This window comes from Pyrgilauda ruficollis, unplaced genomic scaffold, assembly GCF_017590135.1.
Source record: "Pyrgilauda ruficollis isolate IOZ18807 unplaced genomic scaffold, ASM1759013v1 scaffold14, whole genome shotgun sequence".
NCBI lineage: Eukaryota > Metazoa > Chordata > Aves > Passeriformes > Passeridae > Pyrgilauda > Pyrgilauda ruficollis.
Genome location: NW_024512543.1, coordinates 7,005,927 through 7,118,569, shown reverse-complemented (window position 1 = coordinate 7,118,569; position 112,643 = coordinate 7,005,927). Strand labels below are relative to the sequence as shown.

The following is a 112,643-nucleotide window of genomic DNA, read 5'->3' as shown; positions in this document are numbered from 1 at the left end:
GGGAAAAAAGGAGATGGGTCAACCATTTTATCACAGGGTAATTCCAGAGTCATTATCCACCACCATAAGGTCTGAATAACTGCACACAGAGGGATCTCCTGGGGTGGTTCCAGCCCCCATCAGCTTCTCCAGTCAGATGCACAACAGCAAGGATTTTCACCAAGTTCACTGCAAATTACAGTCATGAAGTGGAGGCTGGATCTCACAGGCACTGGCAAATAGTTAAAGAAAACACCTTGTAGCTTTTCTTCTCTCTTATTTCATTGCATAGAGGATGTTAAGATGTCAGCAGAGCCAGCAGGAGCTTTTGATATGGAAACATTTTTTAGCTAAAGTGCTGCTTTCAATTAAATGATGTTAGACTCTCATAAGCTTTAATAAAAATAATTACACACAATTTTCTCAAAAGTCTTTAAAATACCTGTTAAAATTGTCAAGTCTGCTCTCTTTAATTTTATAATAATTTCCCATTATTTTTCTGTAAGGACAGTCAACATATAAAACCAAAAGGACCTAGTACTATTATGAAAATACAAAAATAGCACAGAAGCCAACTATTGCATTAAATATTATTAAAATCACTAAAAATAGGTGTTATTCAATAGTTATTCAAGAAATTGCAAATGAAATAAGTTTTTTTAAAAACTGCTTATTTTTTAGAATTTTCAAAATTCTAAGTCAGAATGAAAACCTAGGACATCTTAGGAAAAAATAAAAATCTTATTTTTCAACCCTTTCTAATGAAAGTATTTGAGTATTCCAACTGTCCTATAAAGAGCTACCTTAGATGAGACCTATCTTAGATAAAGTTTCAAATTATTATCATAATTAGTTTTGCCTTTTAATAGATTCGAGCATTCAATGCATGAATGTTTCTGCTTTAGGCTGTATGCAAAAAAAGCCAGATGACTTCCCACCTGAAGTTTTTTTTGTTGGGTTGTTTTGTTTTATTGTGGAACAGGTATTACAGTAGAGAATTACTTCACTTTTTTATACAATAACACTTTTGCAGTAATGCTCTAAATTGAAACAAGAGATTCAGCTCACAGGTTACAAGAGGATGAACCCAACAGCCATTCCATCACTGAACTTCAGCTCCAAAGTAATTTTGTTTTTTGATGACAGTGGATTCTCCTCGCTCTTGAGGGACAAAAGATAGCCATCCACTTAGATAACATGCCATCCCACTTAACTTCCACCCTTTCCAGAAGGTCCACATTTGGGCCTCTTGTGGATTTCATAAATGAAATTTAGCAATATTAACTGCTGAAGCTGCTATGTCATTACACTGCCCCTGCTTACTCTCCACATAATAAGAGAAAAAAGCCCAACTAAACAACTCTCCCACCCAAAAGCAGATGTAACAAATAAATTATTGCCCAGCAATAATATTAAATTACTTGATAACTTGACACTGTGCATCACAAACCACGGTGCAGGTGAGTCACAGTCAGGAAGCCACAGGCCAGAAGACAAGGTGGTATTTCACCAATGCCATCACAACGACAGCAGCCCAGCAGTGGTCATAGGAGGTCTGGAGTCACACAGGCCTTGGACTGGGCCACATAACTTGCAACAGGGTGCAGAGGAGCAGAGAGCTTGCAGCAGAACCAGCCCAGGCTTTGCAGCCTCTTGAGAGGCAGCTGCAAGAGCTGGAGATGCCCATTCGCCACCAAGATCCCAGACCAGTTTCAACACAAGCTCAGAATCATTTATCTCTCACAGAAAACAGAGACTGATAATCATTTCTCCAAATTCACACAGGGTTTCTACAGATATTTTGTTGTCATCTTTCTGCAAAAGCTCTACACCTTCTCAGTGATTTCTTATGGGCAGCTCCTCACAGCACTGGCTCCTTCTTCACAGCACAGCCAACAAACTCCATCTAAGTTCTCGACCAGCCAACCTACTCTTTTACAATACCCAACCCAATTGGTTCCAGCTGTGGCCTATTAAGGGCAGGCTTGTTCTTAATTCAGCTGTAACTCCTTAGGGGTGAATTACCTTCATCACTATCTCTGTTCTCTTACATTCCATCCATCCACAGTATCTGACATCAAATATTTAATATTTAATACAAAGCAAAGGGGGAAATAGCCTTCCGTTTCTAGCTCACAAGCCTCCCAAGACCAGTAGCTTCTGAGAGGAAACTGCCATGGTAAAGAGACAGAGACATCTTGGTCTGAGCTCTGATACACCAAAGCAGTCACAGGGTCCAACCTCATTTCTAAAAATACTCGTGCTTTGTTCTTCACAACATGCTAAAGCAAAGCTGTTGGGCACCATCTCTAGATATCAGACTTCATTTACATGACCCAAATAAGCCATCCCAAAACTTAATAATAATCCTTTTTGACCTAGATTCTGACAAAACCAGAAGTGACAGCAAATTGTATCCTTAAGAAATTAAATCTTCATGCACTTTTCATTATAAAGCATTTGGGTAAAATGAAGAACAGGGGCATTAAGCTGCATTTCCTGCTTTGATAACAGAAAATTCCACAGGAAACATCTTTCTTGTGAGACAATAACAAATAAAATTACTTTCTAGTGTCTGCTGCACAGGAGTTGCACAGTTAAAGTTTTGTTCTAATACATTATTCAATACGACTATAAAAAAATATTCACGTTCACATTGCAAATTTAGGCCTTATTTACAAAGCAATTGCATCAATTTTTTCAGGTTATTCCTTAAGCACATCAGCACAATCTGAGGTCATTTGACACAAGTGAAAACAGCAAATGAACAAGCTGCTTTGTGTTAGTGCTCAGAAGACAACTCGCAGGCACTGAATTACTCAAAGGCACCTTCTCCTCAAACGATGCTACTGGGGTGACCCCAATCACCATCAAAGGAATACCTAGTCACAACACCCAGAACACACTTTCATTTTCAGCTCAGACCAGAAGATATCACCTGATATCACTGACTCATAGGAGACAGAGTGGTCCCATATTAGAGGCTCTAAAGTTGGACACACAATCACATGCTTGACACCACCAGTCAAGCGTGTGATTGTGTGCATGGGTTAACAGCCTCCAGGCAATGCAATTTATCATGGTCCTAAAGCAAAAGAAAAGACCTCAAGACATCTCCAGTGTTTTTTCTTTAGTGACACTCACTGTTACTACTCTTTTTAAATTACATCTGTGGGCTCTTCCTAGAAAGATATGGGAACATAGAGCTAAGTATTGAGTATGAGTTTGTAATTACAGCTGAATCATCACTCCTAGTTAATGAAAAGAAACAGGCTAAAAGGGGTGAACTGCTCTTTGGAAGGGCCCAGCTCTCTCCAGTGACTATGGTTATCATCTTACATCACTCTGACAGATATTTCAGATATTTACCTAAGTTAGAAGTTTTATTCCTTCACCCAATTTTTTTTTTTTTTGAAAGCACTTGTACACAGTGCAGCAAAGAAAAGCAGCCAGTATGTCTATGGAGTGGGTAAAAATGTCCATTAACTATGTTCTAACTATTCACACACTTTATCTGGACACTTATATATGTATGATTGCCATCATGCCCTGGTGCTCAAATGAGGCCAAAGGCTTCCTGGCTTGTATCAGAAACAGTGTGGCCAGCAGGACCAGGACAGCTACTGCCTCCTTGTACTGGGTTCTGGTATGGCCAAACCTTGAGTTTCGGGCCCCTCACCACAAAAAGGACATTAGGTTTCTGGAGCAGGTCCAGAGAAAGGCAACAGGGGTAGTGAGGGGTCTGGAGCATAAGTCAGATGAGCATAAGAGCAGCTGAGGTTGTTTAGTCTGGAGGAAAGGAGGCTCAGGAAGGATCTTGTCACTCTCTGCAACTGTCTATGAGGAGGTTGTAGCAAGGTGAGCATTGGACTCTTCTCCCAAGTAACACACAACAGGACAAGAGGAAATGTCTTCAGGTTGCTCCAGGGCAGGTTTAGATTAGATATTAGGAAAAAAATTCACTGGAAGGGATGTCAAGCACTGGAACAGACAGCCAGGGAAGTGGTTGAGTCACCATCCCTGGAGGTATTTAAGACATGTAGACCCGACCCTTAAGGACATGGTTTAGATGTGGACTTGGACACATTATGCTAACAGTTGGACTGCAGGGTGTTAAACATCTTTTCCAGCCTGAGTTGTTCTATGATTCTATATGGTCTTCAGGCAGCTTGCAAGTGAGACTGAATCTAATAGCAGCACTCAGGTAGGCCTGACGCTTCAACATATTTGGTCATGGTCTCAAGCAGAGGGAATTACAGTTTGGAACATTTCAACCTTCTGCTTTAGGTCAGAATCAAGAAAATCAGAATCTTTCACTCAGGAAGACTCTCATTTTACAGTACTGATTTCAGTTATTGGCATATTTCTTCCTTTCAAAAGCCATGCAAAAAGCCTGGAGTACCTGGTCTGTTAGTCTGGGTATTGTACTTATAAGAAGTAGCTTGTCAAAATAATCCTTACAGTGCATCATATTCATTTCCTTAGACAAAGAGCAGCTGTCAGTGAGAAGAAACACTCCTCCTGCCCACACCTTCAGAACTGTGCTCTGCTCCTAGAAAAGGGAGAAGGAAACATTCCTGTTAGGAAACTTTCAGATGTCAAAGTGTTTGCACAACTGGCGCCAGGCTTGACAGCACCTCTGCTTGTGACTGTTACAGGCAGTGCTCTATAAAATGAATGTTTAGTGGAAAGATATTTTAAAAGCAATAACATCACAAGTTTTGCTCACAGACTCATCAAAAGAAAAAGAAGATTATCACGCTTATCTCCTTCAGGAGTAGTGGGTGATGTTGATGAAATATATAGCATCAGTAAGGCAGAGATGTCTTCTTGTGTTATCACTTGGTCAGGGAGCTGCCAGCCAGGATAAACGACACTCACTAGCAGAGTATTCAGAAGGTTGGTCTGTTCTTATCTTCTTTGTGTAAGGAAATCTGAGATCTCTCAAGATCTCAGCCCTCCAGATACAGGGAGCCATGAACATCTGTCTGCATCACCATCCCTTTACTCCACCCTAGAATAACTCCTTAGAGTAAAACAGAGGTTTTGACCAATTTAAATTCTACCACAGCAGAAGAGGTGCCACAAAAGTGGGACTTAAAGAAAAAAATCAGATATTCAGATAAACTTCAGTAGTTCTACAATTCCACCTTACACAAAAACAAAAGCCACTGAGAACTTCCAGAATACCAGAGTTTTTCCCATGGCTCTGCTAAACAATAGGTGTTTAAAATATTCATAAGCTCCTATGGGATCATCACAGATAATGCCATTTTACCTTTTTGATGTAATTTATAGTGATTCATTAAACTAATGAGCTCATCCAATTTCAGAAGTGCATTTGCCTTATTTGCTAAAGGGTTGCCACACTTTAGCCCCAGATCAACCAGAGTTTGCTTAATGAAGTCACAGTGTAACATTAATTTTACTTTTCTCTTAAATAATTCTTGGGAGGTACAAACTTCTACGTCTTTGATCCCCTAATACCTCAGCTTCACAGAACTGAAGGAAGATACAGACTGTGTTTGTCAGAGGAGGAGCCCCTGGATCAGATGCTCTGGACAAGCAGGCATGTCAGGCCTCCAAGGAGAAAGCAGCGGTGCCAGGGTGGGGTGGCGGTGAAGATCAGGTGCAGGCACCCAGAACTCTCCACGACAGAGTGCCACTGCCCCCTGAGGGCTGACTGCAGGAAGAGAAGGAGCACACAGAAACAAGGATTTCCTTGGGCTTCAGAGATCCTATTCAATTACCTAAATAATTAATGAAGCAGTTTCATTGGGCTGAAAAAAAATCGATGATCAGTGGATCTGCATTTCAGAACGGTGCAAAGACCATGGTGGTCTCCTCTCATCTGTGTCGCTATCAGTGAGAGGGGCACTAATAAAAACCTGAATTTTCTATGCAGCTGTTTTTACAGACTTCTAAGGATATTTCTTCGATAAATAAGTCAAATTCTGTTGGGATTAGCCACAGGTTAAAAAATATTAGAGTAGCATACACATGCATAGGGAATAAGGTCTCATAAATCTTGATGCCTTAAAAAAAAGTAATGAAAAAAACAGTTCCTTGGAAAGTTATTTATTAAAATATTTAATAAATATTTTATTATTATTTAAAAATAATCCTGTTTTCATAAAGAAAACAGAGTTTACAAATTAAGGCTTCTTGGAATAATGACACAATTATACCTCTACAGAAGTTAATTTCAATTAGCAACCAATACCTGATTCTCTGACAGTTAAGAGAAGTAGGGGATTTTGCCCTCAACGCCTGACCAAATTACAAATACCCCATGAGAGGTACCCCATACAAATACCCCATGCTGAGAAATCAGTAAAAAGAGAGAAAACTCGAAATAGCTGCAAATTGAATGGAGCTGACTTCCATTTCTTGATGCATACTGTGAACTCTACAACAACCTCCACGTGTAACCCCAACTATCATAAAATCACAGAATGGCTTGGGTTCAACCAGAATACATGTTTTTCTGACTTTTCTCATCCTCATTTCTTCCTGACATACTTCTTTAACACTGTTGACACATTATAAATTAGCTTCTGGTGTAATACTATCCTTAAAACATCATAGCATCATTATGCAGATTCCAGTAATGGTTCCACAGTAAAGCCCAAGGTGAAATTTGCAGATAAAACTTGCTTAAACTTGCCGTGTTTCACAATGGACTAATGAATGCAGCTGTCCAGATGCCATTTCCAGCACACCTCATTACAGAACAGGGGCTAACTTCTGCAAGCAAAGCATTCGCAAAGCACCTGAAAAATACAGTCCATCCACTCTAATCCCTGTCAAGCTTCTCAATTTCAGCTCTGCTTTTCAACTGCCACCATTTTCTAACAGCAAAAATTCAAACACACGCAAAAAACCCTGCAAAAGTGCAAAAAACAAAACAAAACCCAAACGAACACAAACACACCCTTAAGAAAAAAAACAAAGTGAGCTGGGAAATAATCTTAACAGCAGGGAACTTCCATTGCTCTGGCACATTGGTGGCTGGCACAGTGGTGGAATGTTGAAGGAAAAATATCCCACACCCTACATTTAAATCAAGGATGTGCCTGCAATGAGTCTTCCAATTCTGACTAGGGCTCAGCACTGCTGCGCTTGTGCAGTGGTCACACTACACTTTAGATCTAGAGGGGCATAGCTGCTTTCCAATGAGAACCTTTAGCAGCAGAGATGGAAAAGAATGCATTGCAAAGATACAGAGCCTGGTTAACTTCGCAGAAGTACCACAAAACCTTCTTTAATTTCTACTTGTCACAAAGCAGAAGGAAATGCTTGTGATGGTCAAATTGGGCAGGGACAGTAACCATAACTAGACTTTTATAAAGATATTTGTCCCCCACTGGGGTTATGTAAAGATTTGTTTGTTTTATAACTGAAGGTCTCGTGTAAAATTTAATTACCTTTATGACATTGTGGGATTTTTTTTTAAAGAGAAAATAATTAGAATTTTTGTCTATAATTTTCTGAGCAGCATTTTTTTACCACACCTAGCTAATCAAGCTTTACAGCCCTTTGTGTTTACTCCTAAGGTAAACTCAGCCTGATATTTACATCAACACCCTTGGGCTGAAAGCACATAAGGCATGAATCAGTCTCTGTGGAATCCTCAACAGAAGTTCTGGTTTGTGTGACATTATACAACTCTTAGCTGACCTGTGATGGTCAGCAATGCAATAACTAGTTCAGAAAACAAACAAAAAACAACCACAACCAAAAAATTCATCACCTGCATGTGATGTAGAGCTTCACTGAAACCATGGATAAAAGAGTGCAGTAGTCAAAACATTGGCATAATTACAAACCCACAAAATTACAAAAAGAAAGATGAGGTACATGACAAGTAATTAATAGTTCATGTTTTATCTATAAAATTTAGATAATGTATATCTTTATATAGTAATGAAAATAATTTACAAAGCTTATAGTTTGTAACAGAATGTGTTCCCATATGTCTCCCTTATTACTAACCCCAATTCTAACCGATGTATTTTGCCCTGAAATTGAAAAGCCCCTCTGTCAAATACATTTGGAGGAAATAACCTCATACCAAATACCATTTTACAGCAAGCCTGCTAAATGCAGCAGCCTATTCTAGCTCAAGCTCTTATGATATTTTAAGATTATAAATGCAGCAGGTGATGCCTTGTTGAGGAGTGTCATTGCAGTGTCATGCAAGAGGGCACTACTCCCTTTAAAGGATTTGAAAAATGTGACAGGTATGGAAAAGCACCCAGGTGTGTGCACAGACTGTTCTCCACTCCTGCAGTAGGATTTATTCTCAGGAGAAAACAATACAGGCTCCCATTGCTTATATGGAGCTTAGGGACATATCAGCATTTCCCTTCCTACCAGTTGTTGAGCCCTGATCACCAAGATGTGAAACAGGAGAACACTTCTTAAAAACATTGGCATACCTCTGTATAAATCATTTGTTCTATCAATTCATCAGCTTCTGCTTTACATGTCCACCAATAAGCTAGCCTAACCATTCTCAACGTTTTCATAGATTTCACAAAACTCTGAAACATTCTTCTTATGTCCAGCCTCAGTTTATTCCTCAATATATTTGTTCTCACACCACCATTGGCCTCCTAGCTTTATCTCCCTTCTCTAAGTTGCTTTCATGTAGAACAGACAGGTCCATTCTCAATTGTTGTTGTAACAAACAAATTAAGCTACAGTCACCCAGTGTCCTCTCAAATGGCAGGTTTTCCCTTTCCCATGCATACTCTTTCATCCAAGCCTCTGTTGTGAGCTAATTTTCCTCAAATATGGGTGATATTCCAGCATAAAATTGTTCTACATAAAACCCTATCAGAACTTTGTTCAACAGTATTTCCCTTTTTCCACTGGAAATGTTTCAACCTCTAACACCTCTAGATCTCATTACCTTTTTCAAATCCATGTCATATCAATATCAAATTCTGATTAAACACTGCTTCCTGTATTTGTTTTTCTTCCTTTTGAGGTGCTTAAAGTGCCTCAACTGGCAACTGAACTAACCACAAACATGTGATTGAAAGTCTAGCTTGGTATAATATTTCCCACATCAAAAGCAACAGACTTAGCAATACTTCTGTCCCAGATTAAGATTTTTAGGTGTGGCTCCAGATAAATTTTTTGCTTACTGGAGTTAATAGACTCCAAAGATTTTGCACTGAACTATAGAAAAGTAAAGTTCAACATAACAACATTGCTTGGCTATGAACAAATTTGGAGACAGTAGAGAAGTGGAAAAATTAATTCAACCATTCTATTCCAAGGTACAGCACCCTTAAGAAAACACCACCACCTTTCGTTGTGTGCTCCTGCATTTTCCCAGGCAGCACTTTTTCTAGGACACTGAGACCTTTACTAAGACTCCTGCTCCACAAAGCTGGCTTAAACACTCTCAGCAGCAGGCCACCAGTGGTTTGGCCTCTCTGCTACTCCACCACAAGATTCTGCTCCCTCCTTTGCCTTTGGATTTCCTGTTTATCTGCTGCTGCCCTGAGCAACCTAACAAAGAAGCAGAGCTTTTACCTTCACAGCATTATGGTGCTTGCATTTTAAGTGTAATTCCTCTTAGAATCACTGCAGACACAATAAGACCTGTTAGGGAAGTGACTAGAGATGCTGTCAGAATATCTGCTGCTACACAGAAGTTTGCCTTTGACACTGCAAGGACAGACAAAAAAGCAGGTATTTTCATAGGAAGTAATTGTTTTCTTATTAGAGTATGATATCCCATTAGTTATTTTATGTTGTTCCTTCACTACTTCAGGATTCAAAAATCCACAACAGGAATTATTATAAAAATCTTCCAAAGTTTTTTTTTAAATATAAGAATTGTTTCCTTATACAACAGCATCAAGTGAACTTACAAAATCTTAGTTGCTAAGCACTTAGCTCAAAAGATTCAGCTAGAGCTTATCAGCTACATAGAGCATGGTCATCAACTGCAGAGGAAAATAAACCCACATTATTGTGAATGCAAAATGATCCTTGTCTATAGCAGTCTAGAAACCCCACAAAAGGAAGACTACCTGCAATACCTGTTGATGTGAGTAGATGGTCTTGCAGATGCAGGCAGTGTGCTCTTTTTCCACTGTAATCATAGTTGATCAGATCAGAGGTTGAAGTACCTGAAGTTAGGCCAACTTAAAACCAAGAAGTTTTTAGAAACTCTTTTTAAAATTATTCTGCTGTAGGGACAATTAAAGCAAAGTGATTGTGATTTCAGTGTGAGTCAGTTGAATTCACCAGCACAACTTCCAGCTCTTACTAAGATAGCAAAAACACACAGTTCTTGACCTTGAAAACTTGGTCACTTTCAATCTCTCAGTTGAAATAGGTTTTCCACTTTTTAAAGATTCTTCAGGAAGTAACTGGTATTATCTTGCTCATCCTCCCCTTGATTAGGTGGTCTGTAGTAAAAAGTAAATACAAGTTTTTCTTTCTTGACTCCTGATTTTCACCTGCAAGCTATCAGCCTAGCTGTCTCTGACAAGTGAACTTAAAAACTGTGAAGAATATGTCAGCAAAACTAATATTTATTAAGAGAGAAACACATAAAAAATGTATTAAGAACCATACTCATCTATAAGCCCTTACATAATTTCATCGGACAAACCTCCTGTCCTCAGCTTTAAATCCAGAATCGATACATTCAGCTCGATGTAAAAGCCATAAAAGTAAGTGCTAAAAAGTGTAAGAGTTTAAAAAGCCATAAAAGTGCTCATTTGCCACTGTTCTGCATTACATATTTTCCAACTGCGTAACTCAGTACTTTTCTCTGGGCTTTATGCAAAGTGAGGTGAATCCCACCCCACAGCACAGCAGCATCTTACATTGTTTTATTAATTCACATTCATAAGGTGTACCTACCTTGACTATTGACGTTTCTAAAATACGTAAGACACAAAAATTCCTTCAACAAAGGTCTGGGTGAATTATAAGTTAAGAGCAAGGAAAAAATATCTAATTCAAACCCTTCAAAGGAGCCTCCCTTCCTCTTGCACAGAAAGAGAAAGCTGAGACTTACGGCATTTTCATCATCATTTCATCATCTCACGATGATCAAACTGTAGGAAGTAGCAACAAAATCCCAAAATGTGTTTTTATTGTTAAATATAAAAGACATTTATTTCCTTGTTTACCAAACAAATTTTTTTACCAAAATAAGATAATCTGTATAGAATTTCTGGGAGAACAAAAGCCATTAAAATCCTTGAGAAGGGTAGGAAGGAAACTGAAACCATGAATGGCAAAATGGGAAGCAGGCAATGACAGTTTAGTCTTGAAAGCACATGGGCATCAGCCAGTAGCAAGGTGAAAGCAAGAGGAGACATTTCCTCTCTCGTGTGTCATTTTCATCTGTGGAGTTCTTCTTAAGATGACATAAATTGTACAAGTTCCTGAAGGGAGGTTCTAAAGCAAGAGATAAAAGTACAGAAGGAATCTCTTTCCTCAAACACCAACACACCTCTGACAAAAGGAGGCGCATCCCTCAGTAGAGTCTGGAAGATTATTCTCCAGATGCCTGAACGGTTTGTATAGACCTCTCAAATGATCTGGAATCAGCCACTGTGATTTGAGATACCAAGCTGGGTAATTCCTCACTCTTCCCCACATGAGGAAGCAACATCCATGTTGTACTGTACATGCCTTGGGTTTTCATCAGAGACGTGACCTGGAATGAGTTTTCAGTGTCAGGTGTACTGCTCCCTCCAGGAAGAGAGTTTCCAGCTATTCACTATCAGTGTTCTGTCTTGAACCTCACAGCTTTTGTACACTGCAGCCTCTCTGTATCCTCAGCCTTGGAAACCACTCATGTATTTGACTTATTGGTGACTTTCTTCAACTTCCTCCTTTGCAGAGCCAAGTTTAGGGTTTTGAGGAGAGTGTCCTTGTTGTTCAGAACATTGTAGCGATTCACTTCCACTAACCTGCTGAAATCATATGGCTCAAAGGTGAAGTTTAGGGTACGGTAAGGGGAATCTTTTGACTCAATGATAAAGTCACCAAAGGATTTCTCTTCCTCTGACTCACGTTCAACTCCTGCAGCAAGAAAGAAAGAAGAAAAAAAAATCACAAAAACCCTCTGCTGTGGTAGAATCATTTTAGTTCAGTTCTGCTAGGAGGATATCAGAGATAATTCTGTTGAAATTTAACTTTTTCCCCAAAGCTCCTCCTCAGAGATATCAGCTCCTTCCAAAATATTTGAAAGCTGAAGGGGCAAAGTATTTCCTTTCTATTTCCACTTGGATCCAAAACACAGTACTAAAATACATTTCCATTGTGATAAATTGTTAAGTTCATCTTTGATTATTATGCTCAAAATAAGAAATATAAAGCTCAGTTCTCCCTGGAAGTGCTGCTCTACACTAAAATGAAAGACAAACCTCAAGTTGAACAGGCCCTAGGAGTACCTTGCCCCTTACATTTAAATACCAGTCTTAAAAGATGAACATCAAAGTAGTTTACTGCAAACACTTTTGTGGGGGAAGGGGTGTTGTGAGCCTCTTCTCTCATCCTGCCCTTAAAAAACTAGTGGAAACTGATTCTGCCTTAAAAGTAAATTACAATTTAACAATTACAGAGTAATATTAAGAAGAATCAAAAGAGGAACATTGACCTCACTGAATTTTCCCCGTCAGCACACCCAAAGAATTGTTAGAAGAGTGCTTTAAGATGCAGCTTGCTTACCTGGAGCTTTGTATTTCTGGAAGGTGTCATTCACCAGTGGGAAATGGAGTACAATGGGAGCCTTTGGATTATTGTCATCCACAAACATGTAACACTCTTTTGGCTTCCTTTCATCTTCCTCACTAAATTTGATTTTTGGAAAAGGAATGTCCCGCTCCTCACAGTATTTCTGAGTCAGCTCTAAAACCTGTTATCAGAGGAAAAAGATAATTGCAATAGAGCACCAGCAACACTTCTAAGATCATCTAACAGCAATCCTCAATGGGAAAGAGACTTGCATTTAAAAAAAGAAAAAGAAAAGAAGTGACAGAAGCTCAGTTTCAAATCAGCAGAAATAATTTTTCTAGCTGGTAATATAGAAGAATGAAGAGCAGAACTGCAACAAATATCAACAGATTGCAGCTGAAACTTTTTATGCTTTCCTACTCCAAATCTATTCACCTTGACTTTTCTGCACTTAATAATGAACATTTGTATGTACAGAAAATAACTTGTTTCCATGAAGAAAATCACCAATAGCCACTCTTTCTTTAGAAGCACATATCAAAGTAACAATCATCTTACAGGCCAAGCAAATAGTCTTATTTTACTTAACAATCTGTTTAGGCTTCTGAAAATTTTTGAATCTTCTTACAGTCATCAACTTTCTGTTTTCTCATGACCTTCACAGGAAAAAGCATAGCAAAATAATGTTTGAAATGTCTTTTCACAGGAAGACAGGCCAAGAGAGGTGGGGCTGTTCAGCCTGGAGAAAAGAAGGCACCAGGGTGACCTTCCAGTACTAAAGGAGGCTTACAGGAGATGGAGAATGACTTTTCACAAGGGCATGTAGTGACAGGACAAGGGGGAAACAGCCCTAATCTGAAGGATGGTAGGTTGAGATTAGATATTTGGAAGAAATCCTTCACTGTGATGGTGGTGGGACACTGGCACAGGTTGCCCAGAGAAGCTGTGGACTCCCCACCCCTGGAAGTGTTCCAGGCCAGGGTGGACAGGACTTTAAGCAAACTGGTTTGGTGGAAAGTGTCCCTGCCCATGGCAGGAGGGTTGAAATGAGATGATCCTTAATGTCCCTTCCAACCCAAACCATTCTGTGATTCCAGGAAAGACTTCTTTGAAATTCCTTCAAAGGATTTATTTTCATTTCTTGATTAGTGTTTATATTCAGCTTCAACTGATCTGCTGCTACTGAGTATGATTCTGTTTTTTTTATGTTCATGTAATAATGCTCAGCTACATCACTCACCTCAAATGGAGCTTCCCAGGAAAAATTGAATGACAAGATAACATCCACATCCCTCTCTGGCTGAAGTACCAAAGGAAAGGGAGAGTTGATGGAAAAGCCACCATCCACTAAATACAAGCTCTCCTCCATGGGAGTCAGCTGGTTGGGAAACGCATCCAGGTGAGTACCTGTAAGACACTCCAAGTAACACAAGTAACTATATTGATTCATTACACACATATTGGCAGAAGAAATAGACAAAGCTCATATATTAGTGTTACAAGAAGACAAAAGACATTCCAACATGCACTTTCATCTAAGACAGACCTATAATGTCTGATGATCAGCTTGCCTTATATGACAGAACAAATACAGTGGATTAAAATTTTTGCTATGGTGTAAGAAGGGATACATTCCCTGGCTTCAGCAGAACAAAGTCAAGCTCACTTATGTTCCATTGGGATATTATATAGTGTGTTAATATTTTGTGATAGTCAGATACACATAAACTCCTTTACCTCTCCAAGTCACAAATTTCTTGATGTTAACATAATCTTTGTGAAGATACAATCCCTTCATGAAATTGAAGGTTTCTCCACATGTGACGCGGGACTTGAAGAAATCCTGAAAAACTTGTAACAGCGGTCCCCCAGGTGTAACCAAGCGGGTCTTCAGCCGTGCTGGGTCTCGGAAATGGAATCTTCGGCAGTCATCTGCAGAAGTCACAGAAAGATGCAGAGCATGCACAAAGTGCCAGCTCTAACATTTCAATCAGGCCTTTTTGTACCATATTTAACCAGTGGTCCTAAGGCTGGATTTGTCCTCTAATAAGGGTATTGTAATGAAATTTAAATGCAATGCATATTCCATAGGTGGGTGATTTACTAGCCCTGTTTAACGGGGAAAGCTTTACTCATAAAGCATTGCCCATATTCATTTCAAACCCATACAAAGAAACCCTTGTTACCAAGTGACAACCCCTTCTGTCACATAAGACATCAGTCAATCACACACAGTAGCATTTATAACTACACAAAACAAAAAGGGCGGGATGTGCTGGGAACCAGGGCTGGAAAGGCAGAGGAAAAAAAAATCTTTTTCCACTAGTTACTATAGGGCCATAACTATGCACACGAACAAGTCCCAGCCTCTGAAACTGCAATGAACAAATGGAGATCAATGAATAAGCATACAACCATAGGGGAAACCGAAAGCCTCTTTTTTCCATCTCCTGCTTAGCAATCCAGCTTCTATTCTTCCTCTTCTCAGGATTATGATGCCTGCACTTTAATATGTGTTTAAGACAGCTCCCAGACCTAGCCCAAATTTTAGTCGAAGTCAGATAAAAATTCTTTTCAAAAGAAGAGGAAGTATACTAAAGAAACAATTTCTCTTCACTATAAGAGTGATCAAAGGGAATAACACACAATAAGAGATCTGTCCCAATCCACCCTTTGTGCTAATCTTGAAAACTACATACAGCACATTTTTGTATCATATTATTTGTGATCACTACAAAATCTTTTGAAAAATCCAACTATTTTTATGTATGTTCTTACCTACAACTTTGATAACATCTTTGAAAGAATCTAGAAAGCTCAGTCCTATACCAACCACCTTCAGGCAGATATCATCCAAGCTTGCAGCAAAGGCACTGCCCCACATTCCTGCAGGAGAAATGCAGAAGAATTTAACACTCAAAAGGTTTTTCATGGAACCAAAAGACCTATAATTCCCTCAACATTTTTCATGGGAGAGGGCTGTCACTTGATTCCTTACTATTCTAACAGTTTGAGTGAAAACCTTGGTGTTAATCATGTGAGAAATTATGATCTTACAATATAATGCAGAAAATTTTCCAAGAGAAAAGCACAAAAAAGTCAGTAAGAGAACAGGAAGACTGACAGTAGATATTTTTGACAGGCAGCTATAATAGAGTCATCTTGCAGACTCAGGACATCAGACTGTAACACTATGAACCAGCTATGAACCTAAAGCTCTGGAGAAAAATCGACATGTTTCACTTCTTCAAGTCCTTTGGAAAGGAAAAAAGGCATGGACTTGAGTTCGTAAGTCCCCAGAGTAGCAAAGTTCCTTTCCATCCCCTTATATGATAATTTAATCATTATCATAAGATCATACCTTGTAGAAAACAAATCCTGGGCTCTGGATGTTTCTGGACAAGCCGTCCCATGAAGAACTCGCTGTCAAAATTCTCTGTTCGAACAAAAGCTCCATATTTGCGAAACCCAACTTCATAGGGAGTGAACTCACACCATTCTAAGAACAAGCCAACAGGATATTTACTCAGAGTAAACATGAGTGAAAATACTGATCTGATATCTGTTCACACAGGGCAGACAGAAGGGACTCTCCCCCCACCTTTCACAATCACTATGGATTCCTCTGCCCCTCTGCTCTAGTTTCTATGTACATATAATTAATAAAAACTCTTGTGAAAGCTTTCATTCCATCTTGCTCCATCTTGACTTTGTTACTACAGAAATAATCTCCCTATTTTACTTTTAATTTAAAAAAGTTTTGATGGCTCCCTTTTCCATCCAAAATGGAAGCCACACTATTTTTCTCAGCTTTTCCTCGCACTATGAACTATCTCCCAGGAATTCCTGCAGTAATGGCTTGAAAACTCAGTTAACCCACTGCATCAGACTTCACTGTGTGCTTTCCAAAGTGCCCCCTCATGCTTGAAAGATTTCTACAATGAGTTGAAAAGTAAGGATCATCCAGTCTAACTCCTGGACCTGCACAGATCAACCTGACAAAACACAAAGCATGCATCTGCAAGCATTATCCAAATCCTTCTTGAACTCTGGCAGGTTGGACCAAATTGAATTCACTGCCATACACACCCACTCCTCAGAATAAAACAGACAAGTCCCCTTGTGGTACACAGATGGACACAAGCATTTGTGTTCCTGTCTCACTCATCCATCCCCACTTGTTGCATCATATTTGAAGTAATGTACTGGTCTTCATAGACTAGTCTTCATATTTTTACTGTAAGAACTCAGACCACTAAAACAAAGTGGCTCCCTTATCACCAAGGCCTCATTCTTTGATTCAGACAGAGACACATGTACTACAGGAACCTTCTCAGCTCCTGAAAATTTCAGGCAGTTTCTAGCAAAACATGTGGAGTGGCCAACAGTTCTGAATCTCATTTCTCCATTTTAGCCACGAAGAAGACATTTGCTATCAGGATGATAATACTTTGTCAATCGGTTTCTGATTGCCTCTTGCACTACCAACTGCTGCTTGAGCTGTATTTCCTGTTATCAGCTGCTCACTGCCCAAGCAGCTGGATAGATGAAATAAATGTGTGGACTTCAGCAAACAAAAATACATTTCTATGTTCATACCTGCAAAGTCTCCACTGCTCATATTAGGTCTCACATTCACAGCTGCATAGATAGGATAAGGGTTCTGGGCCCATTTCACTGCTGCTTGCTGATCAGACAGCTTTGATGAATCTTCCTGGTCACAAGCAAGGAAGGAGGAGCCCACTTAAGTCAGGTAAATTCTGTACCCACAGTTTGATAATTGGTAGCTGTTGCTTAGCATTTCTGATCAACAATACTACTAATTCAAAGTCCCTTTTCCTCTTCACTGTCCAGGTATATGGTTAGTTTTGTCCAAAATATTTCTGCAGCTCTGTATTTAGAATATTCAATGTTAATAAACTAGCTATCCCTCTGATTTTCAATCTCAATTACATAGAAAATACTGCACAATAACTCTGTTCTGCAAAATCAACATCATTCTGCCAGGCTTAACCTGCTCAGTACACAAGCTGTTATTTTAATAACAGTCATTCCAAATAAACACTGCATTTTTCTGTAACACTGATCCATATGAATCAAAAATTCTTTACTAAAGAAGATACTATGTTTATTCCACAGCACTGCCTAAACAGAGGTGAAGAGCAATTAGTTTCTTGACTCTAAACACATGGCTCACTAGAGTTCCCACTTAAACAGCAGAACACTTTTACCTCTTGTTGTAGAAAATATTCCACAATGAGGCCCCACAAATCTGTAAAGGAAACCTTCCGTCCAGTGATCTCCATTGCATTCAGCTCCTGGAAATAGTATTTCAGTCGTTCTGGAGAAAATGCCCCAGCTTTGCTGCTGGACACAGTGTCCTGAGCTCTGCTGATTGCATCTTGAAGGTCTTTCTGTGACCAGTCAGGGTCTCGATACAGTGTTGATAAACACCTGAAAATGCTTTTATTAATGTCATCAGTAATAAAGGCCTTTGTGTAAACAAAAATTTTAGCTAGTTGTAATTAGTGCTGCAGCACTTGAGAAGTCTAGATAAAAGAGTGAAGAATCCATGAATAAAAGACCTCTAAATGCTAAATTGTGATGAAAACCCTGACACCTACAGGACATCTTTGTTCTGATTGTTAACCTGCCTTCCAGAGATGTTCCAAGCATCCTATGCTAGCACCCACGAACTAGCCCATAAACAGTCCAGAAAAAAAACAACCATGATATGCTGGCTGATGGCAAGGGTGCCATGGCCTTTACCAGAAGAGAGGTCTGACTGAAGGAGAAGCTAGTTTGGACCGCTGACTATCTATACAAACAGATGCCCACATTTGTTTGGGAGTGTCTCTGAACCCAAAGGGGCAGGAGAACTAGGTACAGAGGAGTTAATTTAACACACAAAGCTTGGAAGGAAGAATTACACTGTCAGGTTGCACAACTTCTCTGTGAAATAAGTTCACAAAAACAAGGGAAGACTTCACCACAGACTCGAAGAACTGAGCGAATGAAACATTCTAGCCACGTCTAATATTTCAGCACATTGCTGAAATAGTGCAAGACAGTGCTATGCCTCTCTTCAGCCTCTGTGCCATTTTGGAAGGTGATGACCTAGTGGTCTGCACGAACATGTTTCCAGAGACTTGCACCACCTCAGTTATCTTCTTGGCAAAGTAGGGGAATGAGGAAGGTTTTTAAGTCAGTGCTCTGAGGTACTACACAGCAGTTTTATTCATGTAATTCATAAACTGTCAAACTTGCACAAGCAGCAGATTCATAATTTTAGCCAGTAGCTTATGGGTTGGACACAATGCTGGATCTCTTACACTGTTCAGGATCCCCTAAAGAACTCACAGATGAAAACTGGTAAAATACTTGATTTGCTGTCTGCCTACAGACAGCACAAATGTAATTTTGGTCTTATTTTGCATCAACACTGCCATTTCACCTCTATGTTTCTGAATCAAAACTGCATGTAGCTTACCAAGTGGAGCCAGAAATGCCACAGAGGTACATTGCAGCATCCAGAAGGCCCAGCTGCTGTAGCCCAGCAAGGCTGCCATAGAGGGATGTCAGTGCTCTCATCCCACCTCCAGAGCCCAGCACCGCCACGACTGGAACCTGCAGACAGCAAACTCAGGAGTCACAACCACAAGCTTGGCAAATAAATCACAGAACTAACCCCACTGCAGTCTCATTTGAACAACAAACAGAACATAAAAAATAGAGATATAAAATAGAGATATAAACATTTATTTCTATCTACATTACAAGTAATTTTGGGGTTGATTCCAAGCTGAACTTCTTTCTCTATTTTGTAATTGAAATATATTGCTTACTATAAAGCATAGCACGGTCATCTTAGGGACAGTCACTTACTGAAATTGCTATGTATATTATCACACATTTACTTTCATACAATACACATGTAAGAGGCAATTAGTCTTGTAACAGTAGCCAAATACCACTGAGCAAGGTATTAGGATATGTAAATGTAAGTTTCCTCAAATAAGCAATTAAGAATCTATTCCTGTGGTGTGAGTTTCATTTTAAACATTCTGAAACAAAATTTTCCATCACAATTCCAAGCCCAAAGCCCAAGAGTTCCAGTACAGTACATACATTCTGAAATTCCAACATTTGTGTCCCAAAACACGCACACATCCCTCAAAGTTTAAGAAATATAAAAACATTTAGACTTCAGAACTGAAATGTACCAGGGATTTGTCTCACACCATAGTGAATGCAAACCATGTTTCTTGTTGGTTACAAGCAAGGATTCCTACATTGCCTAATTATCAACCAAGCCCAAAGGATTTTACAGTCTCACTACAGGACTGTGCTCAATACCTCATCTTTTGGAGGGGATTCTTTTAAGTGAAGAGTCTTCCTCAGTGCCTCAGAAACTACTTTCTTCCTTTTGTCCAAAAATTCTCTCTCCTCTTTACAGAGATCAAACCCCATACGTATATCAAGATCCCAAGAGCTGAAATAGAAGTTAAAAAACATTGACATATTGGAGGATTTGTAATCAGTATGGAAATGCAATTTTTGTGAACACACAACCTAGGTGAAGATCTTGTCCAGGTGAAATTTTAGTGTATACATCAGTTATTTTGTACAACAGCTTTTGGAATTAAAAATTAAATTCTCCATATTGTAATTCTCCTTTAATATTTAAATTCAAAACTTCTGTCAAACAGTACTGAAATTAAGCTTCACAAAGGAATTTCACAAAGGAAGAAAAGACTCTTCGTAAGTAAGATTCTTCTTTGTGAAGAAGATTGTAAGAGGAGCAACTGACATCACTGTATCAACATGAACAAGAAATGAGGGGAAGAGGGATTTTAAAACAGAAGATTCTGAACTTAAGAGGCAGGAGGAGGCAACTGAATACCAATGAACTTGTTATGAAGCTCTAAAACAGGAGCAAGATCTTCAGCTGATGACTGGATACCAAATGACCCTACCAACTTACAAGCCAACTTCTTGGTTTTCTGGGTTTTTTTTGCCCTTTTTACTCCTTTCTTGCAGCCTTCGTCCATTTTATAGTTCAAACCCTTCACACATATATGTGCTTTCCTATCTCTCATTACATCACTTCATATATTCTGGTATACCTGTGCATGACAAAACTACTTAATATGTACATCAATAGCTATTTTACATTTAAGTGTTAGGAACACAAAATTTGTACAAGTGTCAGCAGGATTGACATCAACCAATAGATAATATCTGCAAAGTAAAGAGTCACAGCCTTCAGAAAATTACAAAAAAAACCCTATCAAATATATTTTTCTTTAATCTATCCCAAGAGATCAATGGAGTGAACAGACCTCCCCAGAACAGAAGGGAGAGTCACTCAGGTCCTTTATATGAAAATAATGACCTTTCCTGATTTTCCAGTGGGGTTCCCACTCACCTCTCTTCAGTTTTCAAACTCATATCCAAACTTTTTCCCTGTGAAAAGAGAGAACACATTGACACATTGAAGTTGAAAGCAATTACACAGGTGGAACTACAAAATAGAAGTTACGAATTATTTCCTCTGCAAGTGTCTTGCTTTTTCCCTCCCCTGATACTTTTCTTTCACACCCTGAAAATACTTTTTTCTTCAGAAAGTGATGAACTTTATACTTCATTTTGCAAGACCCGACCATGAAAACACATTAGGAAGAACTACACTGAGTAATCTCATTACTTCATTCTAAGACATCCAAGAAAACAGCACTCCTGAGAATCAATCACATGTTGCCTAACTTTCCAAACACCTAGAGGCAATGGAGGAAAAGGTTATCTCATGCACATTAAAGCAAGAGCAAAATATTGATATTACCTCTCCCAAAGAAATGATTCTATCAACTTTTTCTCCAATAGGAAGGGAATTAACTGGTACAGTCCCCAGTCCCAGAACTGTAGTGTGCTTTTCAATATCAGGGTTCACACCATCCTAATAAAAACAAAATCTTATGTGAGAGTCACAGAAAACAGTTTTAAAAAAATACTTTTATACATTGAAACAGCAAACAATTCTTAATATCACTATAGCTAAATATTTACCAAATATTATTACCAAATGCCTAAAGCTTTTCGAGGGCACTCTGCTTTTTACTTGGCAAGTCTTTGCAGGGGTATTTCATTCACTCAAACAGTTTCTTTGTTGTTGTTGTTTGGTTTCGTTTTAGGGATGTTTTGTTTATTGTTATTAGGGTTTTTTTAATATACCTGTCTGCCATAATTCAAAAATCTTTAAATACAAAATTTCCGCCAAAATAGTTTTATTCTAGCATGTGTCAGAAAACACAAAAACAAACTTGTATTCCATCTTCCAAGCAAGATTTGGAAAAGATACCAAAAAAGGCAGCAGCATTACACATACATCAAAAATACCACAAAACAGAGAAATAAGGCAGTATGTAATTAAAAAAAAAAAAAAACTTTAAAAGCAGAGAGAACTAAAGCTTGTCAGGAAATATTTGGGTTTTCTGTCATGTAGCAAATGGCAAGATCTCATAACACAGAGCTGTGTGCAGATTCCTAAATGTAAAGAGGCATATTAAAAACCCCTCATTTCAGAGGGTCACACAAGCCTCCAGAGCCTCCAGGTGGGCTGGAGCCCACACACCAACCACAGGGCTCAGCCCTCGGGAGGAGACCACACCTTGGAGAAAAACCAGGCTGGCACCCTTCTCACACCAAGAGCTGAAGTCAGGCCAGGAACCACCCACAGCCTTCACAGGCGTCTTCTGACCAACAACTGCTGTCCTGAGGCCAATGTCCCCCTAAGCTCACTGTCCTCTTCCTAACAGGGGCAAACAACATGCATTTAGGTACAGGGCAAGCAACACTACAACGTTCCTGGCGCTCTCTCACACCTGATAAGAGAGAAAAGGTCAGACTGAAGACTTCTGTGGTCTATGCCACTTGATGAAGGAGTATGTTCTGCTAGCCACCAGAGCTGGTTGGCAGAGGTTCCCCACCTGGGGCAATCTCCACAGTTGACCTCTACAGTGTTTTTTGCTTGCCTGGCTCTGAGTTTTTGATCACTCAAGCCCAGGTCTCTCTGTTCAGCTCATGTTTGCTGCCTAACAAACCCCCTGGCAAAGCTGTTCTTCCACATCCTTCTTTGTGTTCTCTTCTCCACAGCTGCCTCTACAGTAGCCAAGATCACCATTTGCAATCGTGCTACCCAATTGCTTGTTGGGATAAAAAACACCATAGAATAAAGAGTTTCCTTCCTCTCATTTTTGGAGAATGAATATTCAGTCACTACCTGGAGAAATTGCAAAGTAAAAGACAAAGCTAAATAAACCTCTGCAACTGATCTACAAGTTTCTAATAGAAAAGAGTTCCTACAGACTATCTCAAAAGGTGAAAGTAAAGATGACTACATGTAGCAAGCATGTACGGAGTAACATTTTCTTAATTGCTGTGTTTGAACAGATGTTAAATCTTTGGGGAGCATAGACTCTTAAGGTAATTTCAGCTCCTTACACAACAAAGATCCAATGCACAATCTGACATTTAAAAAAAAAACTTATCTCTCTGTAAGCTTTATGGAATCAGCATGGATGCTTACCTGTAGGACAGATATAGTTTGCTGCAACTCCACTTGCAGTTCTGGACACATTTCTTTATCCACATGAAAGATAAATGAGGTTCCAGAATCCTTCTCATTATCTGGTGTCCAAGGAATAGACAACTGCTTTTGATATGCCCCTGGGACAGACACCTTGACTTCACAGCATCCTGTGCATTAGAAAAAGAAGTTGAGACCACAGGGGCCACTTGTTGAAAATCAAGTATTAAGTGTAGCTGAGACCATGAAAACACAAGTGAAAACTCTATTGTGGGGTACCCAGTAGAAAATACCCAATAGTATTAATAATTGAAAATAAAAGCAAAAATTGCTTTAACAGCCAATTTTGTAGTCAGTGAATTAAACTGCACTGTATAGACGGAGAATCAAGCTCTCCCCTCTCTCAAGGAACAAACACGTTCAAGTTGTCCTGACTTAAACTCTCCGGGCAGCCCTACCTTGCTGTTTCTCCTTTGCGTTTCCCTCTTTGTTGACAGTGCCTTGCAGACACAAGCAAGGATGAGCCTGTGAAAAAAAGAAACCAGCTCTGGTCACACAATTGTTAGTTCACTTCTTTGTTTGAAGTTTAATTCACCTACTATATTAGTTGTAGGTTTACAGTTGCAAACCGTCAAAAAAAAAAACATAAGGCATTGTTTTGTTATTTCAAATAAAGACCAAATTTTGTTTCAGTAGGACAGGATTATTAGATTTTGTTTCAAAATAAAAACCATCCTTTCTATTCCAAGAACTGGGTTTTTTTACAACCAGTACTTCACAGTTACAAGTTATGAACACCTGGGGTTTTTCTGGCTTTTTTACCTTTTTTAGAGGTATGCACAAGTACCGATTCAGAACCTGTTCAGATCCAAGCAAGCACTTCATAAATTTCTGTCCCAGCTTGTCTATGTCCTCATGAAATTTAGTCTCTCATACCATTCAGCCATCAGCTTACCCTCTAGGACAGTAGATGAGAGATTGATTTTGACACAATTTCCCTAAAAGATATAAAACTAGTCCACTGCTTGAATTAAGACTGACTTGCTGAGGGAAATTAGAACACAAAAGGTTCCTTCCTATGAAATAGTTTTCAGAACTGTGCTGTTAAATGCCACCAACTTTTCAGGGGGAAAAAAAGTTAAAACTCTACATTTCAACAATAATTTCAACCATAATCCTTCTCTCCTTACAAAAAAATCCATGGCTCCAGTCCCTTCTTTCAAGGGAGCAAAGAGGTAGTAACACTTATTTTTAATGTATAGCACACTGATTTTCTTAGACTGATTAATCAAAAACCACAGGGAGTGATCCCCTACTTAATAACGGCATTGATAAAAGCTTAGAAATAATATGCATTAAGGCAAGAAGAGGGACTCTTCCTGGACAGCATCTAACTTAGAAAACACAGTACAACCTTCAAGACTCACTTGCCTGCTAAAGATATTTTTTACAAATTTTATGGCAACCTTACAGGGAAAAAGCAAAGAAACAAACACCTCCAAACAAAAAACTGCAGCTTTCTGTAAGTTGGCATCAAGCTCAAAAATTGAGGAAGATTTTTAAATCAACAAATTCAAAAAGAGAGAGGTAGATCTTGGAGAGAATAGGAGCTGTTTGGAAGTAGGACTGTAATACTCAAAAATCCTTCTCTTCCTACAAGGAACTTATCTTGAGGAGCAAAATCACAGCACACATGATTCTGGTTTCCATGTACTCACCACAAGGACTCCATTGGTCAATACTTCTGTAGGGGCATCTGAGCTGTGAAAGCAAGAGGTTTATTGCAAATGACAACTGGTTTTAATTTTGCTTCATCCTACTTTACAAACTAGTTGGCTGAATAAGCAGTGGGATGAAAAGTTCCTCAGTGTGGGAGATCCAGGGAAACAGCAAGTATATTTCCCTTCACAAAATAATGGAGGCTTGGAAAATTTGAAAAAAAATTGTCTGCAAATATAAGCATGTGCTATAGGATCTCCCCATCCCAGTTATTTTGATAACCTAGAGAAAAGCTGAACTTAGATAATACTACCAGATAATAAAGTATACATTTGTGTATTTTGTAAGGTTAACTGAAACTTTCCACCCCCAAATAAGTGAACACTTTCTGGATTAGTTATGTCCCATGAAGTCCAGCAAAATTTTATTTCTTTTTTATCCCCAAAATTTTGGTGACTGAAGTATTAAGGATAATTTTGGCCAGCCATTAGTGGATCAACTCAATCACCACAGAGAACTATGAAGTATTATCCTTTTTATGAGCAAGACTATCCCTGCACAGAAAAAGCAACTGACAACAGATCTGCAGAGCACAAGTGCAATCAGCTCTTCAGGTAAGACTCACCATTTCTCCAAGAAAAACTCTACATCCAGCTCTTCATTAGCCTTTGAAAATAAAAGTTGGATATTGGTGACCCTTAATCCTGAATATATAATTAAAAGACATTTTTTCCATAGAACATAGTCCATAAACAGGTAAACAGCTGCTTTTGAGAGCAGCTGATCACCCATACCATCTACATGAAGCAGAGGTTAAATGTACTGAACATAATCCAGGGAAAATAAACTTCTCTTAGGCTTTTGACTTATCAGATAGAGAGGTAAAACTTATCTTAGGCTTTTGACTTATCAGATATACAGGTAACATCTGCAGAAATAAACTTGTTTTTTGCAGATGATGACAAACTAAATAAGACAGCCCCTACAATGATTACTGACTGCAAATGCCTTTCATTTTAAAACCAGTTTATGTTCCTCTAAGTCTCACAAAAAACTAATTCCGTTTAAAGATGCTTTAACATTCCTGAAAGACAGCAGTAATCCCAAATTTCATTTAGCTGGGGCATCCCAAAGACTGTGGAAAACACACAAACAAATTTACTAGAGAACTTGGAAACATCTCAGTTGACAGTAAAACCACACGTGCTGTCATCACCGGTTGACTGAATTCCCCCTTCTGGCTCTCCACACAGGTGAGTCAGCCCGCAGGCCCTGGCAGCTCCGTGCAGGGCTGAGCTGAGCAGGGGCTCACCTCGGGGTCCAGGCTGAAGGTGCGCAGCAGGGGCTCCCCCAGCCTCATGCCCCCCACGTCGAAGATGACAGAGGTGAGCTCATCACTGACAAGGACATCCTTATCATAGAGGGTCAGCTCCAGAATGTTCTAAATGCAGAAAGAAACAAACAGCCTAAGATGAAGGGGCAGAAACACTGACAAACCTGGGGAACTGCATACAATGGACGCTTTGTGTCCATTAATCAATCCCCTTCCCCTTTCCAATCCTAAGGAAAATTCAGTATTTTCAGCAGGGCTTACAGCATAGTTAAGCAAAAAATTCTCCTAGTTGACACCATTTAGCTAAAGTATTTTCTTAGCTTCCCACCTAGAGGGAGGCCCCAGCTGAACTCAGGTAGCAGCGCTCTCCACCAGCTCCTGTTGCCCAAGGAGCAACAGCAATTTCCACTCTTTCATGGTGATTTAGTCCAGGATGCTATAGGGACCAATTACTTCCTGCTCAGCACTGTCTCAGAGATGGTAAATTCATGAGAAACTGAAACAGATACAGTGAGGACATATGGCATCCAAATAATAGCCTTGCAGCAACTAGTTCTCAAGGAGACAAGACTGAACTTGGAATTTTGGTGGCAGTCTCCAGCAGAAACCAGGCTGAGGTCTCATGAGCCCGGAGGGAAAGAAAAAGATCCCACACTCTAAAGTTGAGCTTTCCATTTTCTTACCAGTCAAGTCAATTACCATTCCACATTTGTCACCAACCACTGTGGAAAGGTGAGGTGGGTTATTTCTTGTTAATAGACACCTTATTCCAAAGCCTGGGATGTTATTCAAAGCAATAGTGCCCCACTAAAACTGATCTTTTAAAGTACAGTTTCCTTCCCCCTACCATCAGTGTCTGCTTTGAGAATGAATGCTGACAATCTGAAGACTGTTAAACACTGTATTAGGTCCTACACAGAGAGTAGATGCACAGCCTCTACCCAAGAGTTTGAATTTGGTTTTCTCAATCATCAGAACTGATGGCAGAACTTAACTGAATGAACTACATGGCAGTGAGTAGAAATTTAGTTCCTGTGAAAGAAGGAGCAAACATCAAATAGAAACTTGCTTGATCAAGGAATTTCCTTGAATTCCACCAGGTAGTGCCATAACTTCCCTTTCCTGAGATGCATCACAAGGATGCTTATGGAAAGTTCTAGCTGCAATTTACTTGAGAGAGCAGTTAAACACAGCAGTTTTGGTACAGCTTTTTGTACCACTGAAGACAACTGACACCTTACAAGCAGCACTAGTTTTGAGGGTAATAAAGAACCCTTGGTTTTGAATGAAGTATCAAAAGCAAGCCAGTACAAAAATACAAGTAGTCCAACCCACTCCACAGTGTGTCCTTACCTTGACAGCGCTATGGATCCGATACTGGAAAGTTTCATTCCATTCTGGGTTCTCAGAGTTGTCAACAACCTGAGTTCGGGAGACACTGGGAGATGCAGTGGGCAGCTTTAGCTCCACATAGCAGTCTGCCTTGGACACTGCAGCAGAGAGCAAGACAGGCACCAGAAAAGCTTTAGTCAAACATACTCTTTCCCGTGAGCTCCTCATTTTCTAGATCTCATTGCATCATAGAAAAGTGCAAATTTAAGGCTGGACTTCTAAAGCAAAAGTCTTTAATGAAGTAAATGTCTTCAAACAGAAGCAAATTGATTATTAGGTGCCTATATTTCTTTTTTCTGATTCACCAAAATCATAAAGCCCTTAAAAAAAGGATAGTATTTAAAATTAGGAAAATCAACTTTTAAAAAAAGATTACTGCTGATACTAGGCCTATTGCCTATTCTCCTATCCCTAGGCATCAAAGAGCCTAAGCCTACTAAAAGTCCAAGGAGACAACATCCACTACTGCTGAACCCTTGTTTAGACAGGCCAGGAGCTGGGCTGCTTCCGTTTCCTGAAAACAAATTATTGCCTCAGAGCCCTTCCTTCTTCCATTTAGGGCCCCTTCAACAATTCAAGTATGGGGACCACTCTTCCCTCCAGGCCATAGAAAAGAACTCTTGACAACACGATTCTAGCCCTCAACCTCTCAGGAGGTTTTTCTGTTCCCTGAACAGCTATTTGGCATTCCAAGTAGTTCAATGCTGGATGCCAGATATAAACTTAAGGCAGACTATCTTACTTGATTTAATCTGGAGTAATTTAATATAAATGAGTTTTAAAGATCCAAATGTCCCAAACAGCCATGAGATCTTTACACAGGGAGGGAATATATACCATGCTATCAAAACCAGGAACAGCTTAAAAGCAGTTTATCTTGGAAGCAGTCAACTACCTACTTCCTTTAAAGTCTGCAATGACAAATAAATAGCAGGTACATCAAATAAAGCACTACTACAACTGAGAAAATAAGCATTTGAAAGCTAGAATTAAAGATTTCTGCTTCCAATTTCAGGAAGACTATTCAGCAGGAGCAAGGGTGAAACTTGCCATACCCAGAAGGCTGAATCCAGAGAAAGGAATACAGAATTGGCCACAGTAGAGCAGGTAAAGGAGCAGGGAAGCAAAAGAGTACCAGGACTTACTTGATCTTGTTTCTGCAAAGAAAGAACAGCTGCAGCTGCTCAATCTGCAGATGGGCCTCACATAAAGCTTTTGAAATACAGATATACTACATCATAGATACACTATACTATATAGTATAAATGTACTTTATACTATACATATAATGCTTTACATGAGGAGCTTTTGTTAAGACATAAAGGCAATGAAGTGTGTGTAGATAAGAGGCTGCCTTAACAATGCTCTCTGTGCTGGAGGCATGCACCAAGGAACCAACGTGTTTTCATAATGCCTTGAGTAAATACTTACACACATCTGTACCCTTGATGTTTCTGGCTCGGAGGACTTTTACTGTTAGGTTGTAGTAAGGGTGCTTTTCCCACTGAAAAGAGAGAAACAAGCTCAGCATTTAGCTCACTAGCAATGCCTGCTCTGTAACCACACCAGTATTAGACCAGAGAAATGGATCAGAACCAGCCAGCCCAAACTGAGCTATTAGCAAATCAGTTTGGGAACACACACAGCACTTTCAGTGCCCTGGAGGACAACTAAAGGAGCCTAGAAGGAAACTCAATTCCCTTTTGGCAATGCAAGAGCAATGTCTTAGGGTAACTCCTCATGAACTTCAGAAAGTAAGAAAATCCCCTTATTTAGGGATTCCTCTAATTATAGATCAGTTTTTAATTGCTTTGTTAGTACATTCTTGCTGAGTGAGAAACAGGTGCTAAAGCTGCTCAAACACATTCATGACAGCTAGTTCAAGAGCACTGGCCAAGGGCAAATGAATGCATGAGTAAAAGCAGACGTGGCAAGAATCTGAAGAGCAGGGTCTAAAGTCATAAAAGGCACACAGTGTTTACAATGAGGGAAAAAAAAAATGCTTGCCAAAACACCTCATGGCAGTTTGAGTTAGAAAAGACAAAACTTAAATTCATTTTCATTGTGGACTGCTAACTGGTATCAGCATTCTAAACATGCAGGTCACTTCACCAGCACAGATAAAAATGTAATCCTTACTCTTGAAAGCTTCTGGGAGACTATTTTTGGAAAGTAATATTAGTATCTAAATGCCAGCATGTGAAGTGGGAAAAAAAAGTCTGACTAGATCCTAGAATATCATGAAGGAGAAGTGGGGAAGGGCAGGGAACAAGAGAGAACTGCTTGAGGTGATTTAGTACAGAGACTGCACAGAAGTAATTGTGTAAGCCTCAGGAACAGAATGAGATATTGCCTCATTTTCATCAGTTATGACACAATCCTGGCCAGCTAAGAACTTTTCCTATTCTTAAATCACATTTTCAAAATGCTCTTCACAAACAGGCATTACTTCACATTCACAATTTTCAACATGGTTTGCTTGAGACCAGAGTTTAATTTTAGATATGCTAAGTATTAAATTCAACAAGATCTTTACTTACAACAAAATACTGCAGATTGACAAATGAGGCACTGGAAGAGGTTCCCCAGAGAAGCTGTGAATGCCCATTCCTGTCCTGGAAGTGTTCAAGGTCAGGCAGGAGCTCTGAGAAACCTGGTCTAGTGGAAGGTGCCCCTAGCCATGGCAGGCGGGTTGGAGCAAGATGACCTTTAAGGTCCCTTCCAATCCAAACCAGTCTTCAATTCTATGATTCTTGAAATATTCTATAAAAATGTAGGGTCTACATATTACTGAGTTGGATCTCACAGAAACCAGTGAATCCTGAATTGTTAAACTCTTCTTGAATGTTCCTTATCTGATAAATGGAATTATACTATGTTTGTTAAGCAGTCACATTCTTGGTGAGTCTTCCTTATTTTTCATCTTTTGGGGATACCTGCCAGCTTTTGCAAAACAGGGTTTGAACAACACAATAAACCAAGGCATACACAGTATACTGAACATTTTTGTATTAAGCAAGCACCATCCATCCTGACCAACAAGCAAAGAGCAAAAACTACATGAGTCACCTAAGATTTCTCACATGCAGGTACTAAATTAAACTGGTGCAAATAAACTTCAGTTATGCTGTTACTAATCTTAAAGACACTTACTTGCAGAAATGACATGTTGAAGATATTCTTTCCTTTATTTGTTTCTGTGAACAAGACATGCCTTCACAGTGAATTTCACCATGACTTCCACCCTTCAGATGCTAGTTTCTTCCATCTTTAAACCTTTCCTAATCACCTTTCTTTTATTCAGTCCCTAACACTAGTTTCTCAGGCAAAGGCTGACCACCTTTCTACTTCATCAACTTGGGGCATAGATTACTGATAGAAATTCATGATTGTATATGTTATTCTCACCAGCTTCCTAAAGTTCCTGCAACTCCTCTGTTTGTTGAGACATGAAGCTACATAATCACACCCCATGGCTGTGAAAGCAGTCTTCATTCACATAGCATGGCTGTTGCCTGGAAATCAGACACTATGAGAGCAAGCACAGAGCACCATGAAGATAGCCCATCCTTCTTTTATTGCACACCATCTGTCAAAATGTACTTACATGCTCAAAAGAAAGTCCTTTCCAAAGGTCTCTAACACCTTCAAATTGCAGCCAGTCATTACACAGCTGAGGGAACATTTTCCACATCCAGATCATAATTTAAGGGCATACAACTCAACAGAAACGTCACTGTGCTCTCAAGCCTGTGCAATCAGTTATGCCAGAACTTCCTCATATGCCTCTTTTACTTATCTTCCACTTATCTTTTAGCAAAGGCACAGCAAGGTCATAGCATGCTGCAGGTGAGCTTGCAGAGTAATGAAGCATAGGAGTATCAGATATGCCCTATCTGAATGATCAGGGAAAAGGCAGACAAGAAATCCATATGGGAAATGGGCAACAAATACTGATGACAGCTCTGCCTGTAGCACTCTGCATGGCAGCCTACCAATGTATGTGACTGATGCAAGCAGCTAACTTCTGCTTTGCTTTTCAGTGGTTTTCAGAATCACTGCTTTTCCAGAGCTCAGGAGTGCATCTGAAGCAAAAAAACAAAAGCCTCCTTCAAATCCTAAAATGAGGGCACAAGGCTGAATTTTCACAAACTTAACTTTGCAAACTGTCTGTACCTTTGGTCTAAAGTGAAGATGCTGATGCAGCTGGAAGTGACTGCAGAACAAGTCATCCCATCTGTAGGACCCAGTAATCTTTACTTTCACATAGTCCAGGACACCTGCCTTTATACAGTGGGCAGTAAGTGCTGGGATCCACCCCACAGCTCTCAGCGCAGGCAGAGGACTCATCATAAGCCTGCCAGATTGATCACAAAAATGCTGTCATAGCAAATAGAAAGACACCTTCTAAGACACATTTTGTTCACAGCTATTGGGAAAATTAGGCAGCTCAAAGAAATGTCCAGTTTACCAAAGGAGCAGTTTCTCCCCATCTTGTTCCTGCTCCCAAAGAAACACTGCTGCACATCATTCCCTTCTTTGTGGCCTAAGAGTCACAAGCTTGCTTTTAAAGACCAAGGCAAATCCCTGCCTTTCCTGGGCACCCCTTGCACTGTCCCTCCTCCCTCAAGAGACTCACAGACCCAGCCCTAAGAGCCATGGTCTTCTGGCAGGCAGGATTTATAGTTAGCCAGGACATGAGCAGTGCCAGCAGCTCAGTAACACAACAGCAGTGGCAAACACCAGGTTCACTGTCAGGTTATTGTTGTTTGCCTTTAGAAGTGAATCCAATGCTAAACTCTGGAAAATTAAAGCAGTCTGATTGCGTTAAATTTACCTACAAACCCAAAAGGATGATCTGCTGCCCCACCCCTTGCTCAGTTGCTATCAATTAGTCAATACTAAAATCTCTCCCTACAGCCAGCAAAATTTTAAGTAATGTTAATTTTTCTAAAATTTAAATAGCAAGCATCTGAGGGAAAATATATTGTTTTACAGGTTAATGGAGGTTAACATGAGCCTCTTCTAACCTGATCTCCTAAGTACTAAACAATAATATTAAAAAGTCAACAAGTTTATTTCTATCACACAGCAAGCAGAAGTGCAGAAAGCGATACAAGCAGCAAGTTGTCTTGTGACAATTAATGGTCACCTCAGTTTTAAGTTGTATACTGAGGGGTTGGCGTGATAGGATAAGACAAGTGTGATCAGCTTATAGATCAAATTCTCCACTCAAAAGGTCCTTCATAAACATTTAGCTTAATTCAAAATTGAAATTATTAGCCTAACCATCTTATACAATGAAATTATTTCATTCTATTTAAAGGACAAACACCTCAAAACCATTTTATCTGTTGTGGTTGCACTGCATTATGAACAGGAGCTGAAGCCATCATTAGTCTTTGTCTAACTGAGACCATTAATCCCTGTAAGGTAAGATAGAAAGCAGAACAGAAGGCAACTGTAGTCAAGGTTATTTGGCAAGAAAACACATAAGCATGATTTCATCTCCACTGATGAAAAGTACAGTATTCTGGACTCTCCCCCCAAAAAAGTACTTGACATCAGCTCAATTCTGCTCCCCAAAACCTAAGGAAACACAGATCCTCTCTGGATTTCCTCAGGCAGACCCTAAATTTAATAAAAGCCTGAAATCTCCATTCATATGACCATTAAGAGAAAAGTGTGGATAACAATAAACTTTTTCCTTCCTGCAGAAGTGCAGGACAGGTTTTCCATGCTCGCAGCAACAGGAAGTCACCCCTGAGCACATCAGCCAAGGAATGCCATCTCCGAGCCGGCACCACGATGTCTCTTACCCGCCAGTGACAGAACCCAGTGTCTTTCCTCTCCTTCCTTTGGAAAAGCACTGCTGCCAGAAAAGGCAGCACTCTGGGTGGAAATGGCCTCCGCAGCACCTCATGGAACATGGGGAAAATGTCCTGCTGTCTCTGCAGAAAATCTGACAGGGGAAGCCAGAGAGCAAGGCGAGTCGGCGGGCGCCCGGCTGCGAAGCGCTGCTGGCCACGGGCTCGTGCGAAGTTTTGCGCAGGACTGGGCTGTGCTCCAGCCGGGACAAGCGGAGGTGTGGCCCACACTTGCCAAACAAGCCGGCTCAAAACCTCGCTGGCAGGTTTTTCCAATATTGCTGCAAGATAAGGACAGTAAAGCAGCACCAAACAGGGAAGCCCTGGGCAGGAGGAGCCACCACTTTGTGATCCAGCCGCGACACCTAAATCCCCAATCCAGATTTTCTTTGAGAGTTCCAGCAACTGATGTACAACTATGGCCATTTCAAATCCTTTTCAGAGCTTCAGCACAACCTACCAGTACTTTTAAATAGAAAAAAAATGCCCATCATACAAGCCTGAAGTAAAGCAAAGTCTGTCACTGACTGTAGCTGTTCAGAGCAGTTTCAGGGAGGCCAGAGCAGAGACACCACAGTTTGGGCTGCCATAAGATTCCTCAGGGAATATCAACTCCCCACCACATCTCCCCTCTCCGAGCAGCCTGCAGAAGTCTCCCCCTTTTCTTCATTTCCACGTAACACAGTCTTAATTCTTCCACCAAAAGTTCTCAAAAAACTTTACAAGAGACAGGACATATTTTTGTAAGAATCTATCACACCTTAAAAAATAATTAAGCAGTGAAGGAAATAGTTTACTAAAAGCGATTAGGTTATTAGCAGCTGCTGACAGTTGCCTCACTGGAGCATTTTATCAAAGAGCTGAAATTTATAAACTGGAATTGCAGACCAAGTACCAAACTTATGTGTTACAACAATTAAAGTGACAGAAAATGTATGAAAGCCAGTAATGCAGCATGTCATCAGCTCTATGCAAACATGAGAATGTGACATTCTCAGCAAGGTCCCATTCATTAATCATTTCCTGTCATTAGCGTCAGTCACTAGGCTAGAATTTAAGAAAATTAATAAAAGAACTGACATTTCAAATACAAACAAGTCAGCACTAGGTGGTGAATTCACAGAATGAAGAGTCAACACAGAGGCAAAAAGCAAACAATGCCATTGTGAAACGGCCAGCAGCTGCTCTAAAGCCCTCATGTCCTACTAAATGGTACAGCAGACATGGGCTGAAAAAACTATTTCTTTGCTTTTCTACTCACCACTGCACTGACAGCGAAGGACTGAAGCACCACTCCTATGATGAAAGGCTGAGAGAGCTGAGGCTGTTCAGACTGAATAAAAGAAGGCTCCAGGGACACCTCATAAAAGCCTTCCAGTATTTAAAGTGGGCTTTTAAAGAGTGAGAGTGACTTTTTACACTACCAGATAGTGACAGGACAAGGGGGAACAGTTTTAAAGAGGGTAAACTTAGAAGAGATATTAATAAAAAACTCTTTACTTAGAAGATTCTGAGGAACAGGTTGCCTAGAGCAGTTGTGGATGCCTCATCCCTAGCAGTGTTCAATGCCAGGTTGGGGCCCTGGGGGGTTGAATCTAAAATATCTTTAGGGTTCCTTTCAACCCAAATAATTCTATGACTATCATATTAGGTTTTATTTATCTTCAAATAGATTGTAGAACCATAAGTGTGCTTTTATTTTTTATATTTAATCTAACAGTTTGACTATAAATTACAAGAAAATTGAGGTGACCTCACAGTACAGTAGCATGGAGAAATCACACTTATTCTAGTTTATTACAGGCAGTGGATAAACCCTCTACTTTATCCTGAGTGCCCAATTGCACATAAATTCAGCTTACCTGCCTTCTGACACTCCCTCCTCTTCCAATGAAATCTCACTCAGCACAGGGATCTCACTTTTACAGAATTTCTCCTAAATCTCTCAAGAAAAACTGAAAGCTCTTTAGAACATATGCTTGAGAATTGTTTCATAATCAACAGATCATCCATTTGCAGTGTCTGTGTGCAGTTTTAGCCATCCACAGACACTGTTGTCTTAATAGCAAACTTAATATCCAGACAAACTACTTGGTTTTGTTATTTCCCATCAGACTAAGAAAACAGGCAAGCACAAAGACATCAAAAGATGAGGCAAAGAAAGCCTCCCACCCAGCAATTTTACTTCTGCTTTGATTTGTATGCCCGCAGGGGTAAAGGCAGATGTATATGTACATTGCGGATTTGGGGTTTTTTAATCAGAAGCATTAAATGACATCATCACCAACTATATTATATATTATTTAAGATGTGTGTAGATATCACAAGGGACCCCTTTTGGTTGCATTAGCAGCACTGAGAGGAGAGCTGAAATGCAGTATACAAGTAGAAGAAAGAAGAGATGAAAATCTGAAAGGATGCAAGCAAGGATGCAAGGATAAGATTTGATTTGTGTTTGTTGGGGATTTTTTTAGTTTTCTCCAGAAATACCAATATACTTAGTTGTTCAATTTATTCATCAGACTTGGATGAAGGAGCAGATGCCTCCTCAGCAAGCTCACTGATGACACAAAGCTGGGAGGAGTGGCTGATACCCCAGAGGGCTGTGCAGCCCTTGAGAAGGACCTCAACAGCCTGGAGAGATGGGCAGGGAAGAACTGTCAGAAATCCAACAAAGGCAAATGCAGGGTCCTGCACATGGGAAGAATAACCCCAGGCACCAGCACAGGCTGGGGGCCAAACTACTTTAGAGAGAGCTTGCACTGAATGACCCACCTGACCCATCCTGTGATTCTTTCTGTGAACATGGAGACAGGAGACTTCCTCAGTGCTGGGGCTTCCCATGGCTATAGAATGGGAAAACTGAGGATCTGTATTCTACTTCCAACACCAGACTACTCTATGACCTACAGCCCAAACAAGTGCAAACCTGTGAATCTAAATATTTCCTGATTTGGTCACACAGAGCTCAACACCCCTGCCCGGCATAAAATAGTGCATCACCACTCAAAAAAAATTTGTCAGTAATTTTAGTGTTCTCTAGTAAGTACATATTTAATGGTATAATGGTGTAAGATTTGCAAAAACATTATTCAAAGAGATAATTCAAAAGCGGTTTTAGTAAAATTTTGAGAACATTCACAAGCATGTATAAACTTGTAGATTTAAAAACCTACATTGAGAATTGACACACTTGAACACTTGATTTACACATACTAAAGCAAGGGGAATACTGAGATAATGCATTGGGCCTGACTTCCAGGAGAAAGTGAGGTCTAATATACAAATAAAATCTACATCAGCCCAGAAAAGTTAACTGCACAATGACTGAAACACACACTGGTTCACGATATTTATTACAACCTATTGCTTTAGATAAGCCTGCTGTAAGTTTGGTAAACCCAAAGCACATTGTATGAACCAACAAAAAAAAAAAGTACAGCACAAGCCACATCTCTGTAAAAGGTATGCAGTGGAGACGAACAGAGGCACAACTTTAGTCTTGTAAGTAAGAGCACAATGAAGATCCTGGTAACAGATAATGAATGCAAATAAAAATCATACTACCAGTACTAAACATAAGGTAAAAATCAGAGTAGCATTGTTATATCTGTATACAAAGAATGCAGGGTCTTTTTAAAAACCCTGTCTTCATTCTCTACGACCTGTAAACACAACTCTCCCAAACCATCTTCCCTCCGTACCTGAACTAGAGATAGAGATCTATACAGCATGTGCAAATCTAGTCTAAGTATTTTTAGGCTCTCTTCTTCAAACAGAAGAAATACAAGTTTAAAAACATTAACACCACAGATTCCCTCTATCCAGCCTCTGCAGAAAGTATTCAATAGCAATACTGCCCAAGACATCCAAGCAAAACACTGGACTAAGAAACCCAAAAGAATGCATGAACAATAAATACAAACACATATGAACAAGGAAAAAACAGTTATCAAGGGCAACTCTTAACACTGGCAAATGAAAGTGAATTAGGACCCTTTTCAGCCTATAGCAGATCTGTTCCTAAAAAAAACTCACATGATTTAAGTAAACCTATGATGTTAACTGAGGTTCAACTACACTTTAGGCAGACCAGATTTATTCATCAGCTTGTTCTTTAAGATGTCATACATGGTAGTTACATGTCATGCTCCATACCACTTAATAATGATTTATTTATAAGTATTGCTAGACCAGGATGCTGAGAGTCAAACAGTCCCTCCACTGGGTTATTTGCTGCTGCTGCTGCCTTTTCGTTACCACTCCACAGATTCTTTCTGCAACAAACATTTTGTCCCTCATACCAATCTGCTACTGATTAATGTTTCTGAAAAAATAAGTTAGACAAAAATATTACAGTCTAGAGTGACTATGGAAAACTTAGTTCTTGTGTTAAGTCTTCTGGCCCGAGAGTAATTTTAGAACAGTACCAGCCTGAACAGAATGCAGTTCTAGAGCATTTCAAACACACAGATGTTGAAACAGTCTGGATTTTACTTCAATGTTGGAAAGTGAACGAAAGACTGAAGAATTTATATACAAAAGTCTCAAGCATAGTCCAGAAGCTCAAGCAGTAACTACAGTCCACTCCTTCCAGAAATTGCTTTACAGGGTGTTCTTTGTTTTTTCCTTTGAGTGCAGATGTGAACTTCTTCCAACAGTCTCTGAGCTTCCACTCACACTAACAGTGAACACAGTCAGTGCAAACAACACACAAGTTAATTCAATTTATAGCTCTCAGACTAAAACAAAAAGGGAAAAAAGCTTCTTAATGGTATCTATCATTTGTCTGTTTATCTCCTGTGAAACAACTTACCAGAAGGTCAGGCAAAACCACTGAATATCAATAGAGAGTCCTTTGGCCAGCATTTAAACCATTTCTGTTGCTGTGATAAAAGTTACACTTCCTAAGTCTAGAAACAGACACAGAAGCCTCCTCTACACAAACACCTGGTGATCCCCATGCAATGCTGATATGGCTGCAAAGACTTTCAGGGAATTTTCTTTTTTTGAATAAATACTTCCATACAAGGCCAAATCACAACATTGCCACCCTAAGCAAGTACATTTTATTGTAAAACTTGATTTGTGGTGAAAGTCCAACAGCTGTCTAATGGTTCATTTGCAAGGCTGGAGTGTTATAAAACTCACTACAAAAATCAGTTTCTATTCTTCATCTGAGGACTGAGAGGTTCGGTGCAGTTGCCAGCACTGTAACAACATGGTTAAAGTAATTTTCTAGTAAATCAGTATTGCTGGGTAGGTACATTCAGTCCATAGATACAAATGATTTCTACCCAGTGTAAGAGAACCTAGCAACAAGCCTCAAAAATCTCAGATACATCAACTTCTTTAGTCATCAGTACTGAATTTCTTATGAATGTTGGGATTATTGACCATGGCAAGGTCAGGTGTCCAGTGTGTTGACTTCTTTGGAGCAGAAATAATGCACAACTATTGCATTAGGGTATCGAGCAAATGCACTGCAAAGAGAACAAAACACAACCATCAGCTGTCAAGACAAACATTGTTTTCCATATTCAAACAAGAGCATCCAAGTTGGGCAGAATCAGAGATAGACACATGACAGTGACACTTTTTTAAACTATAGCCTGAACATATTAAAGAAAAAGCAGACAAAGGTATTCTATGGATATTCTAAGAGGTTTGCTTGGAGGTTTTTAAAATCTATTTTCATTTCTGCAGGCACATTTTACTTGGAAGTCACTGGTAACAAGTTAAAGACTGAGAGACATGCTTGCCCATCAAAATCTTGCTGAACTTAATAGCACCAGAAAAATTCTAGACAACAAAAACAATATTGCATATGCAAATTTCAATTCTGATGCTACGTGCTGCATGTTAAAAACGAAAATTTAATATGTGTAGCAATATTTAGACTGATGTTTATTAAAATGTTTTGGGAAAAGAACTTTTCCCTATCATTGTTAATGCTACTCATATCTCAGAAGGGGTCCCATCAAAAAGAAAATAATGACTGAATAACGTAGCATTTCCCTCCAGCTGAAAGGAAAAAAAAAAAAAAAAAAAAACCAAGTGCAAATAAAATTTGCATTCTATATTAGCTACTAAGAATGGTATAAGTAAAGTTCACAGATTCACAGAATATTCTGAATTGGAAGGGACCCACAAGGATAAGAGTCCAAATCTTAAGTAAATAGCCAGTACAGTGATTGAACTCACAAGCCTGGTGTTATCAGCACCATGCTCTAACCAGCTGAGCTCATCTCAGGGTCACTGGCATCCAAATCATCAAGCAAATTAGTTCTACCTTTAAACATCCTATTGCATGTAGGCTACAAAACATACATCAGTCAGGGAGCCATAAAGCCATTGGATAGAGAAAACTACACATGTATCTTAGCTTAAAATTCTTTATAGCATCCTCCTCAATTCTAGTTATGAAGCAGGTTCTTCGAAAGGCAGTGGTCTTACAAAGTTTTCAAAATTCAGTATGAGGACCGATTTTATGCCTTCTAGAGTTGTGAAGTAAGAACTCTTGGGAATTTCTGAAGGAGTTTTATACTCCTTTGTTGAAAGGAGGATTAAACTCCTGCAGCAAATTCACTGACCAAAGCTTTGGTCAAAGTATTCCTAACCATTCAGCTAATGAATGTAATTTGTAATTCAAATACTCTTCAAATGGCTCTCTCATACTGCTGTTCTCTCTGGCTATACATACATTCAGTTTTCCAACATTCTTAGTTTAAGTGTACCAGATTAATATTTGATTCAGTTTACCCAGCTCTCTTACCTGTTACCTATCTTCTTTTTACAAACAGTGCACACCTTCTCCTCTGTAATTATGCACTTTACTTGCTGATGCAAGATCCGCTCCTCCTGGACCTAAAGAAGGATAAAAAGCCCAAGCTGCTCAAAAAGCAATGCCAGGCCTTGGTCTGATGAAACTGCAAACCATCACAGCATTTAACTGTCAGTGGCTGTACCCACATTACCAAGTTGTGCAGCACAGAAGAAGCCGCTCTGTGGAGCGGAGCAGGTGGTACTGAACACCCAAACCCCACACTGTATGAATCACAGGGTTTTACTTTCACCTTGGTCCACAGCCTAAGGCATTCAACCACTAAAGGGGGTTAGGGTGAACATTGAACTGTGTCCCCTGGCTCACTTCGTTTGAAAGAAATTCAGTCCAAGCTGAGATGATTCTGCAGTGCACACCACAGCACAGTGAGCAAAGACAAACACTCATCCAAACTAAAATGAATGTACACACCATCTCCTGCAAAAAGGATGTTCAAGCTACATGGTTCCCATTTAATTTCAGATGCATTACAGCACCATCTAGAGGACACCCATCCCCAGTAAGAAACAGTATATTTCAATATTGGACATATTTTAAAACATTATTCCAATAAATAACAGGTGGTGGATGCTCACCCTCAGAAACTCTGCATGGAGAAGGTTCTTGAGCACTTGATTAAACCTTTTCTTCTGAGCATTTTCTTCAAGTACTTTCTCTAAGAAGATGCGAATCTCACTAATCTGTGTATTTGCTGGGAGTAGGTTTATTGCCTGGAACAAAGTTAGAAAAAGTTAAAAAGGAACAGAGATAAAAATAGAATAGAAACTGACACATTTAGATTGACACATTCCAGTCACTTGCCTACTCCAGTACCTTCTGCAGTCTCCTGCCAACAGCACAGAGTACTTACAGGTCTGAATTACCTTAGTGGTATCCAGTTTGCTGTGGTGCAGTTCCAAAACCTGCAGAGCAGCCTGCAGGTTGGCTTGAGGCTCCAGCACCTCCATCTTGATGGGTCCCAGGCAATGAACACTGGGTGGGGAGAGATACATGCGCAGCAGGGACAGATACACCTGTAGCACACACAAGGGAAGTTCTAAAACTGCTGCACACATCCACAGCTGACAGTGCTGGTAAAACCCAGCAGTGGTACTAAGTCACACCCATGCCATCCAAAATTCTGCACTGCTCATCTAAACAGCTCTTAATGTAGGCTCAAATCCAACGATACAGTAACATTCTCAACAAAAACCACCCCATGATCATCTAGGAATTCCTAAATTCCAAGAGATAATACATAGGTTCCCATATACTACACAAACCCTGAAAATGTCTATACAGAGTAAGAACTTTCAAGTTTTGAACAAGGTATGAATAGCCTTCTACTCCCTTACTGAACAAGAAGCTACTTACATCTTTGTTGCCATCTTTGTTTCTGTCATAATGTTTATGGCAGTAGCTAGAAGAATCAACAGAGAAGAATTAAGACAAATACAGAAACAGTTACAGGACCCAAAGAATCAGTTTACAGAAATTAACATTTAATTAGTACTGAAGTTATCCAAGTTAAGTGACTGTACTTCTGATTCAGATACAATTCACCAAACTGCACAGCAGGATTACACCATTTACTCTGCATCACAATGCTCAGAGAAGCAAAGTTTTGTGCAAGTCTCCCACTTCCAACCAACTTAAAAAGCCTTAATGCAGAAGCCAAATTGAATTTAGCTGTGTAAGAAAAAAAGGGGAGGGGGGGGGAAGATATCCCAAATCAACACATCACAGCGTAAAAACCTAGGTGTATATATATATGTAATTAGTGTATCTGAATCACAAAAAGAAGCTGTTCATTAGTGTACACTGCATACCAGGGATGAATGCCCTCTAACAAGCATTTGCTGAAAATAGCTTTAAAAGCAACTATGTTGAACAGGTCCCAGGGCTCAGATATACCTGCCAGTGCTGGGTAATTCTATTTTTACCTGAGTATTTCTGATTCAATCAGGAGGTTCCCTGACACAAAACACATAGAAAAATGCTGTATCTTTACTAACGAGGATTCTTTTTACTGTGGGCCAGTGAACATCTCTCCAAACAGAAAGGAAGCAAAACAACACACAAGATCACAGAGCAAGGACAGGTGAAAAGCAGTAACTTATTGACAATGGTCATATTGCTCTAAAGCACAAGGACAGAAAAGCATGAAAAGGCAAACCTCAAAGGGACAGCAGCAGCATCTGTAATAAAGAGACACCCAGAAGAGCTTCAAGGTCAATAAAATGTGAAAACACAGAAGATCCTGAAGACTTACAATGTTCATGCTCCACATATAGCAACATTTCAATACACATCCTATCCACACAGCAGTCAGCAAAATAAGCCTTGCAAAACTGCAAAAAATATAAAATAATGAAATCCTTACTTTTCAGCCATGTTGGTGTCCTTCAGAATATGAACATAAATAAACAGAGCTTGCTCATGCTTCCCCATTCGACCCAAGAGCAGAGCACGTTCTTCTAGGAGACCTAGTGATAGCATGAAGGATTAAATCAACAGCTACACAGAGACATGACAAAATTAGTGACCAGACTAACAGAAGGAAGCATTAATCTGTGCTCAGGCTACAGTATAAGTTACACTGACACTGTAAGTCTACATTTCACACTAGTCTCAGAAACCTTTTATGAATTCTTAAGTCACCTTAAGAAACAACAGCCTTCAGATCTATTCAGCAATTCAGGGTCATCACAAAGTTAGGCTAAATAGCCAGGAGATGCCACAAGGTCTTAGGTCAACAGTTAGAGGAATCCTGCAGAAACTGGTAAACCCAATTGTGCCAGCAAAAACAGAGTTAGTATTCATACCAGTGGCCTTCAACTACAGAAAAAGCCATCTTCTCTATTTCTAGTTACCATGACTCTATGATAAGTGAGGAAGTTTTGCTGTACAATGCAATAAGCTAGGGTTTAGTTAACCTACAGAAACAGGACTCACCATCAAAGGGGAAGTCACTAATAAGTCGACTAGGTTCATACCAGCTAGACTTCTCCAGAAAAAGCAGCAGCTTTTTCCGGTAATCCCCCAAGTCTCCTCCTTCCTCCCCAGCAGGCACTGGAGCTCTATCTATAGGAAACAAAACAACATTAGCTAAATTATTACAACTATCTCACTACACTAGTCTGTACTAGAAGATAAAGAAATCATTATGAAGAGGAACTAAATGGTGATAGAACTGTTACATGGGTTGGGGCTGCCACATACCTGCCAAACTAACTTCAGCTCCTAAAAACACATCATGTGGCTGGTTAAAGCAATACTCAAGTTATTCAAAACCCTCCCCTACCCTTAACATGCAGAAGTCAAGGAGCAGTAGCTGCCATTCGACTTCATTATGAACAGAGTGTTGCTTGGTCCCTCAAAAGATCTCTTGAGAGGCAATAAACTAGACTGCCCTACAAACCCACATGTTTTCCAGTTCCCTCCATCACTAAGGTATCTTACGCTGGATCTCAACAGGGAAGGATTACAGCATGGAATACGAAGGCTCCCCTGTACTCTCCCATACTCCTGGTCCTCCCAGCAGGAAAGGCTAGACATACCTGCAGGGAAAGAACTGAGATATTCTTTCATTAAGCCCTGCACTTTCTCACAGTACAGCTGGATCAGACAGTTGTGGAAATCCGCACCAGTTTCTTCCCAGACATGAATGATGTGTTCCTGTAAATACACATTAAGGCTCAGCTGTAGACACTTGCTCTGGGAAGTAAGGGACAGCTTCATGCTTGCCTTCACCAAGCTTGACTTTAGGATTTCACATATTTTAATTATGTTTTCTTTGCCCACCAGGGTCCAGCTCCTGGAGAACTAAGATCTTATAGGTAATATTTTGTACTGAAGTTAAAATGCACCAGTAGAGATTGAGTTCTTACCAGGTAAGGAATAGTCAAGCTTTTAAAATTTTCTATCAAGAAACTGAGCACTTTGTCTCGTGGCAAAGCTTCCACTTCAGGGAGGTCTTCTGTAAATATCTGTTAAATAAAATTCTATTCAGATCGGTGACTTTCTTTTTTTAAGTGCCACAGTATATTTTTCTCTGAGGCACTGAAGCCCAGCATATCATCATGTGTCCAAAGAGTAAACAAGAAATATAAAAAAATATCTGAGCAGCTTATTCGGGCACTGAGAAGTTACTTCACATCTGAAAAGACTAACAAGCATCCCCACTTCTGCCCTAGTGAACACTCTTCTCTTACAGAGCACAACACCTCCCAAATGGAGGGAGTAAATTTTATAGGCAAATCAACACCTGACATTTAAATACTCAATTAGGCTCTTGTGCAAAAGTGTGGCATCAATAAATGAAATGTTTTATCAAAGGTTCCTTGTTATTTATTATAAGATAAGGTCTTCCAAGAATGGAAAAGCATAAGAAAAAGTGAGAGACTGACCTACTTTATCTACTGCTAACATTAGTACTGAACCCAGAAAATAAAAATTATGTATTTAATTTGGTTTAGCATTAATGAGCTTCTTACAATGAGTTATCCCAATTCCATATACTGCACTAAGAATGTCACAACAAGGTACTTCTTTCAATCACACTAACCTTCAGTCCATCTTCAGGAAAATCTCTTAGCACCCAGACAGAGTAGGAAAATACCAAGTGCAAGTTCTCTGTGCCTAGAATACAAAAAGCAACAGTGCTCAATGTTAAAATCATAAATATCTACCTATTCACAACACAAGCAGATGCTTTCAGAGCCAGCAATGCTTAATTTACATGAAGAATCCAGCTGTTGCTCAAGTCAAGCAAATTACTCGTTCCAAAGCTACAATTTCACTGCCTCACAAACATGATTTCAAACAAAAACAAATATTAACTCAAATACTAAGTGTCACCAAACATAAAGAATTCAGCCCAAAACCAAGATCACTTGCCTTAATCACATTCCAAAAGGAATTCCTTTCAACCTGTTTTAATTAGGGTAGAGAGGCAGTGATCTTTTCACTTGTGTACCTTCCTTCAGTCCATTTCCAGCCTGTCAGTCTAATGACTTCTACAGCAAATGGTCAAATACTTTATAACAAGTAGTAAAGCATCATAGTACTGAAGCAGTTTCTACTGGCATAGAAACTACATGACAGGCAACAGCTACTCAGCTTTTAGCAAAATGTAGGACTTGCCCCTTTAAAAAGAATACTATAGTTTGGACAATTTGTTTCACAATACTAATAAAACATGTTAGGAAAACATCACTTTCCCCTCACCCTCCTGCTCAGAATCACTGAGGCACTCACTGCCCAAACAATGTAGCACAACTGTACAAGAAACAAACTTAAAGCAGCCCTATAAAAAGGCAGTCATTGTTTGCTTTTCTCCATCCCACAATATTTAAAACAAGCAGCATCTTCATATTAGCAGAATTTTAGAAATAAATTTAAAAATGCAGATGATGTGCACTGTGAAGTAAAACAACTGAAATAGTTCCCAGAAGAGCCAATCTCAAAGTTTCAGTAACGAAAGTGTGACTTGGCAAATGGCAATAAACTTGTGGGTCTGAATTTTGCTGAACTCTATTAACTTTCTGAATTTACAGGGCATGGTAGCCTCACAGAGAATTTCAAAAAAATACAGGACAAGTCATGGAAGTTCTCATGTAAAACAGAGAATCTAACTCCTTATAAAGAAATGTGACATTAATTAGAATAGTTCCATGCCAAAACCCTGATCAAGCTGCCTTTGCTGAAATCCCAAGCAAATCAAACGTGAAGTTAAAACCTACTCAAAACAGTGAAAATATCAGGAGGAGAGGAGAAGCTCATTAAATAACAACCAAAGCTTACTGATCAGTATATTAAAGGAAAACACCACTCTGCACCACAGAACAACTGGCTCCCTCAGCACATAACATCCATCTGCATGGGGATTCCCACAGGCCACAGGCAGGGAATTTCTGAACTTCCTCAGTAACAAACCCTTAATTTAAACATGAGCTATAATAGGAAAAGGTTCTGTATAACACAATTTTAAAAGATAAAAGAATAATGCAACGCAGGAAATTATCTACCACCCCAGTAAATATATAATTCTCCTGTGCACTAATAAAGCATATTGTTGATGGCCAATCACACTGTTAATATTTGCTTGGATGCAATAAACAAGTGCTTACACTATTGACACAAGGCAAGTATTAAATACCATCAGTAATACATAATTGATGACTTAAAAGACCATAGCTACAAGCCTGGAGGAATTTGTAATTACTTGAGAACTACCTAAGAATATTGCATTAAATGCCCAGAAATTGATAGAAAAGAGTAGACTAAAGAAGATTTTCTACTTCACTCAGAATGCTTTTCTACTTCACTCTTCACCACTGGAAGAAAATTCAAATTACTATGGCCCATTTTCTCCCAGTGGATATTTTAATCAGAAATAAGGAATGCTTTCCAATAACATATTTAAGTTTCAACGAAACCTGAATCCCTTGAGCTATTACTTGAAGGTTGCATCACGCAAGAAACCAAACAAGATAACAAGGATACCCTTGCAGCTTGATAGCCTCCAGAAAGCTGCCGAACAGTAGAATAACCACCAAGCCAAACAAGAATAAAAACCTCAGAGAAATACTGCTCTTCTTCACACTCACCCAAATGCTGCAAATATTGCACTGTCCTCTCATGACCCTTCAAAGGTGAGTTGGCTTTCTTTGACTGATCCACCAGGACCTGTAATGCTTTGAAAAGAAAAGAATTCCTCTGTAAATGCTAGTTCAAACACGAACCACAAAAAATTGCATTTTTCCTGTTATGCTACTGGAGACAAAACAAAGTTTTGTTTCGAACATACAGACCAAATTGTAACAGGAAAAAAGATTTAATCAAATGAATTAAAAAAGCCTCTTCAGAATACTGCCTGCTCACTGAAGTCAAAACATAGCACAAAGAACACATACTTCTACTCCTTCTCCTGTCCCAACCTCATAATTACCTTTCTCATGCAGACCTTTTTTCTCATACAGTATTATCAGCTCACTATACTTGTGTGCCTTCTTTAGCACATGCTCACTCTCCTCAATATGGCAATGATTGTTCTCCAGACGCAGCAGTGGTGCCACCAGAGCTACATTCGTCTGCAACAAAAAAGGGAGCACTTTAACTTCATTGCAAGTGCACCTTCTAAGTGTACGGTATAAAACACAAGCTGGAAGTGGGGGCAAGGAGGAAGGAAGCTTCACAGCATAAGAAAAATAAGGAATGACAGTTTCATATCTTACAGGAAGATCCATGTTAATTTCCATAATTTTGAGGACAGAAAGAAAACAGCACATGAAAGCTACACCCCTTCAACAACAGAGGTCAGGCTTTGTAAAACATCAAAACAGCCAAGATCATACTTTCCTGTGTTTACTAGTATAAGGCAATAATAGCCTTCATTAGACCTTCAAAATACACAGCCACGTTCTTTCGACAGAGGCAGCAACCAGGAACAGACACACCTGCTTCATTCCTTGAAACTGCTTCCTGACCAGTGAGGAAACTAGTTAATGCTCAGATTTTACACATTATTTTTAGATCCAAGACAGACAGTTGTGTGAGCATTTCTGAAGTAGCTCCTTATTCTCCTTCTTAAATGTTTCCTTCTGAAATTCCACCAGAGCTCCCGTGGCAAAGCCTCTAGGTCAGACAGAAACTCACGTGCAGGTAACACTTTAACAGGGTGGTATCAATGATTTGTAGCAGCTTCTTTTTGGATTTGATCGTTGGTGTTCCTTCCATGAGGGGTGAGGTACTGGACTGATGATCAGAATCATTCAGCTTCTTCACTAGCTGACTCCTTTTCTGCAGGACATCAAACGAAATTTTAACAGGAAAAGGCCATGGATTTCTACATCTCACCTCAGCATATATAACCCACCAACTACAAAGACTAAATTAAGCCAATTTAATAACTTCTTTTAATCAACTCTTTCCCCAAAAAAATTTATTGTTACAAATTATTCAACACAAACTTTACAACCATATTCAGGTGTATAAATTTGATTTGTATATTTATAGTTTTTCAAAATGTCCAGAGTCTGGAGAAAATTGTCAGAAGGAAATGCTGTTAACCTGAACAGACATTTTAGACAAGTCAGGAAACATTTGGAAAACAATTTAGATTTTGCACTCTTAGGCATAAAACCTATCCTCCTTCAGGCACAAGACTCCTTTTACTCTACTATGGATGGCAACCAAACAATTCAGGTTCCAGTTATGACGAAATAAAGAGGGCAGGAACTTACAAGGCCCATTAATTCCCATTCCAACTTTTACTGCATGCTCTCAACCTATCTCCTGGACAGAGTGCCCTTAATAATCATTGAACAAAAAAAAAAAATGAAGTGCTCAAGTCCTCTTCAGAAGGATACTAGAAATAAAATACTGGACTCCTGGTCAGATCCACTGCATAAGGAAATTTTGTCCAAACACACGTGATGTTCTCCACATATCCGTGGGCTATCTCATGTGTTCCACTTCCCCTGCTCACTCAGGAGCTGCTGCCCTATTTTCCAGCCATGAAGACAGCCCATTAAGGCTAGCACGACAGAGCTGGACTAGGTGTACTGCTTCCTGCACATCAAAGCTAACAAAGCATGCTAGAACTGAATAAGCCTGCTCTAAAACCAGGTAGAGGAGCACTCACTTGAGTTAGGTAGTCTATCAGAGCTAAATGTGCCTTCTCCAGCTCTGCCCCAGAGAGCCCTGGCAGGGGGTTGGGATACTGTAGCTGTTTCCTGTAATCTGTGGGCAGGAGGTCAGGATACAGACCCATCACATGAGTGGGATCTATGCAAAAAATAACTGGTATTAGTAACCATTCATATTATTTTTGCAAACTTAGAGTAAGCTTATCTTTCTAACAGAGCAGTCTGTAGTCTACTTGTACATCCACAAGGTTCCTGAGCCTAAATAAAATTTGTTCATTACAGAAAAGAAGCTAAAACAACACAAAAGAAACAAGAGTAAAACAGGTTTCAAAGTCCAAGCACAGGAACTTCCAACCTGTGCACTTGGCACACTTGGAGGACAAGCCATTATTACAATCTTACTGCTCTTCTTGCAGATTCCTAGCAATAACCTCTCTGACAGTAAGACAGGATTTCTAGGAACAAACAATGTTTTAAGAATAGGTTTACTGCACTTGTGAAACAAGAACTAAATAGTACCATCTGAAACTAACACACACCCATTTTCACAGAGTTTAAGCAAATTCAAAATTACTATCCTCCAATTCAAGCTCAAAATACCTTGAGCTCTCAGCCCTTGTCTTTCACTGCAGTTTTCCAAAGTAAAAATTATGTGCCAAGAAAATAAGCCATAGGTTTAAATGCACATGAGAATTCTGTCACCAGCAAAAAGAATCTCAGTCTTAAACACCATTCTGCAGTACAGCTCAGTCTTCAAGCATTCTTCCAATAGCCGTAGTATGACCTAGTATCAGAGACTACTGTGACTTCCAAAAGCACAGGAGTGCTTCCTGGTTTCAGCACCTTGGCTAAACCAAGGGTTAAGGGTCCTGATCTGAGTCCAATGATTTTGCAAATCTACAGATGTTCCTTATTTTTCATTCCAAGCTACAAGTAGGCTTTTAGCAACTGCTAACATTCAACTTCAAAGGTTCTGGGCACATGCTGTGCATGCTTTAAATACCCTAGAATACAAAGATATTCGGTAAAAAGGACAAACTCCTGATTGAACTTAATTTACTAACTGTAGTTTATAAGTATTTAGTTGTAATTAATTGTGTAGTTAATTAAGTTATTAAGTAATTAATCACCAGCTCCACCAAAAAAATAACTAAATAGCTGCCCAGGTTATTAGCTGTTCACAGGGGACCTATCTGCACAAGGCAGCATTGTTGTGAACTAAAACAAAACAGAAAACAAAAAACCCCATAAAATAGCCAGTGAGCTTGACTTCATTCCCTCTAACTGAAGTGATTCAATGCCAACCCAAGCATTTACCTGTACCAAGCTTGGCAAAAACTTGCATGGATTCATCAAAACGCTTCTGGCAGAACAGGTTGAAGGCAAAAAGGTTCTTTATGTGGTGGATTTGTTGTCGCTTCTCACTATCTGAATCATCTTTCATTTCCTGCATACAAATTAACAAATATTAAAAACTCTCATGCCTCGTATAGGAAACACCCTAGAGAATTAACAGGAGCATTATCCTGTGGAGAAAGTAGGGGAAAAAAAAGAATCTCTCAAAGTGAACACAGCTGGTGCCTGTCTATGCTTATTGTGTCACTGAGATAACCTGGAAGGTCTGAAGCTACCTCTGGTTACCTCTATACCTGCTCCATCACAGCAAATGTCTCTTCACTCATTTGCCTTTTCAAATTTTTTTTCAAGTCAGCAATTCAAAATGCAATTAAGTGGAGTTTCCAGAAACCAAACAATTTGAACACAGTGAGAGCAATATAATTAAACATACTGTATCAACATATCTATCAAATTATTGTTTCAGGAGTAATATTATGCAAAAAAAGGTCATGTGACAAAACTCACAACTCCAAAATACACTGTTTACAAGTTGTCTGAAGACTCTGAAGCCCAAGTGATTTCAAATTCTAAAAGAAGGTAGCCAATTAAACAGCTAAGAGAAATAATCTTTCATATACAAAACAATTTCTCAAAATCTACACCATAACAGATCAATATGGAATAAAGGCAGCACAAAACTAAAACTTCAGTTAAAAAAGCCTAGAGTTTACCAGTTTGTGCAAAGTGGACAGTTGGGAAGTTATACTGACTGATTAGTGGAGTCACTGGCAAACATCCCTTTGTGTACTTTTGCACAATTGCACCCACTGCTAACTCAAGTTTTTGAGTACTTACTGCCAACTGCAAAGCCAATTCAAACTGTTTGTCTTGCAGAAGCTGCTGGATCTGTGTGGCTATGGACACCGGAATGAGCCTCCAAACAAAGTGATTACTTGCCACATATATAATGTTTGTGCTGTCAACAAAACAAAAAAAAAGTCAATTATTAAATTTCAGTGCTCAGAAAGAAGAAATACCCTATCCTAAAAGAATCCCAATTCAATAATAGAAACATGCATCAATCCAAGAGCAACTGGAGCACTACTGCAAAGCAGAAAAAAGACTATTTCCAGTATCACAAATTCTTAAAGACTCTCAACTCTATCCTTTCCTCCTCAAGCTATGGCCTCCACCAATCTCCATAAAAACCCAACAGATTGCTTCAGTGCTACATCTTAAGGTGAGAGTCAGAAAAGCCACTCTTCTCCCAGTTTTTTTCAGCGTGCTACATGCAGCCAGGCAGCCTGAGAGCAGCGACAGTGAGCTCTAGCAATACCCTCCAGAGGTGATGAAGCGCGGCCTCTGCAGCTCGATGCTCTGCACCAGCAGCCGGGGCTCGAACGTGCGGATCTCCACGTACCTGGGCAGAACAGCAATGATGTAGGGAGGCTGGTGCTCTGTTCATGAAACAAGTGAAACATTTCAGTTCACTGTTCTCAAGCATTCCTTGAAACAAGCTGTGATTTAAGGCTTCTCTTGGATTTTTCATCCCTTTGAAAGGTGCCCCTTTTACATATTCAAAACAAAACTCAGTGGCTGACACTGACAGCAATTTGCTACCAATCCTTTGGCTCATCCTTCACCACAAGTAAATTCTGAGGCACCCAGATCTACAGCACTCGAACACACTACCTTCCATTTCAGAGCCTGTCCCTGTATAAAAGACATGGAATACACCTATTTTATGAGACGAGAGGCCCACAGACCACAAGCAAAGAAGGTTAAGAAGCAAAAACAAACACATGAAACTAGTGTACAACTTAGAATACTGTAGAAACTGTCACAGTCCAAATCCAGCTGGTTTCACAATACTGCAAACATAATGATTTTATCACATACACAAGAGTAAAGAAGTAAATTTAAACAAAACCAAAAACAAACTGCTACTTCTCACCCATGGCTATAGGAATATCTGTCCAATTCAAGGCACATTTCTGAGTACAAACCCCTTCTTCATTAAGCACAACTGTTAGATCATCTTGGCCAACTGCAACTTTTCCATCTGCTACAGGAGCTACCAATGGTTCCAGCTGCTTCCCTGTGGGAAACAGTTCTTTGATGGATCCTTTTCCATCCACCTAGGATAATAAAGAACATTTAAAAAAAAGTGGTTTGCACAATAACCTTTTCTTCAAAGCTCCATAAGACTAAAGCAAAAACCCCTAGAGGAATTTTGCAGCCCAGGCTAATCACTAACAGGATAAGTGCAGATTTAAAGAGTTTCTGCATATCATAACTCATCCTGCTTATACATCATACTGAAATAAAAAATTATTACTTTTATGTCTGAGATGATGATAGTAGCTGATCATATCATTCACACCGTTTATCAAATGCATTATAGCACAGCAGCAAAATCAGCTGAAGTGTCCAAACCCTTCATTTAGGCCAAAAATTTCACACTCTCTTGTTCTGGCACGAGCAAGCACTGCCACATTAAAAAAAAACAAACTAACTAAAAGCCTAGAAACCTGCCTAGCCATTTTCCCCTGCCCTAACCACTCATTATTTTGGCCACGAGCTATAGTGGGAACTGAACTCACACAAAAAATTCATGAGCTGATATAACAACCAAAAGAGAAAATCCTTCTTCAACTTCAGCCACACATTCCTGCTGCTTCCCTTGCATTACAGCTCAAGCACTTGATAAATCAACAGCTAGCCACCAGAAAACACCACCATAAAAACATGTGTACTTTTCCTGCCTATTTAGTGAAATGAAGCTGTTCAAGGACTGGTTAGTGGAGGACCAGGGCCAACCCACAGTAAACACTTGGACAGTCGGTCTCCACCCTGGTTACTTGGGCAGCTGTACAACTACTCCTATCACTAGGATGGCAGGAATCAACAAACATTTAGGAGAGCACTGCAGAAAGGCACCCCTTCTTCAGTGAGCAGCATCATTTTCAAGTGTCTGTAAAAATTACGTGTGCCTTCCCTTTAGACTACAGATCATGTGTTGCCACACATGTACATACATGTACATGTGTGGTGCATCTAATCTTCATCCTATTTTCCTATAATATCTGCAGAAACCTATTGTAAAGGCAGAAAAAAGAATAAACTATAGCTGTAAATGAAGTCTAAGTGGAAACTGTAATATTAAATTAGCAATAAGTTCAGAGGCTTTCAAACAATTGCAGTTCAACTAGAGAATGAAAAATGAAAGAATGAGTAAGCTTCACTGTGTGCCAGCTGAGTTATTCTTGGTCTCTTTGTCCTTTTAGAGCTCATCTCATTTCTTAATATATTAAATAAAATGCAAACTGAGCTTACACAGACTGTTGCCAAAACAAAACGTATCTTCTCCAATTCCATTCTTCTGCAAGAGCTGCAAACACTGGTCTCAACAGCAACAAACAGAAGATCACTTCCTGACAAATATCCATTTAAAAGGACAGGCTTAGACTGCCCTTTCCAAAGCCACAAATAGCAGAAGTACCAGATGCTGTTTTCCATAAATCTGTTAGCTAAATTCCTGAGCACAGGAGCAGCCTCTATAGTGTCTGCTGCTACCCAAATCTTCTTGAAACACTATTACACAGCCCCATCTTACCCGTATCAGGTAATAATCCCTCTTGAAGCCTACACAGATGGAGTTTTCACACCAGGCCATAGACTTGGGTACATCAGGCACACTGAAGTCCCCCTGAGGAAAACAGGTTAAATTGGTTGTTATGAATGAAAAGCAAAAGTCCAAACTGGCAGTACAGAGTGTAACAGGCTGCTCTCTTGTCAACACCATATTCCCCACCACCTGTGCCCAGCACCTACTGCTCAAGGAATGGCAGTATTCAGCAAAAAGGCTAGACTCATGTACAGTAAAGAGTCTGCTCTGAGTTAACTGATAATTTTTAGTAGAAAATTTTCTAGTAGAGCATTGCAGCTGAAAAAGCCTCTACCCATTTCAATTAGTTATTTTTTCTTATTCCAGTATTCACAACTGCAGCTCTCTACACTTGTCAGAAACTATCTTCTGACTTAGTGGCATGCTTGCAAAAGCACGTCACTAAGTGACATACTCAGAGTAGAAGTGCACCCACTTCTATGTTTTTGCAAGGTATGCATGCTTATACATTTCACTGACTTAAAAGTCAAGTACTTAAAAGTGTACTACAACCAGAACATTAAAATACAGGACACAGCCCTTACTTTAACTTTAACTTATGAAACTGTATTAATGCCACTAACTGTGACTTCAACATGTATTTTCACTTCTCTCTGCTGTTCCATCGTTAAATGTCTGCAGAACCAACCACCAATGTTCTCAAAGTCAGCAGTGCCTCTGAGTACCAGGGACTGCATGGCAAGCAGTGAAGAGCAATGACCCTTCCCTGCTGAGACATGTGGCTACAGAAAGAACACAACTCACCTGGAGTTCATGGAACTCCCTGTCCTTCCAGAAATAAAGCTGGAGCTTCTTACGCACTGCCACACACATCCTCAGCACCTCTTCCCCTGTATCTGATTGCTGTGAAAACAGACAGACCTAGCTCATAGGCACTTAGAGAGGCAATAAGGTAAGACAAGGCCAAAACAAGCCTCTTCTAGAAGCAAAGCTGGCCACTGAAGAGCAGCTGTGTTCATCCATGCCAGAAGGACATCTCTAAAAAAGGAAGCATGGGAGGGGGAGGAAGGAGGCAGGGGAGGTGGCAGGATACTTATAAAACAAACTTTGACAGGGATTGTGACATCAAGGAAATTAAAAAAAAAATAAGAGAGCACAAAAGGCATATGCATACACAAAAAGAAGTAGAGAGCTGTAAGTCCAACCCTGAAACTAGGATAAATAGCTGGAACTCTATGCAGTATAGGAGAGGTGAGGAAATGGGACAAAACAAAGAATGTGTTATACTAACAGATAAAACCATTAATAATCTAATATTCTAACCTGTTGGAAAACTTTCTTGACAAGAAATACTAGGAAAGCTAAGTGCCTGGACACACAACAAACAAGTCACTTTGCAATGACCAGATATAAAGGTGCTTGGACAGACATTTGTTTTCATGTCTAGAAAACCCCAAGTACTTCCTAGAAAATATTTAACATTAAGCTCCCATGGGGCAAAAACATAAAAAAAATTACAAAGGGCACTAAACCATCTCTTCTGATTATGAAAAAGGCATCTGAATGATATAGGCAGGCTGAGAAACTCACTTGAATAGAAATTACTCACTTAATGAACTAAAGCATATGAACAGAGCACTGCTACACCTCACAGAACCATTTTAGGGCTTGAATCTACAACTGCTCCAGGACTCCTTGGGCCAATAAAGAGAAACAAAAATGTAAAAAAATCCCAGTGACAGAATTGCTTGCAGAAGGAAACCTCAATGACCTAGTACACAGAAAATGCAAGGAAAGGAAATGGCTTTTATATTAAGGGGACCTCTTGAAAAAGAAGAGTCAAAGTTAGTATAGGACAAAAATGCCTTGAACTCTTGTATCAAAAGTTCTGTATCAAAAGCTGCAACCACAACAGGCACAGGAAAATACCTTGTGAAGCAGAGTAAGAAAAAATAATTTACAACTGTTGCCTTAATCAAATGCAGTAGGTACTAACTTTAAAAAGCACTAGGTACCCAAGAAATTTTCATCTAAAACAAAATAACAAACGTAATCTACACAGCAACATGAAAAAGGAATCCTTATTACAAACAGTAAGGACATCTGTGCAGCTGTATTCCTCCCCTTACCTGGAGATCACAAGTGAAGAGAGATGCACCTTTTGCCTTTGAAATTGTGGTGATTTGTTGAAATGTCAACAGGTCATGGACATAAATGTTATTTTCTGTTTTAAACAAAAATCCAATTATTATTTCATCTTTAATACATGTAGTCATTGCTAATTCAAACAAATTACTGTATTTTATGTTTATATAAAAAAGAGCTTGTGAAACTAAGAGCTGCAAGAAAGGAAAATAAGTATTTTCCCAAAAGCTGAAAAATGCTAAGGCAAATACAATACAAATACAATAAATGCAGAAAAGAAGACTAACACCAGCACTGGTAAAACTACAGGAAAGGTACTGCTAACCAAGCAGGGGAAGGCAGACTGGAACGGACAGCAAGCAGGCCAGAACAGAGCAAGCTCAAGATGGAAGATTGCATGAACAAAGATAATTTTGAACTGGCTCCTGAAATTAGTTGAAAATGTAGGGTACTGTTTTTGTATGCACAAGGATGCAAACAGCAGAAATCTACAAACACTGGAGCTGGAGGAATTGGGACTTGGAGATCATAAAGCAAAAAAAGACATTAGAAGGTCCTAAGTTAAAGCAAGCAAGAGCTAAGCAAACTTAAATGTTCCACAAGACACTAAAAGATCACATCTGCATATAAAGTGAATTTGGTTCAAGACATCAACAATAAGTTTGATACATCCAGCAAATTTAGTCAGAAGTTTTAGTGCTTTTCATACAGTGCACACAGATTCACTGTGCATGCATATACAGGTACATACAGGGGCCAACACAAACTGTATTTTACAGACACTTTAGAGTATGCATGTACTTCTTCATTCCTAATCACAGATCAGCATTAGTGCTTTGTTCTCCCAGCTGGCAAAGCTGCTTCTCAATCTATGCTGCTTAATGCTTCCTCTGCAAAATGCAAAGCAAGCTCCACACAATGACTTCTTCACAGCCAGACTACTATGTTGGGGTGTGGAAAGGGTTGCCACATTCAGACAAGTAATTGCATCTAGAAGAACCCATTAAATATGTAACACTTTTCTTCACTTACCTAATAGACTGACCAAAATTTTAAATTGAGAAACAACATGGATCTGAAAGGGAGAATGCTGTTAGTGACTCCATTCATAAACTAAAAGTCTCAACAAGGCTTGAGTATAGATAGTCTATGAAAATCTCAAAATAATGAGAACAGCAGGACAGTTTTCCATAAGCAACCTTCCTTCAGCTATTGCAACTGTTTTCAGTGTACCTTTTCACAAGCTGGCACATAGCATTTGCAACCTAAGCTGGTGGAAAAAGCTGTAACATTGTTATGTTACTAGTACAAAAATACTTCTAAAGCATACACAGAGTGTTGCATCCTGAGAGAGGATCCATAAACTTTAAGGTGTTTTTCCTGGAATCAATATAATCATTGAGTGCAAATTATCAAAAAAATGGCAGCAAGACTGGCAGTTACTTTATTTCTACATTTCAAGTAAGTGGAATTACATTCACATTCCTATAGAATATCATCCTAGAGTCAAATAATACATTACAGTCTGTTGAGGTATTAACATCATTTTTACAAATATTCTCAGTCAGAACTATCACTAACAAAAGCCAAAAATAAACCTACAAGTTCCAATTCTTTGGTTTCTGCTTTAGCAATCAAACCAAGCTTATTCTGTTATGGGAAGAGTGGGAAAAAAACATCTGGCTGTTACATCTCTAAGAAAATCTTTAGTTTTGGGAACTTTTTTTGTTAAGCACAGCAGAGACTGCAGATGTACATTTGACATTTCATTTATTGGCTGAAAACTGTTCCCACATCAAGAAGATGGTATTTCCTACCTGTTGAATCTTCTTTGAGAAGTTCTTGTTGGATTTCTCTAGTGTCACTTCAAACCTGTTGCAACCTATCAGAAAGATTGAAGAGGGTGTGTAAACTGAAGCTGCTCATGACTGTATCTTACACTAAGTAAATTACAAATAATTATGAAAGCAAACTTGACCACTTAACACTGGAAGAATGACACTTTAACATATCTGTGCTAACTTTTACACCACAGCTAAATGCATCAGAGGGTCTTCTACACAGTCAGGTGAAAATGTAAATTACACTTCTTGTACCCAGCTGAGGGCCTCAACAGTAGTTACATTTCTGCCTTGCCCAAGTTCTACATTACAAGCATTATATTTACGTAATTTGAAACCCAGAGATACCCATAAACAAAGATACCCATAAAGATTTTATCCACACTACTCAAATATCAGTAACTTTAATTGCTAGGATGTACATCACTGCAAAATAGACAAGGAAAAAACACTACACCACAAGGGTTTAAAAGGAGTTTTAGGGAGAAAGACTTACAGACACTTTCTGATGACATAACCTCTCCTGGCATTGATGCAAAAAAGGGGGAGAAATTTACCATGTGAGATAAGACTAGCAACTCAAGACTAGCATGTTCCAATTGGACAGACAACCTACAAGTTTCAGAAAAATCAAGCTGAATGCAGTCTCTAGAATCCAAGTAACTACAAATTAGTATCTTTCCAAGAGCTGAAGAACTTGGAAATTTACATTTGATGTTTACTTTCCTGTGCCATGCTACAAAATATTACCACATTGAAAAACATCAGTTTCTACATAATAGCACGTAACGTGAAATACAAACATCTTCAGAGAAAATTGATTTTAACTAAACCAAAAATAGAATAGTTCTATTTGTGGCATTCCTAGGATAGACTATGAGCACTTAGGACTGTCAAAGAGGCAGGGAAAGAGTAAATACCTGACAAAACTAGTTAGTATTTATCCCTCTTCCCCAACCATGATGCACATGGACCCACTGAACGTATTTGCTCTCTCACTAATCCAGTCTGTCATTAAAAGATGACACACATCAAAACTCTGGCAACTCGCACACTGCACTGCTTTTACACGTAATTGTACACTGTATTCATAAAAATTACAGTCACATACTATAAATTTAAACATAGAGAAACCTGAAATAAAATTCACATACATGAAATTCTATATAGGAAAAAAATCAGCAATTAATCACACTTGTGTTAAAATGACTACAACTCTAGAAGTGCAGGAAATAAAAACAACAATCAACTTTTTTGTGCCATTCTTAAAATCAACTTACCTACATCTTTCTTGATCCTGTAAAGCAGAAGATGCCCTTGTTTTGTACCAACAAGGAGCCATTCCTCTACAAAGACAGGAGAAAACGAGTCTAATTAGTTCAACAAAAACTGCCCTTCACAGCTGTGCTGGTTTTTCCTGGGGTAGAGTTAATTTTCTTCATGGTGCCTATTATGGGGCTATGTTACATTTCTCAGAACACTTGGAAACCTGCTTCAAACACCAAAAAGAACTTTCTGCAGTGACTACACAGGCCTCCTATCATCTCTCCAGTGGGAGTGCACAGAAGTAGCTTCAACTCTCAGGAGAGGATAGCCAAAGAGCAGGCAGTAAAGCAGCATAAACAGCTTGGCCATCACATTCCACTAGCTCATACGGCAGTAAAGAAGCAAACCATTGCACCTTGTGTGCCATCAAAAGAGGCAATAAACTCTTCTTCAGACATGATTATCTCTCAGAGAGGAACCGTGCTACATAATGGGAAGTACTGTCAGAAAGAAAAACAACGAGTTTATGTGAGTTTGATTGCTAAGTTTAAGTCGGGTTTCTTAAATGTCCCTCTGAAATAGTCAGCTATGTTTGGAGGGAGAGTGTGGCAGCTTTACTTAGGTTGGACAACCTAAGCTAGCTTTGCTTGGACCACCAAGAACAATTTTAGATTTATAAAAGAGGGCCTTTATATACAAATTCTAAGGCAGAGTTTCAGACTCATCCTCTTTACAGCATTTACACCATACAAAAAGCATAAAATCTTTACAGGCTCATGAAATATGACTGAATTTCTTCCTCACTGAATATCATGCAGGAAAGAGCATACATTAATATTTCCTTCTACATCCAGTACTTCCTCATCACCAAAGGAATTTGCATTTTAATAAAATCTTATTTCCTGCAAGACCTTTCTTCTTTCTTCTACTACTTGGCAGAAACATTCTAGAGACAGAGCTACACATCTTTTTTACAAAACCATACTGCAATAAGTCTGTATGTTTAGGCTTTTTTTCCTAGTTCAGCAAACTAAATTCAAAGAAAGAAAAAGATAAAAGCTGTAATACAGGAATAAACCACCTTCACATCCTCTCCAGTACATAACTCCATCATAAACAATCCATGTATAACAGGAGTATTATCATTCACAATATAATTCTTAAAACAATTAATCGGGGTCACAATTCCATAGGGCTTTGAGCTTTTTTAATTGCTGATTTTGCAGGATGGTAGTACATCTGATGTCACCTGCTCACAGCTCTGAAAAGCTTGATCAAGCTTAATCACCAGGACAGCTGGTGCAGTCACCTGACCAAAATCTTGACTCTCAACTATGCCCAAAAATAAAACCCACAATTATGTATCACTAACACGTGCAAACGTACTCGAAATCTAAGGCTTCAACACAGCACTGGCCCTCCAAATCAAGTTTAAGTCACAACATAAGGAATGTTTTTTTTAGCAATAAAGTAGGCAGCCCAGGGTTACAGCCGCGGGAGTCCCGGCAGCCTCCCCAAAGCCGGGCTGCGGCAGGGCAGGGCAAGGCAGGGCAGCGGGGCCCGCGGCCGCCGGCGCTCCCGGGAGCGGCGCTCGGCACCGCCGGGACCCGGGGAGAGGCTCCGGCGGCCCGGCACGGCCGGCTCGGCCCGGGGCCGGCAGGGCCGCGGCTACTCAGGGCTCTGCCGGCCGGAGCGGGCGGCGCTGCCACGGCCAGCCCGCCGCAGGGCAGGCAGGGCAGGGCAGGGCAGGGCAGCCGTGCTAACGCTGCCCTGGCCGGAGGAAAGGAGCGGAGCGGCTCTGGCAGCGGCGCGGCCCCTCCGGCTCACCCCAGGCCGCCAGGCAGTCGATCTGCAGCGGCAGCTTCTCCAGGATGGGCACATGCTCGAAGGCGTCGTGCATGGCGGCGGCTCCTCCGGCCCCGGCTGCCGCCCGGCCCAGGCACAGGCGGCACCGGAGGGAACGGCCCCGACGGAAGCGCCCCCGCGCCCACGGCTCCCGCCCCTTCCGGCAGCGCCCGCCCGGCGCCGCTTCCGCACCGCGGCTCCGCCCGCGCCGGCACCGCCCCGCCCGTCCCGGCACCGCCCCGCTCGCCCCGATTGTCCCTCCGGCGCCCCGCGGGCTCCTCAAGGGTGCTGGCACTGTCCGGGGGCGTTCCACCAGGAAGGGCGCCCTGTCCCAGCTCCAAAAACGGGGCTCCGCACCGGCATCAAACAGCCAGCCCGCCCCGGGGGCTCGGGCGCGAACGGGAAACCCGGGTAGGCACGGCACCGAGGGGACCCTGACATAGCCCTTGTGCATCTGCATACAGCCCGAAAAGGGGACAGGCTGTAGGAAACACTCGTCTTCCCAAAACGTCACTAAAGGAGGTGCCCGGTTGCCGTTGGCTATCATAAACCGTAGAAAATAGGAAAGTCACCCGGGATGCAACTGCAAAAATTGACCTGCATAACCAGATGTGAACAGCGAGGCATATCTTACAAGCACATTTTTTGAGATCATAAGCTTTGCTTTAATGAACTTATCCTATGAACTTGGCCAGTGAATGTCAGTCTCCAGGAGGAAATGTTTCTCGTTAGTTTGCCCCTTCCAGAACCGACCACGGTTTCATTTATGTTTGTCATGGAGAGGTGCAATGTTCACAATCACTGGCTTAGAAACTAAACTAACTAAACCAAACCCAAAAAGAACATGGTACTAGATTCTCCAAGCATCTTTACCAACAGAGACCACTTTGAGAAAACAGGGACTGAGGATGCTCTGTGCTGGAAGATCAAAGCACAGGAAAGGGAAAACAAGCACAGCATTCTTGCATCCAATTTCTTTCCTGCTCAGGAATGAACATTTTGTTTCTGCTAAAGCACAAAACTGTGCTAAATCAGATCCCTCCTTACAGACAGCAAAACTGCAAATCTCCAAAGGTTATGGTTCAGGCATATAGCTTGAACCATAGCATATAGTCTTTTTTTAACCAAGGATCCCTACAAAAGGAAAAGGGAGATGGCACCGATTAGTGAAAAGAAATGTTTCAGTAACACTGGGTAATAATGACTTCACATGTTTGTAGTCTACAGAGCAAATGATTTGTGGAGCATTACCCTCTTCAGTCTTTACAATGTAGCATACAACAAAAAATGCCATATAAAGTGAACATGAGGATAAATAAAGCCCACAAACTCACACACCCCTACATCTGCAGAGTAAGATAAGCATAACCTTCCCTAGGTCTTATGATCCTGACTCAGTCTGTGCCTATCAAGCCTCTTGCATTTCTTTACCAGGGCATGTGATCTCTTACTCAGTCCCTCCTTTGGAATTCCTAACAGGGACATCTTGTCACCCTAATGAAAAGCTGTCAACATCATCTTCTTCACTGTGTTTCCAGTTTTCTGTATGGTATATGCCACAGATATATGCTACAATTCCAACAGCTACTTCTCACAAATAAACAAACAAATCCATACAGAATTAATCAGGAACAAGAACACTAAAATACTCCTGTCAGACATTTAAATTTTTTTGTTACAAACAGCTTCTTGAAGAACTCTTGCAGACCTCAGACCTAAGATCTTTTCTCCCTCCAACTCACTAAGTGTTCAGAACAGTTTGCAAGATTTGTTTTTGAAAGGAGTATAAATTTGAATTGTCTTCCCTGACTACATAATTAAAGGTAACAACCTGCAGGATTTCTGGTTTCAAGCATTCTAGCAAGCTAGCTTGCTGAAGTTTTCCAGAGTTTTTCCAAGTCAGGGAGCCAACACATCTTTAGGAGCAAGATTAGGTTCCAGAAGAGGCAAAGATCCCCAAGGACAACCAACACACCTGACCAAACATGCTACTGAGGGAGAGGCCACGTTGCTGCAGCCTGCAAACACACCCTTTGCTCCTCACCCACACCTCATCCGCTGCCATCTCTCCTGCAATGACAGTGCCACAGCCCACACCATGCTGTGGGAGCTGGGCTCTCACACCGCTGCTCCCAAAGACTGCAGTCAAGTCCCAGCACATGCCTGCTCTAGGCAAGGAAGCAGATGCTACTTTCCAACAATACAGAAACTCTGCTAAACAAGTGAAAAACCAAAAATTGCTAAGGGGTCAACAAGCTCCCTGTGGAACTCAGGACAACTTTAAATACTTCTGGAACTGAGTAAAAGAATGGAAGAGTAGAAGGCTGCAAGGATTGCCTAAGACACCTGTAGTCAGAGACTGAAAGCACCATGCTGCTACTATGTTTATTTTAGCTTTTAAATTAATAATTGAACTATTGATACAATTAGGGAAACTGGTTGGTTCTTTTACTTTTTTCCAGAAATTCATTATTTGCTCTATCTCCATTAGCTTTTCAAATGACAGACTTAACTTTCAATCTTAAAAAGAACTGTTGGGAATAACTGCATTATATATACCACGGACTAGAGCTAAAATCAGGCAGCTTTGCCAATGTGGTAACACTTCATAAGAGAGAAAAGGGAGTAAAGAAACTGGAAGGACACAATGTGAGCCTTTCTACTCTTTGCCTAGCCTTTATTAAATAGTACATACAAACTTTTGTGCTTCCAGTAGAGAACATTTTTACCTATTTGTTTCAAAAAACCCAAACAACCCAAACCAATAGGATTTCTTTAAAAATGAAAACCAAACAAAAAAAATTAAATAGCAAGCTTTGTGTAGCTTTATTTCACAAAAATTTCCTCTCCCCAAAAGGACACGGAGGTAATATTTTTTTTCATCTATATCAATTAAGCATAGCAAACTAGAAGTGTTTTCTAATTAAAGATTCTATCTGCAACCTGAAGAGGATGGCAGAAGAGCTCCAGCAACTCTTGCAAAAGAAGTGATGTGCTACAGCCACACATTTTATCTCTGCCCATCTGCCCTTCCCACAACACAGCTAGCAGAAGATGCTATGTCCTTGTGCCTCAGCTACTGTACTGTAAAGTGCCATGTTCAGCTTGAATTGCTGATAAAGAGGAGCTATAGCTAAGCTACCAGACCTTACAGTGGAATGAATGAAGTACAGGCACATGTTCACTTCTGCTGACATAGCTAGGAGAAGAACCAGAAAAGCTGATGCTCTACGCCGTTCCAGCAGCAGCCACATCTGCTTCCTCCATATTCAGCTGCTGCTTGCCTCCTAATGATCAGTTTTAAAGGTTATGAACCCAAATTAGAGCTTTTGTCATACAGTCCACGACAGGTTTCCATGAGGAACTTATTGCAACTTCAGCTGTTGCAGCCAAGCAAAAACCAGAACATTGTCCAAAAGCTCTTCTTCATTTTAAAAGGAGAAACAAAATGCAATTATATAGAACAGAAACCTGCAACTCTGACTGAAACACAGTGATCTCAGAGTACCTCTTGGCCACAGGGACCAGTTGGGACAGGAAAGCCCAGCATCAAATCACTTACATAGGAAGCAATTCTAAACAGACACTGGGAACAGAACTATCCCAGCGCTGTGGACTCCCCATAAATCCTCTTTCAAGTAAGGCAGGCAGTGCTCACTCCCTAGAAAGCAATGCCATCTTCTCATAGAGGAGTGCCAACTTCTTGGTGGGAGATGTTACACGTAAAGGGAGAAGAGTTCTGCTGAAACATCCAGTTAATATCTGCTTAACATGTAGTCAAGCACTTGTGGAGCACTGCAGGAGTGGTTCTGGTGATATTTGCTTTTGTTGTTTTATTTGTTGGGGTATTTTTTTAAATGAAATCATGCAACACATGAAAGGTAGGGGCAAATCCTTTTTCCAGGCATCCACCACATTGCCGGCAATGAGATGTGCCACAACAGTGAGTGTTAGCTCTAGGCAGCTGTTACCTACAGGTCAATGGCATTTAAAATAGAAAATCTTTCATACACAGTGTTATGAATAAAATTGCACTTGATTTTGTTAAAAACTCATATCACTGTAACTTTTCCAAATATTTCCTTTCTGCCATCTTCATTTTCTTCATCAACAGGAGCTTCTCTCTAAAACTCTTTCATGCATGTTGAACACATGACACACAACAGCAGCTGTTATCTACCAGAAAATGGGTCTGTTGTTTCTTCAGTGCTTTTTTCTATCTGTCCCCACCCTCCCCCCAAAAAGGTACAGGCAGTTCACCTCTAAGTGTCAATTGTAACATCAAAATATAAACTCCTCAAGCAGACATTAGGAATTTTAGTTTCACAGATTAAATATTTGAAAAGTTACAGAAGGTGCTGGAATAGTACACATGTCAATTGCTTAAAAATCCAAACTTGCAGCAACTTTAAATTCAAATTTCCAAAAGGTTTATAATGTCCTTGTGAACTTCTTCCACAGCAAGACACCCTCCATGACATTAAAGCATCAAACTTTCAAGGCTGAGATCAAGAGACAAATCAACAGGGTGCACTTGCTCCACCAAGCAACTTTAAAAGAGGTGTCTCCACTTCCAAGAGCAAAAAGCTACTCCTTCATTCCATTTTGGACCTTTCAAAGTGGGTAATCATTCTTTCCTAGAAAATAAAATACCCAATCTTGTAGATTTACATTATTCAGAACATGCACATTCACAGCAAACAACACTCATATACATTTTAATCAGGAGTCCAACTTATATAGCAGATACACCACTGATTTTAGAACACATTTGTACTTTAAGAAGTGGTATTGTGGTTGTTCCCACTATCCTTTCCCTCTTGTAGTATTTTACTGTTGTGCTGTCATGAGCAGCGTCCAGATCTGATAAGCCAAGACCTTATCAACTGACTCATGACTCCCCTGGCATGTCAGAAGACTAATTTGAACAGAGGATTTCTTTACTGACCTCATCTGAATCCAGAAGAGCTGGAAGAGCCCTGCAGTGGGAGGAAAAAAGAAGTTAAAATAATTAGAGCACATACTAAGAGCATACTAACAACCATTTTCAACCTTATGTTTTCAGGGCGTAGAAAAGAAACAATGAAGACAGACCAGACCTTTCAATTTAGAAGAAATTAAAGAAAGACACACAAAAAAAGAAGAGCCCAAGGAGTATCCTCAATGACCTTCACGGTTTTTATTCTTTCTTATTATGCTTCTCATTACCAAGTGAACAATTTTCAAGTTGCCATAAAATAAGCTGCCTCACTCATACAGGAACACTGCTGAACTGCACAGAAGACATTTACAATATGGGACCATGTTATAAAAACATGTCCCAGAAGTCAAACAAGTTCCACTGGTACTTCAGCCTTTCCGGCTACAACAGATCTCCCATTTATTGGGATTTTGGCTCCTCGCAACACTGATCACACTCTCAGAAACACAAAAACATGCAGCAGATTGCCTCAAAGTGCCCTCTCCTAGTTTATACCAGTCTAGTCCTTTTTTTCTGAAGGAATCCTATCAGTCTTCAAATAATAAGTACTAGAATTGGGAAAACCTAATTCAATTGAGAAAATGCACTTTTCTTCCTTTTAAAACTTCACCTAATTTCTTTTCTTTACTTAGGTTCAAGCTAAGTTTCATACTTCAATCCAGATCTTCGGCCAAAATCACTTGTTCAAATTTGTGAATACACTGATCTATGAAGTTCAGTTTTGTTATGAAAAATGTAAACACAGGCACCTCTAGCATGTAGAAGTTAATAAAAGCAGAAGAGATACAGTGTACATAGCTGACTATATTACCACAAGCACAAAAATGACATCACATGTTCCAGATAAAGCTGAAAACTGGATTACATTATTCCATGGTTTACATTCAGCAAGATATTCAAATGTCTTCTCAGCACTAGAAAGGGATTTGCTGGTTCTTTGTTTTCTGGATTTATGTATATTGTTTTAACTTTAGTAAAATGCAGACCAGTCTATGGTTTCACATTCCAAGAGACAGTTCCTTAAGTCAGCCTGTGTGCAACCCCAGCAGACTCCATACAAGGGATCAGAGGCCAGTGCCAGGCTGAACCCAACCTCTGCCCATGGAAGTGCAGCATACAAGAGATAAGGCATTCTAATGTACTCCTGTGGGAAAGGAACTTGCCTTTATTGAGACTACAGAAATACTCACACATCTGTCACTGATGAAGGAACGTTCTCCTCTACCCACTTCAGGTCATCCTCTTGCTACAAGTACAGAAATTAAACAGAAAACAAAAGTCAGTTTTTCCACAATGCTGTGATATGCAAGCCTTTTTCTTCTGAACCTACTTAAAAAAAAAAGTATTTATAATGTCAGTTAAAAAAATTAAATACAAACACACACAAAAAAAAACTAATTCAGTTTGATTTCTGGATTAAACACATTTCAAGGAAAAAAAAAATCAAGAAAAACCCACCCACTTGCTGTGAGCTTTGTAACAGTCTTCACCACCACCCCCTTGCAAAATAGGAAAGTTTGATTTTCATCTTATCTATCCTCAGGTAAGTAGTATACAGCTGCAACCAATCATTGAGAAAAACAATGCTAATGACAAAAATATGATTGCTATTATAATGAATTCCTACAGGTACTTTCCACTTTTAAATTTATGCATGAATTCTATGTAAAGATTCCAAGACATAGGCCTCCTAGATAAATGTGAAAACATCTTGGTTATAAGCCACACAGAAAAAATGCATGTTCCCCCAAAGTATTTAGGTAGGTACATAAAAATATGCACATCAGCCCAATGACATAATGAATCACAAATCTCAAAACCAGAAGGCAATTTACTTAAAATATGGCTCAGCCTCCCTCTCAGACTGACAAATTTGTTAAAATAATATATTAATCACTATCAGAATATTGTATTATACAGTTCTATCTACACTGAATTGTGGAAACGTTTCTGAAGAACAGACTGAATTCTTAAGTTCCCCTTGTATTTACAGGAAATCTCATGAGAAACCTGTATTTCCTTTCTTTTCAGTAGTACTGTGTTACCTTATGATACTTCGGCTCACTCACACTCCGAGGCAAACCAAAAAGTAAACAAAGAAGAGATGAATCTTATATTCTTTGAAGTACAGAGGTCATACTCACAACTTTGTTTGCTTTTACATTCCCATTTGGTTCTTGCTTTGTACTTCTCATTTTCATTCCCTCTGAAGCCAGAAAAAGAAAAAATATTGAGGTAACTGAATTATAATTGTTCATAGACTGTACATGAAAGTGTTGAGTGTTCGTTCAGGATATTTCATCTGAGCAGAAGAGACAGAGTTAGACAAGATAATGATTTAGACTGCTTCCCCTCTGAAAGGCTTGCAGTATTCTTTCCTGACAGGTGGAGTATGCAGTTTTTCCCAAATTTTACAATTTTACCTAGGAAATATAAATTTCAATTCCTTTTATTTAAGCCAGACATCAGCAGCATAGAACCCAGACATAGTTCCCCGAGAGGCTGTGGAATCTCCATCCTAGAGGATACTCAAAAGCCATCTGGACACAGTCCAGGGCAATGTGCACTGGGTGACTCTGCCTGAGCAGGGGGCTTGGACAGAATGACCTCCAGGTCCCTTCCAGCCTCAAACATTCTGAGACACAGGCAACTCCTGAAGTTTACTACTGACTGCTCACCAGCCACTTGGTTGCCTTAAAACCTGAGAAGCAATGTGGCCTGGCAGGAAGCCAGATAGTGCTGGTTTTCCAAATACACCAAATGGATTACACACTTCTCCTCAGCTCCTAAACAAGCCAAAGAGCACTGATATATCCCAGCATATCTGATTTGTGGACAGACAGCAGTAGGCATGTAGCCCTACCTTCTACACAGCCTATAGATACAGCTTACAATAGACTATTTCATGAATAAACATATTCACTCCTACGTTGACACTGGACATTCCCATGCTAAGCCCTAATGCAGAAAATGAAGAAGATTTCAGAGTTGAGAGAACAGATAATAAATGAAAATTCTTAAATGGGATTTTAAAAGAGAACTGCACACTAAACCACTGCCTAGCAACAACATCCAAGGGATCCTCGTCATCATGACTGGATTAAAACCTAAGACATGACATATTTAATCAAACAAAGTCCACTGGACATGGCAAAGCAACCACAGGAGTAGCAGTGTTTTCAGTATCAACAGAAAACCCCAGAATTACAGACAATGTAAACACTAAACATAAAGCCGGTGCTTCCTCTAGAACTCTGTGTATCAATGGTAGTTTTCGCCAGAGAGCAAGACATGTTTCTTCAAAGAACTGCCTTCAACACTGAAATTGAGTGGAAATTTTTTCTCTTACCAAAGCTTTCCTTTAACATTGGCTCTTTCTGCTCATCATCATCCTCCTCTTCTGACAGCGGTGAGAAAGCAAACCTATGTGAAAGAATAGTGGAAGAAGTGAAACAATAAAAGCTATCTTCGTATTCTATCTCTTGTCTCCCAAGAGATCCATTACCCCAACACATACATGGCTTGATTATTCTGTGAATCTCATTGATTATGTTTAATATCAGTCTTAAAAACAACATTTAAGTTACTTCTTTTTAAATAAGCTGAGCACCAGGAACAGACTGGATTTTATGTATGTAACTTCTCTTGGTTTACCTTTCCCTACAAACACTGCTTAGTATCCTTACTGATCAGTGTACAGCAACTGAAAATCACCCACCAGTACTCTTTGAATAAACAAGTGTACCTACAACCCAGCATTTTTAGAAAGAGGTAAGAAAAGCTGAACCTTTGGTTGTTAGCAGATGGTCTCCACAGAATCATGATGACAAAAAGGATCATTGAAAACAATAAACGCCAGATGGCATCATCCACCCATAGCTCTTGCCAGTCCTGTCAAGAAAACCAGCACAAATAAAAGATGCTGTGAAACAAGAAATTTCATGTCCTCATCTCTTTCCAAGGCTGAACTATAGGCATTTGTCAAAGAGGCTCATTACCCACAACAGTGACAATTTTAGCCTGTGGTGCTTTGTGGCAATCTCACTACCAAATATAAACTTATCAAGAGGCAGCAATTGTAAAAAGCATTTGATATAAACTCACCGACTGACAGTCCACCAGCCTGAACTTCATGGTTGTCCAGATGATGAATACAATAGATGCTGCAATATTCAAACAAACAAGCTTCTTATTACTAAAAAAGATGTCAATTCAAATACTCAACTAACAGGACTGTGTTTCCCATAGAAAGATCAAAGACCTGAATACTGAAGTCTTGAAATTCAATTTAATTGTTTTGGAAAACAAGGGATGGATCTATTGCACTGACCTCAGACAGAATTTAGGCATAGACCAGTATATTTTACTCATGATTCTTTACAGACACAAGGCATAAATCAAATATGGAGTATTTAGCCAACTCCTGATTACTATTCATTATTCATGTATCACTTTTATCTAGCCTTCAAACCATGGTTTCATTATTACTTGACAAGTAAAGATGACCCTGAAGTAACTGAACAATCTGATCTGCTTGAATGCCTTAAGCATTCAGATCCTGACCCACAACAGTTCCAACACTCAAACGATGTTCTTAGCACAGTTTTAGAAGAGACTTCCCTCCACTAAAGTATTTTAAGATGACCAGGTGCTGAAAGGAACTTCAGAGCCAATTTTGAAAAGGAATGTACTTATTTGATTTTTTGTTTAAATAAAAAAGCACCATCTTTAAAGGTTTCTGCTCATTGTATTGATAGCAGAGAACCTGGAAGTACTGACAAATTTATTCTTGAAATTCAGTCCATCGCATATAAATGGAAAAAGAAACCCAATTTGTATTCTTTCAGAACATAGAGGGCATTATGTTACAAAACTAAGAATCACTCAGATCTTCAGACATCTTAAAAACCCCATAGCATACAGTGATACCGTGATTTTGGCAAAAAGTATCTCTATGAAGTTAACAGCATAAGACAGTAATAAACTTTTGCCCCTGGCAGCTTGAAGTGGGACAAAAGTCCTCTGTTAGAGGACCTGAATTGAACTACTGATCTTGTTAACATCAGGACTAATAATCCACTATCTCTGAAATATTGATAATATTGGCAACAACACTTGGCAAAGACCCACTTTTAGAAATGGGTCAAGTGTTAGAAATACCAAGAATTTTGACTGTACTTTCAGAAAGGTCACTAAACTTAAAATTTGCAAATCAGGCCCTATATGGAAATGAAAAGTGGTTTTATTTAACTGGAAAAAATTTTCTGCTTACCTGCTACTGCCAAGATGAGTGTGTTGGTGAAGTGCCGATACAAAGAGAGTTTCACAACATTCCTTCGAAGTTTTAGCAGCTTCATTGTTTGAGTTAAGCTGATGAATATGTATGGAAAGTCAAGGAAAAGTCTCTGAAGGGAAAAGCTAGTCACAAACTTAGGAGGACACAGACCTTATGATCAACAACTCTCTCAACCACACACTTAACCCTCCAAAAAATTAGACCATTCTCAGTAGAAGATTCATCCTATGACAAAGGTACCAGAGAGCAAAATCTGTCCCTTTTCATGTTATTTAGTCATCTATATCTATAACTCTTGTCACACAAAGATGGTATCCAAACCTCTATTTTGGCCTACGGCCTTTTCCCTCAGGAAAGAGTTGGCTGTGCTTTTGATAAATGAAAAGGAAAATCTAAACTAGAAATTAGTTAAAATCTATTAAATACATATGGGTGCCTTCACATTTTTTTTTATTTCCACAGTAACAAAACAAGTGGTTAGGAGAGACATCATGACAGGGGAGAACTGGGGTTGCCACAGCTGGGCAGTCAGCTATTCACACTTTAAACAGTTTTTGTGATTGACTTTAGCTAAGAACACTTTAGAGGGATTTTGCCATACACAAGTTCAGCATTTGATATCAGTTGCTAAAGTCACGCAAGATTATGGTTGCTTAAAATGAATATGTCAAGACACCAAAAAATAAATGCTGCCTCATTTTGTCACTTACTTCAAGACTAGTTCAAATTTTACAGAGACTTTTAGGTTTGATGTTGCTAAGCAACATTCTCCCCAAAACATAAACTGATTAATTTCTTCAAAGGCTACTGCTCTGGTGCCATGACATGCTACACTAGAACGAAATACTTTCACACTCAACAATGAGAGACTGATAACAGACAGACTGTATTTTGGAGTAGCTTTACACAGGCACATCCAGTTCAGCAAAAACTGGGTAAGCAGTGGCAGCAGAGGCTTACCTGAATACTCAATTACAGAACTTCTATAACCTCTACCAGAAGTACAAAAAACTACACACTTGGATCTTATTTTTTAAAAAAGCTCAGCCAAGAAAAGACTAAAAAAAACCCAAATTCAAAAGAAAACACAACCCATCAAGTAAAACAGTGAAGGATATCCACCAGCACAGGGCAGTATCTAGGAAAGCCAGGGGAATAAAAGCCAAGGAGGCAAGATCATTCTGGGCCTGGAGACAAAGAGAGAGCCAATAAGAACAAACTGAAAAGAAAACAAAGTAGAGAAGTAAGAAGGGTCAGGCTGTTTTATGAGAAACCACCAATATGCCACCACAACACTTCCAAGTTTTGCTACAGAAAGAGAGGGCTTGAACCAAGAGTTTAGTTCAATGTACAGAGAGGAACTGACAATACCACATTGTCAGTTCTCCACCAGCAAGGCAAGAAGCAGTTTTGCAGATTAAGTCAATCTAACACTGTTGCTGAGGCAATTGCTGTAACTAATTGCTCTAGCCATTTCCATTACAGAAAACTAGCAACCAGCTTGTTACAGATGTAGTAATTAAATCTTTTACACTATCCATGGATGAACTGAAAGCTCCACTGGCAACCATGAGTTTGACTAAAAAGGCAAAACTTGCCTTTGTGTGTACATCCTAAACTTATCAAAGTCCTAACAAAAACAAGCAAAACATCTTGTACTCCTTTCAAGTACAGGACAGAAATAATAAGCTATGAACAAGGTCATACATTCTGCAGCTTTTAAAAGGATATCCACAAAATAATACAGGCATCAATCATGGACAGGGCCAAGTTTGCTATCAGAGCCACAGTGTCATAGAAAAACTGGAAAAGTATCAAATATACAACAGGTTAAATACTTTACGCCAAAAACAGAATAACAGAAATCTACATCCCAAGATGCACTTAACGAATCCAGTAGCATCACCACTCATACACACTTCCCCAGGCACAGCCTCAAAAACTGGAGCAGTGGGAATTTGGTTTGGTTGTTGTTGGGGAGGAGGTGGGAAGGTAGCTGTTCACACCAGTACATACATATGTCTGTGGCACATGGGAAAATTCAAGCAGTTATTACTGACCCCCGTGACTCTAAGAACACCTTCCATGCCAGAAAATAACAGATAAAGGGCTCCAGCCATAACTACTTTGTGAAGAGTCACTCCAAGGCGAGGTCTGTAGGAAATAAAGTGAAATTCAGATTAAGTGGAAACTAAAAAGTCAAGTCATGTCAACTTGAATCTAAACATAAGGTATGAAGCATATGACTAAAAGGTCCCTGTAACAAGCCATATCTAGATCCAGAAATATTATTACTGTGCTTGAAACTTACTATTCATTTTGTCTTAGGTATGATGTGACTAAGGGAGACACAGGCAACAGCCCTGTTTCTTAGTTAATCTGTTTAGCTTTCTATGACCGTTTCACTAAGTCTTCACTTCTTCACCAGCTCCCCCACCAAACCCACACTTGCCAAAAATTCCCCCTGCCACCTAGCATGTGTTTATACCATTGAATACAGCTGTGGACAGACAAATAAGTCACGATCTTACCAAAGCAGATCCCCTCCCCTATTAATGATTCTTGACCTACCCCATTTATACAAGCTTCCCCTCACACAGAAGGCAGGCCCATCCATTTCCCATTCCAGTTAGGGGAGCATCTCAACAATGATTCAGAAACCCACCCTACAGTAGCACACAGAAGTAGACGGAAAGAAGAGTAATCACAGTACGGAACTGTCTCTGTTTACTAGAGAAGAAGGTGAGCTCTTCAGAGCACCTAACTAAAACACTTACCTTTAAACAACCAAAGTACAGGGAGATGAATACTGCCCTAAATTCTTAAAAACCAATAATGAAAACTCTTTAAATAGAACACAAAAAACCTGTAACAGAATTACTCACTTGACTATCCCATATCCCAGGCTGACTATGATGACCAGAGTTCGAGCCAACGAGCGTTTGACAGCAGAAAGAAGTTCTGCTAGTATTACTGCTCCTTGAACTACAAAAAGCAAAGAGGAGGAAGTTAGGTCATTAAAATGTAATTTCTGTTTTATTAACTACTGCATGCAATTATAGTGTGAGAGCAGACATAAAAGTAAGTTATTGAAGTGCCTAATCTTTTTATTAACTACATCTGGAGTAGCTTTCAGAAAAGACAGGTCACTTGGCATTGAAGAAAAGCTACAGAAAAATTTTACATCCAACATGGATACTCTTCCAAACAAGTCAACCAACAAAACTTTCTGCACCATGGGTATGGCAAATTAGCAAAGTCATAATGACATTTTACTTGCAGAGTTTCATTTGTATGCATCCAGCCTGAAAACTCAAAACAACAATAAAAGAGAGTTTTACGTAAAGGGAATCTCTTAAGATGGATTATGGGGCTATGGGTTGAATACTAAGAGTTATCTACAGTGCTGTCATCTTGAACAAGGAGTTTCAGAGTATCTTTCCAAGGCTGTTACAAATTGTGAGAAATTAATTACAAGCTACGCTGAGCAAGCCCTATTTTAAACTTAAAACCAGCACATATACCAGTGTCTTAGGTACATAGCATTCTATATATCTAAGACACTACTCTCAGGAGTCAGAGAAAGCAACAGCATTTTAGTTTTAGAAGAACACAGAACACGATGTTTACAACATATAAAAATACAGAAACTCTAGTTCCCTGTCCTTTGTTTTGAAACAATCCTCAAGTAATCATACAGTTAACATGTATCTGCCACTGCAATTTAGCATCAGCCATTAGTGCTATGCCCCTCAATTATCCTGCACAAGGCAGCTGCCACCTACCGGATTCGCCCGTGTAGCGGATGTTCTGGAACTCAGCGTAGAAAACAGCTTTCTCGAGCATTCCCAGGAAAATAACAGCCCCAATCCAGAACTGGATCCTCAGCAGATCCCGCCAGTAACAGGCTGACCACGCAAGCCACAGAACCCCGAAGAATACGTACACAATACACATCACCATGAAAAACTATTGCACAAAAAGAACAAAGACATAGGAACTTTAGACCCAGAAAAATAATTTCCTTGTTTATATTCCACAACTGTAAGACAACTCTATTTTCTATAGCAATTTTGGAAGTTTTTTAAATAGACAAGCATTGTTTCATTTGTCTTCTCTGGACTCTTTAACAGTGAGAGACAGTCTAATTTCTCACTACTAACAAAGGGAATGAGAGTAACTGAATTTCTGTGCAATTTCTCCTTTGAAGAATGATCTGCCAATTTATTCACAGGCATTTTTTCCTAAGGAAGATACATGCTACTAGATTCCAAAAAGGTAAGAATTCAAGCAAATCATCAAGTACTAGAAACTCTATTCGTTCTCATGTATTGTTCTATTAATAACTTCATAATACATTTACAGTACTCTGCAAATAAACTCACAGACCACCTTTAGGCACCATTCCACAGAACAGAGATAAGCAACTAATGCTTGTACGCCCTCTGTTCAAATAATTCGACAACTTTTCTCAAAAGTTAATTTCCAGCAAACTCAGCTTTTGACCAAGTTTTAGGCCAGCAAAAACCTGCAGCTGACAAAGAAATCCAGATATTCATTTACATATTAACGTTTTGTGATTTTTGTTTGGTTCAGTGTTACTTACTTCAGAAGAACTTTTCAGGGTACGTCTCATACAGCAAACAATAAGCTTGACAATGTTACTCAATGCTGAATTTTCTAATCATACCAAAGCAAGGCAAAATTTTCAAAAGGACATGAAGTTTAAGAAGAGGAATAAGGAGAAAGTAAGACATTAAGTGAATAGCAGGAAGTAGTTAGGCAAAGTATAGGACAGTGCTTAATAATCAAGCAGTGTCCTCTTTCAGAAGGAAGATTTTTAAAAAAAAAAAAAAACAAGAAAAGACTGAATTTCTTAGCTGCACAATCCATCAAAACTTTCAAAAACTGAAAACACCTTCCTTAGGAGAGTAGCTTACTGATCCTGACACATTTTCACACCTGACCAATCCATGCAGTTCAAATGCTAAGAACCTAGGTGAGATAGGTCACATGCAGATGCTCCGTTGAGAAAACATTTAGAGATACAGATTCTTTTCTGGTCGTGCCACATGGGATATTTTCACTGATGAATTATATTTCAATAAAGCTGCTGGAGGTTTTTTGCTTCTGTGTTTCAGAAATGCTGCCAGGCTCCACCATCAACAGGCTGCTCTTGCCAATAGAGTCAAGCTAGAGATCTTACTTGTTATTGATCCCCAGCTAAAGTCTGTCTTCACTACATAACATTTTAAGTTCCTTTATTGTTTAGCTTTCTCAACAGAAGAAACCAAGTCACTAACTCCTTTGAATAAAAAGGGGATTAGCTCTTTGTAGCTCAATTATGCTTTCACTGCTAGGTAGTATTAAAGACCTCCTCATGGGGTGTAAGACAGCTGGTGGAGGAAGCGAGATTAAGCTATAAAAGAACAAAGAAAGCAGTGACAAATGAAAGGGTAGCTGCAAACAAAAGCACAGAATAGCAGATTTTCTAAGACAAGAGCTAAGGAGAAAAACAGCACAAGTAAAACTTGTCAGTTTAGAGCTAATAATACTGATAACTTCAGGAACTACAAATTAATAACCATTAATTCAAACAGTCCAGTGAAGGACAACATTGGCAGCGCATGCAAGGAACTGAAATCTGTGCCTGTTTTCCCTACTGCGTACTCAGTACACAAAAAAAACCCACCCCAACCAAACAAAAATAGCCCATCAAACCAAAAAATATCCTTGGGTAAGTAACTCCTGAGACACTGGCTCTGTGTTTCCTGAAGTACGACAGCAGAGTATTTAATTGACATTCAAAGCAACTGACAATTTTATAGATCAAGGAAAAGCTGGCTTACTTACAATCATCAGAGGGTAGTCTGCAAGTGAAAGATACTCATACGGCCCCTTCAGTTCTACTGTCACTGTCAAAAGACAATCCAATTACGAAATAGAACAAGAACCAAAAAGAGGAAGCCAGGGCTTAATTGACTTTCACTTAAGTGTAAAGAAATTCCACATCTTCTTTAAATCTAACTTGCACTTTAATGAAGAAAGCTAAGACTCATTACATACTCAGCCAAAAACATGCAGTTTAAAATTACACACCCCATTACCAAGTAACTCATGCCAGAACTTAAAAGTAATTTTTGCTGGAGATAAATGTTTAACAGGAAGAACTCAGACATGTAAGTTCACTCTTTAAGAGGATTTTTAAATTGTAAAGTTTGAAAAGGTTATCAATGCACTGTTAAATATAATATAAGATCAAGGTGATAACTATAATCTTTGTACCCTAAGTTTTGACTTGTTAGTATAGATCACTGTATTGGTCTGCAAATTTCTGAAACAAAACACCAAGCCTCAAAATTTAAATGCCTGGGATTGAAGCTTCTTGATTTCTATCAGTAAACTGACAGAACAATCTTAGGATCTTCAAGACAGAAGCAATCACCTCTTTTCTTAAATGAGCTGTAGTAATATTCTACCTATGTGAAGTGAAAGAGTCTTATGAAATTGAACCATATAGTATATGCTAAGAGTACCTTAGAATACTTTGACTGGGAATACATAAAATAATGCTGTATTTTCAGTTTACTGTATAAAGAGCTATCTTACTTGTAAAGAGCTTGTTCTGATATGAGGAAGGTGTTGTTCTCTCAGTTCTTTTCAGTCTGGCAGTAGAATCCTTTGCAGTTGTAAGTGCAATTTGCACAATAAAGATATATGGCCCATCTCGCCAAGTTTTGATAACAGCATTCATTGCCTGAAAATAAAACAGCTCCACATAAACAGTGCACAGTCAAGGAGACAAGGAAAAGACAGAAGCAGACTAGCCATATATGGGTGATAGCTTCATGTAAATATAAATTTCATCTCTTCCAAGACCTAAAACTTGTTAATAAATATCTGATATGGGAATTTTAAAGGTATTTATTAGACATAACACTTAAAATTTAGTTGCTTGATTCCAGAAGAATGCTCAAGGACCTGGGAGGTGATCAGGACTTTTTTTTGCAAATCTAACACTGGCTTACTGCAAAAGTACTCAAAGGTACTGCAAAAGCTACAAAGAATTCAAGAAAGCATTGCACTTTTTTCACTACAGAAGCATTAGGACCACTACAGAGATTCCTGCTGAAGTTAATTGCTTGGAAACTGCAGAGCTACATAACTCATCTCCCTGGCAAAGGCTGAATTCTACAGCATAATACAGAAGTAGCTGAGCGGTAAAATATTTCCATAGTAACCATTCCCTATGGACACTACTACTACAGTCCCTGCAACAGCTCTCATACCTGCAAAGCTCAAATCCTGCCAGTGAACTAACAGAGGAAATTTGTCCAGGTCAATATTTGCACCATACATCAAATCAGAGGTATCTTTGAGTTCCAGCATACAAAACTGTTAATTCCACAACTGAAGAAGCTCTAGACCTCGCAGAAACTGCAGTATTTATTAAGAGATTTAAAGTTAAAACTTAGACTACCTATATGTATGCCACCTCCATGACTACTGCACAACTGCAACAAAGATTTTTTTTTATAAAGGGAGAAGAAAAGAGAAATTCAGTACTAAGAGCATGCATTTCTTTTAAGAAACCTCTTTACTACAAGATGCAAAGGAAAGAGAATGTTATATATACTAAAAAATTAGTTTATGCTAATATTAATTAAACATAAAACTTAAGAGTAAACTTGAAAGAAAATGATAAATTTATATACACAAATTTTGCCTTTAAATTATCTTTTCTTGCTGCATGGATTCTTTTGTTTGCAATTGCACACATCTACTTATGTTTTAGCTTTATAATAAATGGCCCCTTATGTACACAAGGAGTAAAATACATTTTCTTGGCATCCAGGACATTCAATTTGAAGTTATTTCGAAAAATTGTTCCTAGTAACATAATATATTATAAAAATACTATGGGACTTAAAATCAAAAGTAATCAGTCAACTTTTCAAGCACAACATCTCAAAAAACTGACTGAAGACAAAACCAAACGTATCCTGTAAGAATCAGTCACCATTGAGAGAAGATAATTTAAATTACTATTTTAAATTACAATGGAAAAAATCAATTTTTTTTATTTATACCATTGGTTGGAATGGTATCAGTTCTATATTTTGCTTACAGACGAAGCAGTTACTCTGTTTTCTGTTTTTCCAGCACTACCTAGTTTCAAGCTAAAAAATTCCAGGCGTCAAAAAAACTACAGAATATGCTACCATCAAGTTCTTATACAAAGAAATACAAATTTTTAAAAAGCAAACCAAAACAAAATAAGATTGCTGAATTACAAGCCATGCTTAAATTCAGTATACATACAGTTTTATCTGTCACCATTGTGTGATTTCCTGCACTCTCCTTCTTATCTTTTAAGCCCTTAGGGGGGAGAAAAACCACAGAAAAATGAGTAAGTAAATTTGCCAAAACTACCTTTTCCATGATTATACTGCCTCATTAGAAGGAAAGGAAAATTACCTCTTGTTTCTCAGGTGAGAGAGGCTCTGGATGAACAAATTCTTTATAGAAAATCTGCAAGATATAAGAAAGGTAAATAATTTATAGACACTTTATAGGCACTTCAACATTTATAGGCACTTCACACATTAACACGACATTACCAGAAGAGCTTCCAATAAACTTCATTATTCTTTAAACAGCTGTATTGGAGAGCTTTCATTTTTCTAAATCAAACAATTGTCCATTTTTACAAGAAGTCTTGAACACTTAATGTTTTGTAATTTGAGAGTTACTTTTCCTCCCTTCAAATAACAGGTATCTATTTTTAGAAACCAGACATGATAGTAGTGAAGTTAATTTTCTTTGTGAAACATTAATCAGTTGTGTATCCCCATCACATGACTAATTCACCACAAACAGATACAGGGTTTTGAGATTTCTGCCTTAATGTATGCAAAAGTCCCTGGATAAGTGAGTACCTATTAGAGATCAAAATTTTTCCAACTCTTCTGAACTATGGTGACTTGAAATCTAGTGAAACTGCTATACCACAAGGATAAAGCCGAACCATTTAGAGAAGAAATTGCTGTGAAACTTCAGAAATTAGTATCTGACAAGAATATATTGTTAAGAATTCCACAGACTTTCCAGAGGCACTGGATGAAAACTTAAAGGCTTTTAAAACCTTAAAGACTTTCACAAGCATGTTTAGTTAGGATGCCCAAGTCCACATTACACAGGCAAACCTACAAGATCTCTTCTACAAAACCAAGTAAAAGCAAAACTGACGCTTCTCATATTATTAAACGCAAAAAGAATGCATCATAGATTTTTTTCTTCCTCTTTGAAAGCCTTTCAAGCCATCTTCACACATCAAAGGAGTTAGAGGCATGCAAGCAGATTACTAAAAGCCATATTTAGGCATTAGTATTTTTTCTTAATTAAAACAACCAAACAACCAAAAATACCAAAAAGCAACCCAAAACGCTAGGTTCAATAGCTATGAGACATTTTCCAGTATTTTTAATCCATGATCTTTTGTCTATGTGAGGAATGGCTGAAGACATGCAACACTCCATAATTTGCCTTCAATTCTTAAGTATACCATTAAATAAAGACAGCAAATTATACTGGTATTATCACCAGCCTGCTGATATACAGCTGGTGTAGAGCTGATGTCTGCACATTACTTCCCTATGCTAATTTTGCATTGTCTTCTTGCTTTTACCTGATTTTTTCCCAACATATTCTAGCACTCCTATTCCATGAGTGCTTAAGTAATTCATTTTTCAACACTCATTTTCATTATTCTAAATAAACATTATTTGACTAATAAAGCCAGTCCTTTATTGATTCAAGTTTAGTGGGATTTTTACTCTGCTGCCACTTCATATCAACTAGCAGCAGCCTCCTGTAAATGAAACAAATTCAGAACACAAAACCACAAACTAAAAGAAGCATTGAACTGTAGATCACTTTTACAGTGATTGGGTTGGGGGTTTCTCACTAGTGTAAGTAAAAAAACTGAATAGCAAGCCAGAAGTGAAGGAAAATTAAGAAATCAACATCACAACTTGGTTGTCACAAACAGATTAAAAAAAAGTACCTCCCAACCTACAGTGGTAGTTACATCAGATAGCAATAGATCTAAGAAGAATCACCACCTTCTCTACATATTGTGTAAGACAGCAGAGCAAGCTCTGAGGTTTCTACCCATACCTGAGGCCTGAAGAGCTCAGAGCAGTTTGGAAAGACGAGAGAAGCAGTGGCATAGTATCCTGACCAACCCGGATGCTCTTCAGCTGTAGTCCCAAAATAGTTATCTGCTTGTTCATCCTGCCAAACAGAGTAGAACTTAGGTTAGCATCAAGTATTTCAAATGGTTTATCTCAGTAGACAGCTGCAAGACCTGAAAAGCTCCATAGTTTCACTCTATACAGGTATACAGGCTTTGAGTAAGAGTTTATCTCAGTAGACAGCTGCAAGACCTGAAAAGCTCCATAGTTTCACTCTGCACACACTCTTGAATCAAATTTAGTAGAATAAAGGCATCAAAACCACACAAGACTATAGAAATGATGGTATACAGGCTTTGAGTAAGAATAGAAAAGAAGAGGTGCAGCAGGAAACAAACTTCAGTCTACACAAACAAACTCTGCATTATCATTTTAAAGAGTGAAGACTCAGTGCTCTGTTACACTAGTAGTTACAATTGTCATAATTAATAATTTAAGTAAACATGGAAAAATATTAAACACAGAAAGCACAACTATGTTCTACCACATTTGATATAAACATTATACATTTTGCACAAATTGCTAATGCTTGCAATGTGCATCCATAAAGAACAGAATTTAGACTTAACATGTAAATATTCGATTTTTCTATTCACTGTCATTAAGCATTCTTGCAAATATTTTCAAATAGCATAAACTCACTCATTTTAGAGTCAATGCATTCACTTAAATTCCTGGGTTGAAAACAATTTTGACAAACACTTCCACCTGATCCAAAACCCAAAAAAGCCAGCAGTTGCAGCAAGCTGTGGATCATTTCAATTCTACTCCAGAAATTTGTTATCTTCCAACAGAAGAATGTGTCTTTCAGACCCAAATCACAACATGGATGCAAGGGAGACTTCTCTAATCCCCTCCTTCCAAGATCTGCTCACCTCTAAAAATCATAACCTATGTTTTTCCCCAGAATTCTTACCCCAAAGTTGAAGACTTCATTGTAGCAGTCAGAGTATCTTAAGTACCAAGTTACATTGAAACCCTGGGAAGGTTCACAAGCTTTTTCATCTCCTTCAACTGAGAAAACAAACAAAAAAAAAAGTCAAACATAAGATATGTAAGACACATATGCCTTCCAGGTTTCTCCTGCCATTCTGTGCAAAAGCAACATAATTAAATTTTAAACATTTTAAAAATGTTTTCCTCAAGTAATTAATTACTGTTTAGTGAAGGAAAGAAGTATGTGAACAGAATTCCATTACAGCATTATACAAGTCTTTTAAAGAGCTGAAGATAATTTGGAAACTTTTTGTTCTGAAGACAATCAAGGATGTTTCAGCAACTGCGAATACCAAATGAGAACATCAGTGACCCCAATACACAAAAAGGGCCTCCCTTTCAGAGATAGGGGCACATGTAACAGGCAGAAAAAGCTAGGAACAGGATAATAAGCCATTTCCACATATAATTTAAATATATCAATGCCATCACCAAGGAAATGAAGGTAAGATTGTGCCAGTCAACCTCCAGCCTCCCAAAATACAAACAAGGTATCTATACACTAGCCCTATACACTTTGACATGCTGTCAAAGCTGCAATGCTACCTAAAACAGCAACAAGACAACTTTCCTCTTTGATTTACTTTTGTAACAACATGCATGAAAAGTGAAACCCAAAACTTTCTCCCTAGTCAGGAAAGGTTGTGTGGGTTTTTGTGTTTCAAATCTCATTCTTAAACTAAAGCCCGATGAAGAAAATTTGACGTAAAGAAGGCAAGCTCGACCCTTAAATAAAATGAGGAGTGACTATTCAGTCTGGGAAGAGCAATTTAGATTATTATATTTGTGTTTCCCCATCAGCTAATGGCAAAACTCTTTAGAGTTAACAGAACACTTGCAGTGGCTAAGAGGTTTCTACAATTTACAGGCAACATTCAGATCAGCGGATGCATCCACAACTTTCTTACATGTACATTTCTAAGGAATGTTTCCATACTGACCACTGCAGGTAGAAAAAGCAATTAGAAGGAAACCCTGCCACCAGGTATTAACTGAATAATCCCACATTACACCTCATGAGCATTAAAACGCATGCAGCTAAAAACTCAATAACTGAGTTTCTAACACCAAAAAATTAAGCAAAATCACTGAAAAAAAGGAGTTTCCTTATGACACCTTCTGGTACACCTGAAAACAAGGCATACATGTTCCACATTGTCCTAGATGTTGCAGAGGGCACAACAAAGAAACTGAATGTCAGCACAAGGACTGCAGTGACATGGGCAGATGGCAAATTCTTTGATGACACAGGCTCTTCTGGTAAAACTGACCAAATGAGGAATACCTCAAAAAAAGTGCTAGGAAAAATAAGATTCAAAATACCTTTTAAATACCTTTTTCTCTGTGAAAAATAAATAGGCAACTACATATTCAGTGGAAGCACCCACAGAGGTAAAATAGGTCACTAGAACAACCCGCAATATCTGCAAACATCAAAATTACAGAAACTTTGAAAAGGAAGTACTTCAAAAGTCATAAAAAGTATCCCTGGTATTTACTGAATTCAGCAAGATTGAAATCTCAGTTCATCAGCCTTCAAACAAAAGCTAGTAATATTAACTTGAATGCCGTCTTTGTACTCATTACAGAGAGCAGGGTTTCTATCACTATCCTATACAAGAAACTAAATGCCTTCTAGAACAGCACTTCAACAAAGCAGATAAAAATAAATTCATTATTGACAACACTACATGCCAGCAGCAAGCTTCCCAGTCAGAAGCAGAAAGCACGAGACACCAATGTGCCATACAGATTTTAAAAAAAGAAAATAAAAATCAAGAAGAGGGGGAAAAAGGAGATAAAGAGATAGAGGTGCTCAGGAAAACCATGAACAAGCCATGAGCAATCATGTTTGGCAAGAATGGTCATTTTGTCTCCACAAACACCACACAGCAAATGTAAGAGGCAACAGACAGGAAACAAAAAGAGACCAGTTTCCACACAGGCATGGGGAGAAAAGAAAAATCACAAAGTTGAAGCTTCCCAGCATCAGATGCAGTTTAAGTTTCATCTAGGCTGAGAAAATTAGTAAGTTCCCAGCCTTTGTTCCTTCCTCTTTCAGTGACCGATTTTCCAAATTCACGTAAATCTTTTAATCACAACGGTATGTAAAACAGGAGTCTTCACTAAAGAATTTTAAGGCTTAATGCCTGTTTAAAGGTTGACAGTACAGTATAATTCAATTCCACATCAGGAGGCAGGTCGAATTCTTACAGACAGATGCACCCTACAACAAATAAATTTTTTTTTCCATGCCTTAGTTCCTTCTCTCAGTTATTCTGGCACAAGTAGATTTACCACATGCTTCACTTCAGAGACCTGTATCTTAGATGCCATGTAACTACAAGTACACTATTTCTATTAAACTTCAGACAAGGAAGCCTAAAACGTACCAAAGCACCAAAATGCACTTTCAACCCCCCTCCTCTTCCCAAGCAGCATATTTCTAATTTTGATCCTGCATTTGTACACTTGCAATTGTCTCACTGCAAGATGTGAACCTCAATGTCTCAGCTACACTTGTCAAGTGGGAAAGCCCTAACAATGAAGTGATGAACCTTCTCTAATAACTACTCAAATTCTACCCTCTGGTTTCAGATTCTTGTGGGATCAAGAGAGGCACTTCAACAAACTCTCCTTGAAACACTGTCTCAATAAGGGCATGTATTGGAAATTAAACCTGAAAAACCACAAGGTAAGTGCAGAGACTAAACAGTTTTTCCTCATGGTAAAACCTGGTGCAAACAACCACTTAAAGTGTTCAAAAAAGATTTCACACCTTTCTAAATCAACTAGTCACTTCTGTAACATCTTACTGCCATTTAATGCTGTCCTCATGTTCACAGGTAAGACGGTATTTCACAGAAACTTTCCTTGGACCAGAAACCTACATAACCCATACACCTGGCCAGATCAGCGAAGAGCAACACACAGAAGAAATGGGAAGGCTGCCAAGATGTTTGTTTAACAGAACAGACTCAATGATCCCACTCACACACTGGGATCAGGAGAAAACACCTCTCAGGAGAGCTCTGCTGCAGTGTGCAACTTTCCCTTCCAACACCCAGAAGAACTCAGCTAAAAAGGAACAAGCCTTGAAAAAACATTGCCTTCTGTATTCCCATCAGTATACAAACAGGCCCTGTCCAGCTGGCACTTTATCTCCAAGACAGGGGAATTTAACAAATCTTAGATAGGAAAAGCACACCTCACAGCAGAGTGCAGCACACCCCACACATGATTACCCACTTGCAAGATGGGCAATGGGGGCATTACCCACATATGAATCAGTTTCATATAGTGGGTAATGCCCCCATTGCCCATCTTGCCCTCTCCACAGACAGCACGAATAGAGCCATTCATTTCTGCTACAACCTAAGCAGATCACAACTGGGAAGCTCCGAGGCTGTTAACAGACTCAACCGTATCAGAGCTGTGGCTTTCATGCAGTGCTAGATTAGCTGTCTCTGAAGCCAGTGCAGTTAAACACTTCACAGTGGTGTGAGTTCCAAATGTTAAAAATAGGCGGGGCATCAAAAAGCAGAGAGAGCAGGTTAATCCTTTGTAACCACTTACATCTCAGGAAAATGGTGGTGTTGCTGAAGAGAATCTTTCCAAAGCTAAACTTTTTCCCCTGCAAAAGCACAAAAAAGGAAGAGGTATTAGTGGGTTTGATGCCTTATCAGCCCTAAAATCACAAGCCAAACAAGTCAGAAATTATAAAAAGCAGTTCCCGTTTATTGATGGTGCTCCAGGTACACTTATGGTGGAGTGCACACTTGATGTAGGGTTTCAACACTTATTCTAAGTTTAGCAAATTAGCATAAATTACAAGAATCCCCAATTAGAAGTACAGTTAATGAACTAAATCCCCTCTTGATTCAACCCCCTACTGAAGCCTCCCCCTTGCTTCTAGCCCCACGTTGTTTATGTCTAAATATATGGGAAAGTGAAATGCCCTTGGTTCACTGAAGAAATGTGACTGTAGTAGGATTCCAGGAATGTGTTTGTCTCACCTAACAGGAGAAGTACTGAAGTTACCTAATAATTTATGTAAGTATACAGTAATAGTCTATAGAGCTACTAACAGATGAAAAATGTATAAAATGCAAAAATCTTTTGGCATCAGGCTTAATGTCACTGAGCTTAAGTAAACATAATCTTCCATTTTGAGTTTTAAGTCAATACAGTAATGAAAGTAAATGTCAAATCTGGAGCCAGTCTTACTGGACTTTCCAGTCATGCTTCACCACCCTCCAACATACTCTTAAAGATGGTTTAAAGGCTTGGGGTTTTTTGATCTGCAAGCGGAATCAACTTCACGTTGACATCTGTTGAAATGATTACAATTTTCTTGCGGATGAGATGGTCTGGACCATCCAACAAAAAAAATAAAAAATTCTGTTCTAAGAACCAATAGAAGCGTTCATTGTGATCCTTCGGTTTTGTTCCTGAGGCTCAAAAGCCTCCCGTAAGGTGCATATTACTCTCACTGTCTGATAAAGTCCGACCGAATTTGAGGCAGCACAGCTTTCCTCCACGCAAATTCAAGCACGCAGGGTTTATCAGAAGTGCCGAAATCCCTTCACCTGCCCTAAGGCCCACACCTCTCTCGGTCCAGCTGCCCAGCTTTCCCGAGGCCAGGCCACGGCGCTGCCCGGCGGTGCGGGCCTCCAGCCCGGCCGCACGGGGGGTGCAAGGCAGCCTCCCCCGCACAGGGCCCACCGAGGCCGGGCACCGGCCGGGCAAGACCCTCCCTCCTTCCCTCGGGCCTCACAGGGGCGGCTCTTCCTCCGCCGCCCATCGGACTATTTCCCGCACGAGAACCTCTCCCCTGCCGCCACCGCCGACCCGCCGAGAGAGCTGAAGCCCGGCAGCAAGGCAGGAGGCAGCCACGGCCCCGAGCCGCCGCACCAGCTCCGGGTCAGGCTCCACAGAGGCGCGGCCTGGGCAGAGACGCCCCCGACCGCAGCCTTCCCGCCCGAGGAGGACGCGCGGAGCAGCCACGGCCTCCCGCCCGCACACGTTCGCTCCGACCGTCGCCACACCGGCCGGCCCGGCGGCTGCGGGCCCGGCCCCGCTCCCCGCACTCACCAGGAGCACCGGCAGCCGCCATTTGGAGCGCTGCCCGGCGCCCGCCGTGCCCGCCAGCAGCAGCACCGCCAGCAGCCGCAGCAGGACGGCTCCGGGCCGCCGCGGCCCCCCGGAACACGGCGCCGCCGCCATCCCGCCGTACGGAGGACGCCGTGCTGGCCGCGCCTCTTCCGCTCCCCACGGAGGGACGCGGCCGTCGTGGGCCGGCGAGAGCGGCGCTGGGCGGAGTCGCTCCCGGCTCGGCCCCGGCTGTCACCGCCCCCGGGTGTCACTCGCTGGCCCGGTCGCGCTTGGGGCCCGCGGCATTCCCCGGCTGGCGCGGCGGGTCGCCACCCCTTCTCTCCGCGGGGGTCGCTCGGGGCAGCTCCGCCATGGAGGCGGGGACGCCTGGGGGAGTCAGGTAACGCAGCCTGGGAGGCGCTCCTCGGCCGGCCCTCTCCTCGCTCCCGCTGTTGCCGGGGAGGCTCCACCGCTTTCCGCGGGGAGCGGCGGGGTGCGGAGCCGGCCCATGCAGCAGGTCGGGGCTCGGGGGCGGGCGTGCGGGGCCGTGCCGTGCTGTCCTCACCGCCCGGCCCGGGCACAGCCTTCCCGCGGCGGAGCGGGGCAGCGAGCGCATCCACAGCGCCAGGGGTAGCTCGGGCTGCACCGCGTTCAATGCGCCAACAGAGGCACACGAACTTGGAGCAAAACCCGAAAGGACATACGTGTCTTCAGTCAAAAATAGGAAGGGCTGAGTGATCTAAATATACGGCCACTGTGAGATCTCAAATAATAATCTAGGACTTGTAATTGTGCCTGAGCCTCAGTGGGTGCATTTCCTATATTTCATGTACGTAATTAGTAAGTATTCCATAAGCATCAGTGCTTTATCTACCAGAGCTAATACCTTATTCCCTTCCATCTGTGTCTGAGCCCAGCATAATCTGGGAAATACTTTGATGACAGACACTACTGGCAGCCCATTTTCTTTCAGGCAAGGAAAAAAATTACTGTTATCTAATAAATTTAAAAGTTACTTCAAGCCAAGACAACATAGAGCTGTCAGCAGGACCATCGGAAGCCTCCCTCCTTTGTCGGTCCTACTGAAGGTTGAAGAAAAGGGTGCAGTATTTCTTTTCTGCCAGTCCTCCTCATTTCTCCATTCTTATTACTGCAAAATAATAATTAACTGTAATGTGGGCAGAGGGTGGTCTGGCTTCAAAATGCAAATCCATAAGAATTCAGCTATGCTGAAATCCATCTCTGTTACTCATAGATTCAATCATTTCTCAAAATTTCAGGGTTTAAAAGGAAATGGTTCAGCATGAAGCTAAATGTATAAGAAACTCTTCCCATATCTAAACACAGTAGTTCAAGGTCCATCACATTTTATGTTGGACCAGAGTTTTCTGCACTGTCTTTAATCCTTGAAACCTTTAATCCTTTAACCACTCTTGAAAAGGACCCCCATCATTTAATCATTCAGTATGTGTGTGATGGACACATCTAAACAATTCCTTTATCTGCTCTTTCTAGTGTCCAGGATGAGGCTGTGGACAAAAGCCACTTTAAGAAATGCAACCAGATTGCTTTTTACAGGTATGGAGAATTGTAGTGTAGTTACACATTGACTTTTAATCACAGCAAGTCTGCTACTTTCAGAATTTGTCTTCCAAAGGTGAGCATTCCACTTACCTAGCAGCAAGCAATAATTGGCGAACTTTAAAACGTGTAGTCTTACACCCAGAATGTCTTCCATTAAAGTTCAGAAGGATCAGTCCTCTCGTCTGACAAAGCCCCAGAAATATTTTCATTTTAAGTGCACTCAGATGCAGGTTGTTCTCTTGACATGGATGTTTCTTGACTATCTGCAGTTCAAAGCAGCAGAATACTCAATGGGAATCATTAGTCTGTGACAATAGCATGTGTGATTACAGTTCTGTTGAGCAAGTACCTTGGCCAGAATTCAGTGTCAAATCTAAATTCTAGCTCACTAGTCCCTTAAAGTTAACCTTATGCTAAGTCATATTTCTCATCCCATTTCTAACTGTGCTCTTGACCTTTTTCTTCCCTCTGTTGTGTTCTTTCCTGTGGTGACTGAAAGAAATTATTGCCTATTGTTACACTAATTAGTCACTGACATATTTGGTTTATTAATGAAGAAGTTTGTCTTTAAGGTAGGGTCCAAGACACTTATCTTCAAATAGTTCATAAAACCTGACTTTGGCATGGAGAATTCTACAAACAGTTGAAAGAGCCTTTATTTCAGGATCTCTGACCTAAAAACATTATCAGGGCCAAAAGCTGTAGTCAAAACTCTGTTGTCATCAAACTTATTGAGAAACAATTTGCTTGGTGCATATTTGGAGGTTACAAATTACAAACATACACCATTACCACAGAGTCTAGAAGGTGTTCTTTGGGGAGTTACAGGGATATATGACAGAAAATGAAAAACAGATTATTCAACTGAAATTTCAGGGATAAATGAAAGAACAATAATGTAATTGTCCAGCTAAGAACTGGAAACTTGAGAATATTACTGGTATAAAAAAACATATAGGGTGGTGATGGGTGAACCCCTGAACCCCTCTAACATCTCATCTGTAAGCCTTTTGGTGTGCTCAGAACTATAGTCCTTCTTTTTCCTCTTGACTTAAATTGCTAATAATTGTGTTTGAAAAAGTTCAATAAAAAACTATTAAGTGAACATTTCTAACAATATTATGTCCCTCTGTATGATATAAGCTACAAGAGCTGGGGAGACCAAAAATAATTTTCTGTCTTGACAGGCGTCAGAAACTTCTACATCCTGGAAAATCCTTGTATCGAGTGTTGTTGGATTCAGTGACATTAAGTGACGAGAATGTCAAATTCCAAATCATTCATGAGGAGAATAAGGTGAGATACCACGAAGCATAAGGGTGCTTACAGAAAGAGCAGTGAATTGTCAACACAACTAATAATATTTGCAGGTTTTGAGATTCTTCAGTGATAGATGTTAGATAATGCAAACAATCAGCCTAAATATGTCCTTACTAATCAGCATTTAACTTTAAAAAAATTGTCTTTACAAAAAAAGGTTCTGAATAGAACACTTTTTTTCTGAAAAATATTTTTAATTCAGAGTTGTCTCCACTATTTCAAAAGAATACGTTCTTTTTTTCTGTAATGGTAGATATCAGATGCTTGAAGATAAAGAGTTCACTTAAAAGGCATTGCTTCTTCAAAGGGGTGAAGTAGAGTTAGCTGGTGTAAATTCAAATGGATGATTAATTTTACTCTCAACAATGCTAAAGAACAATAAATCAGAAAGCAGGCATGTTTTGGTTTTTTTTCCAGACAGTAAGTGTTTGGTGATGCTGTGTTAATAACAAGTATTTTTTATCCTTACGAGTTGATCTGTTTGTTTGCTCACAGGTTCTTCTACAAGTAGAAATTTATGAAATAGAAGGCAATATTTTCAGGCTTCAAATCGATGAGGCATCTCCTCTCAGAGCAAGATACAAAGTTCCTGATGTTATTATAAAGGAACCTACCACCCAGAGGTAAGTGATGGGTGATTTAAGTGATGATTTAGCACTTCAATATCTTATACAGCTTCCTCCTTTATATTACAGTACAGTTGTCCCTCTACAGTATAAAGTTCCTACAGAAAGACAAAACAAAAATGCATGTGGTTTATTTACTTTCAAAAAATTACGTTAAATACTTAAGAAAGTATTCAAAAAATAGAGAAAGTTTTATCTTACACATAAGAAACCTGAGCCTGTTTGACCCAATCAGAAAATAGCCTGCTTGTTACAATGCAAACCTTTTACCTAAGGCATTACCTGTTAATGTGAAAGGAATGCAAGCTCTAGATAGTTTTCATGGCAGTTCTGTAGCCGCTTTTTGCACTATGCAGTGAACCCTGAGCACAGCATGTATTTCTGGCCTTCTTTGGCTCAACATGAGCCTTGAGGTTTGTGTAATGTATGCAGATATTCTTAGCCCATCTTTTGTATCTATTGTTATTTAGTTACAGCAGATTTCATGTGCTGCTGATTGATATAAAGCTGTTGTTGCTTTTCATTTGCCAGACTGTTCATATCCCACAAGGAGGCAGGTATTTTGGTACTGTCAAGTGTTAATGAGGAATACAAACTTCGAATCACAGCAAACCCCTTCCAAGTTGAGCTGCAGTCCAAGGGTGAGACTGTTATGAGTGTGAATTCCAATGGTTTGTTGTATTTTGAGCACCTACAACCACCTCCCACTGACAGGTACAGCATTTGTCTATCACGTCATTGTATACACTGGTAGTGCTGTAGCTGAAAATAAACAATGGAACTGCAATTTCTGAAAGCTCTTATGCACTGAAACATGACTTCTCTTTTACTTCATAAGTACAGTAAATACAAGGGAAAGTTTTAACAAACAAATTCTAGATCAGTTATCTGCAGACTGCTTTAATCCCTTGCAGCAGCCATGTGCAAAACGCTAACCTAATTTAATGGCCAGTTCTGAAAACACTAAAATATCCTGGTACCCCTTGCCTTTCTTGGGAATGAGTGATGGTAGTACGATGAGGTTATTAGTTTCATATTTTTTCTTACTAAATTTACTCTTTAAGTAAGTGTTACTCACTAGAAATCAAGTTTTGTTCAACTTGCAATGTGCCATCTAGTTGCAAGATGTCATAGGTTAATCACACTACAAAGTGCTGGAAGGTTGAGAAACGGTGCAGGACGTCATGATTAGAAAATTGGCATAGCAAGCGTCTCTCTTGTGGAGCATCATTTGAAACATTGAAATCAACAGAGCCCTTAGCAGGGTGATAAAGAAGTGAGGATCTTCTGGGCAGGTAAAATGGTGATGCAGATAGAAATAAACATGAAAGGCCAAGAAGTCAACCTAACTCAAGTATTGAGTGAAGGTTATTTTAAGGCATTGAATATTAAAATGATTTCCAAGTTTGCACTAAAAGTCTTACTAATGTTTAAAGGCATGCATGGGGCTAGTGTAAGTTTCTGTTTGAAATCCTTGCTTATGTTAACAATAAACTGATTATTTCTATGTATTTGTTTCCATTAGAAAACCTACAGCACAAAATGAGGGAGCAGCAAGTGATTCCTCTAAGGTAACCCATACTTACTGCAATTCCAGCAGGAATATTTTGTAAAAGAAAATTAAATTACATGTTCATTTTGCCCCATAGTATGTTTACAAATACAGTCGAACCACTTTCAAAAAGGATTTGGTATAACATTTTGAGATATTTTACAAATTCATAGTTGAAGGAAGGTTTATGTGTTTTACCACATCGTAGAAGGCATCAGTCAGGTAGATTTAGCACAAAAATGTTTTTCTATAGCCTTTTTATTACTAATTTATTTCTCTTCTGTTCTCTTATTTGATCTGGAGTAGATGTGTAAAAGGGAGCTTTGTGGTGATATTTGTCATTTTCAAATTCCCTGTTTATGGCAAAGAGAGTTTGAAAAGAACAAGACCTTTTTTATAACAGTCAAAATATATGTCTCCACATACATTCAGGCTTAATACAGAAATAAAATTCTCTCTTAAAATAGACCAGGTCCTGGCAGTGCATAGAGGCACATAGCAGTTTTCCCAGGAGGCTGAGCTATGTCTGGGATATAATTTTAGACCCTGCAGAGCAGATGGCTGCTTACTCTGCTATCCTGTCATAACTGGCAGGAGCTGTGCTGCCTTCAGCATACTTATGTTTGAGCTCTGATTTCTGCCAGGGAGAGCACACAGCTGCAAAAGGACATGTCCACTTATTGTGGGATGAATGTAGAAAAGCAAACTAGGGAAGGCACTGCAAGAAGTGTGAATTCTCCAACAATGAATTACAGGACACAAGGAGGTTAAAAGTATCAGTTACAGACACTCCAGAGTGTCTGAAGAGCTTTTTCTGTTGTCTGACCTTTACTATTTGGGGGAGTGGGTTGGTTTCTGTTGGTATGGTTTTTTTTCTGTTTGGTTCTACCCATGCATTTTATAAATTTATTCAACATCAAGGAGAAACACTTTTTTTACAATGCAAATAATCACTCACTGGAACAACCTTCCCAGGGACGTGGCGTAGTCCCAATCATGGGAGGTTTTCAAGATTTGTTTGGACAGGCTACTAGATAATCTCATCAAGGCTCCCTTTATCATTAAAGGGTGGACCAGCTGATCTTTCGAGGTCCCTTTCAAAATGGGCTATTCTATTATTCTGTGATTCTATCCAAGACCTCAGATATTACTTTTATGCTGTAGCAGACTGCTTGTGTACAACATATACACATCAGTTCTTCAGTGTAAATTCCTGGAGCTGAATCTGATTTGTGGTTTTGATTTATTTATATTAGCCATATGTAGCAAAAAAAAAAAAAAAAACCACCAGTATAAATCTGATGTGAATATATATATTTTTCTTAAAACTACATGATGTGCACAGTTTCATTTGCTAGGCTTAGCTATTTCTATTTGTACAGGAAAAACAAGAGGATCTAGGTCTCTGGCAAGAGAAATTTGGCAGTTTCTTGGACATCAAAGCTCATGGTAAGTCTCAGTCTAGTTCTGAAAACAGCTTTACTGTTTTGTATATACCCATGTTCATTCATATTTCTGTCTGCTTTCTGTTTAGCTGCTTAATGTTTATCAATGTCCTGCTTGCTCCTGCTTTTCTGTTGCCTTAACTTTGTTTTAATCAGAAATCAGTGATGAGTAACAACTTGACAAAAACACTGCAAATATTCATTTGATCTCTGTTTAAGAAGGAACACATTAAATGTGACCCATTTCATTAAATGTGACCCATTTCATCAACTCACTGTATGCCATTTCTGACACAGCATTAACACCATCTGCATTGTCTGACTTCACATGTATATATTGTATACAATATATTATTTCCTTTTTCTTTTCTTTTTTAGTACATAACATTGACCTCACCTGTAGTTTATTTTCATGACATATCAGAAATCATTATATCTAAGCATTAATAATTGTCACAAAGAAACTTTTTTGAAGTGTGGACTACAAAAGGGAATACTGAGCAACCTTAAGTGATAAAGAGAAAGGTTACAGACACATGACAGCAGTAGTTCAAATACAACTTAAATTATGAATTACCAAAATATATGATGATCTGCTGTCCATCCCATTGTATTCTATACTAAGTTAGTTAACTTTGTCCATTACCATTATCATGCAGACTTCTATAGCAACCAGCACTACCCAGCAGCTGCAGTAGGAGGAGGAAAGTCTGAAAGTAATTTCTTTTGGTGGCAGAAACTTCCTCAGTTCACAGTCAAGACACAGAGGGCAGGAAGCTGTTGCCCTTGTTCATGCTATTTCTCATGTCTTAGGCCAGCATCATGTTTTTGTGTTTTCTGTGTCAGAGGAATAAAGTCCATATGATCAGATTCTAATCCTGAAACTGCTGCTTGTCAGTCTGCAGGATCTCTGGTTGCCTGCCAAAAGTTGCTCTGGATTCAGTAGTGTGACAGGATGATATCACTGGTAGGGACTCTTGTGCATGCTACTCCCCTGGCTGAGGCTGACAAGACCAGTGGGAAAGAGACAATTCAGATCCTGAAGTCCACTGTTTGCAAAGTTTGGCTTTTAGGTACTGGGATAGAAACAGGAGATAATTTTTAAGCAGTTTCACTACTGAATAAAGAAGTGACCCATGATTACATGGACTTGAGATTTTTTTCTGTCAAAGTGATTTATTTTATCTTGTTAAGAAGTTCAGAATCAAAAGAAATACAATAAAATCTGTTTCAAACATAGAACAGAAGTATTAATGAAAGTGAAGTTGAAAGGAAACATGAAAGACTTAAATATTGAAACATTAAAGCCTTTTTTTCTTTTGGTTTATCCAGTTAGGTTGCTCTGCTTTATTCCTTTCAGATAAGCCTAAGAACTCTGCATTCTCATAATTTAATATTATTTCCACAGGTCCTACTTCTGTAGGCATGGACTTCTCTTTACATGGATATGACCATGTTTATGGAATACCACAACACACAGAAACACTTCTTCTCAAAAACACCAGGTAAAGGTGTCAAGGCATCAGATTGCTAGTGAATGCAGTGTCCTTTTTTGTTTGTTTTGTAAGAGAGAGCTATAACATTGTATTAATAATTTAGTGCAGACAAGAGCTTGAGATATGTGTATCATATAGTGTATATTGTAGTTTAATATTTTAGTTAGTTGAATTGTAACCCCTATCCATGTGGAGTAAGGCGTTCTGCTTTCCCTAGTGTGCAATTTCATGAATGGCCTTTTCTGTTCTCTCCCAATTTTCCGTGCAGTTTTTTTCTGAATTCCAGGATTGGTCATGTTTCAGCAGAACTCATAAAAGAGCAATTCTGTGGGAGGATGGGAGAGTTCAGAAATAATATTTTAGGATTTAAAGCAAATGCACAGTAGTCTCACTGGCAGCAAAAATCTTGTTTGCTTCAGATAGTGAGAACCAAAGCAAAGAAGCAGTAATCTAGGCAGTCCATATTTCAGCTCTGGATGCTAAACAAAAGACCAGAACACAGAGCACTCACTGAGTATTCACCAGGTTTAGTGAGACAGCAATGGAGTTAAAACTAGCCTAGTGCAAGATGCTTACGTGTAACAAACACATCTGTTTGTTTGTCCTAGTGATGGTGATGCCTACCGTCTTTATAATTTGGATATTTTCGGCCACAAGATACATGACAAAATAGGTATTTATGGTTCAGTACCCCTTCTCTTAGCACACAAGCCTAACAGAACTTCAGGGATCTTCTGGCTGAACTCTTCAGAAACACTGGTGGATATTAGTACAAAGGCAGTAGCTGAGGTGAGAGCTATTCACTTTCCTCAGAATTAAATTACAAAAGAAAACACTTCAGGACAAGCCAATGGGAATTTAGCACTATTGGAGATTCATCTTTTGCGCACTAATGAAGAATTGTCAGTCTCTTCCTCCTGTCCTCCCTATTGCTAAATTTGTTGTATTAAACTAAAAGAACAAAGAGATCACTCCTTTCAAGAGCCAAGTTATAGATCTTGTATCTTAACAGGTCTACAGGAGGAGACAGAGAGAAAATACATAGAAAAAATCTACACAGATGGATGTAGAAGGCAGAAAAAAGGTGGACAAAAGTCTTGACATTCACTTGGATTTGAGAAATTTTTATGAGTGTTTAAATTCTTAGAATTGCCACAGATTTCTGCTTAGCAGGCTCATTCTTTTGTGGAATGTAATTGACCTTGAAGAAACATAAAATGTTCAGGAAAGGAACTCACTCTTGAAACATGAACATATGAATTCTGTTAAAATTGAAACAATGACAAGCAAATCTTGCTTTTCCAGCACTGCATTATGTGGTTAATTTTTTTTTTTTAATTTATGATATAGATATTACTCAAAGATCCTACAGAAAATTCACAGTCCTTAATTATAGAAATGCTTTAATATTTTGCCACTCATTACCCATTTTTTCTCATTACCTATTACTCTACTTCGTGTAAGTGGTATGCAAGGGAAAGAATTTGTGAAGGATATATAAGAAACATTCAGTGTGTATTCCTAATACCTGCCAGGTATGTGTTAATGAATTTTGTGTGTTTCCCTATTTGCTCCTTCATTGAATAGAAGTTTGATAGAGAGAGATATTCAGGTTTACCTTGTTTTCCTTCTAAGCACACTCCATCCAGATCTGCTGCAGAGACTGCTAAGCAGAGAGCAGTGCCTCTAACTGATGTTCGGTGGATGTCAGAAAGTGGGATCATTGATGTTTTCCTGCTGATGGGACCCACTGCATTTGATATCTTCAAGCAGTTTGCACAACTGACAGGTAATAACTCACATAATTGGAGTCAGAATGGCACACTTACCCAGGAGATTGTCTGAGGAACATGCTGTACCCAAGGATGGGTCAGTATTTACCTAGCCCATTGTGTGCAGGAGGCCAGTTATTCCCAAACTGCAGTGTGTAGATCAAAGGCTCGTGCTTTGTGAAGACAGGCCTCTGTCCTTGTTTTTCCCTAGCATTCACAGCTGGTCAAACTTGCCTCTAATTGAGAAGCCAGCATAATCACTGCTATCTGAAACTGCACCTTTAGATGAAGAGGTGAAACACAGGGGGCTAGAACTGACAGTCGCTATCAAGACATACCACCTTATAATGTGGAAGGACTGAATTTATTAAGAGTTTTGTCTTCATTCATATACTCTTTCTAGGCACTCAAGCCTTGCCCCCACTTTTTTCTCTGGGCTACCATCAGTGCAGGTGGAATTATGAGGATGAACAAGATGTCAAGGCAGTGGATGCTGGCTTTGATGCACATGACATTCCTTATGATGTCATATGGCTGGATATAGAACACACAGATGGCAAGAGGTATTTTACTTGGGACAAAAAGAAATTCCAGAACCCCAGAAAGATGCAAGAACATCTCAGGAAGAAAAAACGCAAGGTAAATAATATTGTGGGAAGAAAGAAAAGATTTCTCTGTACTTCATGTACTGGAAACAGGTGAACTACAACAGAATAAATTAGACAGTGTTGCTGTCTGGTGATGCTTCCAGCCTGCAATCTATCTTGTTTAATTCATTTCCTCATACCATTTTATTATTTAGTAGTTTGTTCTGTATCCTGACAATCCAGCTAAATTTGACCCGTGTGAAACTCCATCTTACAGAAGCATCTCAGTGCTGTTATTGATGAACACAGCAGAAAATCTTTCTTCTTAACATGAGCTTTCACCACTGATAGCTTCTGTGGTTCTTTCAGCTTTTCTTTGTGTTTCTGTATTTCTGTTTTTACAGCTAAAATATTTTCCTTGGAATTACTGAATTGTAGAATTGCTTAATGCTTGATCTTTGCCAAAAGTCAGTGAACAGGGGATTGTTGAAACAGCATTCAGGTTTTATAATCTCTCAATTGGAGCTTTAGTACTTTCTCAGCTCTGCAGTAAAGCAGCAGAACGTAACTGCAAAATACAATACCTGTTGCTGTTGTATGATACACACACTAAAATGAATTTAACTGTCTTAAGGCATATGATATTAAGCAGGCACATGAACACAGAAGTCAAATATTTTCCCATTCACAGAATACAGCAGTGAATTAAACAGAATCTTTTTAGGTGTTGGGATACTTGCTTTTATGTGAAACAATGGCTTTTGTAATTTATTTCAGAAGGGTGAGTTCATGCACTCCTTGTAAATTCAGGTCCTGTACATATGTCTAACACATATGTCTGTATAAAAAAACCTGGTATCTGCTTTTTAAAACTAGAGACACAGCTCTCTTCTTTACCTGAGATGAAGTAATTCTCTGTCTTTTATCAAAAGTGAGCTCTTACTGTTTTATTAAGCATAGCAGATGTTAATTATGTGTTTTATTTTCTTACCCTGGCAGCTTGTGGTCATCGTAGATCCTCATATTAAGGTTGATCCCTCGTATACCTTGTATGCACAGGCAAAAGAAAAGGGATATTTTGTGAAAGACAGAAATGGGCAAGATTTTGAGGGCATTTGTTGGCCAGGTAAAAAACACTGTGTCTTTATATTTTAAGCTGTTCATTTTAAAAATTTTGCAGAATAGTTTAATTGGGATGCATGGAAGCAGAATTGAATTCTTATATTCCTTTCAAAGTCCTTGCATTTATTGTAAATATTAATACTTATAATAAATATTAAAAATTAATATAATTTATAATAATGGGGGGAGGGTTGTTATCATCATGTCCTGATTGCCTCAGCTGTATAGATTGCCTCTGTTATATCTATTGGATCTTCAGCTAGTCCCAGTGCCTAGAATTAAAAGAGTTGGATTTATTGATGAGAGCAACCATTCCTCTTCTCAGCTTGTCTTGAACACAGAAATGCAGTCTGGTCCATTGCAATGAGCACAGCTTATGTAGGCTGGGTGAAAGTTAGTGAACCTGATCTGGAAGACTTTGATTCAAGAGTAACACAAGGATTTGACATTTTGTGTTTCACTAGAAGATGTCATTGCAGGGAGGCAAAGGAGGTTGTCTCCCTTCTTTAAAGACAAGAAGCCCACAGTCCTGGCAAAGGAATGATTATGGCAAAAATCAATATTACAACTTCTAGTAGCATGGTAGGATGTAGTTCTTGAGCTTCGCAGTGACACTTTTCTGTTTGAGCTCAGAATACTGGTGATGTCTTTCCTTGACTATTTGTTCACATGTGAATGTATTTGAAACTGGTAGCAGACATCCTTAAATGGTGCTGAACTTCAGGCCTCCTGAATCTAAGTGTGTTGACCTTCACAACATGGCAAGGGGTGTACTGAATTCCAAGTCAGCGTGGAACTTGGTCTTGAGCTTTAATTTCAGAAAAAATAGCAACTACATTATTGCTGCCTATGGAAACTATTGTAGCTTTAGGCCATTGTATATAGGTGCAAAGACAATGTTCATAAAATCAGATAAATAATTGGGATCTCCAACATCCACAGGTTCCTCTTGTTACCTGGATTTCACCAATCCGGAAGTGCGAAAATGGTATGCAGATCAATTTGCCTTCAAAACATACAAGGTTTGTATTTATTTGCCCTGATCTATATATCCCAGAAAGCCTGAAAAGGGAGAAGATACTGTCTAAGAAAGTTGTTGGCCTTTGTGGCTCTATTATTGTGTGTAGGAAAATACCTTGATAAGCTGAAGTACCACAGAAGGATTTTCTCCATGGACTTACCTACACTGAGCCAATTGGAGCCCATTTCCCACCAGTGAACATGCACTCTTAGTTGCAGCAATATCAGGAACAAACTGCAGGCATTTTAAGAATGCATAATCTAAAACAGCTGCTGCTATTCCAGCCTTTACTACCATGATAGCACACAAGGAGTGATGTGGGAGTGCATTCTCACAGCTTAGTCACTTCCTCCTGACCTTCCTGCCTAGTGCTGTAAGTGTCTGTAGTGCTGTAACCATTGCTGCACACCTACAGTTCCCCTCACCCTGCTTCAAAGTTCTGGTTTGCGGTAGAGTTGTTGAAATTACTTCCCTCATAGTCATACATAGTAGACACCTCCCATGCTGCTTTTTCTCTCCAGCTTTCACCTCTGGCCTTCTCTGATTTTTCCTTATGGCTGTTTTATACTTCTCTTTTCCCTGCCTCTTTCCCTCACCAGAAAGCAGGGATAGTGAGTGCTTACTGAGTTTTGTGAGAATTGCAAAGATCCAGGGGACTTGCAGGCTGCTACCCTGACTAGAAGGGCCTGTACGAGGGATGAGATGAATGACTGGGGGCTTTCAAGTGACCAGAGAAGTGTAATTACCAGTCTTGCTTTTGTGCTGCTGTTTCTACTCATACCCCAGACTGGTCTGACACCCACTTGAGATAAACACTCAAAATCACATGACTGACTCTGTCATGACCTAATTGAAGCCCTGTGTCACAGGCATCCACTAATATCCTCTTTGTATGGAATGATATGAATGAGCCTTCAGTCTTCAAGGAGGCAGAACTAACAATGCAGAAAGATGCTGTGCACTACAACAACTGGGAGCATCGGGAAGTACACAACCTCTACGGATTCTACCAGGTAGAGTGTGTGGAGACACAAACAGCAGTTATTATCAAGGAGTATGTGTGATGTGGTACTTCACATAGTAGGGGGTATTCTGTAACCTTCATCAAGGCCTGAAACTCTGCTGGATATTGCAGTATTTGAAATAAACTGAGATTGGTCACAAGAAAATGTGACATCATCTGTGCCTTACTACTATAGTAATGTAAATTATGTTTGCTGTGACTATTGAATCTTTTTGTTCATGTATATTCTAGTAAGAACATGTTATTTAATAATAGATATTATTTCTGGGTACAGAACTTAGTTTTTCTGCCTTAGAAGGGCTAAAAAGACAGTGTAGAAATTACCCTAATTAAAGAGTTTGTCTTCCTGACTTTTCTATTCATGATTTTCAGCAAATGGCAACTGCAGAAGGACTCATCAGACGTTCTTCAGGAAAAGAGAGACCATTTGTCCTCACACGATCTTTCTTTGCTGGATCACAGAAGTATGGTTAGTAAGGACTAGCTGGATGCCTTCCTTACTGCTTTATTCTCTTAAGTTTGATGGATAGTAGTGTAGAGAGGACAGAAACTGTCTTAGAAATACTGATGTGGTAAGCTCATAAGAGTGCAAGTGATTAAAAAAATCAGGAGAGGCTGGAAAGGTGTGTATGAGTCAAAGGTAGATCAGCAGTCTGTGTCCTGTGATAAATCAATACCTGTTTTTATTGACTATATCAGGAGCACACACGTATAAAGAAAAAAAAAGTTGCAATGTACAGGAATTCCAAAGTAGTTCATGATTATTCTTGTCTCTTTTCCTTAACTGCAAGCATAAACTGAGATATACATTCAGTTTTCCTGCATAATCCTGAAATTGGGTATTTCCAGGGGCAGTGTGGACTGGAGACAACACGGCAGAGTGGAGTTACTTGAAAATATCCATTCCAATGCTTCTTACCATCAACATGGCAGGGATTTCCTTCTGTGGAGGTAATGTGTTTCTCACTGTGCGTAAATGGTGCCACCAAGCTTGTATTCCCAAGGTAGACTTCAACACAGACGGTGGAAAGCTCAACAGCCCTCTGCATTTCCAGGTGGTTTTGCAGATTAGTCTGGTTTCAGAAGCCTGAAACCTGGCTCTCATCATCATGTCTCCACTAACTTTTGTGTAGTGTTTGTGTCCCATCTGAAGCAGCAGTCCACAGGTAGTGTTTTGTTCACAGCATCACTGACAGTGCTCCGTCCCTGGGAAAATCACTCACTTAGCCTTCAAAACCTCTCTTGATTTTTTTTTTTTCAAAGCATAACTTGTTGCACCAGTTTTTTACTCTTATTTGGACAAGCAGCTGCCTAACAGCAGAACAGTGAACAAACTGTGAAATGCATGGATTTATACACTTGGAATGTTTGTTAGAGGAGAGCGTCAGATTTCCAGAGCAATCTCCAAAACTGTGTATTTTTATTTGTCTGCGCAATATCTAGCTGATGTGGGAGGGTTTATTGGAGATCCAGAGCCAGAGTTACTTGTTCGCTGGTATCAGGCGGGAGCCTACCAGCCCTTCTTCAGAGGTCACTCTAACATGGAGAGCAAACGGCGCGAACCGTGGCTCTTTGGGGAGAAGAACACCCAGATCATCAGGAGAGCCATTAGAGAGCGCTACGTCCTCCTGCCCTACTTATACACTCTCTTCTATCGGGCACACACAGCGGCTGAACCCGTCATGAGGTAAGAGCATGAGCCAGGAGGCCTCGAGGGTATCTGAAGAAGCTTACTTGGAGAAGGGAGGTTAAATTACCACCTCTTAGTTTTGTAGTTACTTATTTGACTTTTAAAAGGGAGAAAAACATACAAAAGTTCTGATAGTGAATTCTCTTTTCATGCACTCTGCGAGCTTTGTTAGGGCTCTCAGTTTTTTCCCAAATGACACCTGGAACACACTAATTCAATAAACACATTGCAGTCTTTGAACTTTTTAGAGTAGTCTGGGCTTCAAACTTTTCATCATGATAAAGACCATCACATAGTAGTCCAACCAGTACATAAAACAGTGCTTAATGGACTGTGAACTTGTTGACCTAGCAATATAAATGCCATTTTGCCTCTCATAAGAATATTTGTTACTGCTTAACTGTTACTGTTATAAAATCTTATTTCATATTAATAGTTTTATCTTTTTTTTCTGCAGTATTGCTTATAATGTTTCTCTTAGTAGAGAATTTAATAATCTAGAACAGAAATGAAATTGTAAAATAAATTACTTGTTCTGTTACTCTCTAACTTCTTAAAAATGTACCTCTATGGAACTGAATGCAGCATTTCTTTCAGGAAGAGATTAATGTCATTAATCTCCCTGGTATAGATTATAATCTGTGTGTTTGCAGTTGCTCTAGAACTCTTCTTTTGCTCACATTTACCTTTATATTTTGTTATGCAGATACATATGATAAGTTTTAGAAATATATAGGTCTTTTTGACAAGGGTTGAGTGGTTTGAGTTTTGAAGATAATTTGCATTACAGACATAGTAGTACGAGTGTCTGTCTGCACGTATGTAGGTGTAAATGCACCTGTTTTATGCACTGACAGAGACAGTGGATTTCTGTCTTTCTTGAAATGAAGCTTTTGTTGGCATGTGAGCTGCCCACAGTATTAAATCACACTTCCATTGTGCTAAGTTTGCTGCAGTAGGTACAGAATTAGAGAGGAAGTGTGTTTTTCTCACTGAGACAAGCAGAATGGAAAGTGTGTTTCATTAGCAAGCACACGAGCAGCAGGACTGCAGTGAACCAATGGATGCCTGTGAGTGAGCAGGTGAGCCAGGCTTTTGTGTAAAGAAACCCAGACCCTGTCTCTTAACAAGCTATTGTTGTCATAATCTCTCAAACTTTAAATATACAGCTCATGTTCCATAACCAGATGGTTATTACTCTACTCTTTTTTGAGAAAGACTGAAAATGAGCTTCTGGTGCAGGTTTTTCAGGTGTGGCCAGGGCAAGACCTTCTATAAAAGCGGCAGGGAGCTGTTGAGAACAGGAAGGACTGTGTTGCAGGGACTAGCCCATCAGGGGCCATCATGGGACACAAAGGCTCATTCATCTCTCCTTTGCTGGAAGGAAGGCATACGTAGTGCAAGGTTGTAAGGAAGAAGGCAGGAGGGAAGAAATCAATGCCACAGATGTAAAATAGGTATACTGGAGTGTCTTAACCCATGATGTACTGGGGACTCTCAGCAGGGGCAAAGGGGCACTTTGAGTCACTGACACAAAAGAGAACCTTGCCACAGTTCTTGATAACTGTGCCTCGTAAAGAGAGGGAGAAAATGGAGCCTGACAATCTCAGAAAGACTTGAACAGGTTGATTGGAGAAGAAAAATGTAACTGAATTCTGTTATCCTTCTTTTCTACAGGTCTCTCTGGATAGAGTTTCCAGGGAAAATTGAAACTTTTGATGTGGAAAATGAGTACATGCTGGGTAAGCAGGTGTCTTATTCCCTGCAATTTGAGTTAAATATTTTTGAGGTGTTGCATGACAAAAAGAAAATATAAAAACACTGCCCAAGACTTAAAAAAATTATAATTGAATATAGAACTTGAGACCTCTTTAAGGGACCTACTTTTAACAGCACTTTGAAAACAGAGGACATAAGAGGTGCAAAAACTCAGTTGTATCTCACTAGTCACTTTGAAAAACCATGATCGGTTTTGACCTGAAACACCAAGTTCATTGGAGCAGCTAAGATCAGAGTCTGCTTCAAAAATGGCAGTAGTAAGCAAACATGATTGGTTTTTACTGTGGTATGGCTGGCTGCTGAAGTCAGTCAGCCATCAGCCCACTACACAAGCCTTTTTCTTCAGTAGAAAGTGAACTTCAGCATATGGCATGCCCAAGCAAGCTCCTGAAATGGCTGTGGGAGGTTGACAACCCCAGAGCACACAGATTCTGCTCTGGGGAGATGCAGCCTTGAGGACCATAGCAGTGTTTATGTTTTTCTGCAGGAAATGCTTTGTTGGTGCATCCAGTCACAGAGAAAGAGGCCAAGACAGTGACAGTTCTGTTTCCAGGGTCAGAGGAGGTAAGGATGTATATGAATTGCTCAACTGTTCAGCTCAAATAAATATTTTAAGCAGAAACCTTCCAGCTCCCCATCTAATAACTGCTGAACACTACTGCTGTGGCAAGTCTTGGCTGGCCTTGCTGTACCACTCTGAGCCCTTCCTTCCATCTTGATTCCTTGCTTGCTTGGCTCACAGTTAATTTGCTTTCTTGCTTTTCCATGAGCTGCTGCACAAATTTCAAGTCACCTACAGTTTAAATCTCCCTTCAAAGCTTGCTCATAAATCACCATGAAACAGCTTCCCTACACTGTCAGTTTCCTTTTTACATGTATTTCTCTTTGGGTTAAACTTCTCATTTTATGTAGAAAAAAAAGAAAGGTCAAAAGGAAATCAGAGGGAAACTGTGGTGAGGGAGATTTTAACAAGACAAGCCTCAGTAGCCTGGGACATGTATAGCAAAGACTGACTCACACAGAGAGCAGTTCCTCTCTGAAGTAAAGGTATTTATCCACAGGGTGGCAAAATGGTTCACACCTACCAAGAGCATTTGGCTACAGAAGCAGTGAAGTGAAGGAAGGGAAATTATTTGGGGAAAATAGTTGCTAAAGGAAATCCTGAGACTCTAGAGAGTAAGCAGCAAAAGGGAGTGTATGAGACCATGCAGAGCCTTGTGACTCCACTAATGCACCTGAGAACAGTTAGAATTCTTCTCAGTTTAAGGAGAAAAACAGACTAGGCTCTCCAGACAAGGAAAACACTTTTATCAAGATCTCTGTGGGAATTGAGTGCTTGGCATACTTAAAGTAGTTAAACCTGCTGCCAGGTGTGGTGCATGGTAGAGTCATATTCAGCTGTCTTTTGTTACCTGTTATTAGCAACTTTGTTGTTAATTTTCACTTCAATATAAATATGCTTTTTCAAGAATTATATTTAAAAAATATTTTAAAGCATTTCATTGTTGTGCACTTCCAGATGCTTTAAGACATAAAAGACATTATGCAAAAGGTCAGATTATTTTTGTGCTTCATAAATTACAATTTATTCTTTTCATCCAGAAGGTCATTTAATTTAAAAAGTAAATGCTTTTTCTTGCCTATCAAATAGGTTGTTAGGAATACTGACAAGTTAAGGAAAGTAACTGCATCTACAGAGGGAACAGATTTTGGCATGTGTCATGCTCATTCTTATTTTGTTTTTTCTAGATTTGGTATGATTTCAGAAAATTTAAGCGAACGGAAGATGCAGGCGCAGTGAAGATCCCAGTAACACTGGAGAATGTATGTTTTGTTTTAAAGGGCTACTTTCATGGAGCAGAAAAAAAACCCAAGCTTTTGTTTGGTTTTGTCAATATTCAGAATCAGAAAAGTTACAGTTCAATTTCCTTCTAGAAATGTAATCTAAAATAGCTTTTGTATAAAACTCCCATCTCCTCTGTTGTTAGATTAAACCCTACTGTGCCCTGGTGGTAAAGTGAGGTGATATAAGGGTTACTTTTCCAAGCAAAATTATTTTGCTTCTATACATACAGAAATTTAATATTATGACCATTGTTAGTTGAATGATTTTCTTCACATATCTGTGGTAAAAGTTCATTTCTAAGTTGAGCAAACTTCTGTTATCTTTGATCCTCGTTAAAATTCCATTATCCGAGTACGGGAACCTTGCTGCCCTGGCTTTGTCTTTTTGCAGATTCCTGTATTCCAGCGGGGGGGCACTGTGATACCTCTGAAGACCGCAGCTGGAAAATCCACTGAATGGATGATAGATATTTCTTATGAACTCCACGTGGCCTTAGATGCAGAGGTACTCTGGGATAGCATTCCCTTTTTACAAAGATGTCTTCTACTCCATCTGACCTTTTAGGCCCTTTCTGCCTGTTTGATCAGCACAATGGCATCTACATTTGAGTGCCCAGTGGCTCTTCTCCACTTGTGCTGTTTGAGGAGAGTCAAACCTCTCCCCAGCTGTCCCCTCTAAGCATGACTATCTGAGCACAGCAGAGCCAGAATATTTTTCTGACTTTTTTCAGCCCTTGTATAGTCCCTTAGAGGGAGGAACAGAGAATGAGCAGGCCACAAACTTCCTTTTGGACACAGAGAGGGAACTTCCTACTTCCTTCTTTGCTAATGAAGAGGTGACACATGGCACCTGAATCAATTTACAAAACCAGGATGACCAGCACTCTCAGAGCTGGATTGCTTGAGCCTTCCAGGGATACAAGCTGCTAAAGAAAAATAAACACACACCTTCAATATGAAGCATAGAAGCTGCTGTTAATTTGTGCTCTGTCTGTGTTTCACAGGCCTGTGCCATAGGTGAGCTCTACGTAGATGATGGCCATTCATTTCAATATCTCCACAAGAAGCAGTTCCTGTATCGGAAATTCACTTTCCACAAGAACATTCTCTCTTCCAGGTAACAGCAATTGGGGACAAAAGCCACCAACACACTGTCACTGGAAATGCCTGTTCTAGTTCAAATGTAGCAATATTAGTCTCATCTGTTGCTTAGTGAAGTCCGAGAGTGAGCACAATCTGTCATAAAACTGCAGAGGTAAACAGTGTTCTACATAAGTCTTAAGGCAGTAACACATGAAATACTGAGCTGTCTCATATTGTTTCAGTCTAGTGAAACTCAAGATTCTGCAGATTGACACAAACATAAAGTCAGTCATTAGAAAGAGTACAGCCTATCTGAGAGACAAAACAGATAAATCAGGAAATTTGCAAGTATGCAACACCGGGAGTGTTTATATTTTCTAAGATTTGTTTTCTAACATAATCTTTGCTGAGAGGGTGGTCAGCACTGGACCATGTTCCCCAGGGAAGTGGTCAAGGCATCAAGCTTTCCTAGTTCAAAGCACATATGGAGGATGATCTGAGCCACATGGTTTAGGTTTAGGTAGTCCTGCAAGGAGCAGAGAGTTGGCTTGCTTCTTATGTGTGACTTCCAACCTGAGATATTCAGTGCTTCTGTCTGTGAACCAAAACCACACCACTGCAGTCTCCCAAAGTATTCAACAAATTCACCATATATATTAGCATGAAGAAAAACACTTGAAGGGAGGCACAAGGGGATACCACCTGCAGAGGCTCAGTGACAAAACCTAAAAGCCAAAGAGATGCCAAATGTGTCACTGTAACACTTTTACTATTGAGGTATATTGCACAGAGGGCTGTGTAGTGCATAAATGGTGATTCTACAGACGTTTTTTAGTCCTTCAAGCTTCAAATATATGCAGGAGTTGATCCTAAAGCTACAAAATTTAACACAGAGCAAAATGAGTTTACCTTGTATAATATGGTTAAAAATATACTTCAAATCTCTTTATCTGAAATCTGAAAAGCTTAAAAATTCAGGAGGGGAAAGAAAAATGTTGCTAAATTGCTAGCAAATCTAGAAGCTGGAAAAAAAGTAATTTTGATATTAATAACATCCTGTTCATTAAAAAAGAGGTACACTTTGATTTGAGGTTTTTTAGAACCTTTTAATAAAATTTGAATTAGTTACAAAATGAAACATAATTTTGTCTCAGATTGAAATATCCTACTTGAAAAAATGTTAAAATTAGCTTTACATTTATATTTAGGAGTTTTAACTACTGTTTTCTGAAAATCCAAAACTTTTCTGGTTCTCAAAGCTGTGCTGTTTGCCATAAAATAGCTTCTCAAACTGTTTTTCTTCTGACTGTGAAATCTGATATGCAGTGAACAAATCAGCGGACAATGGGAAAAAGTTTTGCTTGTTTCTAAGAGAAAGGCAAATAGAGGAAGGAAACCAGTATAGGGAGCTTTCAGGATGAGAATAAAGTAATAATAGTTGTGTGGTACTGAACTTACACTGATTAAAAGAAATTGATGTATATGAAATTATTTTCTTCTTTCAGCTGCATAGATGAAAGTGGACAATACCACACTACATGTGTAGTTGAACGGGTGATAATTCTGGGATTTGGAAAGCAACCCACTTCTGTGACAGCCAGTGCCAAGGGTAATGAATTGACTTCTATTTTACTATAATTTTTTAAAATTCTGTTGCTCTGCTGCCATTCACTAGAGGTGTCAAACTGACAGGTCTGCAAAGGAAGTGTTACAGCATAGGAAGCCTCTTTGTTTAGCTTTCTTTGCTACTTTTTTTATATCAAGGACAGAATTTAGTGAAAGGAACCAGCAGCTATTCACCACTAATACTACATGCAGAACTGGAGAATACTGACTTGGGAAGATGATAAATACATCAGTAGATGTGGTTTGGAATGAACACATTCAGACAACATTGTCCTGCACAGAACATGAGCAAAGATGGCACTTCAAATGAAAGCCCATTTGCTCAGGTCTGTCAGCTTGCCTAGTGGAACAGGTTTCCTGTTCCTGTCAACTAGACAGGAACAGGAAACCTGCAGACAAACCCAGATGTACTCTTCTGTTTCCATGCTCACCCAAAAGTTCTGGAGTTCCTGACTATATGGAGATCTCTGGAAGTTGCGAGGTATCCCATAGGGATAGGCAGTAGGATCTACAAGAAGGGCTCACAATTTCTGGTTGCTTTCCAAGCATGTCCATTCACTTTGAGAGTCATGGGGGAATGGACTTTCTGCCTCCACCTGTCAAGGGTGCTTGGAAGAACACCTGTGCAGAAACCAGGGTGATTTTTTTCAGAAAAATTCTTGAGTAGTTCCATAGTTTGATGTACCATAGTTTGAAAGATCAGAAAAAAATAAATAGTTACTTTCTTATTCCACTGCATTCTTATATATGTGCTGGGAAGATTTGACTTTTACTTGTTTTTTAATCAATCCTTTCCATCAGTGGCAGGGACAGTCAGAACTAAAAACTGTAGAGAGTCACATGTAGCTGTGTTTCAGAAGAATTCTTCTTTAATTAAATAGAAAACTCTTTTGTCCTGTTCAGATGGGAAAAAAAAAGAAGTGGTTTTCACATATGATACGAAGACCTCTGTACTGACACTGGAAAACTTAGCCCTGAGTGTTGATGCTGACTGGGAGATCTGTATCAGCTGAAAGAAGACACAGCTTCTTCAGAGAAACTGTCCATTGAGAGGCTAAGGAGAAATAAACTGGGAGGACTTCAGATATTCACTTGAATCCAATTATACCTACAAACATATTTTCCACCAACATATCCAAACTAACATTTCTTACAATTTTTCCTTTGAAGCACTGATTTGGACTTAGATAACTTTTCTGTTCAGCAAAAATAATAGCACTAGGATTGTATCTTTGGGGAAATAAGCTAAATACTGTTTGCATTAGGCTAGCTTCAGTTAGTCATTAAGCTTCAGTTCTGCCTTCACTTGCAATAAAAAGTTATGAGTTCACAGGGTGAGATTGTGGCTTGTTGGCATAGGCCTTAATGTAAGTATTTGAAAATCACACTATACAGAGGCTGGAGCACTTGAGGAGATCTGGGCCAGTACAACAAGCAGCATCAGCAGATAGATAGGACAGACACAGAGGTTATCACCAGAGTTCTGCCTGCCAGCTGTCTTCTGAAAACAAACACAGAAGGAGCCACCCAGTGTGATCACAGACACTTCTGCTTTCCAGTCCTTATGGCAATGCAAAATTAGCAGGTCTGCACAGGAAAGTAAACAGCAGGCTGGCCAAACAGCTCAGGCACTGGAGGTGAGGGTTGGGTAGCTTGTGCCAGTCAGTTGTGCAATAGTAGGAGACAGAAATGTGGTGGTGCAGGAGGCTCCCTAACAGCCAGCTTTTAAACTTGGATTTCAAAAAGGCACAGGTCCTCCACTGGTGTAAGATAGCAGCTATACTCACACAAAAACATTTTCCATGTTACTGCTCCCCTCCATGTGCAAGTACTACTTTAAAAAAAAGTTTTCTGTTAGGAGAGAAGTGGCATTGATGATTGAATATCATTGATTAAAGCCAGCCCAGTGAAGGAGCTATGCTTTTCCACGTCTTGCAAGTCCTGCCAAGTTTTGACTTCCTTTAGAAAAGTTTTAGTCATGTCACTTTTTAGTATCTGGCTGAGATTTGAGCTAGGCATTTATGAAGCAGAATTTAATTTTAATGGGATTAATTCTGCATTCAGGCATCACACTTTTTGTTACAATTCAGCCTAATCTTCCCTTGCCTTCTTTTCCCACTATCTCTGCAAACAGAACTGGTGTTTTGATGCTTGCTTTGCTTGCAAAACAGAGACATCTTGAGCCCCACATCCATTACATCCTGCCTATTCCCTCAGGCTTTTCCATCTTGGACATCTCTTTTCACAGGCTGCCATTGCTTCACAGGGTTTGTTTACCCTTCCCATTTGCTGAACTTGTCAGCTATATTATTTATAATATATATATAAGCTATATATATTATAAACCAGTTCTTCTTTGAGACAAACCTGAACATGCCATCAGTTGGGTTTCTGGTTTTTCTGGATTTCTAGTTCATTTAATTCCTTTTAGTAAGATAAGGAGGCATTTTCTGAAAACATCAGTAAATTAACTCATAGGAAGCAGAGAAGGATGGTCACCATTTCTGCCAGCTAAAGGTAACATAACATTACTAATCCCCTTGTCATTCCCACCTGCTGCTGTTTGTCCTCTGCAGGGCAGATTTCTGGGAACAGCAAGCATGAGAGCAAACTGCGAGTGCTTTTGACTACTCAAGTGTAGTTTGTTCCCCACCAGACCCTTAGCTTCCTTCTTTTCTATTCTGCAGAGCTATTTGTCAGCACCTTCCAGGAGACAGTGTGAGCTTCCACTCCAGGAACTGGCAGCATAAATACTGTTATGCTTAATGCAAATGTGTTAATCCAGGTAGAACAACAACAAACAGATATTTTGCATCTGTGAAAAGAGACAGACCCTATTTTTCTACCCACTTCTAAGCTTTGATTGATGATTCCCTACTATGTTTAAGCATAGCAGTGCTTCTGACAAGATATAGTTATTGTCCTGGGTAATTTAATAAAATATTTTAACTGCTATTTCTCAAATTGGAAAGTGAAATAAAGTAATAATGAAGAAAGTTACATGCCTTTCTCCTTCCGACGTTCTTTCTAGTGCTAAGAATCACTAGTGAGTATTCTTCCAAGGGTACCAGGTTAATGTGAATTACTTGCCTTTATTCACTGGCCCTTAATAAGATATCTGCACCATATTAAGTACTCATGGGTCAGATTTTCAGTGGTATGAAGTTCCTAATGTCTATGGATTTCAGTAGCAATTACTTGCTGAAAATCTTAGCAGTTAGGTCTTTAGATCTGATAAATTTCAAAAAATATGATTTACATTGCTGTTTGTAGTAACTCACATATTTATGCCATAAATGAAGCAATAAATTTTTAG

At 39.5% G+C, this 112,643-nt stretch overlaps 4 protein-coding genes across 9 annotated transcripts; 1 reads left to right on the top strand and 3 right to left on the bottom strand.

Moving 5' to 3' along the window:
- Nucleotides 1-10,685: 10,685 nt before the first annotated feature.
- On the bottom strand, nucleotides 10,686-36,795 carry PLA2G4F (phospholipase A2 group IVF). Of its 5 annotated transcripts, none has more exons than XM_041459722.1 (20): nucleotides 33,548-36,795; nucleotides 29,160-29,232; nucleotides 27,690-27,826; nucleotides 26,316-26,444; nucleotides 25,629-25,669; nucleotides 25,003-25,045; nucleotides 23,743-23,809; nucleotides 23,285-23,454; nucleotides 21,542-21,655; nucleotides 21,128-21,165; nucleotides 20,056-20,191; nucleotides 19,190-19,326; nucleotides 17,931-18,162; nucleotides 17,299-17,413; nucleotides 16,061-16,198; nucleotides 15,478-15,585; nucleotides 14,437-14,631; nucleotides 13,940-14,106; nucleotides 12,694-12,880; nucleotides 10,686-12,045 (listed from the first exon to the last, which is right to left on the bottom strand). In XM_041459722.1, the coding sequence occupies exons 1-20, from the start codon at nucleotides 34,019-34,021 to the stop codon at nucleotides 11,816-11,818; spliced, it is 2,931 nt and encodes a 976-aa protein (XP_041315656.1). In that variant the 5' UTR covers nucleotides 34,022-36,795; the 3' UTR covers nucleotides 10,686-11,815. The 5 variants fall into 5 exon arrangements, with proteins under 5 accessions (XP_041315656.1, XP_041315657.1, XP_041315658.1 ...); XM_041459723.1 differs by having other exon boundaries at nucleotides 10,688-12,045; nucleotides 17,931-18,153; XM_041459724.1 differs by having other exon boundaries at nucleotides 10,688-12,045; nucleotides 31,137-33,687.
- A 140-nt stretch (nucleotides 36,796-36,935) lies between these two features.
- On the bottom strand, nucleotides 36,936-61,380 carry VPS39 (VPS39 subunit of HOPS complex). Its single transcript, XM_041459727.1, has 25 exons — nucleotides 61,115-61,380; nucleotides 59,302-59,367; nucleotides 57,998-58,062; nucleotides 57,213-57,255; nucleotides 56,165-56,259; nucleotides 54,840-54,938; nucleotides 54,024-54,116; nucleotides 52,362-52,545; nucleotides 51,744-51,864; nucleotides 51,263-51,383; nucleotides 50,387-50,516; nucleotides 49,066-49,208; nucleotides 48,078-48,221; nucleotides 47,371-47,512; nucleotides 47,030-47,116; nucleotides 44,986-45,059; nucleotides 44,309-44,407; nucleotides 43,979-44,096; nucleotides 43,374-43,502; nucleotides 42,802-42,904; nucleotides 41,793-41,838; nucleotides 41,303-41,452; nucleotides 41,015-41,149; nucleotides 40,371-40,462; nucleotides 36,936-39,078 (listed from the first exon to the last, which is right to left on the bottom strand). The coding sequence occupies exons 1-25, from the start codon at nucleotides 61,185-61,187 to the stop codon at nucleotides 39,003-39,005; spliced, it is 2,628 nt and encodes an 875-aa protein (XP_041315661.1). The 5' UTR covers nucleotides 61,188-61,380; the 3' UTR covers nucleotides 36,936-39,002.
- Nucleotides 61,381-63,792: 2,412 nt separating this feature from the next.
- On the bottom strand, nucleotides 63,793-87,887 carry TMEM87A (transmembrane protein 87A). 2 transcript variants are annotated; one of them, XM_041459702.1, is made up of 20 exons: nucleotides 87,756-87,887; nucleotides 86,238-86,295; nucleotides 82,582-82,679; nucleotides 81,589-81,705; nucleotides 79,888-79,941; nucleotides 79,732-79,788; nucleotides 78,019-78,166; nucleotides 77,263-77,324; nucleotides 75,195-75,378; nucleotides 74,295-74,394; nucleotides 73,470-73,563; nucleotides 73,141-73,212; nucleotides 71,386-71,494; nucleotides 70,218-70,276; nucleotides 69,901-70,004; nucleotides 69,463-69,536; nucleotides 68,258-68,319; nucleotides 67,304-67,359; nucleotides 66,081-66,111; nucleotides 63,793-65,769 (listed from the first exon to the last, which is right to left on the bottom strand). In XM_041459702.1, the coding sequence occupies exons 1-20, from the start codon at nucleotides 87,885-87,887 to the stop codon at nucleotides 65,728-65,730; spliced, it is 1,713 nt and encodes a 570-aa protein (XP_041315636.1). In that variant the 3' UTR covers nucleotides 63,793-65,727. The 2 variants fall into 2 exon arrangements, with proteins under 2 accessions (XP_041315636.1, XP_041315637.1); XM_041459703.1 differs by lacking the exon at nucleotides 73,141-73,212 and adding an exon at nucleotides 72,528-72,596.
- A 139-nt stretch (nucleotides 87,888-88,026) lies between these two features.
- Nucleotides 88,027-112,323, top strand: GANC (glucosidase alpha, neutral C). The gene is made up of 24 exons (XM_041459701.1): nucleotides 88,027-88,155; nucleotides 89,271-89,333; nucleotides 90,527-90,635; nucleotides 91,155-91,282; nucleotides 91,817-91,999; nucleotides 92,811-92,856; nucleotides 94,220-94,286; nucleotides 95,691-95,787; nucleotides 96,387-96,567; nucleotides 97,414-97,567; nucleotides 97,954-98,189; nucleotides 99,137-99,263; nucleotides 100,202-100,281; nucleotides 101,150-101,293; nucleotides 101,677-101,773; nucleotides 102,154-102,255; nucleotides 102,748-102,991; nucleotides 104,672-104,736; nucleotides 105,261-105,337; nucleotides 106,523-106,597; nucleotides 107,010-107,123; nucleotides 107,623-107,735; nucleotides 109,207-109,310; nucleotides 110,231-112,323. Exons 1-24 carry the CDS (start codon nucleotides 88,127-88,129, stop codon nucleotides 110,338-110,340), a joined length of 2,745 nt encoding a protein of 914 aa, XP_041315635.1. The 5' UTR covers nucleotides 88,027-88,126; the 3' UTR covers nucleotides 110,341-112,323.
- The last annotated feature ends 320 nt before the right edge of the window (nucleotides 112,324-112,643 follow it).

What these genes read in the sequence shown, in the direction of transcription:
- GANC (XM_041459701.1), top strand. Translation starts at nt 88,127, where the DNA reads ATGGAGGCGGGGACGCCTGGGGGAGTCAG. An exon ending in GTACAAAGGCAGTAGCTGAG is followed by an intron (nt 96,568 to 97,413) that starts GTGAGAGCTATT and finishes TTTCCTTCTAAG; the next exon opens with CACACTCCATCCAGATCTGC. An exon ending in GGAAAATGAGTACATGCTGG is followed by an intron (nt 104,737 to 105,260) that starts GTAAGCAGGTGT and finishes GTTTTTCTGCAG; the next exon opens with GAAATGCTTTGTTGGTGCAT.
- VPS39 (XM_041459727.1), bottom strand. Translation starts at nt 61,187, where the DNA reads ATGCACGACGCCTTCGAGCATGTGCCCATCCTGGAGAAGCTGCCGCTG. An exon ending in TGATAGACTACCTAACTCAA is followed by an intron (nt 48,222 to 49,065) that starts GTGAGTGCTCCT and finishes GATGTCCTGCAG; the next exon opens with AAAAGGAGTCAGCTAGTGAA. An exon ending in GACACCAACATGGCTGAAAA is followed by an intron (nt 41,839 to 42,801) that starts GTAAGGATTTCA and finishes TGATTCTTCTAG; the next exon opens with CTACTGCCATAAACATTATG.
- PLA2G4F (XM_041459722.1), bottom strand. Translation starts at nt 34,021, where the DNA reads ATGGCCATAGTTGTACATCAGTTGCTGGAACTCTCAAAGAAAATCTGG. An exon ending in CGCAAAGGAGAAACAGCAAG is followed by an intron (nt 23,455 to 23,742) that starts GTAGGGCTGCCC and finishes TCTAATGCACAG; the next exon opens with GATGCTGTGAAGTCAAGGTG. An exon ending in CCAGAAATACAAAGCTCCAG is followed by an intron (nt 12,046 to 12,693) that starts GTAAGCAAGCTG and finishes TTCTTGCTGCAG; the next exon opens with GAGTTGAACGTGAGTCAGAG.
- TMEM87A (XM_041459702.1), bottom strand. Translation starts at nt 87,887, where the DNA reads ATGGCGGCGGCGCCGTGTTCCGGGGGGCCGCGGCGGCCCGGAGCCGTC. An exon ending in TCTCACCTGAGAAACAAGAG is followed by an intron (nt 79,789 to 79,887) that starts GTAATTTTCCTT and finishes CTCCCCCCTAAG; the next exon opens with GGCTTAAAAGATAAGAAGGA. An exon ending in CTCTTCTGGATTCAGATGAG is followed by an intron (nt 65,770 to 66,080) that starts GTCAGTAAAGAA and finishes TTTATTTTCTAG; the next exon opens with GAAAGAATGATTACCCACTT.